General features: G+C 40.9%; 2 protein-coding genes across 15 annotated transcripts; both read right to left on the bottom strand.

Moving 5' to 3' along the window:
• Positions 1-20,528: 20,528 nt before the first annotated feature.
• KCNJ2 (potassium inwardly rectifying channel subfamily J member 2) lies at positions 20,529-32,352 on the bottom strand. Of its 4 annotated transcripts, none has more exons than XM_086687885.1 (3): positions 31,950-32,352; positions 31,716-31,814; positions 20,529-25,835 (listed from the first exon to the last, which is right to left on the bottom strand). In XM_086687885.1, exon 3 carries the CDS (start codon positions 25,618-25,620, stop codon positions 24,337-24,339), a length of 1,284 nt encoding a protein of 427 aa, XP_086544011.1. In that variant the 5' UTR covers positions 25,621-25,835; positions 31,716-31,814; positions 31,950-32,352; the 3' UTR covers positions 20,529-24,336. The 4 variants fall into 4 exon arrangements, with proteins under 4 accessions (XP_086544011.1, XP_086544010.1, XP_086544012.1 ...); XM_086687884.1 differs by lacking the exons at positions 31,716-31,814; positions 31,950-32,352 and adding exons at positions 28,414-28,499; positions 30,880-31,071; XM_086687886.1 differs by having other exon boundaries at positions 31,716-32,352.
• Positions 32,353-59,927: 27,575 nt separating this feature from the next.
• Positions 59,928-116,869, bottom strand: KCNJ16 (potassium inwardly rectifying channel subfamily J member 16). Of its 11 annotated transcripts, XM_086687891.1 has the most exons (4): positions 116,714-116,834; positions 96,424-96,529; positions 64,346-64,487; positions 59,928-63,627 (listed from the first exon to the last, which is right to left on the bottom strand). In XM_086687891.1, the coding sequence occupies exon 4, from the start codon at positions 63,537-63,539 to the stop codon at positions 62,280-62,282; it is 1,260 nt and encodes a 419-aa protein (XP_086544017.1). In that variant the 5' UTR covers positions 63,540-63,627; positions 64,346-64,487; positions 96,424-96,529; positions 116,714-116,834; the 3' UTR covers positions 59,928-62,279. The 11 variants fall into 11 exon arrangements, with proteins under 11 accessions (XP_086544017.1, XP_086544015.1, XP_086544023.1 ...); XM_086687889.1 differs by lacking the exon at positions 96,424-96,529 and having other exon boundaries at positions 116,714-116,861; XM_086687897.1 differs by lacking the exon at positions 64,346-64,487.
• Positions 116,870-144,179: the final 27,310 nt, after the last annotated feature.

Here is a 144,179-nt window from a genome sequence, read left to right as displayed (position 1 = left end):
GACGAGATTAATCCCTAAGTAGCTCAGTTGGTAAGAAGTGCATCAGTCATTCTATGCACTCACTTATATTAACATCTTAAGATGTTTTGGTTCTGCATGTAGATACACGTAAAATTTATATATTATATAGACCTATGTGTATAAGCATATGTGTATGTAGTATTATCTTTAAATGCATGGGGATGCAAATTAGATGGAGTTCCTTTTGATGTGCAAGCTCCTTAGCACAATGCAGGAGAGTAACATCCGTGGCTCTCTGGCATTAAATATTAAAAACACGTTCCAGTTATTGTGAAATACAAAAATACCCATATATACTCCCAAACGTGGGACAGTGGTGCTGCACTGGTTGAGAACTATTCTATGAACACAGGCTGATAGGCAAGTCTCAGAGTTTTCCCTTTTGAGGTCAGGGTCACCTGATGCTGGATTTGCTGGTTACAGCACTGTATCCGTGCCCAGAGTTTTTTTGTGTGTGTTTTTTGGGTTTTTTTGGGTTTTTTTTTGTTTTTTTTTTTGTTTTTTGTTTTTTTTTGCAGAGAGTTCTTCCCACCATCAGGGATGGGCTTGGCAAGAAACCACCTTCCAACTTTTTCCAACTCAGAATGTTTGTCTTAACCAGTGCCTGAAGCTGATCCATAGTCTTTGAATCTCTGACGTTGATGAACGGAAGTACAAGAAGTCAGACAGAAAAAAAAAAATCAACTTTGGATATGGTTCAAACTGTAAAGGGCAAACATGTACTATACCTTCAACCTGATAGATAACTCTTCATTTTCAGGTACTATTTTAATTAATGATTTCAAACATTTTAGAAACGTTAGATTTTACTTTCTCTACTTTATAACTTTCAAGTATGTTAATGAGATTTAAAAAATGGTTCTAAAGTGTTCTGGGAAAGAGAGGCACAGAAAATTTTAAATTAGGAGCCTATCTAAAATGAGGGAAATTAGATCTGTACTATGTACCAGGCACCACGCTGGATGTTTTGTATAATTCTTTTTCTTTTATATCCTCATACAAGCCCTGCCTGGTAGGTATTATTGTCACCATTTTGATACCTGAGAATAGTGAGCCAAAGAAAGTTTAAGGAAGTCTAAAAAGTATTAATAAGACATGTATCCCTTTTAGAATGCTTGATTTTAAAATTTAAAATTTAATGTGTTTCTAATTTTGATGGCAATACAAATATTTATTTTGACACCAATTAAAATGTAACTACATATTCTTCTATCTCATCCTCATGGAATCCAAAGATAGCCCCCTTATTGAAATTAAATTTATTTCACTTATTTTTCACGACTGCTCTAAGAAGCGTGAAAGAGAAATTATATCTGTCGGTTATTCCAGGACTTCTTTGGAGACCCAGACTCCTGCTGTAGGTCCTGTGAGTTAAAGACAGAACGCAATGTTCTCTTCTGGCCCAGATGTAGATATGCCCAGAATATCACATGGGCTCTAACTGTTCGGTAGAAAACCAAAAAAGAAACAAAGACTGCATCTATATGTGGCAGGAGGGTAAACATGGAAACAAGGAAAGGTAGGTGCCTGCCATTTGCTGTCCATTTATCTGTTGGGATCTCCCCTCTCCCCGTCTTCCTGATGCTCTGTGGCTGAAATGGGGGCTCCACAAAATTGAGTGGTTGCACGTTATCTCCCCTGGACCAGCTCATGCTCCTACATTTTGCTTTTCCAAGAAAATGGCCATTGGTCAAAACTTTGATTTTTGTCAGCTTTTATGGAAAACAAAACAACAACAAAAAAAAAAAACATTCAGCTGCATTGCTGAAGAGCTAAAGATACAGCTTCTCCTAGGGGTCTTTATCCATTGTCACTCTGCTTGGCAAATGGTCATCACGGTTACTGTCACAGCTGTGGCCATTTCCTCATTCCATTAAGCAAGATATTTCTTCTTTCTTTTCTTTTTCTTGTTAATTGTGTTGTTTGGGGTGGAGTGTCTTTTGTGGAGGACTGCCAAAGGAAAGTGATTTTTACTGGGTCATCTCTTTTAGAAGTACTGATTTAAGCAGATTAAATGGGTATGGAATTAGTTACTGCATGCACTTAAATGTCACCCATGGTAACCAACCGTGGCTCAGCCTGCTCACACAGCGAAATAAGTCCGATGGCTGGAGTGTCAATTCATTAATGACGCTATGCCGAGCTCTGTACAGCTGTGAGGATTATGAGTCTCAAGCAAAAGATATAAGGGTTAATGTATTTTTTCCCACAAGTTCAATGGGCCTATATCAAAGAATACTGAAAAAAAAAAGTCATTTAAACTAAAAATAAAAATGTGTACAAAGGAACTAATTACACATTTCCTAAATATTGTTATCCTTTCTGGTGACCCATATGGCAATTATTTTCAACTTTATAAACATCAACTTCATAAGAACAGGTACACTCCTGGACTTGTCACACACTTGACCTCCACTTAGGTGGTGTTTGAGAGTTGCTTCTGAATGTGTCTCCTGAGAATGCACCCATATATTCACCCCTAGGGACTTTTAAACTGACCTCTGACCGTATCCCCCATACTCACGGTGCTTTCTTGATTTAAACAAATGAATGACATTTGCATAACTCATAAGTTCCCACCAAGGGACTTGAGGGCCAGAAAAATGCACACGTGGGAAGGAAGAGTTAACACACAAGTTAGGTAATGCAGAAGTTTTTTCACGGAAGCCTGCACATTGCTGACGAAACAAAACAGTAAGATCAGTGATTCACAACACACTGAAAAAGAGTCAATATGGATCAATATCAATTCAGATAAGTCTCCAATAGGGGTGTATCACTTCTGCCATTTGATACAGTCGCACAAATAGTAATCCTGTACAGCGTAGCACAGCTATTAGTATTGATCAGATTCAAAAAAGACCTGGTTGAAAGCTCGGCTCACCCTGGAACGAGTTAATTTTGAGGAAGTTTCTTAAAGTCTCTCCAATTCGAAAATCTCTCTGATTATGCAAAAATGACGGTGGCCACGCCTACCTCAAGGATTTTGTTACGGATTAAATGAGATCATACACGCTGAATGTCAAACGCTCACGATAATGTGTGGTGCATCGCAAAGTTGCTTTCATTGCTGTTGTTGGCATTATGTTTTAAAAAGTTATTTGACTAAATATAACACAAGCAAAAACAAATCTAATTCCAGCTGCAGACCAACTCAGTAAAAATATTTTGTTTCGTCTTGTTTAAATCTTCATCTACCTGAGCGGCAACCTAACATTTTTGGCATTGCACACAAATTTATTGCCGTGGAAACGGTCTGAGAAACAAAGGTGAAGCAGTTTACTTAAGTCCCTGAAAGCAATAATTTCTGATTCCTTTTTCATGATGTTCCTTCAAACTTCAAAATCACCCAAACTCAAGCAACTATTATAGTTTGACACAGCACGCAAGGAACTAACTAACTTCAAATCGCCATTTCCCAAACACGGTTTTCTCTTTGCTCCAACATCAGCAGTCATTTACTTTTTAAGTTGTTTTTAAAGAAATGCCAACATGATTCCCTTCTCAGGGATTTCACTACTTAACAAAGAGAAAATAGTCAGAACTCCCCAAAATTCAGAAGCCTGTTATTGACCGTGCTTTTCCAAAATCACTGGGGCCCTTTTCAAAAGCCATGTTTTGATGAAAGTATTCACAAGTTTCAAAGGTTGTCCAGAATTATCCAGAACAATTTAAGCTTTCCTGTAATTCTTTAAAAGGAAGACGTAAAGTTAACAACAAGACTGCCAAATGCTGGGTTAGTGGCCTTGAGGACTAATTTTCCTTGCCATTAAAAATATTTATCTTTGGTTACTTACACTAAATCATTGTCTGATGACTAGAGGGGATGGAGACTACTTAGCTAACACAGATCTTTACTCTGAGACACTGTGAGTGGGGACATACCACACACTTTAGATTCCTTTGGTTGTAATTAGCAGAGACACGGTTCTTATTCGCTAATGACCCAAAGGACTTTTTTCTCCCAATTGTCTCTAGCTTAATGCAGGTAGTTTAGGAATTGCCTTAAAGGTCTTGGGGTAAATTGCTTACTAATTATGGATCCTAAATGAAACTAAGGGTTAGTAGAAACCTTAGGTAACGGCACTAACTCTATAGATTTAATGAATCCCTGTTCCATTTGCGGGTGAAGGAGTACGTGATTGCACGAGTGAAGCTCTTTCATGCAAGGTTGTCACAGGGCAGAGTGTGACAGAGGGAAGTGTTTAAGGTAAAATGGAAAATAACGCAGGTGTGTGTCTGTGTGAGGATGTGTAAAGGGCTAAGCATTGGAAAGCCCAGGTGATGCTCCCCAGGAGCAGTCAGACAAAAGTGGTTTTTAGGCAGTGGTGGGCATCAGTACCCAGCTCAGTCCTAGTGATCACTTTTGACAGGATCCGAATAGAAAGGCTCATTGGAGCTGGAAACACTTGCCATAAGTCTGGGATATTATTAATGCCATACTTTCCATCTCATCTCTATAAAGTTATACCCTTGCCATCAAAGTTTACAGTCTGAAGACTATAGTTCCTACAAGCTGTTCCAGATTGGTAAAACAAGAGAGAAGAAAGATTATGACTGGCTAGGCCTTATGTGGAATAAAGAAGAATTTCTAGGGGGCACCTGGCTGGCACAGTCAGTTAAGCATCCAACTCTTGGTCTCAGCTCAGGTCATGGTTTTAACAGTTCGTGAGTTGAAACCTCACATTGGGCTCTGCTCTGATGACACAGAGCCTGCTTGGAATTTTGCCTCTCCTTCTCTCTGCCCCTTCCCCACTTGTGTGCATGCTCTCTTTCTAAATAAATAAATTAGATTAGAAAAAAAAAAAAAAGAAATTCTAAAGGTATTTTCTCCTTCCTAGGCCCCTAAGGAACTAACTTGTCACAAATAGTATTCCAGAAGTCCCTTCCAGAGTCCCAGGGAGATGTTTGTCTGCCTGGAATTTCAGATGATTACATAAAACATGCATTTATCCATTTTACTCCTTTAGACAAGAAATCTCAATCCATTCCATAGCTCTCCAAGAATCCATATTTCCTAGTTTTTTTTTTCCTTTTTAAAAAAATCATTCTACTCTTTACTCATTAGGTTCTATTTCTTCTTCAAACTGAATTTTCAAACAAACTTAAAATAGCCAGTGGAGCAGGACTAGTTATACAGAATTATGAGGTTGGTTAACCTTTTCTTTGTCTCTCTTTTAAGTCACCTGCTGTGATATCTTCAGCTTCAAAAGCATTTGCTGATGATTGTTATAGATCTTTGGGAATGTAAATATTATAGTTTGTGCAGAAAAACATAAAAGTGGCAAGGAAGGGAATCATGGTGGGCAACCAGGCAAAAAAATCTCCAGGAGATAGATTTTCCACTGATGGGGAGGAGATGGAAGTTTCTCAGGATCCCAAGTCAGCAAGGGATTAATGTGTCCATTAGAAAAAGTGTTCATGCCAAGCATGGTAAATCAATGGCACTGACCAATTTGCCTGCCTAGAAGTTGTTTCTTTGGTGGCATATGAAAGGGGGTAGCCTAGAAGTACCTTCTCTCTGCCCCTTCCTACTTGTAGGAAGGGTTTGCCATAGAGACAGCCTCTCAGCAGACTTCACAGCAGATCATCCTGGTTTATGTCTATCTTCTTGGTGAGTTTGACTATTGGACATGGACGTGAGTAGTAGCTCGAGGGGCTTAGGTACTAAATCCAACCCTGTCAATAAAATTCATAAAACATGTATACTTCTGCAAGTGGGCCAGCACATTGGCAAATCATAGAAAGCTCACAGGACATAGATGGAAAGAAATTTTGTAGGTGACCAGAATTAGTTGCTTTATGTCACGTTTACTCTTTGTATCATACACTCAAGTTGCATGGTGAAAATATGGCTGGAATATATAGAATATGTGGATTCTAGCATTGCACGATTCTATGGAGCTGGAAGCATGAGGAAATCCTGAAGTGAAAGCAAATGTGCCTTGCATAAGTCAGAACGAATTAAACTGGCCATGCTTCCATCTAATGAATACATCAAAATGCCTGTTTCTGGCTGCCGTGTACATCAGCTGTGGGCAGTGATTAATTCCTGGCCTCTGCTACTTCTACTCATGCCATAGAGGAGGAGGGATAGCATCTTTACCCACTGCAAAGTAAGACATACATAACAAGGCTAACAAAGCACCGTGGGTCAAGTTGCAGCAAGAATGATGGCAAGTACATGGGAATGAGTCAATGCGGGATTAGAACAAAGAATGTAATTCATGGAAACCTCTCAAATGTACATGTCAGGATGTGCTGAACAGTCGACTTGAGTGGATTTGTAGCAGCATGTGAAGGTGATTTACATAAATGTGAACTCATGCCCATAAAACAAATGGAACTTGCAAATTTGCAGCCCTGTACATCATGGAAGATGTACCCAGAAGCAGACACCATTTCTAGTAAACTAAAACCATGACTTCTTTTGACTACTGTTAAACATTTAGTGAACTCCAATCATGCACGGCTAAGACAAGACTGGATGAGCTGGTCTCTCTAGTGGAGTTGCCAAAGGGTCAAGTCCATGCCCCCTGCCGTCTGAGTGAAAAGATTCTGCTGTTGCAAATGAGGGTGGTAACCTGAGTCAACTCAACTGGAAGAGTTTTAGGAACATGGAAGCATTACTCTGAATCTATCTGCCTTCTAGCAGCCTATTTGATGTGTCCACCTATTAATGTCTTGCTCACACCTCAAATTCAGTGAGTATCCCCCACCCATCCAACCAGCCCTCTCTCCTGACTCCTGTTTCCTAATTCAGCCACGCTGTGACCAACCTTTGATGCTTCCTGCCACCTTCTCCCCTGCTATAATTTTAAAAAATTGCCAAATCATGTACATTCTTCTTCTGAAGCATCTCTGGAATTGACCGATTCCTTTCCATTCTCAAGTTCAAGCACTCATTACCTGTCATCCAAACAGAGCCATCAACTCATAACCAGCTCCTATCCTCACCTCTTACTCCTCCAGTCAAGTCTATGTATTTGACATTTCATCTTCCTAAAAGTCTCTATAGCTACACCATTCTCTTACTCAGAAAACTTCAGTGGTCACTCCCAGCCTTCTATTTCAAATAAAATCATTTAAAACCCTTAAGCTACTTTCCAATCATATTCCCCATTCATGTCTCAAAGAAGCTACACCCTAGACCAAGGCTTCTCAACTTTGCCTCTATTCACATATTGGACTGGAAAATTCTTTGTTGTGGGACCTGTTCTGTTCATTGTAAGATGGTTATCAGCATCTCTGTCTTCTACCCACTAAGATGCCAGTGGCACTCCCTGCCAAGTTGTAACAACCAAAAATGTCTCTAGATATTGTGCAAAGTTCCTGGGGAACAAAATCCCTGCCCCAGACAAGACGGGTCTCCTTGGTTAGCAAGATACATCTTAGGCTTTCCATGTCTTTTTGTGTATTTGCAGTGGTTGGGAGGCATGTTGGGATGTCCTCCCTACCACCTTTATTCAACTCATACCCTCATTTAAGGTTTATCTAGAAAAATTCCTGTCGTCAAAGTCTTGTCTCTGTTTTAACCAGGCTCCCTGAATTGAGGTGATTTCCTTTGCCTTTGGATGACAATAGCAATGTATGTGTTTCTTAAACCATGCATCTTATTTTGACTGTTTTTCTTGAATTTAGCTGCTAACAACATACGCAGAAGCATATTTTTGACCCACTAGCTAAACGTATAAATATTAATGGCATGACTTATATAAGCTACTCTCTATTCTGTTGGAACTTTACTTCCCTAGGTGTTGTTTGGGTTATTTGTTTTCTTTGGCGTTTTTTTAAATTTTTATTTTTTGCTTCTAACAAATCTATTTGTAGGGGTTCCTGGGAGTCTCAGTCGACTGAGTGTCCGACTCTTGATTTCGGCTCTGATTGTGATCCCAGGGTCATGGGATTGACCCCCTGCTGGGCTCCAAGCGGAGTATGGAGTCTGCTTAGGATTCTCTCTCTCTCCCTCTGGCTCCCTCCCTGGCTCACAACACACATGCATGCATTTTTTCTCTCTCTCTAAGCACACACACACACACACACACACACACACACTTATTGTAGCTTTTTGTATGAAATTTTTCCAGTATGTAAATACTACAAATAACCATCTTTATGTAATTATCTCAACATCACTGACAAATGCATTAATGTGATGTTCTCTTAATAAATGAAACAGAAAATAAATCATAGAGTCTTTACAGAGAGAAAAGGAAAAAAACAAAAAACTGGAGTCACCTGGACCTTAGAAACTATCTGGTCCTTCCTCTGCCCCTTTACCTGAAGAAACTGGAATCTTGGAAGGTAAATGTCCCAAAGTGGGAGAACTAGTCAATTACAGACAAGACAAGTACCCCGAGCTCCTGCTCAGAATTTAATGCACTAGACTAGTTGTGCCTTATGTGAGGCCCTTGGGGCAGCATCTTGTGCAGCACTTAAGAACTTGTTTGAGGGGTGCCTGGGTAGCTCAGTCAAGCTCCAGACTCTTAATTTCAGCTCAGGTCATGATCTCACAGTTTCTGGGATGGAGCCCTGTTGTCTGCACAGAGCCTGCCTGTGATTCTCCCTCTCCCTCTCTCTCTGCCCCTCCCCAGCTCTCTCTCTCTCTCTCTCTCTCTCTCTCTCCATCTCTCTCTCTCCCTCTCTCTCAAAATAAATAAATAAACCTAAAAAAATAATAAACTTGTTAGGAATGCAAATTCTGGGCCCCACCCCAAGCCTACTGACTTAGAAACTCTGGGGTGGGGCCCATCTATGTTAGGTCTAGTGCCTAAGTTCTCAAACTCCTATGCATAAGAATGACTCAGAAGATCTGTTTAAATACAAGTGGTCCTTTACCACACGCAATGTTGGATGAAAGGTAAGCTGTTGTGGGCTCTCAAGACCGAACTGTGAAAGGCAGCTGTGCTCAATATCAAATTAACAACTTGACCTATTTCCTGGAATTTACAACTTAATACAGATTCCTCTGTTGACATAGTACAAATTTCATTCTACTTGAATCACTGTAATGTCTGTTTCATCTTCACGAAGAGAGCATAACGGATTTGCATCAAACTTAAGATAAAAACCCACTAGACTGCATTCAGCTCTGATTTTTAGCATGTACAAGAGGGTGTAGACATTCCAAGCATAGGGATATGAGAGAAGGGAAGTGTAAGCATGTTAAGTTTTTGTCTTATTGAGAAAACTGATATAAATGCAAACAAATCCCAAGCATTTGTGGAATGGTTTGTTTATTTCTCTTAAGTTTATTTATTTATTTTTAGAGAGACAGAGAGAGAGAGAGAGAGAGAGAGAGAGAAAACCAAGCAGGCTCTGCACTGTCAGCACAGAGCTGGACATGGGGCTCAAACCCACAAACTGTGTGATGACAACCTGAGCTGAAATCAAGAGTTGGATGCTCAGGCAACTGAGCCACCCAGGCACCCCCAGAATGACTTGTTTAAATACAACTATTGAGGGGCGCCTGGGTGGCGCAGTCGGTTAAGCGTCCGACTTCAGCCAGGTCACGATCTCGCGGTCTGTGAGTTCGAGCCCCGCGTCGGGCTCTGGGCTGATGGCTCAGAGCCTGGAGCCTGTTTCCGATTCTGTGTCTCCCTCTCTCTCTGCCCCTCCCCCGTTCATGCTCTGTCTCTCTCTGTCCCAAAGATGGATAAACGTTGAAAAAAAAAAATTAAAAAAAAAAAATAAATACAACTATTGAATATATAAGGACAACCACTAAAACAAAATAACTAGAATATATATTTATAAGCCGACAGAAGAAAAAGTAAACACAAACATATCAATACAGGAAAGGACAGGAAAGAGAGAGGAGCACGGAAAACAGAAAACATGAGTATACATAATAATGATAAATAGTCTCCTCTTCAGACATATAAAAAATTACATACAAAGATAGAGAGTGGGGGTGCCTGGGTGGCTCTGTCGGTTAAGTGTCCAACTCTTGACTTCCACTTAGGTCATGGTCTCAAGGTTGTTGAGCTCAAGCCCTACATCAGGCTCTGTACTGACAGTGTGGAGCCTGATTTGGATTCTCTCTCTTTCCCTCTCTCTTTTTCTCTGTCTTCCCCTCCCCCCCTCAAAATAAATAAATAAACTTTAAAAAAATAAAGAGACTGCAAGGAGAAAAAAACATATACTGGGTAAATAGCAACAAATCACACACACACACACACACACACACTAAAACATCATTGTCATATTAGTGTTTAGCAAAAAAGAGGATTATTATATTTGATAAAGTGACTATCCACCAATAAGTCTGAACAATCATTAACATGAATACACCTAACAATAGATCACTGAGACATACAGGAAGAAAGTGCCATTGGAAATACAAGTAGAAATGGACTATTTCCCCATCATTATGGAGACTTACACACACTTATTTCAGTAATCAAGGGATTACACAGATGAAAAGTATTTAAAGGTATGGAATATTTGAATTATATAATACTTTGAATTGTAGAATGATGTAATTACAGGCATATAAATGCACAGAATTTGTACCTGATGAAGAACAGATATACTTTCATTTCAAATAATCATGGCATATTTACAAAAATTTGCCATTATATTAAAAAAATTTTTAATGTTTATGTTTGAGAGAGAGAGAAACAGAGAGAGAGTGTGAACTGGAGAGGGGCAGAGAGAGAGGGAGACACAGAATCCGAAGGAGGATCCAGGCTCTGAGCTGTCAGCACAGAGTCCAACACAGGGCTCGAACTCAGGAACTGTGAGATCAGGACCTGAACCGAAGTCGGACACCCAACTGACTGAGCCACCCAGGCACCCCCCTTTATATTTAAAAGAAAAATAATATATCACATGTTTTCTGAACATGATTGAATAAAGTTAGAAATTAAAAACAAAACAAAACAAAACAAAAAAAGAAACAACCTCCTCCCATAAGAACAAAACAATGCAAAGAGATCAACAAATATCCAACTGGACATTTAAGAAGATTCTTTTTGAAAATCTTTGAGTTAACACAAACTACTTAAAATTTTTTAAAAATACAAGAATGCTACATACCCCAAAACCTATGGGCTTTGGCAAAAGTGGCAACCGGATGATATTTTATAAACTGATGCACACATTATAAAACAAAGATAAAAAGAATGGTAAAAAATGAACCATGTGTTCAATTCAACAGTCTTGAGTAAGACCTGAAATGATGATACATTTTCATCGGCAAATTGTGGAAATTATAAATAAATCAGCAAAAAGTGAGAATCACCCATAATCCCACTATTATTATTCTTTCCTTTCTTGTAGCTGTAACACACATAACAAACAATAAATAACTCAGGCTAACTGATCCAAATTGTGGCATGCTCTCACGGTTTCTGGGCTGGATTTCCCCTTTGATCTCAATATCACCAGACAGACTCTTTTAAAGTGAGGACTCTGGGAGTAAAGGGAGTGCCTTCGGTTCTACACGTGCATGTGCAGGTGGTGTGTGGGTGTGGGTGTGTGGGTGCGTGGGTGTGCACGTGGTTGGGTGTGGATGATGGGCAAAATGTGCTTCCTCCTAAGTCCCTGTTAGGAATACAGCTTTTCTTTTGAAAGAATTCATCAAAGGAAAATAAACGGTTCGTTTTAGCAGATTTTCCAAAAAGATTTCAGTGACACGAAAATTTTGTGATTTGGCTTGCAAAATGATGTGATGAAAGCCGAGAGAGAGAGAGAAATACATATATCTAATCTATAAGGAAGTGATGGGAAAAGAATTCCTTGGAAACCAATGAGGGGAAATCGCTTTGGACACTGAGATTATGTAGAGGAGGTTTTCTTATATGATCAACCCTGACAGAAACGTCACCAATCCTCTGTAAAAGAGCAAGGCCACTCTCGTTTGGCTACAAGTTCCAGGAAGAGCCAACTCCTTTGGCCAGTGACGCCATTTTGTTCAGCAGAAGGCCTCTGGGGTGCCTAATACGGTTCTTGTTTGGGCATTGACCCTACTAGGAGGTATGCCAGGAGACTACAGTCTTCTCTCACAAAGAACGAGAATAAGAAATAACTAGCATGTCCTAACAAGCTGTGAAATCCTATTCTTCTTGCCCCCTGAATAGAGTCCAATGCCCCAAGATAAAGGAAATCCACTCTGTAATCTGATAGGTTTGTTACTGAGCATTTTGCCAAGAGCAACGCCTTCCCTTCACGTAGTGCCAGGGTCCAGGTGCATAAACTCCAACCTTATAAACTCCAATAGAAAAAAAAAAAAAAACACCAAAAAATAATAATAAAACACTTTGGCATTTAGTACATATGATATTACACGACAGGTAATGCCACGGGTTTTCTCAGCAAGGGTGGAGGAAAGCATGCTTACGTCTCTTGCACAGACACTGCATTGGAGGTCTTTTGGCTTGATTGCTAAGGTCAGAGCACAAATATAGAAATCTAAAATTAGTGTACTGTAATTGTTCTCATTCTCCCTCACCCCACTGCAAGCTCTTTGAAAAGAGTACCTTTGAGTCTCCAACACACATCATAGTTTTAGGTACTGGATGCTTGGTGAATGTTTCCAAAATGAGAAAAGGTGATTTTCTTCTTCTTTTTCTTTCTTTTTTCTTCCTTTTTTTTTGGGGGGGGGGATGGGCAGAAAAAGCATGGGGGAGAGATGAACAAATGTTTTGAATTTGGAGTAAAGACCATCTGTATTAGAAATTAAAAGGGGGGCACCTCGTGGTTCTGTCAGTTGAATGTCCAACTCTTGATTTTTGGCTCAGGTCACGATCCCAGGGATGTGGGATCAAGCCCTGAGCTGGCTCTGCACCTAGTATGGAGCTGCTTGGGATTCTCTCTCTTTCTCTCTCTCCCTTTGCACCTCTCCCTCACTCTCACTCTCACTCTCTCTCTCTAAAATAAAAAAGGGGTACCTGGGTGGCTCAGTCAGTTAAACGTCAGACTCTGGATCTCCACTCAGGTCATGATCTCACAGTTCGTGGGTTTGAGCCCTGCCTTGGGCTCTGCTGTTTACAGCACAGAGCCTGCTTGGGATCTCTCTGCCTTCCCTCATGTATGTGCATGCTCTCTCCTTCTCAAAAAGAAACAAATAAACATTTTTTTAAAAAGTAAAATAAATAAAAAGAAATAATGAAAAGAAAAAAGAAAAGAAAAATTGCTACTACAAATACCAATATATATATAGTACTTCAAAAATTATAAAGCACTCTTACAAAAACTATCTCTTTTAAATCTCACAAAATTCAGTCTTTGTTCTTATTTTCCAATGAGCAAACCAAGGCTCAAAGCTCAAAAGTGACTTGAATCTAGAATTCCAAACTTTTGTACCTAGAAGCAGGTAACAACCACTCGGAGGAAGTTCCTCGAACACAGCTTTAAATACCTGTTTGGCTCTGAGTTCAGATGGATCGTGCCCGGCTATTAGCTGCTGTCATTGGTGTTGACTTGTTTTTGCTTTCCCCCCACAACAACCCACAACTAGAATTCAACTCCTCTTTGAGTTTATCCAAAAGAATTGAAAAATCCATTATAAGCAATGTGGACTTTGCAGAAAGTTTCACATGGGAGGCTAAGTCCGGGTTTTTAGCACACACCCCACAGAAGACAGCATCTAACTTATCTTTCAGGTCCTATTTCTTGAGTATTTTTTTCTCTTACCCCGCGCCCCACCTTCACTGGGAGTGTCCAGTGAGATTTGACTTTTTTTTTTTTTACCTCCTGAAACCATTCAGATGCTAACCAGAACAAATGACCATGTGGTTAGGAAAACGCTCCTTGTTAGAAATGGGCAACTTTGTAACTGCACAGACTTCTTTTTATCTGATATGATAACTATGATGGACAGAGTCATAACCTCCTGTGAGTAGTTGTTACGTACCTCTAGGTACAAGAGTCTGGGAATTCCAGACTCGTTAAAGTAAACATTTCCAACTTTAGATTCTCAAGCAAGTTCTTCAGCTCCGTATTTTTGGCAAGCATGGAGCTGGTTTCAGCAGGCATTTATTTAAAAAAAATTTTTTTTAATATAATTTATTGTCAAATTGGCTAATGTACAGCGTGTAAAGTGTGCTCTTGGCTTTGAGGGTAGATTCCCGTGGTTCATCGCTTACAGACAACACACAGTGCTCATCCCAACAAGTGCCCCCCTCAATCCCCTTCACCCTTTTTCCCCTGTCCCCCATGCTCCCCCACCCCATCCACCCTCAGTTTGTTCTCCATATTTAGGAGTCTCTTATGGTTTGCCTCCCTCACTCTCTGTTTGTAACTATTATTTCTCCCCTTCCCTTCCCCCATGGTCTTCTGTTAAGTTTCTCAAGATCCACACATGAGTGAAAACATATGGTATCTGTCTTTCTCTGACTGACTTATTTCACTTAGCATAATACCTTCAGTTCCATCCACATTGCTGCAAATGGCAGGATTTCATTCTTTCTCATTGCCAAGTAGTATTCCATTGTATATATAAACCATATCTTCTTTATCCATTCATCAGTTGATAGACATTTAGGCTTTTTCCATAATTTGGCTATTGTTGAAAGCACTGCTATAAACATTGGGGTACACGTGTCTCTATGCATCAGCACTCCTGTATCCTTTGGATAAATTCCTAGTAGTGTTATTGCTGGGTCATAGGGTAGTTCTATTTTTAATTTTTTGAGGAACCTCCACACTGTTTTCCAGAGTGGCTGCACCAATTTGCATTTCCACCAACAGGCAAAAGGGTTTCCGTTGGAAAAAAAAGACAGTCTACAGTAAATGGTGCTGGGAGAACTGGACAGCAACATGCAGAAGAATGAAACTAGATCACTTTCTTACACCATACCCAAAAATAAACTCAACATGGATGAAAAACCTAAATGTGAGACAGGAAACCATCAAAACCTTAGAGGAGAAAGCAGGCAGCAACTCCTTTGACCTCAGCCGCAGCAATTTCTTACTCAACACATTTCCAAAGGCAAGGGAATTAAAAGCAAAAATGAACTATTGGGACCTCATCAAGGTAAAAAGCTTCTGCACTGCAAAGGAAACAATCAACAAAACTAAAAGGCAATCGACGCAATGGGAAAAGATATTTGCAAATGGTATATCGGATAAAGGGTTAGTATCCAAAATCTATAAAGAACTTACCAAACTCAACACCCGAGAAACAAATCATCCAGTGAAGAAATCAGCAGGCATTTAAACAGCATGGCCAGACTGGTTTTACAAATGGCACTAGCCAAGGGGCGCCTGGGTGGCTCACTCGGTTGAGCATGACCTACACCCAGGTCATGATCTCCCCTGCTCATGGGTTCAAGCCCCGCATCGGGCTCTGTGCTTACAGCTCAGAGCCTGGAGCCGGCTTCGGATTCTATGTCTCCCTCTCTCTCTCTCCTTCCCACCACTCATGTTCTGTCTCTCTCTCTCTCTCAAAAATAAATAAACATTAAAAAAATTGAAAAACAAAACAAAACAAAAAGCAGTAGCTCCAACCTGCCACCTTGTTGACCTGCAGTCTGCTGTCTCTCCAAAAGGGGGAAATTCTTTCCTAGTTTATTCATATAAAAGACTTATTTGCCTTGCAGAAAGCCTCAGCATAGGACCACACACTATGTAAAATGGTGAGAGAGGTTACACACAGTCCTGCAAATCAAGAGAACAGACAAGGCATATACTCAGACAACAAATAAGGCTGGATTCTTGTTTATCGGACACACCTTGTACCTTTGTGTTTTCCATTTTAAGTAAATTCCATATTGCACACGGCTTCATGCAAATCACTAGCAGGAAATAGCAACCTAAACACTTTCCAAATCATGCCAGCAGGAAGGTTCAGGATGGCCTTGTTTCATTCAGTACAGAAAGAGTAAGGAGCAGAGGGAACTTTTTCTTCCAGCAAATTTAATCCATTAGCCCATCAGAAGGGGTAAAAAGAACTCTAGTTCTGACCCTCTGTCCTAGGTGAATATTGCAAATAGCACTAACTATTGAGGTACTTGTATCTCCTTCCTCCACCTCTTTATTGTGAAAGGAGCTGTTTATACAAGTAGCAACAGGATTTAAAAAAAGATGAAGAAGACGAAGAAAAAGAGGAAGAATTTTGTTAGCGAGCTTCTCCACTAATTGCTTTATTTGGCATTCTCCTGTCCACTTCTTTTTATTATCCTACAAAATGGTCATAAACTTCTAGAATGCGTTAGACTAGCGGATGCCTGAAGGCAGAGCAGTTTCTGTCGGCCCTGGTGAGCCCAGAGGGCCTAATGTGCACAAATGTGCACAGACACTCGAAATGGACCCGCTTTTAAAAGACTTTACATTCAGATGTCAAGCGTGAGCTGGGGGAAAGGTCGAAATTCAGAAGAAAGCCTCATTCCCTTATCTTGGCAAATCTGGGCTCACTTCAGTTAAACCTTACATGAAGACTCCTGTTTGAACAGTTGAAGTTAGTCTCGAAATAGAAGGGAGAAGTGAGCTGTAGACTGAGGCCAAAGTACATACTGTATCATCGAACACAGTTTTTTCAATAATTACATCCTCGTGCACTTTTATTTTTGCTTCTTGAATAAAGTCAGATGAAATTAAGGAGAAGGTGCTCCGATGCTTCTTTCGGTTTCTATGGCAACTCTGGGGCATCTCATGCAGCTGCCTCATTGACTAAGCGCGCCAGAGTGATGCAGGCTGCAACTTTAGGCTGATCCTGCAAAAGGCGGGGACTAATGTTGATATTCAGGCCACCAAAAGAGCTTAAGGCGGGACGGAAGAAGATCTCTGAATTGTTGATTCGACTTTCCCTCAATGATTGCCATCTGAGAGCGCTTTTGCCAAGAGTGTTTTGTTAGGGATGTGTATACACTTGCCTTTCACACCTCGCTGTTGGTAAATAATCTGTTTTTATGGGTCTGTGTCTAAACGCCTAATCCAGCCATTTATAGATTTTGAAAGAAACTCTTACAAGCCATTTAGTGGAACGCTCTCCAGGCTCAAATAAAAGGTTGCTTAACTAGCAATTTAGATGTAGAAGTATAGTAGCAAAGATGTGAAAACCAAAAGCCAAACTAAACTACACAGCGTGACTTTGGTTCACTTGTTTGTTAACCAGGAGTGAAGTCAGAGGCTTGCCCAAGGGGTGTTTTCTGCGCATGCGTCAGGATTGGGGCGGCGCTAAGGCAGGTGCTTGCCCAGACCTACTAACCTCAGCGGGAACTGGGGTTAGAGCCGTCGTTCAGCACGAAGAAGTGGAAGAACAGCATCCTTGGGGGCGAAGTTTCGACAAAAGCAACCTCAACAATTCCCAGTAAGCTGTTGCAAACGTATTTGAATCCATGGCGACATCCCTGAAAAAATATTCAGCGAAGTGAAGATTTCTGTACGTCGAGGGCAAGAACTGTGTCGTTGTCCAGCGCCTAATGCATCGGGAGCACTCGGTAACTGGCAGCTGTTATTATACATACATTGCTTTTGTTGCAAACTCAACTACTTTTCACAGTTGCAGGACAAAATGAATATCCATCTGCACTGCTCATTTTCTAAACTATGATCTAATGAAGACAAAGGCCACATAGAAAACTTCGAATAACCAGCACCAGGTAATAAATAACTCCTCCATAAATGTTTGGTCAAGTTGAACGGAATTTTCGAGAAGTCAAAACCTTTAACAGCCTCAACCTCTTGGAACATAATCTCAAACCTGAAATTAAAAAAAAAAAAAAATCTCTGAAAACAAGGACAGAAATCATAAAATCCCTTTATTCAAGCCAGACTTTTGTGTCTCAGCTCACCTTTCTGGTTTGCCGGGCATTCTGACCTCAGTCGTACAGCCCTTATAATGGATTATCTTAGTCCTGGACACAGCGGATGGGAAACAAAAGCCTAAATTATGCGAAGGGACTCTGGCAATGGACAGAACCGCAGCTGATGATTTAATGGACAAAATTTAAAAGCAAATCCCTCCAGACAGAGCAGCACCTATTAGCCTGTTTCCTTGGAAACATTAAATAATACATCTCAATTTTTTTAATAAGCAGGGAATTGTATAGTCTTTTAGAAAGCCCTTCCTCCAAAACAATGAATGCCCTGAAGGCAACAACTTGCAGTTATTTGGAGAGAGCCATTTAGGTGTAATTATTCATCATTATTATTCTTATTAGTAACAATCTTGTGTTGAATTTTAAACTCCTCCCCTTCCACATTCTTCTTAATGGCTCTCTCCTTTCCTTTCCCAGCATCCTACTCCACTACCTTCCAAACTAGATGACTGACTCATCCCAGTGTGCCCAGAAAGGTTCCAGTTTTAGCACTGTGATGCCTGCCTCCGGGGAAGCCCCTCTGTCCGCCACCCCCATCCCCCGCCCCGGGAAACCAGGACAATTGGTCACCCTATTCTAGAAGCAGGTACTGTGGTAGAATTATTGACTCATGGCTTACAGGTGTTACCTTGTAATTATGTAATTTTTAAAGTTATTATAATAATCCTCATATAGTGGCTCAAATCATCAGGTCACTAGAGTCCTTGAGCTGAATTATTTTGGAAAAAGAAAAAGTCTCTGTTTTTTTTTTTTTTTTTTTTTTAAATAAGCTGATCATGGAGCTGGTTCTTAAAGTACATGGAGCTAGCCTTCATTTATTTACGTATGTATTTATTTAAATTTGGGAAGCAAATCTGACTGACTTAATCTGCTTTGCCAGCTCTAAAATGGAAATTTCTAGAGGGAAATTTGTTTTCTTCTTTGCAAGTAGGATCTGGGGAGCCGCTGCTTCAGCAGGCCAGGATTTGGAGGTTTCGTTTGTCACTGAAAAGAAGGCCTAAGCAGAAAGACTCTGAAATCCCACCTCTGTCTTTTCTTTTGGTATATATATTTAATTAAAAAAGAAAAAATTTTTTTTAAGTAGAGGTGAGGCACACATAGCATTCAGCTCGCTGCCTGGAGTTACCATTATATATCTTGCTTAGTGAGGCCAGTCACCAAGAGGATCTTGTTACACCTTTGGCTCCCTGAGTGGGAAGAAAGCACAGTGTATATAATGTGGTAGGGTGCCCGTAGCTTGGTTAGTACCAGAGCTTTGTGGTTTCGCCTGGAGACAGGACCGAGCAATTCCTAGTTAATGGAAACTAATCTGAAGTTTGAAATTTACCCAGATCCCACAACCAATGCTTAAATTTGTTGTTCCTCTACCCTTTGTGAATTGTTCCATCTCTCCAAGAACTGGATGAGAAATGGAGGAGCAGGTTATGAAGGAGGTGGAAATCCTGGGCTCATGTGTCTCGTGTGGAGAAAAGGAATGCATTTTCATCACCTAGGAACATAGAAACTAGGAAGCAGAAAGGCCTTGGGTTAAATGGTGAAACTTGTGCCAAGAATGCCTCCAAATGGAAAAGCATAGAGTAGTGATCAAACAAAGACCAAAAAAAAAAAAAAAAAAAAAAAAAAAAAGCACACAGCCCAGTGCTCAATGGCCTCAGTTTACATCTCAGCTCTAATACCTACTTGCTGTGTGTGCTTGAACAAGGCACTCAACCTCCCTGGGCCTGGTTCCTCGTTTCTTAAATGAGGATAATACCACTGCCTACTCTATAGAGTTGCTGTAAGGATTAAATTATTTCATACTTACAAAGAATCTAGAACCATGCTTGAAACATGGTAAGTGCCCTGTATTTGTTAAAGAAAAAATATTAAGGAGCAACCCGTATTTCAGACTGCGGATTTCCTCAGTATTTCCAATCATGAAGAAACGGTTAAGTTATTCCAAATCTGTTGGAAGAAGTGGCATTTTCTCTGAGACTGCCTATCCCTGGCAACTTTGTGTCCTGAAACAGTATATAGGTTAGTGGATTAAACTGAGTTGGGAGGCGGTTAAAACCTGAATTCAAATACCATCTCAGCAATTCATTAGCTTTAAATCCAGCCTCAGTTTCCTCTATAACCAAGGTTGGTAAATTACAGGCCATGGGCCAAATCTGGCCCACCAGTCATTAGTCAAGTTTTATTGAAACACATCATTTATTTTCATATTATCTGTGATTGCTTTTGGGCTACAAGAGCCGAGTTGCATTGTTGACACAGATTCTCTGTTCTGCAAGGCCCAAAATATTTACCGTCTGGCTTTCTACAGAACAATTTTACCAACTCCTGATTTATAACACAGGAATAATAGTATCCTAATCGGCCAGGGTTGGGTGGGGGGGCGGACAGTGAGATAATGTAGAAGGCAGAACCCTACACATGGTTCAGGCTCCATAAAGGGTAACTATCATCATTAAACAGAGAGTCAAAAGCTAAAGCGTATGAATTTGTCAGTTTTATCTGCTCCTTTGTTTTCCATCCTCTCTCTACCTACGACATTCTGTCCAAAAACAAAATATGAGCTTGACTTCCTCTAACTTGGATTAAGTTCATCTGCCACTCCACCACACCTCCCTGTTTGGGCAATTTCTATGGCTCTATTCTTCCCAAAGGTCAGGATTTATGTCCTATTGTTTGGAAACATTTGCTTCCGATCTCAGCAATTCTACAGCAATCACACAGGAAGCCCACAGACTCTTGCACGAATTTGTCCTCAATTTTTAATTTTTTATTTAGAAATAATAAAATAAGACATAATATATAAAAATATGTACAATCCATGGTTTGTGCAGTACAATAGGAAGACTTTTAGATACAAAAAGACGGCAAATGGGAAAATAATAGTGATCACGATTGTCAAAGGCCGGGATTGTTCAACTCGCCAGAGCCCAGAGCTGAAACCCAACAGAACTAGAAAAAGAGATTCTAGTCAGGAGTTGGGAGGTGCCTATAGAACACTTTTATTTTTCACCTTAACATTTATTAGACCCAGAGTGAAAAAGAACTCACTCTGCTTCTCAGAAAAAGCTTCTTGCCCTTACTGAGCGGCTTATTATAAAACATGAACTGACATTTGTTATTTGCGAGGGTAACATGATTTGGGGGGACGGAGTGCATCAAACAGACATCAAGGTTTGGGATGGAAGTTTATAGGGAAGAAAGGAAATGAGGAGAAAAAAAATAACGCATTAATAGGTGTGTGTGTGTGTGTTTTTTAAGGTAAAACAGACTTTCTCCGGGAATTTGGAAATGGCTACAGTGCTATAGCGACATCCTTACAATGTCTGATTCAAGTATACTTCTTAGAGGGATAGAAAACTATTCTATTCTCAATAGTCAAAATAGAATTCACTTTGTCTATCTTTTATTTAAAAAATAGGATAGCCAGGAATCTATGCCTCCTCCCAAAAATATAATGCCCATCCAGACACGAGCAAAAATTCTTTAAAAGGGAGCAATTCCTAAGTAAATTCAACGGGGGTTTGCTTGCAATAGAGAAGCAACACCTAGCTGGGAACAGACCCCAGATATTCACGGCGAATCTCCTCTGTCTTCATTCTAATGACATATGTGCGCTAATTACGGAAAGGAGACCCAGTCAATAAGGACAAATGTTTTGAAGGTAAAATGCAACAAGACATGTTGTGCATTACCTGCGTCTTGGCTCTTGACAAAAAAAAAAAAAAAAAAAAAAAAAAAAAAAAATTGCCATTTAAAGCTTGTAATTGTTAAAAATACTAATAACTAGAAAAAGCTTTCAAATGAACAGTCCATGCTGAAATAAATAACAGAACATAGTAACACGAACCTTATAAGGCTGGTAAATATTTGCTAAAACCATGCTAACCGGTAGCATATAGGTACTCGCTCTCAGAAATTACGGAAATTATACTTTCTATGGCAATTTTTTTTCCCTTTACAGACGTCTATTTACATTTGGCTTTAAATATGAAAATATCTGATAAACTTTATAAAATGTACACTTTAAAAACATAGCTTCTGCAAAATTTTCTTGGAAAAGGAAAAAAAAAAAACAAACCAAAAACAAAAACAAACCTGTGCACCAGAAATGTTAGATTTTTTTTCCTTTTTTCAGAAAGAAGTTGAAAGATTTCCCTCCCTCATCCTTGCCCCCAGACCCACCCCCTTTCAAATATCTCAAGTGTTTTTAAGTGGCAGCACTGTGTGTTTGGGAGGAACCTTCTCAGTGGTCACCCCCATTCTCCATCGCATCTTCCTTTCATTTACATATCACCGAATACTCTTTGGTTTGATTATTTTCCTTTGCAACATATCGAAATAGCAGCAGCTGGAGCCCTCAGTATTCACTCACTGTCAACAGCCAAATTGTTCCCTCTTCTGTCAATCCTTTTGTCCCATCAACCCCAATTCCTCCAACTCTCTAAACAACTTTCCAAACCTGCCTTTACATTTGGATTTAAAATAGCATCCACTTGCTTGACATCTCTGTCTTGGTTTCGGTGAAAAGAACACCAGTTTTCAAACCCATCGACTTTGAAGGCTGAGAACAGCAGAATCTGTCATATTATTGCAGGCACGGCTTTCAGAGATGGCTGTTCAAGAACCAGAGACTATCACACACATCAATTTACAAAATACAGGATTCCAGAACAAGCTGTTTTTTAATGGCATACAGGGATATAATACCGTAAGAGAGTTGATTTTGAGACTCCAATTAAAAAGAAAAGTCAGCACCCCCCCTCCCCCCCCAGAATTCACACATAAGGAACTTTAAGCCAAAAAAAAGAGTTCCATTATTGAGTTAGAGCAAGAGGGAAAAAATAAGAGTTTCGATCAGCCAGGCAGGAGAGACTTCTCGAAAACAATGTGTCCTTAGTAACCTGCTCTCAGGATCCACAGGCTAGAAGGATCAGCTCAGATCCAACCCCAGGTGTGCATATATAAAGGAGAAGTAAACCTGGTAGTTCATTATCTCCTCTACTTGTGGCCGCCTCATATTTTCTATGGCTCTTGTTGACCCTAAAACACTGCGATATTTTCATTCCTACCCTCACCCTCTACCACTAAAAAAGAAGGTAACTCTCCTCTCCCTCCTGAATACTTGAGCTGATGTACTACATCAGAAGTGGCTGGTCCACATCTCGCTGGCTCCCCCTTTGGCATCTGCAGCTTCCCAGACACCAGGGGACTTGCTCCACACAGACCGATCGGAAGAACCAGCCTAGAGGCCAGCTGTGGCATCTTCTCAAAGGCAAAGTCAAGCTGGAAGTGTCCTGACAGTTGGGGCAACGAATTCAGCCACAAGGGTTTAACCTTATTTATCTTTCATGTTGGATGGCTCAGCCTTGAGGATGCCAACGAACTCCAACCTAGGAATACATTTTGGAATGTGCAAACAGGGGAAACCCAGAAAAATCTAAGAGCACGTCGCCATCTCGCACCTTATGCATTAGCCTAGCCAGCCCTACCTCGCAGGAAAGAAAAGATATTTAATATTGTGTATGTGTGAATTTTACTTCCCCTTTCTTCTTTCTCCTATCATACACAAGTTGCATGAAAGAACAAAACTGAAAAAGCACTACACTTACTAGACTCTGTGTGTATGATGTTCTATTTTCTGAATAAGGTGAAAAAGGAAAGGGCAGTTCAAGGTCTTGCTGAGGTTCAAAGTTACTGTCTCTTGATTTCAAGGCAGCCACGGGGCTTTTTATCCCTTTTAGTATAAGCTCCACTGTGCAAAAATGTGCATTATCTTTGGTATTTATTTTAGGTAGTCTAACTTAAAATTTGAGATAACCCATTAACATCATGGAAGAAAAAAAACAAAACAAAACAAACAAACCCAGAGGCTACCATTTGGCTAGTGTTACATAATGCCCTTATGTAACCAAAGAGAGAGAGAGAGAGAGAGAGGAAGAGAGAGAGAGAAAATCAATTCTAGCAAACAAATTACTGGCCTCAAAAAAATCAGGCTCTCATTTTGGCAGCTCTTGGCAAACGCTTGCCACTTTGAAGCACATATCATGAGCTTTCAACAAAGTTCAACACTGACTTTTAAATTACACGAAAGAAAAACTACACAACAACAAAAATACAATTTGTGTTCATGTAGTTAGCAGCTTTTCAAAAATTAAGGCAGAGTCTTGCCTTTGTTATGCCATTAAAAACATTCTTGTTCCCTAAAGAGAAGCATTCTGGATTAGTCAAATACCCAACCAAGGCTTGCCTGCAAGTTCAAGTTTTGTAAAAACACAAAACAATACATAAAGACCCCATAACTTATTCTACAACATGTATGTGCCATTGGGTCACGGGGGTGGGGGTGGGAAGGGTGGGGAGGGGGAGGCATGTTGAGTGCTTTATGTTCATCTCCGAGCTTACAGTCTTTCTCTGAAACCATTGTACTAGCCTCAGTCCCTTGTGGCCACTTGCCTTGACCCACCTCTTCACCAGTACCGTCGTCTGAATAACTGTTTTGGGCCTTTGACCAACAGACTGTAGTTTAAAGTAAATATTCCAGAGAAGGAAGCAGTCATATCTCCGACTCTCGCCGTAAGGGCCTGGGCTCTAGAGGTACACTTGCCTGGTTGTGAAGGTCTATGTCAGGGGGTGTGTCTGTACTAGTGCTTTCTGGGACTCCGTTTTCACTGTCATCTTCCTCTTTGCTTGTGAGGGCAACTTCGTTTTCATAGCAAAATGAATTAGCATTTGAGAGGATATATTTCTTTTCTGCTAAGTCTCTGGCACTACAAAGGGGAGTGTTGGGCACTTCATAAGTCTTGTGGAACCTTGAGTAGTCCACTTTGTAATAGTGCTTCTCTTCAAAGAGTACAGGCTCATAGCGGTGGCCCCAAAGGATTTCATTGGCCAGATATGAGCTACGACACTGTGTTGTCATGGCCGTGGCTTCCACCATGCCTTCCAGTATCACAACAATTTCAAAGTCTGCATTGTCAATGTCCTGTTTACTCAAATCATATAAAGGACTATCTTCATCTATTTCATGGACTATAGTGATGGGGGACACCAGAAATATGCGATCAATTCCACTGTCAAACCCAACGTTGATATCTATTTGATCCAGGGGGATGTACTCCCCTTCGGAAGTAATTCTGGATTTGAGCAGCTGTGCTCTCACGTGAGCTTCCACCAAATGGCTTTTCCGAAGATTGCCCACCCGCCACATCAAACACAGTTTGCCATCTCTCATGGCGATCACAGCATTGTGACTGAAGACAAGAGTCTCATTTCTCTTCTTCGGCTTTGCCATCTTTGCCATGACTGCGCCAATGATAAACGCATCAATGATGCAGCCCACGATGGACTGGAACACCACCATAAAAACAGCAATTGGGCATTCGTCCGTGACACACCTGAAGCCATAGCCGATGGTTGTCTGGGTCTCGATGGAGAAGAGGAAGGCAGCTGTGAAGCTGTTGACCTCCGACACACAAGCTTTGCTCTCTTTAGATGCATCCAGATCCCCATGGAGCAAAGCTATCAACCAAAACACACAGCCAAAAAACAGCCACGAGAGAACGAAAGCCAGACAGAAGATAACCAGCATCCATCTCCAGCGAATGTCCACACATGTGGTAAAGATATCTGCGAGGTACCGTTGTCCCTTCTCACCCACATTGATGAACTGAACATTACAGTGGCCGTCTTTCTTCACAAAGCGGCTCCTGCACTGTTGTCGAGTGTGGACTTTACTCTTCCCATTCCCAAAGCCATTTGCAACCGCCATGGTGGCCAACTTCATCCCGTCTTCTTCTGAAGAGACAATGCTGTAGCGGTTGGTTCGCACACTGCCCATCGCTTCTGCTGTGGACTCCAGTGCTTCTGCTTTGGAAAACAGTCTGAGTTTTTGCAAAACCCTTTGGAGAAACAGTTTTGAATGTTCAGTGAGGACACACACACAAAAAAACAAGGAGAGATGGGGGTCTCCGGGAGCCTTGAGGTTCTACCAAGGTCTGTCTACTGACATGCAGCACTACCTTAGTAACTCAGCTGACATCCAGGGTACATGTCCTGAAAAAAACCAAACAGACAGACAAAAGACATTATTCATTAGAAAACAAGTCATTATTGAAGGGTTCTACTCCCTAAGGCAACATGTCCTAGCAGGATACAGTCAGAGATAGAGAAATACGCTCTGCATTGAATAACAGGAGTTTTCATTTCTTTGTACCCTAAAAAATATCTGTATTATATAAACAAAGTCAATAAACATAGAAGAGTTAGTTGTTTGGAACAGCCTTTCAACCAACATTTCAGGTCCTTTTCTCCCTATTTTTTTTCCAGCAATCTAGGAGATTCTATTTTACAGATAACCTCTCTTATTCTCTCTCTTGCCTTCTCTACATGCTAGGGTCCCGAGTTACTAAGCAGGAGAAAGGCTTGCTAAGTCCAAAGTCTGTCGCCAGGTTTTGGGAACTCAAAATGTCTAGAGAACATTTCATATAAATGCAGAACATTAATATTAATTTGAGTTGCAGGCGCATTGTGGGAGAATATGGGAGCCCTTGATGACACGGTGGAAAGCAGAAGGCACAGGCTATTTTGTTTAAATGATAAAACTGAGTCGACAGCCCTTATGATGATCTGAAATCGGTCCCAATTTCTGGAGACTGTTTGGGCTTGCTGCATCACTTCACACGCTGCAAGCAGCCACTTTGCAGAAATGCCCGATAACATCTCTGTTAGTGCAAGTGATTCTGACTTGAAGGCGTAGGTTTGCTCTGGGGGATAAAGAGCGAGTCTGTTGCCTAGCAATGAGTCCTGAAATTCTCTGGAGATGGGACTGCCATGTGTAATGACAGGCTAGGAAGTAAGCACCTTTGTGCCAAAGGACCAGGTCTTTAGCGAATTGAGATAAGGCAGGAAGTCATTTCATGTGGGTCCAATTCTGGGTCTTCCCAAACAGAGACAACTTTGTAGGAGCAGAGCATAATGTCAGTTTACTTTCACTTCGAGCGCTCTTGTTTGCTATATGTTCCCATGGAGAAGGCACTCACCTTTACCTAATGTGAACAAATAGTAGTTTTTCAATATTTTCCTCTTGCCTTATCCTAACCTAGGTAAAAACTATCTATTTAACTTCCCATCTTCACTCCAAAGAAAACTATTTTTTTCCTTGACCAACAAACAGAAGTGTAAGATAAAGTCTAACAAGTTTTCTTCGCCACATAGAAATTAACAAAACTAATAGGGCATATAAAAACCAAAAGCCATCCTCCGCTTGTCAAACAACCCAATCGATCTCCTGCAATAAAGGGGGACAATGAAAACCAGATGGCAAGGAGCAGAGATTTGCTGCAGCCCTGATCATGAGGACTCCACTTTTTCTTCCCCCCCTCCAAACCACATTAGGATTAAGTGGTTAACAGAACCAATCTCAGCCAAGCCAACTGCAAAAAAAAATAAATAAATAAATAAAGCTGTTCATGTATCTTGTTTTGGTACACCCCCCCTAAAGAGAGGCAAGGTGTATTGTCTTTGAAAATGCCTCGTTACAGGCTTTTCGCTTCTCCCTCCTTATCCAAGTTATTATGCAAGAATGTGCCCCAACACATTTTTCCTGAGATTAGTCATCTGTGAAAATTGCAATGTGTGTTACATTTTGGCAGCTTTTGACACCTAAATGATGCCCGATTTGAAAGTGCCTTTGAATTACTTTATAAAAAGAAGTTACTGTGCCTTCCCAGTCTTCCACCTGCTTCAATGTTTTGTCTGCTTCCCTATGAAGTTTGTACTTGGACAAAAGGAACAAGCCTCCTGTTCCTCAGGGTTCTAGGTCCTGGACATGGAAAGAATTGTTTTAACAGTGATTTCAGATTATTGGGCTCATGTGAAATTGCCAAGGTTTTCTACACAAAACCAGATAGGGATAATAATATAACAGCAGATACAGGTGTACTTTCCAAAAAAGGGGGATGGGGAGAAAGCTCACTTAAATAGTGCTTGTATCCTTGAGCTCTGAATGACTTCAGAATCTTATATTATAAGTTGACACCAAGAAATTCCCTTTTCATGATTCAAAACAAGCCTTCCATCTGAGTTACCATTAGGGACCACGAGTAGACAGTTTCAAATTTCTTCTGACTTATTTCTTCACTCTTTCCAGATTAAAGCATAACAACCATATGAAATCTAAAGACTGAATTACGATCTTCCAAAAATCCTGACCCCAGGACATTAGTTCGAATTCCACAAAACACAATACCAGCTTCCTACGGATAGCTTTCTGCATTTAGAACTTGAAAACAGCCTGTATTGAGCGACTATTATTGTCTTATTTCCACTGTTAATGACAGAATTTGTTCCACATGCAGAGCATCATTTAGAAATTTTACCCTTCTGCCTGCAAAGGAGAAAAAAGATGGTTTGTTTTGTTTTGTTTTGTTTTTTGTTTTTTGGCAAAATGGAAGATTTTGTCACTTCGAATAGATATGCTCCAAAACAGATTTCTGTGTGTATATGTGTCTACACACATTATGTATATTCAGAGTTTTGGGAAACTGATCACAGAGCAAAACTCTAAACCTGCCACAGTTTGCTAGGGTGATTGTCTTAATATTTCATTATGATGAATGTCCTTTTTACTGACCTACTCACATGCCCAACTGACTTTACGCAAGCAGAAAACTTCCTTGCCTGCTTTTCTCTCACTGAAAATCACCGATTCATGAGTGTCTAGGAAAAAAAACTTTCATTAGGAACAGGGCTTTCATGCAACTTTATTGTAGACATACATTCAAAATTATTGTGTGAGAAACATTCAATCAAGAGTAGAGGAGATCACTAAGTGATGTGACTCCTTGAGGGGTACAATTCAGGAAAATCCATAGTTGATTTGATGTGTAAATTCCCCTCTGAGCCAAAATATTTCAGGCCCTGATGTAAATTTAATAGATACAAATAATCATTTTACCCAGGCTATAACCAATGAGGTAGAAAGTATTTCTGGGAAATTGAGAGGCTACATGTGGTGGTGTTCATGTTAAGACTATTTATAGGCTGAGCCAAAATTAAGCATAAGCAATGGAAAAAAATAGTTCAGCCATTTCAATCTTAGGTAGATGTTAAAGAGAGAGAGCACTACAGATAAATTCAAGGTCAAGGAGATAACACTGTATCAATGAGTGAATCTGAATCGTTTTTACCATATGGGAAATACTTCCAAGATGGGTTACAAAAAACAGGAAAAATATAATTATGAAGAATAAATGTGTCCCATAATAAGGTCCCGGTGAACAGTGGATAAGAAAGTTTCTAACTAAGGACACGAAATAAGGATAGGTAAAGAAAGTGTGCTGGGCTGAAAGAAAGGTCTGCTAATGAGTGTTTAGAGCAGTTATTCCCCAGCTGACGCCATATAGACCAGCCTGAGTGTGCTCAGGGCACATGTTGCTATGTGAGCACAACTGCTGGCAAAGCAGCCTCTTGGAAGCTCAGTAAACAGAAGGGAGGGGGAGGGGAAGGAGGGGAAGGGCAGAGGGATATGCATTTATCTATGTGAGCACTCTACCGTTTATACTCGGCAATGCACGTAGCATCATTCAGCATTTGCAAATGCTGAGAAATATACACATTTTGGTGAGATAAAACCTGCAACAGTCTGTCAGTTCAGGTAAAAATGTGGCCCATCTTTCATGCTACAGAAAAGTTATTCAAGGACTCTACAGCTAACCAGAGATTCTACAGCTGGAGCATCTAAAGGTAGCAGAAATACTGTGTGTCTTTTTAAAAAAAAAAAAAAAAGCCAAATTCACAAGCGTTTAGAGCAAATATTCCTATGGATGCCAATAACATTAAAGAAAGTGCCACCAAAACCTGAGGGGGAGGGGTTAAAGCAAAGTTAAATGACCTTGACCCCAACGTTGACCCCTCTCACCATCCTGGAAGTAATAGCTCTTACTCCTGAGCCTGGAGACTTTTCAGATATTGGCAAATATAAATAAATCACTCAGGGGTGGGGGAGGAGGGGAGCTGAGAAAAAGCTAATAAGTGTACAGGTAATATATAGCAGACACAGGGCAGTGGTTAGTGAGAGGAAATCTGACAGCCTTTTGATTATTAACGTGAAAAGAAAGTAAGTGGTAAAAGCCAATATGCATTCTTTCATACCTAAAACACGTTTTCAATGCCTTGTTTCCTAACAGGTAAATTCTGAGCTTATGAAAATCCCCAGGATTCACAGCGGTATCCTAGTTACCATCCTACTGCTAGGCTTATCCAGACACAGACATTAAACTGCCCTTTTCCTATCTCGATTTTTTTTTTTCAATTGTCATGACAAGTCTATGTTATGATGCAATCCTTTTGCAGAATCGAGTCATTTTGACCACTGTGCTTTCCTGAAATCACCCTGTCTTCAACTTAGGTATTAATACTATTACTACTAAGAATAATACGTTGCTTAGGACAGAGTGACATATGATGTGAAAGTTTTGCTGTCTTCGGGCTCAAATCCAACGCGGGCTCGCGCTCTCTTTCCCCAGCAAAGCAACTTTGAGAGACGCTCGCTCTGTTTGGAACTCGACGCTACACTTGAAGCAATGACAAAGGGAAAAAAAACAAAAAAAGCAAAAACAAAAACAAAAAAACGCCAAGGATCAAGACTACTGCTGAGTCCCAAGTTTGCCAAGGTTTGAGACCAGTGTTCTAGAAGCACTCCCCACCCCCCGCCTTTTTTTTTTTTTTTTTCCTTCCCTTAGAGCGAGAATCGAACACAGGCTCCCTGGCCCATGTCTCCAAACTCAGTATCTCGCTACAGCTGGTGCATTGGAAGTTATGAGCACACACAGATGCTGCAGAGAAATCTGTTTCTATTGCTCAACTGTTCCAAGCATGTCTCAGTATTTTTAGCTCTGGGGATGTTCTGGTGCGCACACAAACTCCATAGGCATGATCTGGGACTCCGCAGCGTGGGTAAGCGCTACAGCAGCGTGACAGCTGGGCACCTCTGGAGCAGCGGGGCAGGGTAGGGTCGGCGACGGCGGCCCGAGTCCACTCCCCCGGACACACAGGCAGCGGGAGACAAGGAGGGAAGAAAACACACAGCAGCCCTTACCTGTTGCTGGCGCAGGAGCATGGGGACATGGAGTGGAAGTGGGGGGTACAGAGGCATGTAAGATCCAGTAGTTTGTAAAAGCGAGTGAGCCAAAGCAAACCAGAATCCCCAAGACCCAGCTTGCCGGCGCCGAGTGAGACTGTGCGCTGGCCAGGGCTCTAGTGCGCTCTGCAATATCCTGGGCTCTTTTGAGATACCGGCCCGCCTGGCTCCGCCCTCCGGCCTCTGCCGGCCAATCGCGGCGCGCCTGGCCGCACGGCCGGCCCCGGGAATCGCGGCAGGGAGGGGAGGATGCTACACCCGCGACCCGCGGCGCTGCCAGCGAGGAGAACCTGCCGCCGCTTCCTCCCCCTCCGCCCTCCGAGCCGGGTCGGGGAGTCCGGCCCCGGCTGGGGGAGGAGGAAGTTGCGCCCCAGCTGGGACAGCAGCAGGTGGGCAGCTCCGCGGCCGGGCTTTTGCGGCCGCCTAATTGCAGCCTGGCCTTGGGATGAGCTTCCTTAGCCGTCTCGGAGCCCCACACTTCCCTTTTCCTCTGCTCCGTGGCGGCCGTGCTGTGTGCGTCCTCCTCGAGGGGCCCGCGGGGTGCCAGGGCCGGGCGAACCGTTTGCAGGCGGGGAGGATTGCATTGCGTTGCAGCCCAGGCGCACCTCCCTGTCCCCTTGCTCCCACCTACGGCCCCACGCCCCCCGAATTCCCCTGCGGAGGAGCCGCGAATGCAATGGGGGAAAGGGACCGGGACGGCGCGCAGAACCCGGCTGGATTTCAGACGCGCACAACTTTTGCAACTGCAGAGCCGCTTGGCTCTTTCTGCTCCCGGCTGTTCGTGAATTACTTACAAAGCGCCTAGACTTCTCTGAAGGGTGAACGACTCGTTCCCTCTCGCACTGTCCGCCCTCAGTCTCTTTCTCCACCGCCGCCCGGCACGCTCTACTGATCTAAAATCAGAGCAATTAGAGTAATGAATTCTCTGGAACAGCAACTCCTACAGACACTCAGCTCTGCCCTCGCATCAGCGCCTCCCAGCCCTCATTCCCAGCAACCAGGCAAGAGCATGTAGACCCTTTAAAAACCTATGTCAACTTCAGTGTTAACCGCGTCTGGATCCTGCGGCTTTTACAGCTTAGTCCGTGTGTACGTGTGTCTGGCTGTCGGTGTGTGTGTGTCTCTGTGTGTGTGTCAATTGAGTAAGTGCATGTAACTCTGATTACTTGGGCGTCCTAAGGAAGCTTTGCTCTTAAAGGACACAGTATATTTAGGAGTCTTCCTTACACGGAGTTTGAAATTCCTGTGTGTGTGTGTAATGTTTATTTCCTCAAGCGACCAAATGCGTCCTTCGTGCAGTTGGTTGAAACCTCCAAAAGGCCTCCTAGAGTCGCCAAACTACTTGCACAGTCTAGCTCGTATTCAGGGCGGCACGGACTGGTGGATTTGTGTGCGTAGGGAAGGTGAAACTTGACAATTCAAGGAAAGGGTCTGCGCCGGTACCCACCTCCTAGCCTCATTCCCTCACTTGGCCCCTAGGAGGTGCTGGTGAAATATGCTAGGTTTTGCAGATGCGTACTTAACCCTGCTTTAGCAAGGGTGCCGCCTGTCCTGGCGCCGAGCGAGAGACTGAAATTAAGAGTGTGAAATAAGTTGTGCGTGCGGCGTATCTGCGCTGAGAGCCAAACGTCTTGCTGTTCCGTCCCACTTGCTGAGATTGTACAGTACTCCAAACCCTGTGACCGTCTTGCCTTGTATGCGGGAATAATACCTCACCCGGGGTGGGGGTGGGGTGGGTGGCGGTAGGGGTGTGTGTGTCCACTTTAATATTTATTAAGTAATGTATTACTTTGGAACAGCTTGCATTAACTCTGCCAAATAGATGGATGTGTAGAAACCCAGGCTGCAGCGCAAAGCTAAAAACGTGGAGATAGACCAGCTAACTCCGTGTAGCCAGAGGAAGCACAATGAGTGACATCTCACCCCACCACAATAAGCTGCCTTCTGAAATATGTTTCTTCACGGATTTCTTCTAAGAAACAGTTGGGAGAGGTCCAATCAACCCCTTAACACATACTAAGACTAAAGGGAAAGAGGAAATTAATCATTTATGTGCATGTCCTTTATTATGATTCAGTCTGTGCATCTGCAGATAGCTAAGAATTTTCCAGCCCGTGTGAATTCGGGGAGGCAGCATTTTCATTTCCAGGTAATGAGCTCTTTTTGAAAGTCAGTCGCCCAGAAAGGGGTGCCATTTTCCTGTCATGTGGATTGAAATTGTTTTATTTTAATACTCTAACTGAATAAACTGAATATAATCGTAGGCCAAGATAGTTTCATATAATAGAAGACTCTTTAAAGAAATGAACACGAAGTTATAAGATTATGGTTGTTGTGTAAATTTTGTCATGGAGGGGGAAAATAAATAGACGTGCCTTAATCTTTCTCATCAGCATCACTCTTACCCACCACGGGCTGATATGCAGCAAGGCTTATTTCTTGAAGTTAAAGAAAAATTGATTCTTGTAATACGCAGATTCCCAGCCTGAATAGAGGTTTTACCTTAATTATTTAGCTGAATAAGGAAACATGAAGGATTAAGTTTTGTAAGTAAATGACACTTTGTAAATGCATGAGGGCACTAACCCCACTGCTTCGTGTTATAAAGGGAAAAAAAAAAATTAAGTGTGCATTTGAATTAATAAGTGACTTGTCACTATGCCCCTATTAGGAAAATTCTAGTGTTCCAAAGCTTTCAGGACTTTTTGGAGTGATGCATGGTACAGATTTCTCTAGTCAGAGTGTATCTTTTTTTGGCTGAATCAGTCCTTATTTAGCAAAAATCCCCATTAGTTTTGGACACCAATGCAGTTGGGTGTTGGGATCCATCTGTGGATTAAATTTTTCCAAGGAAATGACAGTTATGCCCTTACTGATTCCCTCCACAGTAACCACCTATAATATTAGAGCCAAATATTAGTCACAATCCAGATCTGCAGTTAGATTATGAAGGGTTGTGTGACGCAGAAGGGATTGTTCCGCTAGGAACACAGATCTTTCCTTTGCACTTATATAAATATCTCTAGCAATTAGATATATTTTCAGAATTCTGTTAACCAGGTATGCCGTCCAATTTTACAATGATGAGAAGTGAAAAACTCCTTTCGTTTGCATCCACTGTGTTTTGAGAACCCCTTAGTAATCTTCAAAGTAATAATTGATAGCAAGAAATAATAAATAAATGTCAGGTGAACTTAAAGCGTAGACCAGATGAGTTTGCAATCTCCTGCAATGAGGACAAGCCATTGGCAATGGTATTTTTTTTTAATGTTTATTTATTTATTTTGAGAGAGAGAGAGAGAGAGAGTGCTGTATGAGAGCTGGAGAGGGGCAGAGAGAGAATCCCAAGCAGGCTCTGCGCTGTCAGCTTAGGACGAAACATGGGGCTCGAACTCACGAACAGTGAGATCATGACTGGAGCCAAGATCAAGAGTTAGATGATGGGGCACCTGGGTAGCTCAGTCGGTTAAGCATCTGACTTCGGCTCAGGTCATGATCTCACAGTTCGTGAGTTCGAGCCCTGTGTCGGGCTCTGTGCTGACAGCTCAGAGCCTGGAGCCTGCTTCCGATTCTGTATCTCCCTGTCTCTCTGTCCCTCCCCTGCTTGCTCTCTGTCTCTCAAAAATAAACGTTGAATTTTTTTTTTTTTTTTTTTTTTTAAAAAGGGTCAGATGCTTAACCGACTGAGCCACCCAGGTGCTCCCGGAAATGGTGTTTTAAGGCACCGAATGTAATCTTATCTATGGGAAAACAGCTTTGGCAATCTCGATTACATATTGCTAAGAGTTAATCTTCATATTAAATTCACTAAATGTATTTGTTGAGTATATACTTTGTATTTTAGCTATATGCAGAGTGATAGGGGAGACTTAAGAGCTGTGGGAGGGACAATTTCTTCCTTCTGGGAATTCACAACGAGAGTTTCTCATTAGAAGACAAACCATGCACAAGCAAAATCAAATGGCCCAATGACAGGATAAGGCAGCCTATGGTTGAAGTGGTAAAATAGATCATGCAAGAAAAAAAAATTCTGAAGAGTTTCTGTGGAATCAACTGGAATTTATGGGGAAGTTCAGGATCGAAGACTTAGTATGTATGAAATACTACCATGTAGAGTTGTGTTAAGGATGCTAGGAGCCTACTAGATGATAGGATTGTCTTTCCATTCAATTGATGTCCTAAAACGACTGGTAGGCTCCCAGATCTGTCCATAGACATGCAATCCTGTGTATAAATTATAAGCTGCTTCTAAGAATGCTACATGTCTCTGCCTACACAGACATGGTTTCTTCTAAAGCAGTGGGATTTATTCCACAAGCCTTATTTGCCATTTGTTACCACTGTAACACACAGTGAGGATGCCTTCTTTTCCTGGCATCCCTGGGAATGCAGTGTATCGCATAATGGCTTTTCTAATTAATTGAAATTTGTTTGTGGCGGGAACTATTTTCTCTGATATACTGTAAGCCTTTGACTGCTCCTGTCCCACTAGAAACATTTCTAGTGTAGCATATTTTGTTCCTCTCCTGCTATTCCAAATAGTTGTCCCTATATTTTTCCACCTAAGAGCTTTTCAAAATCCACTCTCATGTCTTTTTTGTCTTTATATCCTCATTGCTTTGCACGTGGCCAAGGAAATAAGTCAGTTTCAATAAATGTCAGTTGATAGATGGAATGCAGTATTTCTGAGTATACTACAACTTTTGAATAATGATTCAGTATCATTATAATAAACATAAGCAATTTCATTTTTACCTGCAACAGAGGGGGACAATCAGGGTACAGGAAGAGCAATGTCATCTACATTGAATGACTCTAGACTAAGCTTATTTAAGTCTTCTGCTTGTTTTTTTCTTTCCCCTCTTTTCCACCAAGGACAGCCTTCACTTCTCATTTTTTCTTCTGTCAAATATATCAGGCTGCCATCATGCTCTATCTAATTTGTTGATTCTAATCTGCACTGTACTGAGAACTTATATAACCAGGGTTGCTTAGAAATGTATGCAAAGTGAAAACAAACATATTCTAAAAGGCTTAAAGTAGATATATATATTTTTGAAATAGTATGAGCAGATGCCAAACTTGGAGTTACCTTGTTTTGGTCAGTTTCCTTTTTGGGTAAAAAAGCTTCAGGATATGGATTTATGACATCTATTTTAGCCTCTCAGAGTGTTTAAATGCTTTAGTCCCGTATTTGCTGTGTAATGAATAGTTGAGGAAAACCTCCGGGTAAGGGAGGTACCTTTGTGTCTGCAAATATGCACATGTTTATACATATATGTACAATAAAACCATACAGTCATTTATTGAGAAATCACTTGAGTGCTTACTGTTTCCATTAATATGATCTTTATTTTCCACCAAATATTTTTAAACCAGCAGTACTAAGTGGGAATTTTTTTTTTTTAATTCACACTTCCAGTGCAGCTGAATTATTATTTAGTAAATTACTCTCTTCTGTCATGCTCTGGACGACTTAATGTATTTCATGTGGGTGAGACAGTTACACTCTGAAAATACCATATTCATCCTCAGGCCAGACCCTACGTTACACAGGCTCTTAGCACAGTGATTACGATGACCATTGTATCTGTGTTGTCTGTGACACATCAGCTCCCTTAAAGGTAATGAACCTAAAGCTTCAGTTCATTCTCTGTTAACACGGACGGCAGCTCCTTAGATCAGGGAGCCCTGCCATCGGATGGCAGCTTCTTAGATCAAGGAGCCCGGCCATAAGATGCCTGCACCTTGGCTTTTTCCAGAACTAACGACAACAAAAAACAATTTCAGACAACCAAAGTTAGTCACGATTATAGACATTTAAAGAATGTGCCACAAGCTATAAAGAAAACACAAAACACAGTTTGAGTAAAGCCAATGATACTGTAATGTTACTTCTGAAAGAAAGGGTGTATACCAGAACGTCTAGATTTGGGGATATAGGCTTTAACAGTTTGTGCGTGTGGGGTTCTCAAGTGTATGAGTGTATATAGGTCTGTTTTTTGGTTTGTTTGTTTTTTTAACTGTCAAAGCAATTGTGGAAAATGTACCAGAGAAGCATTAAAAATATAGAAGAATGCAGGAAAACATAAAAAATAAATCCATATTCTCAGGGCGCCTGGGTGGCTCAGTTGGTTAAGCATCCAACTTCGGCTTAGGTCATGATCTCACACCTCCTGAGTTCAAGCCCCGCGTCGGGCTCTGTACTGACAGCTGTGAGCCTGGAGCCTGCTTCGGATTCTGTGTCTCCCTCTCTCTCTGCCCCTCCCCCACTCATGCTCTGACACTCTCAAAAATGAATAAACATTAAAAAAAAGTTAAATCCATATTCTCACCATTATGAATACTTCGGTATATATCTTCCCCTTTTTCCTTTTTTCCATTTTTGTATCTTTATATTTTTATAATTTTAAGATCAATTGTGTCATGCTTTTTGATACATGAGTATCTTACTTTTTATACTTCTTTGTCATGCAATGAAAATTCATTGGAAAGCATATATTTTAATGTTTACATGTATTTCATGTCTGTAATATGTGTGAATCATACTTTAATGAGCCATCACCTATTCTTATACCTTTGTATTCATTTTTGTTTTATACTCGTGTAACGATGCATTAACTTCTCACATAGATTGTTTATCTTCATCTTTTGTTAGGTTTCCAAATGTGGAATGACTAGGTCAAAGGGTATGATCTCTTGAAACGTTTTTTTGTTTGTTTGTTTGTTTGTTTTTTTAATTTCAACTCTTTCAAGGCAAATCCTGATATGTTGAATGTCAGGGATGTTCTGCATTATGTGACCTTGGTGATGGTGACGGCATTGCACGGTGGTGAGAGTTTGGGCTTTGGGTCAGCCTGATGTGTGTGTGCAACATTGATCCAGCTAGCTGTAAAAGGCTGCTATAAGGATGAGAAATAAGACACATAAAATGCTTGCCACACGATGAACACTTAGGCAATGGAATTATTGACATTACTTGAGACTGCTGCTACTAATGATGATAAGGTTAATAAATAGAATAAATTAATTGAGGGGAAATAAGATGTTTTAAAGAGATATTTAGATGTAATAACCCTTTAAATAGCATTACAATCTTTTGCAGTGCCTGATTAAGTACGAAAATCATAAATGAAGAGAGAAGCATCTGAGGAGTTTAGGAACATTTTATAGCTGTGTCGGCATATGGGTTGCTGTTAGAGGGAGAAAACCAAAGCGGATTTTCTAGGTGATGGTCAGCATTTGAATAAATTAATGAAAAAAGAGATATTAGTATTGAACATTAAATTCAGGCCAGATTTTAGACCCTTAAGACAAGCATGAAGAGTGACACTTTATTCGTTAGACGGGGAGGGATCTGCCGATGACTGAACAGAAGGCTAAGAGATGTGAGCAGGACTGTTAGAACGTTATTCGGACTGTCATTTCTTCATCTGTTGCCTCTGGCTGCATTCCTGCCATGTGATCTTTTCTTCTGCATTTCTCCTCATATGATTTCCCAAATCCCAATTTTCATGTATAAGGAAATAGAGATAGAGAAATTATGTGTCAAGGAAGTTCCTCATGTGAGTGGAGGCTGTTGATAACAGATTCTAAGCCTGCTGATTTCAGACTCAAGGTTTCTTCCTCTCCTCTCTGCAAAATACAACTTTTCACGGCAACCGTGCTCAGACAAATCTAGAAACCAAAGAATAGGGCTGATAATTTTTGCTGCCAGTTACTAACTCCCCCCAAATTATTTTTACACTGAATAAAGTGTATAGTGTATAATAGGTCCTCACACAAGACCTATTTCCAAATGTTTGGCTCAATTTCTGTGCTTCGCTATGGGAGACTTTCTTCCATTTTAAAAATAAATTTGATCAGTATCTGAGGATACGATCGATCTTTTCCTCTTTCATTGACAAGTTCATGTTCTGCAGGCGTATATCCCCCATTGATATTTAATTCCAGGCCCTTGGTAAATGTGTCTTTTAATATTCCAAGCCCTATGTACAAGTTACAAATAAGTAACTTGTATCACAACTATGCAAAATTAAAATGCTATACTGCACGGTCACCAATAACATTAATGACTAATGATGACAGGAAAAATAACAATAATAGCCCTATATGGTTACTAAAACAAAATCCAAGTTACATTACTGCCCATCTTATTGGTGCTTACTTAGATATTTTAAGGTACTAACTAGGATCAAATCCAAATATTTCTTCTCCTCCATTCAGATTTGAGCTTCCCCTGGTCCATTCTAAATGTTAAAGAAATCCAGATGAATGATCACTGTAAACGAGCTTTTCAGAAAATTGTCTCTCTTGTTAGTAACAGAGAAACTCTGAATTTACTACACAGACTTCAATTCTGTCTGTGTTTCAGCTTCTGGTCTTATCAGCAAAGAAAATCTCTTTTTAAAACTTGTATTTACACTAAATCTATTCTGTTACATGGTTTGAATAACTGAATCACCAAATTTTAGCAAGGCAGGAACTGACACTATAAATAACGCTTTCTTGTAAGCTCATTGTCATTTTCCTGCATGTAAATTGAAATACGTGCAGACTCTCTTCTATACCTGTTAGGTCAACATGGGGAAAGAAAATCATTTAAGAAAGCTAGCTTTCACATTTACTGAGATTAAATCTCTTATGTATGTTAACACACACCGTGATGCTTTCCAAAAAGAAAAATCCTTGAAAAATAATGATGTATTTCCCCTTTGGGCAAAGCTTAAAACCCATTTTATACAAAAATGTAGTGCCTCCTTAGTACTGGATTAACTGAAAGGAGGAAGGTACTTAATAAATTAGTGGGCACAAAGCAAACTCAAAGTATATAAACATGAAAACACATGCACACTCGGAGTTCTATGTCTTGACCTCATGGTGTCATACCTAAAGACCTTACAAGAGGCTGAAGACGGCCACATTTTGATTTGTAGTTTCTTAGTTCTGACAAAAGATCTATAGTCGGCATTGAGACTCAGTTTCTGAGTAGCTTGCTTTCGTGATTCTGATTGTATGGTGTTTAAGAGTTCGGTTATATTTTACAATTTGCAATTTTAAAAAAGTATCATCTACTCACCCATTGCACACATATTTCTTATGCATTAAAATATGAAACATTCAAAGCAGATAGTGGCGATTCTCAGTATTTTCCAAAAAAAGAATAATCTATAAAGCTCTGAGGCTAAACAGCTGCAGTCTTTCTGGAAAACACTAGCTAAGTACACATAACAGAAGCAGTTCCCTTGGAGCAGCGGCCGATGAAAGTGCTATTTGTGTGTCCTGGCAGAACTTATCTGAACATCTACTTGGTCAAAGCATCATTTAGCACCAAAGACCGTCATCAATGCTATATCCATAGTATCACAATCCAGGCAGTATAGTGGAAATGTATGCAAGTCTCCTCAATCCTGGGCTCACAATGAGTCGGCGCTCTTCCCTAAGTGAATTAAGCACACACATTAATTCACTCCTATGTTCTATCTTCTTTCCTCATGCATTGCTCGCCTTGTTCCTTTTTCCTCTCCGTGGTCCATACATTATTTCAAATCCTACAAAAAAGAGGACCCAGACATAGCCAGTGATCCAGGCAGAGCAGTTAGAATTGTATTATTAGCCTTCTTTAGCATTTGGTTCGTCTCTGGACATGCAGTTCAGGATCTACCTCCACAGGCTCCATTAAAAAGCATAGCCCATCAAAGCAACGTGCCGGAAAAGCATCAAGCACAGTGCATAGAAAACCGACCTATGCCCTGCAGGTAACAGAGTCCGGTCGGCCAAAAATAAAACAAAGAAAATAAAAATCGTTTTGGAAATTATTTTTCCATAAGGGAAAGCAGTTCTCTGTGAGTTGACTTACAGGTCATGGACACAACACCAAAAGGTGAAAGAACAGAAAAAAAAAGAAAAAAGTTAGGCCCCCTAGGCATGGACAGGTATCCTGTTCTTTCTCCTGTCTCCTGAACCCCCTCTTCAGAGTCTCCACCAGAAGGATCTGCAGCCTGTTTCGAGCAACATAGGGACTGGTGATCTCTCGGGCAAGTTCACCCCTAACTCCACTGAAGACCCCCTCAGACCAAGAAAGATTTTCTCACAGGAGAGTTTGAGAGAGTCTATGAGTTCATGCTCGAAGTAAATTTCATAATTTCCTCTCTGTGCAAATACCAGGGTATTTATTTCTCTTACGTAATTTCCAGGGAGTCCGTTATGTGACCCAACTTCTATTCTGTTGGTCTACTGAGGGACCTTACCGTCAAACAGTCACCCTTGGTGAGAACGTACCCAAGGACTGATATACGACTGCAAAGGAACTTAACAATTCCTGGAAGGAAAAGGGTTAAGAGCCAGTAAAAACAGCATAAATTTACACATGACCTAGTACCATTACACTTTCATTCTCTTCCTTGCAAGGAACAACAATGGCAACATCCATAACTAATGCTTCTGGTCTAAAAAACCTTCTCCCTAAAGGAGTGGTTTTCACCCACTGCAGATGATCTCAACAACCTGTGGTTAGAAAGGATCTCTAGACAGAGAGATGTACTTGCTGGTGATTTTTCTTTCAAAAGGAGCTAAAAGGTTCATCACATCTTGGAAAAATAATCTCCACTATTGGTCTGAAGGGAGCAGTCTTGTGCGATTGGTTTGTGATGGTCCAACTGTGGCTGACAAGTTCTAGAATTAGAACTGGTTTGTCCCAATCTTAACCTGCTAGGAAGGGGGATGACTTGAATAGCCAAAGGACTTGGCTTTGGACACAGTTACGAGCAGAGAAAAGCCACTGGAGTGGTTTTAAGTTAAAACAAAACCAAAACAACAATAAGAAAACAAAAAAACAAAACAAAACAAAAAACAAAACTGGTCCTGGAGAAAAACAGAGGACATGCATTTGTTTTCCATTAGGGATGAGATCAAATGCTACAGTCCTCTCTGGCCTAAGCCCGCAGTGGAGGCTTCCCTAGATGAGCAAACTGGTTGCAAACTGAGCTCCCTGTAGGGGATCCAGGTGGGGCAATAGAAAGTGAGCAGAGCTACAGCAGCCCTTCCCTTCCCCACCCCCAGATCCTGTAATCACCACCACCCTCTCCCACCCCTGAAACAGTCCCCTTTCCTTTTTTCCCCTTTCTCCTCTAGGAATTTTCCATCAGCTGGAGAGCAAGGACATCAGTTGTGACACTGATGGGAAAAGTTGCACTTTTGCCCTTGACCACGGCTGCATCTGGGCGGCCTTGTATTTGCCTGTGGAGCCCACGGATACTGGAGCAGTATGCAACAGCTGCTCTGTCCAGGTCCTACCCATGTCACCTTGTTCTTTTCCTCCCCTCCCCTCCTCCTTCCTTGTGGTTTGCACGCAGATGTCTCAGGGAAGACCTTCATGATGCTTCCTGGCAAACACCTCAAATACCTTAGATCAGCACATATCTTGGAAGAACTGGTCTTGGGGACTTTTCAAGACTGTTAATTGTATTAGAAGTGCTAATGAAAGACTCAATTAAAATGAAAAAGGTAGCAAAACCTCAGTTTCAGGAAAAACTGAGACATTTTGAGATAGCATCATTGGGAGATTTTTTTCCTTTAATATCAACTTTTCAAAAACAAAACAAAAAAAAAAAACAACAAAAAACCTCAGTCTCTTGTGTGGTGGAATAACTTCCCTGGCTCCAGATGTGGCCAACTCTGAAGTGAATTCTCCCAAAAATACCCTCCTTTTTTTTGTTCATGAAAACAATACAGGGCTGAGCATTCTTGATGGGAGACTACCCACATCAAGAAAACGAACCAGAGCAAAGATATGTGATGTATACACAAATACCCTGATATTACAAGACCCATAGAAAATACAACATTCTCTTTTCCTGAACCCCAGGCCTTTCTGATATTTAAATTAAGAAATGTCAACCTTTCCACTGTTCTAGAACAGGGGATCTGTAAGCTACAGACCACAGGCCAAATCTGCCTCATCATCTGTACAGCTCCTGAGCTAAGAATGATTTAAATTTCTTAAATGTAGGGGGAAGAATCGAAGGAATAATAATATTGTGTGACACTGGGATATTTTTTAAAAATGCAAATTTCTCTGTCCAGAAGTAAAGTTGTATTGGAGCATAGCCACACTTGTTTGCTTACAGATTGTTTCTGACTGTTGCTTTTGTGCTACAAAGGCAGAATCGAGTGGAAGACACAGAGCCCACATGTGGGCCACATACTGACTATCTGGCTCCTTACAGAAAAAGCGTGCTGACCGCTGGTCCAGAATAATGCTACGGGCTTTAGGCTGAATTGAGTAAAAAGGGTGTGAAAGCCATCCCTCAACTCTAGTACTAACAGGCTGAATACATTTATTGTATTGTAGGATTTATTTAACTGTGGGCGCTCCTTGTTAAAGTGGAGAGATTTATTTTTAGGATCAACCATATATGTATGGTGAAATATGTAGTCAAATAATAAATATTTTTTTTGTTTAACCTAATGATAGTTGACAAATGTCAACTTCCATGTCAAAACTAAGTGTCTTCCAAGTAGACTCATAAAATAAAATTAAGGTTACTGTTAATAGCAATCCTTTAAAAATCAACGAATGGCGGGGGGCACCTGGGCGGCTCAGTTGGTTAAGTGTCTGACTTAGGCTCAGGTCATGATCTCGCAGTTTGTGAGTTCAAGCCCCGCGTCGTAGGGCTCTGTGCTGACAGCTCAGAGCTTGGAGCCTGCTTCAGATTCAGATTCTGTATCTCCCTCTCTCTATTCCTGCCCCGCTTGCACTCTGCCTCCCTCCCTCTCTCTCTCTCTCTCTTTCTCTCTTTCTCAAAACTAAATAAAGATTAAAAGAAAATTTTTAAAAAATCAATGAATGTCAAAACTGCCTCCATGGAGATTGATTTTTGCAAATCCACCGCTAACCTGTTTTATGCTTGCTGATCCATAGGGGACCAGAGAGTCTGTGAAACTATCAGACATGTATTTCCCTTTGTGTTGCTTCAACAAATCTTGAATTTGACCTCGTTAGCAACTGCTAAGTGTTGCACATAAGAGTATTTAGTGATGGGCACCTGGGTGACTCGGTTGGTTAAGCATCTGACTCTCCATTTTGGCCAGGTCATGATCTCATGGTTCGTGCGTTCAAGGTTTGCACCGGGCTCTGCGAGGACAGCACGGAGCCTGTTTTAGATTCTCTCACCCTCTCTCTCTCTGCCCCTGCCCTGCTCATGCTCCCTTGCTCTCTCACAATAAATAAATAAACTTAAAAAGAGTGTTTAGTGATTGAAACATATAAAAAACAATAAATAATAGAAGAAAATGGGTTATTTGCAAAAAAAGTTGTGTCATGGAAAATGTTTAAAGACTGAACTTTGAATGCAGATTATATGATTCCATTTTGTTGAGAAAAGAAACTCTTGATGTTTAAATCAGTTCTTAGATCTGCACCGCTGTCCATATTTGTCTTCAGTGCTAGGATTGGGATGTGACAAGGACTACACACATCAAATGTGAACTTTAAGAGGCACAAAAGAAAAACCAGTAATCAAGATAAGTAATAGTTCAATTCATAATTTTTTTAAATGAGAAATAATGCAAAATAACCCATAATGAGCAAAATAGGCCAAAATTATTGTATAAATTCAGGTTTGCTATAGTTGCCTGCAATGGAAAAATTCAATATATCAATATATTAAAAAATGGAGACCTATTTCTCCTTCATGTAAAATCATTTGGAGATGGGTATCCTACAGATGGTGTGCTGGGGGCCCCATGCCATTTTTGATGGGTCAGGCTCCCGTATCTCAGCTTTGACATCATATATATATGTACATATCGCATACGTATAAGATAATATAGTTATTAACATAATATTATATCATATGTAAAATTTAACAATGACCTAGTAGATGTGGTTATAATTTATTTTTATTGTCTTACGTTTGTGTCTTGGCATTTTCTCATTTTTCTCTAAATATTTATTATTTCATAATCAAGAACAAAACCTAATGCGTGATATAATTTTGAAACTAAAAAGAAGATGCCATTCCTTTTTTATTAAAATTTTGTCTTTATTAAGGCCAAGATGTCAATTTGATCTTTCATTTGCTGAGGTGACTACAAAGAATATTGGGTAAATGCTCTTCGAGTGCATGCAGACTTTGAAATCATATTTCTATACTCATTAGGGAACATTTTTTTTATCTGTCTAGAAACACAACTAAATCAATCATTCATATAACATTTTGTTCATTAGCTGTTAAATAAGTGAATGCAGAAAGAGTTCTAAACCAAACCAATATAAGTTCACTGGTGAGGCTAGGCGAGATTTCCTTCCTGGGTTTAACGAGAAAAAAGTAAGAAGCAGAATGCACGTTTTCAACATAATTCAGTGTGCACCTTTTATCCCCCAAGCCTCACAGAACGCAAATTCTGGTAAATTCCTTGGAGAAATGAAGTACAAAGTCACCAAGAATAGTTCCTACTAAAAATTTCTAAGAATTGATAGAAGTTTGGTCTTTTCTCCCTGAACACCACTAGACATGCCTAGAAGCCTAATTTGAGCCTATTCTATAAGAGTTCTATTGTCGGTTTGTTTTAGTATCAGAAGCTCAGTATTAAATAAATAGGGCTTTAGACTTCTGCCCATTTGAGTACTTCCTTTAAAAAGGAGAGAGGTGGGAACACATCCTCTCGTTAACTCTCCTGCCCCTGGTTTGACATCATACTACTACTAATAAAAAGTGCTAACTCCACACATTGACCCTGAAAACCAGATTCTAGGATGTGAAAATCTTCCTGAAAATATTGATTCGCAGGGAGCTTGTTGCTGATAGATTTGTCATCTGACATTAATTTTTCTTAATGTAATTAGATAGTAGCATAATGGCTATGCTTCCATAGAGAACAATTAGCCATTCAAAACATGTGGTGTGGATAAAAATTTCCGAATTGCCTCCAGGAATCAATTAAAGGAAAACACAACAGAGAGAAAAATCAAATATGGTAATGATGGGATTTAAAAACTAATAAATTATTGCATTTCCTAAGAAATTGCAGGAAGAAAATTAAGGGAGAAATAAAGCCAGCCCATTGATTTCAATGGAATTGTGAGCTTCAGAATCTATTCTAATGAAATGGTAATGGTAATGCTAATTCTGTCAAACAATATAGGATTCCCTCAAATCCTTTATATTTAATTTAAATATCTTTTTATTAAAAAAAGATTCTAATGATCTTTGGAGTTAAATATTGTTCACCAAAAATTTGTGACTAAAAATGAATTATCTTATTTCATCCTGTTTTTATTCTACAAACTTGGAAGAGGGGGTTGAACAAGAGTTTCTTTAAGGTTCTGCCCAAAGTTACTTTTCTGTGATCTCTTTGGTCAAACTAAAATGGCAGACATTTTATCTGATGCTATTGGCCCTCTTAACTTTGTCTACTAGAAATAAAATAGTTATAATCTGTTTTCAAAATTTCCGCATGAATGTAAGTCCTCTGAAAGTCATATAAAGTAAATGATTAAGATGTAAACAGAATTAAATATGAGTTATTGCCTTAGTTCTCCATGACCTGGGTGGTTTCAGTCTGTGACATTCAATATGACATCATTGTATATTTCTTCTGTTTGTTTTTGCATAGTTGTTTTAATCTAACGAACTCTGAAGGTTGATAGAAAGGTGCTGTTAATATTATTACTATTATTATCATCATCATTGTAATTTCCATTTGGGGCAATACTAAGTAAAGACCACCCCTTTCTTTCTTCATGGCCAACAATTGTATGTGAGTTTAGAAACAATAATGTCCTGTCTTTGCAACACAATATTCTTGGGGCCCTTGGGTGGCACCATTGGTTAAGCATCTGACTTTTTTTTTTTACTTTTCTTTTTTCTTCTGTCTTCTTTTCTTTTCTCTTCTTTTATTTTTTCTTTTCCTTTTTTTCTTTTTTTTTTTCCTTTTTGTTAATTTAAATTCAAGTTAGTTAATATACAGTGTAGTCTTGGCTTCAGGAGTAGAACCCAGTGATTCAGCTCTTAAATATGACACCCAGCACTCATCCTGAAAAGTGCCTTCCTTAATGCCCATCCCCCATTTAACTCTTCCCTCCCCACATCTCCCCTCCAGCAACCCTCAGTTTGTTCTCTTTATTGAAGAGTCTCTTATGGTTTGCCTGTGTCTGACTCTTGATCTCAGCTCAGGTCTTGATCTCAGGGTCAACATAATGTTCTTATAGGATTATGAATTTCCTTCATATAGGCTCCTGGAAGAACTAATTAGATGGCAGCTATCATTGCAAATATACAAAAAAAAAAAAAAAAAAAAAAAAGAATATAGTGCATTTGATGCTTTCCAAGAGGTTTTCATTTGTAAGTATTTGTAAGTAAGCATACTAACAAGTTTTTGTGAGCCTCTGTCTTGTTTATATGTTGATAGTCAACAAATGTACTATAGCTACCTGATAAACAGCAACTTTACTATAAACTAAATATAAATACAACCCTCACGTAAATATTACAATTGAACTTACGACAATGACAAAATATGTATCAGAGTTTTGTTTACATCATAAATGCCTCTTTTTCAGTACTTTTAAGAATATACATTGAACATTTTTCATTAATCACTATAATAATGCATGCCTTAATATACACCCAAACATAGCTTCACAAATGTTAACGTGTTCACTGAAAAACCATTACTGGACTTGAATCCATCACCCTCCATCTTTACAACACTTTTAGTGAAAAGCGAACTTCTCTAGCTTTTATATTCTATTGACTGATCGAAAATTGCCATATTAGATTTCAGCGTCACTTAACTACATGCTCTCTATAGCAAATTTTAAAAACACGAAAAGTAAATTTAAAAATCAAATTTAGGGGCGCCTGGGTGGCTCAGTCAGTTAAGCGTCCAACTTCAGCTCAGGTCATGATCTCTCCTGCTTGCGGGTTCAGGCCCCACATCCGGCTCTGTGCTGACAGTTCAGAGCCTGGAGCCTGCTTCGAATTCTGTGTCTCTCTCTCTCTCCGCCCCTCCCTTGCTCTCTCTCTCTCTCTCTGTCTGTCTCTAAAAAATAAATAAACATTAAAAAGAAATCAAATTTAAAAGGAATTTGTTGTAAAAAGATATCAAAGAATATCTCAAACCACAGCAGGACCAAATCCATTAAGATCTGTCCCCTCCTCCCCAAAAAAGAGTGAACATGGAAAGAGTTCATTGAAAGGAAATCAATAGCAATCGAGAATAGATACAGGGGATGGGCCTGACTTTAACCGAAAAGGCCAGTTTTAACATTGTACCCAAATACATGAGAAAAAAAAAAAATCAAATCCACAGATGGAAAAAAAAAAAAAAAAAAACAACAGTGAAACTATCATGCAAACAAACAAACGTTTGATTAAAAATTGTGTTCCTCAGCACAAACCCACAGCAGCCAGGTGACCACAGCTCTGGAAAAACCTCAGCTTAAAGCAGCCCCTGGTTCTCTAGCTCAAGTGCTCAACACAGCCTATTTTACTGCACTTTAATACCGCATCCTAAAAAGCTTGTGAAATAGTATACAGACCCAGGGGCCAGGATGGAGTCCCAACACACTTTACACATCTGCCTTCCACAGTTGGTTGTAATCTAGGACCAAACAGAGAGGGAGGGAGAGCTAGCATAATGAGTCACAGGGTTTCTCCTCTTTGGTATACTTATGTGGTCAAATGTTCTTCCTGAGCCAGAGTGGTGATCTAGCCACTTCTTTCTAGATCTTCACAATTAATGTTTCCACAGCAGATAAAATTGATCTCTTTTATTAAATTGTGTGAGTCCAAGTGTCACTCACAAAAATGAGACATGTTCATTTGGAAAGCTGGGTTTTTGGTGGTTTTTTGTTTGTTTTTTGGGAGGTGGGGGGAGCTGGATTTTTAAAAACCTGGTTAATTCTTGGGAATTCAGTTTTATGACAAACGTGCTAGATGACAAAAAACACACCTGCTGGCCGTTGTGACTTTACACATGTAGTCACAGGACTCCAAGACACTTTGGGAGCACCTGGCAACCCTGGTCCATCACATGCCCGGGCTCTCAGGGTAGGACTGGAGCCATTTTCAGCTCCACTGGAACCTCACATACATGCTTCACTGTCAGCTGATTCCCCTGCTTGTCATCACAGTGAAAGAAATGGAAGCAGAGAGAAGGGTATGTCTTCAGCCTTCAGGTCTCTGCCTGAAATGCGCGTCTCTATCTCCACCTGGGCGCGCAGGTTTCCCTCCTGTGAATGTAGCTAGGATGCCTCCCTCCCTCCATTTGTAGCCTGGGCGCCTTCCCTTCTCATCTATTCAAGGCCTCTTCTTCTTTATTTATCCCCTCTCTCCTACATTGTCTATTTTTTCCTCTCGATGGGATCGTCCCCATCTGCTCATAAACATGCTGAACTACCTCCCGCTAACAAAAGAAAGAAAACTACAAAGAAGAAAATTGGGGAGGAAAGCAAAACAAAACAAAAAACAGCTTCCCTTGACCTTGTATATTTCTCCAGCCGTTACTTCATGTATCTCCTCCCCTTTTTATCAAAACTTGTCGAAAGGTGTCCCTGTCTTCTCAGCCCCAAATTCTCCGTTGAATCTCCCAGAGTTGGGCACCCCCCCCCCCAGGCGTGCTTTCCCGGGTCAACTCTGTTTTCTCACACTTTCTCCAAGTAGTACTTGACAGGGCATCACTCGGTCACTTGTTCCACTTGGCTAAGTAACCACTTACCTCTGTCTTTTCTCCTACCTCACGGACAGCTCCTTCTGGTCTCCCTTTAATGCTTTTCTTGTCTCCCGATGTTGCAGCCTCCCACCTGCCTCTTCACTCAATTCCTGGGGGACCTCGTGCAAGCCTGTACTTTTAAATACCTATCTCTGCAGAGGGCTTCCAAATTTCCCCCCTCAGGCCTTGACCTTCTCTCACAGCTCCAAACCCACATATACAGCTTCCTACTCTTTTCCCCACTTGGGTGTATCCAGTAAGGCATTTGAAACATATTGCGGCCAAAACTGAACTCTTAAGTTTTGCTTTTCCCCTGGACTCTCACACTTGTTTCTGCTTCAGGGCCTCTGCCCTGGCTCTGTTTCCCCAGGCATCCATGTGCTTTACCTTCTAAACTCTTCTAGATTTCTGAGGAAACGTTACCTCCGCGGAGAGGCCTTCCCTGACTATCCTTGCTAAAATGGCACCTATCCCTGTCTGCACGGTTATATTCCTTTACTTTCTTTTCCCATCAACTTAACTGTGCCTGGCATTGAAATATGTTTGGTTTTTTTGTTTGTTTGTTCATGTGTTTGTTTTACCTTCTGTCTCTCTTCCTAGGTTGGAAGTTCCTAGAAAGATAATTTTTTTTCCTGTTTAGTTCATCGTTACTTTTACAATGTCTAGGAAGGACCAGACATGAAGTAGATGTTCAATATGCGAATACATGAATTAATGAATGTTAGAAAAATGACGTACTGTCAATGAAATTTTAAAAAATTTGTTAATGTTTATTTATTATTGAGAGACAGAGAGACAGAGCATGAGCAGAGGAGGGGCAGAGAGAGAGGGAGACACAGAATCCGAAGCAGGCTCCAGGCTCCAAGCTGTCAGCACAGAGCCCAACGCAGGGCTCCAACCCATGGACCGTGAGATCATGACCTGAGCCAAAGTTGGATGCTCAACCGGCTGAGCCACCCAGGTGCCCCTGTAAATGAAAATTTTTATCTCACTAACTGCATTCATTCTAGTCCTAGTGAATAAATAGGTAGATGATAGGTATAGATAGATAGATACATGATAGATAGATGATGATAGATAGATAGATAATGATAGATGATAGATAGGTGATACATAGTGAGATGAATAGATTAATAATGATAGATATTGATAGATAGATAGAGGAATGGAGAAAGGGAGGCAAGGAAAGAAGGGAAAAGTAAAACTAATCAAAAAATGAGGCCATGGTTTAGAAAGAGAATTATTGTTCATTGCAATGAACTCTGGGTAAGATGTACAAACAGAAGATAGGGATCATGTATGGGTTCTGCTACTTAATAATCACATGATTGTAGGTAAGATATTTCATTCAGCATTTGAATGATAACGTTGTGAAAAGAGGTACACGGGAGATTTTTCCCTTTTAAAATTCTGTGTGCTACATCTGTAATTTACAGTGACATTATACCTCTAAGTGAGGCAGCCTCACAATGTCTTAACAGTGATACGGATTTGACTATGAAGAATGGGTACTTTTTTTTTAGACAATAAAAATAGAGACGGGCACCATGTACTGGCCATTTGCTCTGGGCTAAGTATTGTCTTGGGCACTTTTGCATGCAATGAGTCATTAATTGTCACAACAGTTGTAAGAAGTGAGTACTTTTACCCCTATTTAATAGATAAGGAAACTGAGTTTGAGGACTTTGTGCGAGGGCACACTGCTAGAAATCCAGAGAGCTGGGACTAAAATCCAGACCAGTCAACCTCCCGGATTTCAGTCTAAGTTAAATGAGAGAGTGTACTAAAGAGAGAGAGAGATGCAAAGAGACTACCTTACAGAGAATAGAGACAGACACAGAGACAGAGAAATTAATAGGTATAAAGAAGACCAAGAAACAGATGAAGAAAAAAATCAATACTAGCACAGCAATACATCTGTGAGAATTTGTTAAACTCTCTTGTCTCTCTCTCTCTCTCTCATTCTACACACACACACACACACACACACACACACACACTACTTATGAGAGATTTTTGGAACTTCATTTTTTTACCAATAGCTTCATCCTTGATAAAAGCTGTAGCCCCGATCAGACAAACACTGATAATATAAATCAGTGGCCATAAAATTTCTGAATTTGTTACAAAATATATTATTTAACCCCAAGTAGATAGTACACTGGGATGGTGGCCAGTCCTGTCTTTCTCTCTTCTTCACATCAGGATGGTGACATAGTAGAATTTAGAAATTAAAAAAAAAAATCATTTAAACAAATATCACAAGTCTTTGAAAAGCATAAAGCTCATGAGATTATAACACATATTTTACAAAGCAAATCTTTACTTATTATAAAAATTGTGTTTATTAAGCTGTTTCTATATAGGCATAAATGTGATTATTCTAATATAGTATTGGTGACTGATGCCTAAATTCTGGTTGCTTTCTCTTACTAAGGGATTCCTGAATTAATAGATTATCAATGGACAGGATCCAGACTTCCGTGTTTATATTTGTAGATAAAGAATGGCAACCTAAATGAGCTTTAATTCCATCTTCTAAATACGTAATTCACACTGAGGTAGCAAAGGGAAAATCCAGTATGGGATCCATACCTAGACCACTGTTGTTTTTCAGTGTATGTTAGTTTCTGATGTGAGTGGTGCCCATTACATTTTGTTTATAGCCCTTATTGGCAAGGTGCTTCCCAACTTAATTTTCCAAATATCCTTCCATAGTAGTGGGTAGAAAATAAAAATTTAATAGATTTACTTCATGGAAAAAAAAAATGTGTTCTCTTGTGACCACAAGGTGGCACAATGGTGACCAAGAATATTCAACATCCTAATAGAATTGCAATTACCAGAGGCTTTTACATAATTGCTGTTATTAATACTGTGCCTCATTATCATTATGGTATTTCAGAAGACCAACGTGTCACCTTAGTGGTTGGTGAAAAGATAAGTGCTTTTATTTATTTTTTATCATCCTCCTTCTGCCTGTTAAATCATTAATATTTTGCTTTCTCCCAAACCCCAACCCCAGAAAGGACAAGTAGGTGTGTAGATCCTTCATTTAATAATTGTCCAAAGCTTTAAAACAAGGAATAATGACTTAGATAAGGTACATATCTGGAGAAGGATAAACAAAACTATATAATTTTTTGATGTATGTGATGTTGTTTTTGAGCTTGTTTAAATCATCCTATGACCATTCTAATATCTATTTGTGATACAGGAATACAAAAGCCATTCTAGAAACTTCAGTTTACAGTGAAAGTTCAGATCTGTTATTTGCAAATGGGTTTTTCCCTGGTCTGACATCAGACATGATCTTGGGAAGAGCACCCAGGATATTCCAATGTGCTGTCCACCTATTTTATGATTGTTTGGTATTGAGATTAGACCATCTCTCCTCATGCTCAGGGGACTCAGAGTCCACTGGTGCCTGGAAAGCGAGATGCTGCAATCATACAATTATATAATCAGACAATTATATTTATATAATTGTATGTATACAATTATATACTATCATCAAACAATTATATTTATATAATTGTATGTATACAATTATTTATATAATTGTACGTATACAATTATATACTATCATCAAACAATTATAGTTATCACGAGGGTATAAAAGAGCAGCCACTTTTTCCCAGCTGAAAACAACACAGGCTGGCCAGATACAGTTGTTCGACTGTTCACTGCATAAATCACCATCTGAAGAAGTACCTGAGTAGTGATACAAAGGGTTAGTAGCATCCTTCACTGAAAAGTTTTTCCTCAACTTCCATAGATCAAGTGTCTTGGCATTTCACAAAATTTAATAGCATATTTGATGTCCTTTATGAATTTGTCATAAATGATGCATAAATTTGCATCATTTTTAAATGCCTTAAATTTTCCTGCTAAAACAGATCCAATTTCAGAAAAAGACAGTAATATCAGACCTGAAAATGAAGTTCTACAAATATTATTATAGGTGAATTGTCAGTGTATTATCATGGGAAGTAAAAAGGCACATCCCAATTACACAATCAAGCAGGATTTTGTAAGAAGTAGAAAATAACACGAAAACTAGAACTTGCCTATAAAATTCAGTTAGTACAGTAATCATGAGAATAGGAAAGTTTGCAGTAAATTACTTATGCTGTTGAAAGAAAGCATGAAAAGCCAACAAGAAATTTAAAAAGAATCAGGGTGATGGGGCACCTGGGTGGCCCAGTCGGTTAGGTATCTGACTTCGGCTCAGGTCATGATCTTAGTGGTCCATGGGTTTGAGCCCTGTGTCGGGCTCTGTGCTGACAGCTCAGAGACTGAGGCCTGCTTCAGATTCTGTGTCTCCCTCTTTGCCCCTCCACTGCTCTGTCTCCCACTCTCTCTCTCTCTCTCAAAAATAAACAAACAAAAAGAATCAGGGTGGGAAGTAGGAGGGAAAATCACATTTTGAGGCCACAAGGAACCGTGGGGTAACAAAAAGTAACATCCCTGCCATTAGTGTTGAGAAACAGTGGACCAGAGAGGGTGAGTAACACCCTCAAATCCCACAGCTAATTAGTGGCAATGCTGGGACGAAAATCAATTACTCCCGGAGGCAGGAAGAAAATACATCCAGAATGTTGTTTGGACATCAAAAAGAAAGCATGGCTGTTTCAAAAAAAAAAAAAAAAAAAAATTGGGGGGATAATACAGCATAATTATCCTACAGCTACTAATGCTTTTGCTTTCAAATCCCTTTGAAAGATGCTATTATTACTGATTTATATGAAGGAAAACAGGGAATATTAGTTTATTGAGCAACTCCTATGTGCCAGGTAGTTTTGTCTATGCCTGTATATACATACATATTTATGTACATGCATGTATGTGTGTGTGAATATGCTGGTACACACTTCGCAATTGGCCCACAAGGTAAATATTATTATCTGCATTTACACTTCTAAAGAGATTGATGTTCAGTGACAACTGAGAAATTGCCAAGTTCACATGACCGGCAAGGGTTTTTTTTTGTTTGTTTGTTTTTTAGGGTTTATTTATTTTTGAGAGAGAGGGACAGCGTGAACGGGGAAGGGGAAGAGAGGGAGGTGGTCAGAGAATCCGAAGCAGGCTCCAGGGTCTGAGCTGTCAGCACAGAGCCCAACGTGGGGCTCGAACTCCCAAACCTTGAGATCATGACCTGAGCTTAACCAACTGAGCCACCCACCAAGTCAGCCGCTTAACCAACTGAGCCACCCAGGCGCCCCTGGACACACTTGTAATTTGAACCCACTTCTGTCTGACATAAAGTCTATGACCATCCTACTACCGTATGTCTTACCTTAAAGAAAAAGAATGGTTTTTCCTTCATCCCAGATGAGTTGCAACATGTCTTTTCTGGCACATGAAACGTGGTTTTCAGTCTTCTGGGTGCTTTGCAGACTCATGGGGCCCAGCACCTTGTAAGTCAGCAGTTTTTCCGGGTTCAGTTAGCTGTGGCTTGATTGGTCATGATGGGTCGTTGCTGGATAATGATCCTGCTTCTCTTAGAACCCCTTTACTTTGCTGGAACATGTTGAGAAGTTTGGACATAATCATGACATTATGTTATAAAATGGTTAAACAGTGGTTGAAACTGCGTAAATGCAATGTCTCCTAGGTAGTTTATACCGCAGAGTATCCTGTATGATACAGCCTGATGTTTCCTTCATTTAGTACTGTCACTAAGCCTTCGGTGTATGTGAGTAGAGTGGTATTTTCATTCTCAGAGCACCATTGTACTGAATCCTGATGCTTCACACAACGGGGAGGAAGTGTGGTTTACTTAATCCGAAGTGGTTTTGGTAAGAGAGTACGCAAATAATTTATATTGGGATGAGAATAATTTATATTCCTTCTACCAAATTCCAAATGACACTTTTTAATTTCTTTTTTTTTTTCTTTTCTCTTGCTTTCCTTTTTTTTTTTTTATTGGCTTAAGTCAATGTCAAAGGTCAAGGAATGTAAATTAATTGACAGAACACTAAAGGAGAGGAGTTTGCTGCTGGCCACAACAGCACGCACTTTACTAGCACTCACGACGTGCCAGACGTTGCCGTAAGCATTTTACAGATGTTATTGCACTTAATCCTTGCAGTGACGGTGAGGTGGTTTCTATTCTGTTCCTCACTTCGCAGCTGAGGAAACTGGGGCACAGGGAGATTAAGTAAATTGCCCAAAGTCACACAGCAGGAAAACAGTAGAAATGAGATGTAAACCTAGGCAGTTCGTTTCTGAAGGCTCCACTCTTCATGACAGCTTAATATGGCAAGGAAAACTCTAGGTAGGGCAATGAAGAATCAGAAATGCTAAGTCGTTTGCTCTAAGTTGCACAATTTATAAGATGAGCAATTAAGCAATTGCCGTCAGCCCAGATCTGTGTAACCCCTCAGGTTGGCCTCCTTTCCTTGAAGGGCCTGCCTCAAAACTCCAGTGTCACTTGGATGGCTCCGTCCATTAAGCATCCAGCTCCTGACTTCAGAGTTCCTGGGATCCAGCCCCACTTCGGGCCCTGTGCTGACAGTGCAGAGTCTGCTTGGGATTTTCTCTCTCCCTCTCTCTGCCCCTCTCTCACTCTCACTCTCTCTCTCTCAAAAATAAAGAGAAAAAAAAAAAACAAAACAACCCACAGCAGTGTCCATTTAATGGGCGATAAATCCCATGCCACATTGTGTTTGTTTATTCCCTAAGGGCAGCCCCGCCAGAGGACTAAATGTTCCTGCTTCCAAGGCAAAAGGCCTGGTGACTGTGGATTAATGCACGGGGATGTGCATTAGCAGTGCCCTAGAAAGCGGTGAGCCCTTTTAATGCAATCATTTTTGTTTACATCTTGGAGAAGATCATCCTTACTCATCATGGCTCTTATCAGCTGTTTCCCACATAATTTTTTTCTTTGCTCACTCTCTTGTCTCTCTAAATAATCAATGACCAACTAACAGTTCATTTCAGAAGCCCTTCTAGAAAATAACGGGCTTCTTTTTTAACAAAGTGTGTTGAGACGATTGTTTTTCCCATTTAATGATTACATAATGAAAACAACTCAACCTCAGCGTCAGAACTGCTCATTGCCCATTCAGAAGAGCCTTGGGCATTGATGGTTGTGTCTTCTTCCTCTGCGGCCCTTCCATGGCCGTGTCTCTTTGGGCAGACAACCTCTCTAATGCTGGAGGTTATGCAAAATAGAATTTGATTAAACGAGTTGATATCTCTCTGATGCCCCAAAAGTTGCTGATTGTGGAACTGGCAACGGGCAGCTGTGTCCTTAACCTGTCCCCTATAGCTGGCCTCCCTTTCCCACACAAACTGGTATCAGATGGAACCAACAGGTAGCAGAATAAATAATTGATCGATAACATGTGTTTCTAATTCAAACAAAGAGCCTTTACCCACAGTACATAGTGCATGTGACTCAAGTATTTTATGTGGAATTTGTAAGTTTCTGATCACACTCTGTAAAGAAGTTTTCACAGGGTCAAACCTCTTGGGGCTCTGTCTGTCCCAAGTTCAAGTTACTTAGATAGTGATTAAGGATGTTTTATAGGCCCCTGTGGTAAATGATAGCATAGAGGAAAAGCATTCCTTGGCCATGTAATTTAGCAAGACTTAATCTGTTTGGATTTTCATCCACTGGGCTTGCTGAAAACTTTAAATGATTAACCTGTTTCTCTGCAGCCTACAGAGGCTCCAAAGTTAGCATCCAGGGCCTGAGTTCAGTGATTACCCAGCTTGGGTTGCCTTTTTTTTTTTTTTTTTTTTTTTTTTTTAGAAGCTCCTTAATCTCAGTCCAGCTCCTTTTTCTTAGGATGACAGATAGACTCTAGATGCAGCATTCTTTCACTGTGCAGTATTTATAAAATAGCATAAATCAATGAGACCAAACAACAAGAGGGCAATAGTTTATTTAGCTCAGTTTATTTAAAAATATCCACCAGGTACTCAGCAACTACGAGTCCGTTGAACATCAAAACGTGTAGCCTTGTCAACTTAAACCTTCGGTCTCCGCACAAAAGATCCCAAACCCCAGGCACCGCCATTCCCGAGGAAAGGGGGCACCACAGGGTGATATGATAGGATAGATACTGCTTGCCCTCTGCCAAATTCACAGCCCAAGTCCTAAAAGGATTGTGTTAAATTGCTTAAGAAAAGTAGGAGCCATGCAAGACGAACTTGGGAATCCTCTTGGTTCTAAGGGGTTTCTTACTGAACAAACGCTCCAAAGCAATGCAGACCAATGATGGTTTCCTGGCAACCGTGATTTTTGCCTCTTCCGGAAAATGGAGGCCCTCGCTTGCTCTCTGCCCACAGATTTATCTGAACTGAATCTCAGTTACCAGCTTTCATGTTCAAAGGCCTCGTGCCCGGGAGAATTTCTGCAGAGAATTTGCCAAACACCTCCCTGCGGTTTAATCTGTCCGTGTTGTCTGTGTCATTATCCTTCCTTGTATATTCTGTATGTGGCACCCCCAAGTTCTTTTTTCTGGAATATAGGTCACGCTGCTGATTTCAAAATGAAAGTGAGAGAGGAAAGAAAGGCCACACCAAATTTAGAATTGAGGGAGGGCTTTGTGATTTATAGGGTACCAAGGGTGTGTAGGATGGTTTCTGGGAACGCACAGGTGAAGCTTACCTTAAAAAAAAAAAAAAAAAGAAAGAAAGAAAGAAAGAAAGAAAGAAAGCAGAGGGGCTTATCCACATGCCTTGCAGAACATTCAAGCAGAAGAATCAGAGCTTGTAATGAATGGAAACAACAGACTATTTTAAGCCAAAATAAAATTTTTGGTGCCTCATTATTTAGGCCCAGAGAGTGGCCCAGAGAATCTGCTTGACACATATCCTGGCCAACTCAGAAGTCATGAAATACAAAGATCCAAAGTAAGGGTCTAGATTCCTTGGTCTGTATTTAGAGTCCACTTGAATAAGTTGATGCAGTTTGGTCTCACTAGGAGCCTGAGAAGGGTTATTAGCAGAATTTTGCTTTTTTTCCCAAGCTGTACTTGTGCTTGCTTGCCTGAGTCTCTGTGGATTTCGGTCACTTGCCCTAGTGAAAGTCCTACTGATATAAGTCCGGGGGAGGGAAGGAAGAAGATAAAGGGCGGCCCCAGAGCACTCCTAGTCAATCTTCTTATCAAGGTCACTCAGCCGGCAGTGTCTCAGAGGGCTTTCCAGGCCCAAAGTAATTCTTTTGTGTTTGTTTTACGATATACTGGCATTTCCTCAAACGCCCAGAAAATATGTGCTTTCCACAGAGACCCACTCCATCAGATGGAGTACAAGTTGAACTCCATCAAGTACAAGTTGGACCCAAGTGCTCCCTTGATGCATACTCTCCTATGTTTCCCTCTCACTGTTCAGTTAGAAACCATTTCTTTCCACTCATGCAGAAGAAGTCCGGAGACCTGCAATCTTGGGCTGCCTCTTTCCTACTTTCCTGACGTCCCTTTAAGGGGTGTCCGTGAGGTCTAGGGGAGAAGGATTGATGCAGGGAGTCAAAGGACGTGTGCCACCTCAGACCCAGCGAGAGAGCTTTCTTAAAGGTCACATCCAAGGAACTCTACTGACATCTCCTGGGCCAGATCCATGCCAAGTAAGTATTACCCCCACCCCACACCCCCGCCTGCCACCCCTTAGCTGCAAGGGAGACTGGGAAGCATAGTTGCAAAATTTTTTTTTTTTTTTTTTTTAGTCTGGCAAGTTGCTGTCCCATTTGGGAACTGGTTAGTTAGGAAGAAGCAGAGAATGAGATAGATATTTGATGCTATGGAAATTAAAAATATCCACCCCACTGTTTTGTTGTGGGGGCTAAGTGTACATGTGCAAAGCATAAGGTGCTTGATAAGCCGGTGGTATATGAAACAGCATTTCCTTCTCTCTCCCAGATCTCCCTCCCTCTTCAAGGGCCAAGTTCACAGGTGGGGCACACAGCAGAGAATGCCTTGACGCCATAGTGTGTTTCCCGTCTAATTAAGTCCACTGAATACTTTCATCTTGAGGGACAAAATAGCTGCCATAAGAAAGAATATTCGACCTACTTCTCATCATGGACAGAGCTTTTGAAACTAGAATGCCATTTTGCATGGAGACTTCTTGCAAAGCTTACAGAAACACAACTGCTAATTCGGATATAGCTGTTCTACAAGCTGTTAAAAACCCATAAAAATGTTTATAGTTCTGCCTATGTTCTAATTCTGTAAGAGAGCATCTCCTTTTTTTTTTTTTTTTTTGGTGCTCTGCACCCAACGCTGACCACATCGGCAGAGTTTGTACTAATCTGAAATACAGGCATATGCACACAATTTTTGCATTACTTTGAGATCTTTATTATTAAGTAACTCATTGGGGCATCAAAGTATGTTATAAATCTAAACAGAAAATTAGGGACAAATGTTACATGTGAATGTCTATTTTACATTTTATTCTGGGTAGGAGGTCTTAATGGTGGAGACAGAGCACAGCAGAATGTACTCATTGATACGTCTATTCTGATACTAACAAAACCAGAATCATGGCTAGGCAGAGTCTAGGAAGCAAGGCAAAATGAAGTGAAACTAGATGTGTGTGAAACGAGCTTAAAAAGTCAGGGGAAGGGCATTTGGATCTGTCGTGGTGCTGGTTGTTTGCTACTTGGTAGACCGTAGTACTCTAATTTAGCTGAGTAATCGCGGCTACAAATCCAAATCTGCAATGCATGTGTAATTTTAAAAATGGGTTTTGCATTTCTGAAGCCAAATAGGAAAAAAATTGCATTCTTTAGATCTCTGATATTAAGCTTCAGGACAGTTTTACAACTTGGGACCTGAGCAAAACTCTTATCCATAAAACAACAGGAATAAAAGATTTGCACATGTGCCTTTAGAAAGTAACTTCATTGCTCATAGTCAAAAGAAAAAGAGGAAAAGGAAGGGAGGAAGGGAGGATGGAAAAAAGAAAAAAGAAGAAGAAAAAAAAGAAAAACACTTCACATACCTACCTATTTCACTTTTATTGGTAAGCACAGACTATGTGATTCAGTTCAATTTACTTGTGTGCTTTAATTTAAATGGAGAGAGGGGGATAGGGAGCTTTTCCAGAGAAAGCAAAAACTGTGTGTGTACATATATTTAAATAAAATAAACAAAGAAACACTGGGGCATATACTTATTGTCAGCTCAGCAGCAACGTAAAAAAAGAAAGAAAGAAAACAGATAACTCTGAATGCAGCTAATAACTGTTTGATTTAAATTTTTTTTTAATGTTTATTCATTTTTGAGAGAGACAGAGACAGAATGCGAGTGGTTTGGGGCAGAGAGAGAGGGAGGCACAGAATCTGAAGCAGGCTCCAGGCTCCGAGCTGTCATCACAGAGCCTGATGCAGGGCTCGAACTCGCAAACTGTGAGATCATGACCTGAGCCGAAGTCGGACGCTCAACCGACTGAACCACCCAGTCACCCTTTAACTGTTCGATTCAGAAAGCTTAAAGTGTCTTTTTACTCATAAGGGATTGGGCTTAAAGTAACTATGATTAACATCTTTTAACACAGAAACAGGGCATACAAATTTATCTCGTCCTAAAATTTAAGCAATTCCATAGCACTTAGCTTATCCATTTAATAATATGCATAAAAATCACATTAATTCTATTTCACAAAATCTTCTATCTACATGATTGTTCCAAGTTCAAAGGAAGAGTTTCTTAAAATCTAGAATTCAAGTCATTTATGTCTTGTAAAGTGACCAAGACAGGAAGCATACCTAACTGCTTCTGGGCACACATAAGTATCTTTCCCCTGCCCTCCCTCCATTATGCTCCCCACCCCCCATGCCACACACACACACACACACACACACACACACACACAAAACAGCTCCATCTTCCAAGAGAAGACGAGAGGTGGGCAAAGGAAGCCCCTTATCCTTCATTGCCTTATTTCTGCTCTTCTACATAAAGCCCTTTCTTTGTTGCAGTCAACCAAGGCATTTTAGAGAGAAATACTGCTCTGAATCATGTCCACTCTTCTTCTGCTTTATCAGTGAGACACAAAACAAAACAAAACAAACCAACTTCTAGCACTCAACGATCATCACCTGGGTAAGTGGCAGGTGTCTATTTCTGACTGCCACTGCTTCTTTCTGCTGATACCAAGACACTACGAGGGGCAAACATCAAACCTGCCAGGTGACTTCAGTTAAATATCTTAAGGTTACAATCTACTGGATGCATTTCTCACATACCTTGGTTGGATGACAAGATGCTTTTATGGGAAACTACTATCGATGTAAAAAATTTGTTATTTATGCTGGCTGCCCATCTTCCTATTTTTATTTATTCCAGTACCCTACCTTTGTCTCCATTACTGAATACCATACCCCCTATTGAAGATACAACTATATGGTGTAATAAAAGGAGATGAAATTTAAACTAATCAAGTAGGCTCTTAATAGCATCCCTAATACAAAATTTGCTAGCAAAGAAAAAAAGAGTTTAAACAATTGGGTACTATGTCATGTTTAGATGATCTTTCACCAGATTTAACATGTTCTTCTTATCCCCATCACCATGGCACATAGCTATAACATCCCTTAAAAGCCCCTGTATAACTACTCGCCTCAAGGTGACTGGCTACAGAGTAAAATGATTGGGTGGGAGCCCTTGTGATCACAATTTGAACTACATTTGGGATTCTACAGAGATTCTATTTAAAGTCAAGACAGCTTTCTGATAAGGTGCTTCCTTACACTCATCCGTGGCCGAGGTGGTGGTCTCCTCCGGGTTTTCACAACTGCTGACAATGGCAACCGCGCTAAATGACCTTCTTCTGACCTTGGTGTCTGACGGGCCGGGTCCTCGGACCGGAGGGGTTTTTTCCATGTTGTGGAGCTGCTGGTCTTTCCAGTCCAGTTGTTTGGCACTGCAGAAGGGGGCATAGACTTCCACGCTCCCCTCAAACTGTAAGCAGTTCACCTTGTAATACTTTCTCTTAACTTCCAGGACGTCATTGAACCTGTGGCCCCAGAGAATTTCTCGGGGAACGTAGGAACTTCTGGATTGGTGGGAAGTCCCCGTGGAATCACCAGTATAGATAAATGTCACCAAAATCTCAAAGTTATCTTTGGCCACTGCTTTTCGGTCAAGGGCATACAGAGGGCTCTCATGGTCAATTTCATGAACAATAGTTACTGGTGTGACAAGAATGATCTGATCATTCACCAACTTTAGGTCTTTAAAGGCCATCGTCATCCGCCCTTCGCTGTCTTCTGTGTAGCGGAGAAGTTGGGCTCTCACTGTGCCTTCTACCACGTGGTTTGGTCGGAAGTCACCAATGCGCCACATGAGGCAGAGTTTCCCGTCCCTCATCCCTATGAGTGCAAAATAGCTAAACCGAATGGTTTGGGCTCTCTTTCGAGCGGTTGCCATTTTGGCTAAGGCGGCTCCAATGATGAAGGTATTTATGATGCAGCTCAAGATGGACTGAAGGATCACCGTGAGCACGGCCACAGAGCATTCTTCAGTGACACAGCGGTAACCGTAACCTATGGTGGTCTGGGTTTCCAGGGAGAATAAAAACGCCCCTGTGAAGGAATGGACGTTGTCAACACAAGGTGTGATGTGTGGATCATTTAACAGATCACCGTGATGAAAGGCAATGAGCCAGAAGACAGAGCCAAATATCAACCAGGAGAGAATATAGGATAAAGAAAATATCACAAACATGTGCCGCCACTTGGTATCTACGAGGGTGGTGAAAATGTCAACCACGTAGCTCCCCCATTCTCCAAAAATGTGCTTGAAGTACACATTACAGCTGCCATCTTTGTGGAGCAGACGTCTTCTGGCTCTTGTCTTCTCAGCTATGATGTGCTCTGGGGGGTAGCCTGGGTATTTGGGGTCCACGTTTACAATCGGATAGCTGCTGCCGTAATAGCTCATCCTTTCCTATGTCCTTCAAGCATCCAGGTGGATTTCGTAATAGTAATAGTTCTATTCCTATCTGTTGATTTAAGTTTTCAGTTAAGATCTGCAAAAAAAGAAAATTAAATACACTTCAGCTTTAGATTTTAATTTCCATCTTTGTAGCAATTTGCCAAATTTGAAGCAATTTGATGCCGTCTGAAATGGTGAAGACTTCATTTGAACGGCAGAGACATTCAGTATTGATTACTCCTTTCAGTTTAGAATTCAGCTCAGTCATTATAGGAACAAAATATGTAATTAGAGAAAATAACATTTTTATATATGCACAAGGCTTGGGTAAACACTATGATTATCTCAAATGAAGACTCACTACCTTTTCTGACCTGATATAAACAAAAGTCTTGGTTTTTTTTTTTTTTTTTTTGGCTCTTCTGACATGAGGGCACTTAGAAAACAAAGCCATCTATAATGTAAAAAGGCAAAACACAATTCACATATTTGAATAGCAGCCTTATCAGCCTTCTGTTTAAGTCAGATGGTTTTTCTTCTTCCTTTTTCTTAATGTTTTTATTTATTTTTAAAAGAGAAGGAGAGAGAGGGCACGCAAGGCAGGGGAGGGGCAGAGAAGGGAGACAGGATCTGAAACAGGCTTTGCCCTGAGAGCAGAGAGCCCAGTGCAGGCTCCAGCTCAGAAGCGGGGAGATCACGGCCTGAGCCTAAGTCAGACGCTTAATCGACTGAGCCACTCAGGCACCCCCAGATGGGTTTTCTAAAAAGGACGCAATGAAGCATCACCACCTTCATGCTAACATGTAACTTACATACTCTTTGCTGCAGACTTTCACCTCCAGCGCCTGATGCCTCCCTTCTCTTCCACGGAGGTTTTGCTTCCTTGTATACTTCCCAGGACAGAACAGAACTGACAGGGATGCTATTTCAGATTCAAGTCCTTTCCCCTAGCCCCTTTAGTTTTAAGAGGAGAAAAAAAAAAAAAAAAAAAATTCTTAACCCCAGAGGAGTTAAAACCACGCCCAGGTAAGCTTTCAATAAGGTATAAAATTGCTTCTGCTTTTGTCTCATGACATCCATCCTTTTTTTTTTTTTCCCTCTTCTTTTTTTGGACACTGCAATCTCTTCTCTTTCCCTCTCAAAAGAAGCCGAAAAATTTGCCAAAGTTCTAATCTTGTTTCCCTCTTAAAGGGAGCTTACTACAATTGGACCCTTCTCTCCAGCTCTGACATGTATTTCTGATGTTTTCACAGCCATCTGTAAGCAAAATCATTTTTCCCCCTCCCAATTCAGTCTTTAAAAGATCAGGGTAGAACATACAGTTCTTACCGCTTTTAGCATCCGTGGAATAGGCCAGTGGTTTTCCCAGCTCAAGTCTGAAAGTAAGTTTTAAAACTTCAGTGTTAAATGGCCTTCAGCTACTTCTATGCCAGAAACAAAAAGTCACTGCAGCCCAATTTAATGGTGTATTAATTATTAGAATATGCTTTCCCCATAATCTGCCTGTGCCAGTTGGGGGCAGGGAGGATAAGGGGGAGAAAAGATTCCCAGTAGAGAATCCAGCCACTGCTGTATAGAAAATGCAGTGAGAGTAACACTATTGCGGACATCGAGACCCCTCCCCGTGAAACCAATGAAGGAAATTAATCACTAGGTACTTATCCAACACCTTCCCTGCAAAAGGGAGCAAAGAGTTAATTTCCTTCCAGTCAATAGGAATCATTTTTCTTCTTCTCCAGGGATCAGGCCCACTGGACAATAAACACTTTGTTTCGGGGACCACCGTGAGGATGAACTCTGCTTTCAGCCCAAACATCCTGTAAAGCATGTACACGTTTCTCTCCGTCCATCCCCATGCCCCCCGCCTGAGCCTTCTGCCCACTTGTCCTCCAGATATGTTTTGAGTCATAATATCCCCTCTTTATCCCCAATCGGGTTTTTGGAGAGATGATTGCCTAATCTCAGGATGTGACCCAGGGCTGACAAAATGCTTACCGGAATGGTGAACATAAAATATTTCCACAAATTTTGTTTGCAACGCATACCTAGGTTCCTGTGTGATTTGTTAACTGAGTGACACTTTCCTAACAGAAGAAAGCTGCCGAAGGTTTCTCCGTCTCCATTCTCTCAGCCGATCACCGGAGGCATGAGAATGGGACCAATTCTAATCAAAGGCACGTATGATTGGAAATTAAAAAGTCGATTTGGAGATAGAATCGCTTCCTTGTTAAAGGCCCCCAACCCAGCTCCTTTGAAAGGGACCCGCACACCCTGTGGAGGTCTGAGAATAAGAAAACGCAGTTCATAAATCAAGAGCTACTGTGTGACTCTGCTCTCTTCCACTGCCAAGAGAAAAAAAAAGAAAAGGTTTTTATTTGAAATGGCATGCAGTTCAAATTCCAGCAGTGCCAGCGACTGTTACAAACAAGCTATTTGAAAAACACCTTCAACAGCATGCTAATCGGTGAATGAATTTTCAATTAATACAAGCCGTAAGGGAGCAAATTTGATGATGTGCAAAATTTATTTCTAAATAATGGAATCGTTTCAGGGAGACAAGTTACAGCTGTGAGAGTTCTGCCCTGAACCCACCGTGCCCTGTGCCCCTGCCGTGGCCCACCATGTTGAATTGATCATTTATTCCAACTTATCCAGAGAAAAGCCTTCAGATTCTGTTTAGATGCCTGCATTTGATTCGTTGACTGGCCAACCATGTGCATGATACGTTTTCTAAAAGAGATGGTCTTTTACACTAAATGCCAGATTATAAACAAACTAGTTTAATGAGTCTTAACCATTTCTCAGATTACCCAATGGACAAAGAATTTTATGGATGACCTTTCGTCAAAATGACTTGACAAAAATGTTTATTAATCTCTTGTCTCATATGTTGTGTTAATTTGAGCACTTTCCCAATTTTTTACCATTAAATAATAGAGGCTAAGACTTGTGGGTTGGCTGGACATTCTATGTGTAACATGCACGTTTCTTAGGATGAAAACCCAGCTTTCAAAATGCCTCCATGCATTCATAATCATCTCATCACCTTCCATTCCGTCACGAAAAATCGTTTGCGATGTGCCTACTTCTGTATGTCTTTTTGCATGTTCTTGCCCTCTAGCAACCAATGGTGACTGTATCACTGGATGTGAAATTCCATTTTTTATTAAAAATGGGAATTTGAGCACTGTAATGACAAAATTGTGGAATATAAAGTTCAAAAGGAAGTGCTGAATCTGGGGTCCCCCTTCGGTGCCAGTTTCAAATTATTTGCCAGGTGACTAATGACAAAGGCAGGAAAAAAAAAAAAAACACTGCAATTTCTTTGTCGTGAACGGAGTTCTCCTATAGGAGCAGCTAGAGTTAAGAGGCAAGGCAGGTCAGGATGCTGGGCTGTTTCCTGAGAATGCTGTCGAAGTCATTACAATTTTCTCCACACCACAGAGACGACCCAGAGAAAGTTCTAGGGGTCAGCAGACCCGATCCTGACAGCGACTGTTTTCAAACCCCACTCATCGTGTTACGTTCAGACATAAAAAAAAAAAAAAAAAAAAAAAAAAAAAAAAAGTTGTAATTTACTTTGATGAGGGGAATCTGCTTTTAGCCCTTAGTATTCTAGATCTTTATACGAATTCGGGGAGAAACCATTACTGATTTAGCAAATTTCAAATGGGCTATCCACATGACAGGGAGTATTTGCAACAGCACAAGTAAGCATCCTCCCTATCTGACCCCATTTCTTGATACGCAGAAGGACCTCAGTCAGATGCACCCATTGTGAAGGAATCCCTCTGCCATTTTGCCAGTCTCTCAAATTCAGCTATCTACCAAGCAGACTGCTCTCATTGATAGTTCTTCACACTTAAACTTTTCCTCAGCACGGTGACAATGCAACAAAATGGTTAAAACTTTCTAACCCCATGTCACTTTGAAAATAAAATTCAGGGGCGCCTGGGTGGCTCAGTCGGTTCAGCGTCTGACTTCAGCTCAGGTCATGATCTCACAGCTTGGGAGTTCAAGCCCCGTGTCAGGCTCTGTGCTGACAGCTCGACGCCTGGAGCCTGCTTTGGATTCTGTGTCTCCCTTGCTCTCTGCCCCTCCCCCACTCATGCTCTATCTCCCTCTTTCTCAAAAATAAATAAACATTAGAAAAGTAAATTAAAGGGGCTCCTGGGTGGCTCAGTTGGTTAAGCATCCACCTTCGGCTCAAGTCATGATCGCACTGTTCGTGGGTTTGAGCCCTGCGTCGGGCTCTGTGCTGATAGCTCGGAGCCTAGAGCCTGCTTCAGATTCTGTGTCTCCCTCTCTCTCTCTGCCCCTCCCCCACTCATGCTCTGTCTCTCTCAAAAATAAACAAAGAAAATTAAAAAAAAATAAAATTAATTAATTAAAAAAAATAAACTAAAATTCAATCTTACCTTTAGCATCTACTTAATAAAAATATTTTAATAGTGATATGAATTGTCATTGTATAATTTGAGATATGCCACAGAGAATGTTCTAAATATCTCTGGCGAAATTCAATTATTAATGCCCCTGGCCTTTGATATTAACAAGTACCTTCTCGAGCACGTACACCATTTACGCGAGGTCATCGGTAATCAAGTTACTTTCCTGGCGACTATTAGATGAGATAAAGTTTAGTGGACACATGAGAGCTGATGAGGCAGAGAGTAGGAAGGGTGGCCTAGATTCTGTGTGCAGGTCATTGTCTTTAGAGACTGCCTTGAGGGCAGCTCTGTGGCGTGTGAAGGGGGCCAGAGCAAGAACCTGTGGTCAGAAGGCACTTGTGGGTGGGCCCTGGCCGCTGAGGAGGAAAGAAGGACGGAGTTCATGGGATAGGACAGAACCCAAACCAGTTAGGTTATTTTGCTCAAAACCTATTCCATAATTTATTGCCTTGGAATTATGCTAGAGCCTTGTCTTGCCTGGAATCCTCCAAAGACATTCAGACACAATTAGGTGGAGCTCTTCATTCAGCCACTGAACACCTGCTTCGCCCAGAACCCACTAGATACTGCCCAGACTTCTCCAAATACTCCCTGTCTCCCAAATTTCAAACAGTTTCTCCTTTGTTGACATTCCATGGCCTTCTCCTGTTTCTCCTCAGCTGCTATCATCCCCAGAGCAGGTCTCGGATTGAACTCCAGCCTTTAACCTCTCTGTTCAAACTTCTGCCTTCCAACTTCTCAGTGATGAAAGACTTTACCTCTTTCCTGATAGCACTCTACAATCTCTCCTGAATCAATTTAAGAAAGTCTTGTGCCAGTTTAAGACAGGAAAGGGGGTTCTGCTATGCTACGAGCAAACAACCGGACTGAATCCTGGAGCTGGGAGGGAGAAACAGAAACCAGGTGTTACAACATTGCTGGTAACTTTATCTGGACGGCCTCTTTCTAGCCCATTTTTTTTCTTATGTAATATCTACAACCTAATCATAAATCTGCCATATCCAAAAATGATGCTCTGTTTTGTAAAGAAGTAGGAAAGTCTGGAATTATGTTTCCCCATTTTCTGGATGTCAAGATCATACAAAAGCAGTAAGAATTGTAACTGCAGGGCTGCCTCGGTAGCTCAGTTGGTTAGGCATCTGACTCTCGGTTTCGGCTCAGGTCATGATCTTGCCGTTTGTGAGTTTGAGCCCCATGTCAGGTTCCAAGCTGACAATGAGGAGCCTACTTGGGATTCTCTCTCTCTCTCCCTCTGTGTCCCTCCCCTGCACATGCTCTCTCCCTCTCTCAAAATAAATAAATAAATTTTAGGGGCTCCTGGATGGCTCAGTCGGTTGAGCGTCCGACTTCGGCTCAGGTCATGATCTCACGGTCCGTGAGTTCGAGCCCCGTGTCGGACTCTGTGCTGACAGCTCAGAGCCTGGAGCCTGCTTCACATTCTGTGTCTCCCCCTCTCTCTGCCCCTCCCCCACTCACTGTCTCTATCAAAAAATGAATAAACGTTAAAAAATTAAACAAAAATAAATAAACTTTAAAAAAAATTAAAAAGAAGAATTATAATTCCAAATTATTCTGCCTTAAAAATGAATGATCTTAATAAGCAATAGTCTGAAATAGAATGTTTTTTGGTCTTGTAGAGAAATCCTGAATTGAGAGACAGACTTCCAATTCCAGGTCTGTCCCCAGTATCTGGAGTGGTTCATGAAAGTAACTTTTCTCAGAACCTCAGTGCCCTCGTGCATGATACGGGGATAAGAACACCTATGTGACTGAATTATTGTGAGTTTGATCAAGATAGTGAATGGGAAGCCATATTTCACTGTGCCAACCTCATGGTAATTACTAGATAATTATTGTTTGAATGTGAATCTTGTGAAGACTCAATATCAGAATATCAGAATATCAGAACATCTGCTTGACCCTATCAAGGAGCTTTCCACTTGCCTGACCGAAGGGTTGACAATGTGGCTCCCAGCAGATACTTCTATTTTAAATTCAGGGGTGGCACCACTGTTTCCTACTACTGAGCTACAGGGGCCAATTCTCCATCTTTCTAGCTTCCCAAAGCGCCAGCGACTGGATCGTATTCCTTTCCTTTTCACAACTGTCACCAAATGGGAAATCCCCTACTCCTTGTCCTCAACACAGGCGCACGCACACGTACCCCTATCCCACAACACACATACACACTCCCATATACATGCATGCACATACTTCCAACTCAATGATAAAAATGCATTGCTTAAAAAGAAAAATTGTGCTGCTATTCCCTCTGAACAACCAAGCTAAAGGAAACAAGACTGACAAGCTTAGCAAAGTCAACAGATTAAAGAAATCCATTAGGTAGTTATCATGTGTATTTTTTGTCTTAAAAGGTATGGGCATGTTTTACTAAAATAGTTCTGAAGGTTTCTCTTGTTCTTATCGTGATAATCAGCCCATCCCTGTCTTGGTTGGACGCCAGCCTGGGTTGCTCAGAAGGGTGCTCCTTTGAGCTGCAGAAGCTGGATGTCATGAGATCTTACGTCCCTTTAAGAGAACGCAGTCCAACCTTCCTGTGTCAGGTTCCCCAGTGGCGTCTAAAGGTCTCCAATGGGAATTTGTTGCTGATTGTTTTCATTCTTGTCTTGTCTTTTATTCATTTTTTTTTTTTAGGAATTAGTGAGAGTCCCACTTACGCGGAAGGCGCATTTGAGGATTGGCAAAAGGAAGCACTAACTCAGAGAGAATGGCCCGCAGCAAGGAAAGAGGGCGCAGTTTAACCCGGGCGATCAGAGAGTGTTTGGTGCCCACTTGGCATCCAAGTGAGGATGTGCTCTTCACTTTTCCTTCCTGTGGCCTTCAGTAAGAAAGTTCTCGACTCAGGCCTCGTTCCCTGTTGTATTTTGTTTGTTTGAGACACAGTCACTATCTAGTCGTTAAGGCTTTTGCTATTTACAGGTGTAATCTGGCTGCTGCACCCTTTGCTCTGAGCTAATTTTAAGAACCGGTTCTCAGAAGAACCTATCATTACAGGAACGCATCTGCATTTTATCGCTAAAGTCAGGCTTTCCTGATCAGGTAAAAACGTGGTTTTACCAGGTCTACATAACAGCCTTCTAACTCATCTCTTGCCACCTTTATCCAGAGTGATAGTTCTAACCTAAAATATAAATCAAATACTCCTTCTCCTGCTACCACGGATCCAGTCGAAGCTCCATATTATGGTCCTGCAGTAGCTCTGTTAAAGGACAAGAGCATGGGGATCAAAGACTTGGATTCTGATCATGGTTCCACATCTCAGCTGCATGATATCAGCATCTTACAGATATCTTTCAGCTTCCTTTTCTTTATTTGAAACACAGGGACAATCGTTGACTCTCAAAACGCTTTTCATAAGGAAAAAATGGCATAATGTAAAAGATCACAATGGTTAGCATCTTGGAAGCTGTCTTTATTTATAGTCTCTGTTTACCCCTTAATTTGAATGCCTATTTCTCCTCTGTTTCTTATAATAGCTTACAATACTGGGTCTTTATCTACTCTGGGATAGATGGATATCTGAACTACAATATGAAAAAATGAATACGACTAAATAAGAAGAAGGAGAAAAAGAGTTTTCCAGGCAGAGGAACAGCATTTGCAAAGACTCTGTGACTCAAGGATGCACAGGGCATGCTTTCCAAAGAACTGAAATCAAGGAGAGAGGGAGCTGAAGCTGGAAATGAAAGTGATTGAAGTATCTTAACTAACAGTACAGCATAATAAGTTTCTATTTTTAAAAAGACCACTCTGGGGCGCCTGGGTGGCTCAGTTGGTTAAGCGTCCGACTTCAGCTCAGGTCACGATCTCGCGGTCCGTGAGTTCGAGCCCCGCGTCAGGCTCTGGGCTGATGGCTCAGAGCCTGGAGCCTGCTTCGGATTCTGTGTCTCCCTCTCTCTCTGCCCCTCCCCCGTTCATGCTCTGTCTCTCTCTGTCTCAAAAATAAATAAACGTTAAAAAAAAAAAATTAAAAAAAAAAAAAGACCACTCTGGCTGTCCAATGGAAAATTGGCTGGAGAAATTTAAAAGCAGGCATGGGGAGTAAACCAGGAAAGTATTTCAATGATCAAGTAAGAGGTGACGGTGGTCAGGATTAGGACGCTGCCAGTGGAAGTGGCAAAGCCACTTATCACCACAGGGTTTCTTTACCAGCACCTGGAGCAGAGTCACATGACCCTGGAGTGACCAATCAGAACTTCACAAACAAGTCTTTGACTCTTGAGGAAGCGATTGATACAAGGGTACTGGACCCTATTATTTGAGGCAACTTCAGGGAGTCAAGAAGCCAGCGGTGAGGTGGCACGTCTAAGTTTCTCTACGGAAGGGTACAAGTCGCAACTCCTAGTGAGACGGTCCCCCAGGTAAGATGCTCATTTTGCTTTGCTTCTTGCTTTGGCTCATATCGGGTTTTCTCTTTTCATACAAAGAGGCAAGAGTATGGTCTAATCAGTCTCCCTTACTCCTATCACATAAACCAGCAGCAAGTCCTATGGGCTCACCTCCAAAATAGATCTTGGGGTGCCTGTGTGGCTTAGTCAGTTAAGTGACTGACTCTTGATTTCGGCTCAGGTCATGATCTTAAGGTCATGGGGTTGAGTTCAGTGTCAGCCCCATGGTGACAGTACAGGGTCTGCTTGAGATTCTCTCTCTCCGTGTCTCTCTTTGCACATGCTCTCCCACTCTCTCTCCCACTCTCTCTCTCTCTTACCTTCTTCAGTAAAGTTCTTCTTCCCCTCTCCCACTCTCTCTTGCACGTGCTCCCTCTCTCTCTCTCAAAATAAATAAATAAACTTAAAGAAAGAACAAAGTAGATCTTAAATCTAATCAGATCTCCTGGTAGTCCAAACCACCATATCTTCAGTGGACCACTAAGAGATCTTCTCTGCCTGCCCTTGCACTTTAATCTACTCTTTTTGAAAATAAAACCAAAACATCTCACTCCCCTGCTTAAAACCCTCCAGCACCTTTCCAGTCTTCCCATTGCAATTAGAGTAGTTTGCACAATCTGTGTTATATACACAGCATATACCTCTGACTCTGCCCACCTCTTGAAATTACTTCCTACCATTCTCCTTCCTACTGTTCACTCTCTAACATCACCGTGTCTCCCTCTTTCACTGACACAAAGGTCCACAAGTTATAGTCTAAGGGCCAAATCGGGCTCACCTCTCGCTTTCATAAAATTTTATTGGAACACATTCAGACCATTGTTTGTAAAATTGTCTACAGCTACTTAGTGTCATGCTACCACTGCCGACTTGAGTAGCTGCAAGAGACACACATGATTCACGGAGCCAATATTTTTATTATCTGACTCGTTACAGAAAAAGTCTGCCAAGTTCCACTCTAACACCCAAGGATGCTCTGCCTCAGGGCCTTTGTACATCCTTTTCTGCCTGTGTGACTTCTTATTTATCATCACTGAAGTCTCATCTTTAATGTCACCTTTTCAGAGGGGCCGTATCTGATGAGGATGTGAACTAAAATCCTCCCCCACATCATTCTTTTTTGTATCGTTAGCATGATTTTCATGTCAAAACACTCGCCACCAGTGATGGATTACATGTTTGTTGGCTGGATTGCCCCATGGAATAGACTGTAAGCTCCATGAAAAAAGATTCTCTTGTCTTCTTCGCCCCTGTATCCCCAGCAGCTAGAGTAACGTGTGGCAGGTAGGTATTCACCAATTATACATCGAAGGAATGAACTAATACACCAGTTATACATCGAAGGAATGAACTAATAACTAATTGAACAATATACTATCCTTAAGGAGATTTTAGTTCTAGTAAAAGAATCAGCCTTCTTAGAAGTGTAGACCATCAGCGCTGGTAATTCTGCAAACATCAGCTCTCAGTTCCTTCCACTTACCTTGCCTCTCCCCTGTCCTAGCTGCCAGTTCACACATGGTTTAAAAAAAAAAAAAAAATCACACTGTTTATTTAGGTTAGCAGCTTCCCTAGAACTGCGGATTTCAGTATGATAATGCCCGCAGCTATGCTGCAGAACTCTGGAACTCTGGAGTCGGGGAAAAAAAAAAAAAAAAAAGAAATCCAGCTTGGCACTAAAAAGTGTTTAATAACATTTGTTAAAGCCATGATTGAATTATTAGAAATGTGGTTCCCCTAACACGGATGCCTGTCATTATACTGTCATTTTAAAGATATGTCCAAATATAATATATATTATATATTTAATTTGAACTATTTCTGGAGGTAAGTTGGCATGACGCGACAATAGTCTACGAATTTCATGCAGCCACTGATCCAGAAACTCCATCTGTACCAGTATATCCTAAAGAAATGATCATGGGTGAGCATAGAGACATGGCTAATTTGTACAACTATTTGTAGTAGCAAATTTTGGCCAGGGTCTCACCATCTAATAAATGTGGGATTGTTTCATAGGTTATGGTACAATCATAACACTACTAGTTACTTTTAATGTGCCCATTAAAAGCGATGGAAGAGAATGACAGAAAAAAATGTGAAACATATTGTCTGGTAGAAAAAATAAAACAGGGCTTAAAAAAAAAAAATCCAGGGCTGTAAAACAGCTTGTATGATAGTATTTTATATATATATATGTGTGTGTGTGTATATATACACACACATATATATATATATTTAAATATATTTAAAACAGAGAACAGACAGTATGATATGCAACAAAATGTTAATTGTGGCCCTCTCTGTTTGGTAGGATTATTTTTTCTCCTTCTGTTTCTTCTATTTGCTTATTTACATTTTACAGGGAACACACATTACTTTAACCAAAAAAAAAAAAAGAAAGAAAGAAAGAAAAAGAAAAGAAAAGAGAAATAGGTGTTTTCAGTTGGTAGTTTGAAGTGTATCAATTCTGAGGCTTCACAAAGGGAAAGCAAACCAATAGCAATCTAAAAGCATTTATTAGGGCCTTTAAAAGGCAGCTATAAATAGCCCAGGGAGGCAGACAGTCCTACAGACGTTTAAAGTCAGACATTGATGCTGTAATTTTTGCTGGAACAATTCACAGAAACAAATATAGTGACATTTAATTCATCTAAGTAAAACCAGATCTCATTTAAAACAAGGAGGGGGGATGGAGAGGGAGTCGGGTCAGATTTGGCCACTGGAGACTGATTGCAGAAATCATGAAAGCAGTTGGTAACAAATCAGGGATACATAAAGCAGAGGTAAAATTAAACAGGCATCAAATACAATCCTCCCTCTCACTGCCCCCTTTTCTCCCTTCCCCATTCCCAAACATATTAAACCGTTAATACCTTCATTTCTTGGCTTGGGATACCAAAGTCTGTTTTAGGCATCTCTCTTTTATCTTAATATTTTCAATAACTTTGGAAAGAAAATGTTAAAAGTTGTGCTATTTTGCAACTTTACTACTTTAAGGCCCATGTTGTTAGATTTTAAGACCCAAGGAAACGGTCCTTGGAAATGGATGAATTTGAGAAGGGCAGTTAGGTATTTATGATGTAGATTTGCCTAACTAGACAGCCCTGGCCAGTGCTTAAGAATTCATTTTCGTGAACTCCAAAACCTCATTAAGACACGTCGGCCAGCAGTACAACACAGAGTCTTTCTGCAAGTGTAATCTACCACCACCCAGCTTGCACAGACCTGGGGGAGCACCTTACACCTTCAGAGTCTTGGGCTTCACCCCAATCATTTGGATTCCCTTCCCTCCCCCCTCCCCATCGCCACTTGATCCTTCTACATCCTCAAGATAGAGATCTACCACCTTAATGTTTCAAGAATTGAGACACTGGGTTTTGACAGACCTGAGACTGAGTTCAGATGTCTGCTTGATCATTAGTGACACGGTGCATTTGTGCATAAATGACTCGACCTCGTCAAGCCACGATTTGCCCATCTGAAAAATGCAAATCATAGGACTTCTATGAAGATTAAATGAAGCTGTGTTCCCAAATCTCCTTTCACGGGGCTGGTACTTAATAAATATTTAATTGCAATGCTGGTAGCTATGACTATAGTTCAATCAAGTATAGATCTAGAGGAGAGAGAGAGAGAGAGAGAGACTGCCATGTTTTTAATGATAAATTACTATTAGATTGGCAATTTCCCAGGCTTGTTTGAAAGTTGCCTTCTAGCACCTAATTGTCTCGACATCACCTTTAGGGAGACATGACAGAGCTGCCCAGAAAAACCACAAGTATCATTAAGAATAGGAGTCATTATGTACTAGCCACTCACCTTGCTTTCTAAATGCCAGCACCTCTGACCGAACTTTCATAGCTCCCGTATAGTTTGATTCGGGAGCTTTGGTGGAACTTAACGGTGCATTCCAAAACAAATGTAATCTATGGAAAACATATGTGCCATGACTTTTGACCTTCTTCGAGTTTGGTGTTTCTGGTATTCCAACAGAACACCCGGTCCTATCACTCTGTTGGTATTTTCCAATTTTGTGAGAACTGCCTGCAAATTGCCCTCTTTGGAAATTTACAGAGAATCTATTTATTAACCTATTCAATCTGCTGGGGATCACTGAAGTCACACATGTGATTTTGCTAGTAGACCAGGAACTCCCTGGAGAGTGTCTACAACTTTAACCTTTAAATGATTGAGTTTCCACTTTAAGCGGTCAAAATGAAAACTCAGGACATCTTCGTTGGGGAGAAACATAAGGCAACTGTTACTGGTTCGTATCTTAATTTCCATTGTCCCTTGTGGATGCCGATAAATTGGGAAGGCCTTTAAAATACAGGACAAAAGATCTCCCTGGGAAGATCCAGATAGATAGCCAATTGAGGTAATACCTTAAGCCATGTGTCGTCTATCACACGAGATTAGCTTTATTAGCCTTTTCAAGGGCACTTGGCAAAAAAGCATTGCCACTTACTACCGATAATAAACGACTTAAGTAGCTGATGGAAATCAGTGCCTCTGACAGACTCTCAAATTTTCATGCATTTCATCTTCTATATTTTCTCCATCGGTTATAGTCCTGCCTCCACGGCAGTGGTATAGAAGCAGAATGAAGCTGGAACGTTTGATGCTGTTATCTATGAATGCCTATACAAACAGAGGTGACCCAAATTAGCAATACTTCTCTTAAAAAGGAAAAGTGATACTATTCTCAGTGTATTCATTGTGATGGACACTAGGGAGTTTAGTGTGAGGCAGACAGGGACGTTTTTTCCCCTCAACCTCATGGCAAACTTTTTAAGCCTTCATTGTAAGAGACTGTTTCACTTGGCTAAATATATCAATGCCTACAGTGAGCTAGAAAAGATCGTGGAAACAGCCTTTGTGTATTCTTCGATTCGATTAACATTTAACTAATCTGAGGCATTGTGTGAGCTATCACTGAGGATTATGAAGACTATCACTGCCCTGGAGGAGCTCCATCTTGCCAAGTATACCACAGACATTTTGTCAAGACAACCCGCTGGAGAGTGGAGGCATCTGTGGTAGATTAGTAACGACATGACATGATGCTGTAGCTGCAAAAGAAAAGTGGTTGGGTTTGAGACCTTTCCTACCATTTAAGGTGCAGAGGTGCTTCCCCAGCATTCTGCTTTGGTGGTCAGTTCTTGATTTTGTAGGCTAATGAAGGAAGATGGTGCTATAGATAAGCCACAGAAGGAAAGCAATGAGAAATCGATTTGCATTTGGCTTGGAATAAATCATATGCTTTGGAAAGAATGCCCCATTTCGGTACTTTGCAGGCTATTAAAATGATTTTTCTGTTCCCTGGATTCAAGCTATCAGACAGGCAGGATGTAATCAAGGGGAACATTCTGGGCAGTTGAGCAAAAGGCAGTTTAGGAATTTTTATTTTTAATTTCTTGGGCTAATTCATCCAGCAGATAATCTGCCTATGGAAATTTAAGTGGTGCTTGGCTTGAACAAATAGATTTCCCACATCCAAATCAAAATTCATTCTGAGCCAAGAATGTACACAGCATAGCTATATGTGAAAAGGTTTCCAATATATTTTGAAAGTTCAACAATTTTTAGCTACTGATTTTATTAAAAATTATTCATACCATTGTAACGGTAGCCGACACGGCCTCCCTTTATTTGAGACTGATTGGAGGAGGGGATGGAAAAGAACGCTTTCTCTGGTAATGTGATTACCTTTTGCTTCAACTTTATAAAAATGCCACTTTGCACCCATGTCTGGTAGATAACATTTCTGAAAAACTCATTCAACAGATGAGCCTTGGCAATGCTGCAGAAGTTTAAAATCTTAATGGAAAGAATATGCTATGAACTAAAATAGCTTTTTCCATTCATAGAGTTTAGGAGCAGAGGAAGAAATACTGGCTTTTTAACCGAGAAATGTAAACATCGTTGGCATCTGAACTTCCAAATTTTATGTAACTTTCCAGTAGAAAGATAGATTGGATGCCCTCATTGAACAACAACAACAACAAAAAAAAAAAAAAACGACAAACCCATCCTCAAAGACAGATTTTCAACAACTTAGGAAAATGTCCGTGCCAGCTTCCATATCCACAAGCATTTAAGAACGGAAACATAACAAGCTGAGGGAATATTTGTCCTGTTAATCATTCATATTTGACCAAATGGCACTGAAATGTTGTGAAAACCAAAGACTCCACCTCTTCCTCTCCAGCACCACCAACCTAGAACTTGCACTTGTGTTCTTGGGTTCCTGGTACCAGGCTTGGCTTGGCAACACACTATCTATGCATGTGCCATTAAGCAAAACAGATCCCCACTTCCTCTCCCCAGCCGTGCTGTTCATGACCTCTATAGTGGTCATTTGAACCAAAGAACACTCCTTGCAGGGAAACAACACATTAGGATTTGTGACCTTGCCTGTGGGCATATTTCCCTAGTCCCTTTCCCCAAGGAGCTTTTACTGTCAGTTCAATAGAACAGCGCTAATAAAAATCTCCACAATCTAAAGAGCAATAGCCAGGAAGTCAAAGAATTACCACCAAGGAGCTTAGTGCGGTGCAACCTTGAAGATCCCACCCACAGGCAATCTGTGATGCCAGTCAATGTCTCTCTATGTGCTCCCTGCTTCTACTTGTAGTCACATCTTCCTTCCACTCTTTTCAGCTCAATGCTGAATGAAGCCTCAATGCTGTGTCCCTCTCCCCTAATCCTAATAGCAATCCTGAAAAGCAAGTTTTACTATATCTTTTATGTTTTGCGAGTTAACAAACTAAGGCTTAGAGAAATGAAGTTGTCTGCTAAAGAAGCAGGCTTCAGCCCAAGTCTCCGTAACTGGATTATAAATGGTGCATAAAAGTTAATGTCATGCTCTTGGATATGCATATTTTTGTATCTAAGGCTCGAAACAGATCTTCTAGAATTAAGGAAATTGTGTGCTATTCCTGTAGCTCCAAACACCAGGGTTGTAGGGAAATAATTTCAGCATCAGTGGTTGTTTTCAAGCTTTCTTGAGATATATCTACCCACTCTACTGATAAGAGCAGTCGTTGATGTGCACACCAGTATACACAACCATAAGTGACTTTCAACCAGCAAAACCCCACCTAATTGAGCCATTAGGAAGTGTCAGCAAGGAAAGAGGCCAAAGGAAACTCAGAGCTGGGTTGGGGGTGTTGGGGAATGCTGTCAATGAGGGCTTATTGGGCGCTGCCTTTTCATGGAGAGGAATGTTTCCAATTGTGAGATTACACAGCCAATGGGTGGGCTTGAGGGAAGGCTTGTTGGCTTTGGACGCCCTTTGGAATGCAGCCAGTGTTTGCACACAAAGGGAAAAACAATCCAGTGTGGATGATGTCACCGAGCATCCTGAGGAAAGCAGCAAGGATAAAGCTTCCTACTGCTTGGATCCAAAGAACACAGACTTATTTTGGGATGAATTCCTTGTGCGGCCAGTAGCTTGACTCTTACAGAGGGACCAGTTCTAATCATAAAGACTCAGTGCTGGAGAGAGAGCGCGTGTGTGTCAGTCTGGTTCCTGATCTGTGAGCTAGAAAATCCACACCCCCACCCGTCCCCTCCACCCATGCTCTAGATTGTTCATGAATCCGTAAGTTGGGCAAAGGCCATTTTCCACAGGGGGAGACAGAACATGGGCCTGCTCTCCTCAAGGTCACTCTCAAACTGTGATCAAAAATCTACCTTCTCATCTAGTAATGGTGATTATTGGATATGGGGAGGTGGGTGTAGGGAAGAGGGACCCAAAACACAAGGGGCTTTTTGTCAGTGGTAGCCCGGCAACAGTAAAACAAAGAGAAATTCATGCCATAACCAATGACTGAGGACAGTCTATTTGTCAGGTCACATCAGAGAGATGAGAGTACGTATTGTAAATATTTTTTAAATGGTCTGTGTATTTGATATCTGGACATCCTAAAAAGAAAAGAAACAAAAACAAAAACAAAAACACAACATTCCAGCTGGGGGAGAGACTGACCCTCCCAGGGTTAGCCAATTCTTAGAGATAGCGAGGGACCCAGCCTGGAACATGCTTCTGATATAAAAACTAACTAATGCAGAGCCCTATCTCCTCCATCTGTCCCGTAGACCCAAGGAGGCAATATTCTTCTGCCTTAGCCATCCCAGGACCAGGTATCGAGCAGCTAAGGACCGCTCCCATAGCCCAAAGCCCACCAAAATTATTTAAATTAGCCAATGCAAAACTCTTTGGCCTGTCCTGCCTTGCCTTTTCCACTCAAACCCCTATAAAGGTCATGGATCAGATCTTCCTATCACTCCTGTCTTCCGATCACCCTGGTGTCTTTCCCACGTGGCCCCGTGCAGTGTGCTGTGCCTCCTGTTTTGAGGGCCTGTGAGTGTCACAAACTGTTTCCCTCAGCCTCAATGCCATCTGCTCTTGTGGCCACACCTGACTGACCATCTCATAAAAGAACGCAAAACCATCTAAAATTGGGATTGGGAAAAGACACGTTTCCATGGTCATTGCAAAAAATACTCCACAAGGGTAAAGAGTATATTGCCATTACAGTCCAGAATGTTTTAGGTAGAAGTAGTTAGTGCCTTTCACTGTGGAGAGGTACCTGGTAACATCGCAAGTGAATGACAGCATGTTCCGCGTCTTCCAGTCTCGAGAGTGTCAGCCAAGGCCGAGCAAGCAGCGGATTGTGGAACAGGCGGTCATAGCTTCTTGCTCTCAGCACGTGGGCCCAGGAAGCTGAGAGGGTCGCCCCAAATGGCTGTGAACATTTATGTAGGGAGAAGATGGCAATGTCTTTCTAAGTATCAAATCTGATATATGCAGATATACCCAGTATAATGGCCAGACTCCTAAGGTCAAAGCTAAGGAGTGGGGGGACACTGGGTGTGCTTGGAAGCAAGCCTAGTGATGCAATTGCAGAAGAAGAGAAGTTCAGCTGAGCTGCTGGAAGACAGTAAAGAGAGAAAAGAGTTACAGTTAATCAGCTTAACAGACACCCAGTGAGAAGCCAAGGGACAATAAGGAAGGGAAAAAACAGAGGTAGTGAATTGAAGAGAAATGAGAACAGGCATCATGTACATACTCAGACAGGTGAACACTCCACATGAAAGGATAATTTGGCTCTAGGTGTGGAGCTAGATCTGGGCTCCAGATTGAGAACAGATAAGGGCCAGATACAATCCTGAGCCTGAAAGGAGACACATCTTAAGTGCTAGGCACTTTATGTCCATGAATCTAATTTTCCCCCAAATTCTGACAACCAGTGATCAGCGTCATTCCCATTTTCAGGATGCGGAACTGAAGCTTAACTTGGTGGGTAGATTTAGTCAGGGTCACACAGAGAGTAAATGCTGGGGGGAGGAAAAATAAATACAAGAAATTTTTAAGTTTTTAATTTTAAATTTTTAAGTTTTAAGCCTTAATGAGAGGAGGAACTGTTAGAATCAGGATGAAGTAGGTCTTTGGACCTCATCTCGGGGAAAAAAGAGAAAATTCAGTCACAACGACTGGGCACAGGTTCAGAGCAGAGCCAACTGCAAGAGGTACAGGCTACGTCCCATTAGGTGTGTTTTAGAGCCACTTGGGTGCTCTGCAGATCGACCCGTTTCAAGATGGGAAGCAGAGGGGCCCGCATGTAAGGTCAATGCCCTTAGCTCTAGGGATTGGAGTCATTGACAGCAGGGAAACTTAGGCAAATGATTTCCCTCAAAGCTGATCAATCTCAAGCCCAGAAGCCAGCAAAGATGAGCAGTAGGAAAGCATAAACGAGCTTAAAAGTATATCTTTCCCAGAAAATCAAGGCAAAGATTCAACAAAAAAGTTTTTCATCTACACAGAATTCCCGGCAAAAATTGCAAACGTTTGTTCACTTGGAGATACTCCCCTTCTGCAGTGTCATGTTTGACTCTGGATATCTTGCTTTTTAAGAGAAGTCACTATCATGCTGAAGAAGTGGAGCACAGGAAGAAGTGAAGGAGAAGAAAATATCAGAGAAAATATACACTTGCATGTTCAGAACCTTTGCCGAGTACCAACTACACCCCCTTTACTGTGAAGCAGATGTGCTGAGACCATTTCAACATGTCCCTGCTCCTAGTACTTCATAGGCTTGAATGCAGAGATGGGACATCTCTATCCATCAGGAAAGAAAGGAGCTGGCTGTGTGAAACCCCAGGGGGTTGGAGGGGGATCTGGGTTGAGATTTATAGGGAAGCAGGTTTAATATTCACAACATTTTTAGTGTTTATTTATTTATTTCGAGAGAGAGAGCGAGAGAAAGAGAGAGCAGGGGAGGGAAGCAGAGCGGGGCGGGGAGAGAGAGAGAGAGAGAAAGAGAGAGAGAGAGAGAGAGAGAGAATCCCAAGCAGGCTCTGCCTGTCAGCACAGAGCACAATGGGGGGCTTTGATCCCACCAATCGTGAGATCATGACTTGAGTGTAAATTAAAAGTCAGACGCTTAACTGACTGAGCCACCCAGGCGCCCCAAGAAGAATATGTTTATTGTTAGTATCTCTAAAAATTGAATGAAAATTAGGACTTGCATTTGGATGATCAGCTTGAAGAATATATAGACATTTCCTGAATTTGTTGGGAGGTTCAATTACATAACTCTGAGGGTCTCTTTTGTTCACGAAGATTTAAAGATTTGCTGTTATGTTATTTTTCATTAACTAGTTAATAACCTCTACTACAATACTATGAGATGAATGGTGGTGAAAGACTGCCCAAGAAGATGAAAAATAAAGTGTCAGAAAGACCTCATCATCCCATTAGAGTAAAGACACTTGAGTCTTCTAATTTGTTTCAGTTATTATAAGCCATATTGTCATGACAATAGGAAAGATCATACCCATGTTTTTTGTTCATGCACTGACTTTTTTATTTTAGCTGTTTTTATTTTCATTGTGTTTTCTAATGTTTATTTATTTACTTTGAGAGAGTGCGAGAGAGAGGGAGAGAGAGAGTGCGCGTGTGCATGTGCAGGGGAGGGGCGGAGACAGAGAGAATCCCAAGTAGGCTTTGTGCAGTCAGCACAGAGACTGATGAGGGGCTCAGTCCCACAAACCGTGAGATCATGATCTGAGCCAAAATCAAGAGTTGGATGCTTAACCAACTGAGCCACCCGGGCGTCCCTAGTTTCATTTTGTATTTCTGTGTATGCCCTAAACTTAAAAACAAACAAACAAACAAACAAACAAAAACTCAAACTCAGGCTGGATCATGGATTTTTCTTAGCAAAAATTTAAAGAAAACCCAGGTTAACAGCTGACAGGGAAGTTTCCAAGGGCCAGAGTTGCTCCTGGATCAATTTACTCTTGTGTTCCAGGGTGCCCCTTAGTCCCACTGTGAGGTTGGGCAGACCATCTCTTGTAGGTGAATCAAATTCGGGTTTTGATGGTCTGGTCTCAGAAGGACCTTATCAGGTTCTTATCATAACCTATCATTCTAGATATATTACTCATACAATGCAAACAAAATAGCGTCTTTGCCTTAATCATTTAGATTTGAGTTGTGGAGTCAGACTGATTTCTCTTTGAATCTCATCTCATGTACCTAGCTAAATTAAGAGCAGTGATTTTACCTCTTTGATCCCCGTCGCTTTAAAAAGGGTGATTAAGAGAATTAAATCAGATAGCATTGTAAAACAGTAGGCGTCCTATAAATGCCAGCAGTTTTCACCTGAAGCTTATACTTGGACAGACTAGGAGCTTTGCCTCGGCTGATTCGAAGCAGCCACTGTGACGTTGAGAGAGGCAGATGTTTTGATTTTAAGAGATCGACATGTGAAATATTGATTCGCCTTTATTAAACTATGTATACACAAAAGAATGTCCTGGCCCCATCTCTCTCTTGTTGACCCTCATTGCCCCCCACGCCAGCCCCACATATCTTCCTTGACCTCCCCTGCCTAGCTGCCCTGCAGAGATTGGGCTCATCAGAGAGGTGAGGCCCGGGGATGGAATGCAGATGTCTGAGAGCCAAAAGGTTCCATATTGCTGGTGAGAAAACCATGTCAGAAGCAGGTCGAGGCTGGTGAAGATTGCCCGGACTACCTCCAATATTGCAACAGTAGTCTGCCTTCCTCATTACAAAGCTGCAATTGGCTGGGGTTTTCTCAAGGCTGAGAACAAGAACTATGTTCGTTGGAGTGGAGCCATTTGAGATGCTATGCTGAGCTTAGCTATTAACCCACTATCGCATTTGCATCAGTTTCCCTCCTCCCCAACACGGAGCTAGAAACCATGGTCTCCACGCAGTATGCGCTCCTTATGTGCCAGATGGCATATCAAATGAGATTCAGTGATATCTGACAGACACACATTATTAAAGGCTTCTGAAAAGGAGGCAGAGAGAAGCTAAGTAGATTGGGAGGGTCACACTTCTGCTAAGCAGCCAGTTTGGGCTCTACCTTCAGGATTATGGGCTTTCAGAACCTCCGGGGATATCGTCCCCAGCTCCCTCGGAATGCTCAGAATCATGTCAAGCCTCAGAAACACAAATCAAAGAAGGGGCAGAGGAAAAGGCTTTTAAAAGAAAAGCTTAAGGAGTTTCATCAATAAGATATATTTATGTTTAAACCCATGGCCCTGCATCTCTGCAGGCTTAGAACTTCCAGGTAGACAAACCGCATTATCTCAGCCTCTGTTCCTTCCACCAGTGACACGGAAAGCCGAAGGCATGGAATGTAACAGATGTTATTTACTCCACAGCAACGGTCCAGATTGCAAATCGTAAGACAATAATGAGTAGTAGAAAAACAGTAAAAGTTAGAAAACCCAGGGGCGCCTGGGTGGCGCAGTCGGTTAAGCGTCCGACTTCAGCCAGGTCACGATCTCGCACTCCGTGAGTTCGAGCCCCGCGTCAGGCTCTGGGCTGATGGCTCGGAGCCTGGAGCCTGTTTCCGATTCTGTGTCTCCCTCTCTCTCTGCCCCTCCCCCGTTCATGCTCTGTCTCTCTCTGTCCCAAAAATAATAAACGTTTAAAAAAAAAATTAAAAAAAAAAAAAAAAAAGAAAACCCAGGCCTTTTATACCTCATCAGACTTCACTGTTTGAGAAGCTTATTCTTTATCAGAATTAACTTGTTTGCAGCTTTTTTTTTTTTTTTTTCTAATGAGTCTTTCCAGCATTTCCATCTATATATTTTTAGGTGTAAGGACACAATGAATTACAAATCAAAGACAGCATATTTTAACACACAGTTTCAAATTCTCCAGGCCACTTCGTTGTCACTTTGGAACGGTGGTAGAGTGACAAAGACATACAGAAGAGATGGTTTTATGAATGACTGTTTCCACAGGAAATTAAAGACTCATCGTTTTCCACTTTGTCCCACGTCAATAAGTAATGTTCAGCTGGCTAAGTCATCACGCTTTTAGTCTCTCTCTCTCTGAATGTTACTTCCCTTAACTGATCTATAAATGGCCCCCACATTCTTAATCTGTTTGGTGCAGCACTCCCCAGAGATTATACGGGAGAAAAAAGAAAAGAAAAAAGACGATTCCCAGCCATGGAACATACAGCAAAAAAGAGTCCAAAGAAACCTCCTAAAGGCACCTATTAGCAGACACACACGCAAAAAAGAAGCAGCTCAAGATCAGGCAAGCAGTCAGTTGAGGCTTAGGTCACTCTGCCACCCACCCGATGGTCTTACCTCAGTTACAGATAATGAAGGTCAGACCCAAACCCGGTGTCCTTTTCATCTCCTGAGAGCAGTGCAGCTAACCCATCTCAGGCTCGCTTCTCTTTGCTCCTTCCTGCTCTCTCTGGAGCCGTCAGCACCTACCGCCATGGAGATGAGAAACCCCACAGGAGAATCTCGCTCTTTTTTGCCTTTCCGGACACATTCACCACACACAAAGGCCAGCGAGTTCTCAGCTCACTCTAGTGAATCGACACTTTCTTTAACCGGTTCCCATGCCTACACGTAGTAGACAGTCTTGCCAATGGTGGCTTACAGAAAACAAGGATCAAGAAGAAATACCCTTCCTCCGCTGCCCATCTACATCTTTGTCTTTTGATCAGACCTTTGTGAGCTGGTTCAACAGCAAGGATCTCCCCCAAATCGCAAAATGGCCCGAGATTGCCCCTAAACCGAAGGCTGGATTTTCTCTCACTATCACCTCCAGGACTCTTATAGCTTCTTCCAAGGGTGTTCTTTGTGGGTGTAGGCGTTCTCTCGTCGCAGTAAAGATCTTTCTGTGCAAACACACACCCTGTCTATGTAATCCTACACCTAAAGCAAACAGCCTCTTGCCCAACATCATTTCATTTGGGTTCCAAGGAAGTGTGTGCCCCTAGAAGACCACTGACATCCTCAGTAGTGGTTCCAAGGACAAAGTGTAAATCTTTTTCTGAGCAACCTGTTTTGTTTTCTGGCGTGTTGGTTTGCTTCTTGTACGTCTAGGATAAGGGAGGGAAGACACTTCTTACTCAATGTCCATTTTTGCCTATAGAGAAGTCTTATAATTTGGAACGAGCTAGTCATGAAAATGCGGACATTTACAAGAAATCGAGTGAATACTGGTGCTGTTTCCAGAGACGATGGAACTGAGAGAGAAGGAATTTTGAAGTTGAGGTTTTCTTGTGGTAACTGGAGATGCTCTCTGGCAACCAAATGAAAATGGCAGGTAGACAATACATTACTCTGGAGTTGAGGGGAGACATCCAGAATGGAGATCTAAGATTGGAAGTTCCCAGTACGTATATAGCCGCGAACATGGGTGAGACCGGACAAGAGGTGAGAATAGTTAGAAAAGAAAGGGGTTCCAGTGATTAAGCTCTGGGGCAGCCTCTCCGAATTGAAGTTGGGAAAATTAAGAAGATCATACAAAGGAGACTGAGAAGGTGAACTGTTTGAAGTAAAAGGAAACCTTGAGAGGTGGTCTGACGTGAAGACAATGTAATAAGAACAAGGGAATCAATTATCTGTGTCAGAGATTAGTGATGGTGAGAATGAGAACTAAGAGTTGACCCTTAGTGGGGTGCCTGAGTGGATTAGCCAATTGAGCATCTGACTCTTGATTTGCAAGCTCAGGTCATGATCCCAGGGTCGTGTGATGGAGCCCTACATTGGGCTCTGTGCTGAGCATGCAGCCTGCTTAAGATTTTTCCTCTCTCTACCCCTTTCCTTCTCCCCTACTCACTCTTTCTCAAAAAAAAAAAAAAAAAGAGTTGACCATTGGATGTAGCAATGTGATGTCACTGGTGACTCTGATGAAAGACGTCTCACTAGCATTCTGGAGCCAAACGCTTGATTAGACTGGGAACAAGTGGAAACAGGACAGGAGGAAGTGGAGACTTGTATGTATCCCATCTGGAGTAGAAAAATGCTGTGATGGATAGGAAGGAGGGTAGGGGGGATTTATTTTTCAGGAGGAGTTTCTATTTTCTCTTGGAATATGGGAGATGTTAGTTATAATAAGATGTTGCCAACTTATTGGCTTTTTAATAAAGGAAATGTCCTACCATTAGTCCTGTGTGTCATTTCCATTATAAGTTAAGTATTTTGAGGAGACTTGAAGAAGGTGTCCAACCTGTTTGATCTCAGAGTTTCATTACAAAACCATAGGGAGAGAAGAGAATACTATTATTGGATCAGTAACTGGGTCTGCTTTGTGCATGATGTAATACTAACCACCAATTCCACCTAACTGGATGAAAAGCAAATAATTTCATCAGGTGTTTTCTTTCAATATTTTCTTTCTTATTTTTTCCTACATTCTGTAAAATACTTTGCTTAATTTCATCTTAAATAAAAACTGCTTTTATAATGGTGTAAAATGATATAAATAAACCGCAGGAAACATAAGCCCCACATTAATAACTATTCAGTGAACATTAACCAAAATAATCCTAACATTGATCTACAGCTTATCGTAGTTTAATCCTACTTGCTCACCTAGGACATCGCTTGGTATACAGTTTATGCTTCATACTTTATTCTTTAAAAAAATTAATGCATTCTTTTAAGATGATGTGGTACATGATGGAATATTACTCAGCCATAAAAAAGGATGAAATCTTGCCATGTGCAATGACATGGACAGAGCTAGAGAGTAGAATGCTAAGCTAAACAAATCAGTCAGAGAAAGAGAAATACCATATGATTTCAGTCATATGTGGAATTTAAGGAACAATGAGGATAGGGTGAAAAAAGAGAGAGAAGGGCCAACCAAGAAACAGACTAGAACAAAGTAATGGTTACCCGAGGGGAGGTGGGTGGGGAGTGGGTTAAATAAATGATGGGGATGAAGGGGGGGCTCTAGTCCTGATGAGTACAGGGTGATGTATGGAAGCGCTGAATCACTATATTGTCCATCTGAAACTAATATTACACTGTATGTTAACTAACTGGAATTTAAATAAAAACTTAAAAAAAATTAATGGATGAGTAACAAGAAATCTGCTATTAGAACAATTTTCCGTAAGAGTCACATTTGTTTTAAGGCTAAATTATGAAACTGTGTCCTTTATAAACTATTCAAACTTCTGAGAAGAGAAGAGAAAATATAAGACATATAAATTGAGTCTACTTAAACTGACAGACTAATAGGTTAATAATAGATTTAATTTTATATGCATATAGTTTTTATATAGCTTTATATAATACTGTTGAAGAGGGTCATAGACTTTCCTCAACAGAATTATTTTAAATGTGTAGAATACCCTGGAACTGGGTTTCTCAGCCTTGACATTTGAGCCAGGTAATTCTTTGTTGTGGGAGGATGTTCCGCGCTTACAGTGTGTTTAGCAACATTCCTAAACTGTGTCCACTGGATGCCAATATGCCTCCAACGCCCAGTGTGACAGTTAATAATGTGTCTAGACATTGTCAGATGTCCCCTGGGGTGGGGGGGGGAACCACCTCTGGGTTGAGTGAGAATCACTGTCTTAGACTCAAAGAACCGGGTAGATGAGTTTTACTCTTAGTTAACGGAATCTCTAAGAGACTATGCACTCAAAAAAACATGTGATTGTCATTTCTTTCACAATAGATGTGAATGCTTTAAGGAGAAGGTACATATATAAGATGTGTATGAAAGGATGCAGTGTTTTTTAACACCGACTTTAATAAGGGTCTGACGCAACACTTGTGAAAATACATGTTCACAAGAAGAAAGGCGGACTTCAGGAAAATGGGGAGGAATAAAACACGTTTTCACAGAAGAATGAGTGCTAACATTGGTTTACAGAAAATCATACTAAGATTGGTTCAATTTGTTACCTTTAAAGTAAGAGGCAACACACTGATCAGAGCTGAGATTTGGAACACTGTTGATTAGAAACTGTCTCTAGCTACTTTGTTAGGCACTCTGTGCCTCAGTACCCTCATCTGTAAATGAAAGATAACAAACGTATCTATTTCGTGTAGCTCTCAGGAGATGTAAATAAGTTAATATTTGTAAAGCACTTTAAAAGTATCAGACAATAATATCTGCATCGCTATGTTGTTACCTAACAGCCCGATTGGGGACGTACGAAGAGAGAGGCATGTGGGTTGGTGGATGAGTGCACGTTTCCGGCTGATGACAAATCAAATAAAATATGGAAAGCTTTGGAGGAAGCTGCATGGCTGAAGGAATGGGCAGAGAAGTTATAGGGAAGCTTAAAGACGTGCAAATGAGAGGCTTTGGTCTTGGAGAAAACCATGCTGGAGCTGCAAACTAATGATAATCACGATAATCCATATGATGATCTAACTGACTGATTCAGTAAGGACATCTGAAATAGGGAAGAAAAAGTCTGACTTTTATGTGATCCATTATAGACCGTAGGTAAAGGACAGAATGGTTTATTTTAAATGGGCTTTCCATACTCAGTGGGCAACTGTAGGCTGTTTCCTACAGCCTCAGCCCCTGCTGCAACCATGCCTTCAGATAGACCCAAACACTTTTCACAGGTGCCACTTTTGCTCGCCGGAGGGCTTCCTGTTATTCTCACTCTCGCTACCATAGGATACAAAGTGCTTGAAGTCCTTGATGCTAAAGAGTGTGTTCCTCTCCCACTACTTATGATCCTAAAATTACATGAAACCCATTGACTTACTTTCTTCTCTTTGGCCAAACTGTGCTAAAGTAAAGCATCCTAACAGTTTTGGAATCAGAAATAAATCGGTATAAGCTGGTTAGCATGTACTTACTCTCAAATTAGCAATAATAATTCATTTTTTTAGAAAACTGAACATGAGGTTTAATAAGGTTTCTGTCTGGGTCATTTTTTTTTCTGAATTTGAAGGAATTATTTTTCCAGCTGGTTGTTGTATCAGCTACAAACACACACGTTAGCCAGCAAAGACCCCCTGAGAACTGCCAAAATGCCTGCGTCAAATACCGTCAGGAGGATTCAACTCAAAATATGAATCTTCGAGAAGGCATTGACGCAACAAGAAATCATTGCTTGAGTCCTTCCAAATCCCCTCAAGTTGGCCTTCAGTCTCAGGCCATTTTCATTGACAGGGACCTCACTGAGCCCACACATTTTCTGTTCCTGTTTTATGATGATTCATTGCTGCCAATGAGGAAGTCCTTCCTTGAGCTCAGATAAAAATGTGTCTCCCTGTAGCTTTCCCAAGACTTTCCGGTCCTCATGCTGTGCCTCAGAAAAACAAGCCTTGTACCACTTCCAAGGGCAAGTTCTTCAGACAATATAAGATAAGAATCTTATAGTTGCTTCTTTCTAATTCAGTCTTCACCTCTTGGAGTGAAAAATCTCCAAAGCCTCCAATTATTGCTGATCTGCATAGTGATCATTTAAGTTGTCACCTTTGAAAGTGTAAAAGGTAGGGACAAATGCTAAAACGACGAGTCACTAGGCCTGTCAACCAGGACTGCTGAGACATTTAGTCAACTTACTTATGAGCGGTGATGTGCTGGTAAATTTTAATAGGCTCTCTGAGGGGAAAAAAAAAAGTACAGACTGGTAGAGTTTGCCAATTTCTGTAGTATATATACTCCAACCATGTGATGTCGTAGAATGTGAAGTTGGTAAGAGGTGGGCACCATTGGCTCTCCTGAGTCGGTATGAGCTGCTCCCACAGAGCACTGTGTGATGACCCAGGTTTTAGTATCTGCTCTGCATCCTGGTTCCTCCCCTCTGAAGGTCTCTTTTACTATGTGGCATATTTTAATTCATAATTACTGAAGTGTGTTGTTTTGACCAGCCCAGAATCAGTCCAGATTCGGCCCAGAATCACTCCAGACTCCACCCGAAATTCTACTTCAAAGCTCTAATTCCATCAGAATGCAACATCAAAGTGTCTATGAATGGGGGGAATATACCATGTCACAGAGCAACCCTCTGGCTTCTAATATTTGGGTCAGAACAGAAAAATTGGCATTTGCCCTGGAAATGAAGCAAAGTAGTGGAAATAAAGCTGAAAATAAAACCAACTGCAAAGTTGATATATTAGGGCACATTCTCATTCAATTATATATACACCATTAAGCAATTATTATATACCACTAAGCCTAATTATATACACCACTAAATTGTTTTGTTAATGGAATGGAAAAAAAAACTGGATTAAAAACTGCCGGCTTGTTAAGAGGGATACTGCAAAACATGATTTAAAGTTTTAAATGTTTCCCTATAATTCAGCAAGCATGTATTAAGTCCTTAGCATGCATTAAGGAAACTCTATAAATATTCAACTTAAAACTCTACAGTGAATAAACTTGTTTTCATGTTTAGCCTTTTTTTTCACTCTTGGATAGGCTCCTACTTTCTTAAAAGCCATGGGTATGTTTGTTTTTGTTCTTCAGTGAATCCACTCTGCAGTAGTTACTTGTGAGTCACATTTCCCCAAGGGTGTAATTTACACCCTTACTCTATTCATCCTGCATGCAACTGGTTGGGACAAATGGTGTTAGCACTGAATAAGCATTAGCAGGAAAAATAAAACTGCTTATTTGGCTCCATCATGGGATCTGCAAGAGTCAGAAATCCATCGGGGAAGGAGGGGAAGGGAAAGGAACAGTTGTGTACTGGAGGGATGGGAAGCAGTCCAGAATGATTCCAAGGAAAGAATGAAGCTGCGATTGAGCCTATAGGTGGGTCACAAGAAGCTTGGGACTGTATTCGCTGGTTGAGTGAAGGGCAGTGGGGAGAGGAGATGGAATTAGAGATTTAAAGAGAATGGAAAAACATTTGAAATAGGTACAGTAGGGAAGTTGAAACATATGTTATGTGGGGTTGTATTGAGGGTCCCCATTCTCGTTGACATTTGTCAAGAATCTAATATCAGGGGTGCCTGGGTGGCTGGGCCAGTGAAGCATCCAACTCTTGATTTCGACTCAGGTCATGACCTCGCAGTTTGTGAGTTTGAGCCCCGCATCGGGCTCTGCCCTGACTGTGTATTCTCATTTTCTCTCTCTCTCTCTCTCTCTCTCTCTCTCTCTCTCTCTCCCTCCCTCTCTCAAAAATATATAAATGAACTTTAAAAAAAAGAATCTAATATCATATGTGTATTCACAATACACAAAAAGTGTTTTGGATGCTCCCAATAGATTATCCTACTTCCCTGTAATGACCTGCTTCTCTAATGTCTAATGAAACCCACCAAACACAACAAACGCTTTCTGACTGAAGAATTTAACAAGGTTAACTCATTCCCTTCTTTGTTTCCCGATTGGCCACTGAATGGCATTTGTGACAAAAACAGTGAAATTTCCACAGATATTTGCCCTGAAAACAATGGCAGGAGACGCCACCTCTACCTCAAATAAATCCTAGACGTCGGTGAGGGGACAGGAGCGCAGAGGCAACGTGATCCATACTGTCCTTGTGAGGAATTCCAAAAGTTAGTCAAGGAACCAACCCCAGTGAGGTCATGTCTCATTTGGGATTAAGTGGCTAACCCTGATTCCGTGATCATATTAAGAAAAATGCACAGCGGCGCCTGGGTGGCTCAATGGGTAGAGCGTCCAACTTCAGCCCAGGTTATGATCTCACAGTTTGTGAGTTTGAGCCCCATGTCGGGCTCTGTGCTGACAGCTCAGAGCCTGGAGCCTGCTTCCGAATCTGTGTCTTCCTCTTTCTCTGCTCCTCCCCCACTCATGCTATCTCTCTCTCTCTCTCTCAAAAATAAATAAACATGAAAATTTTTTTTAATTAAAAAAAAAGAAAAAAACCAGAAAAATGCACATAAAGTGCCCAGGAATTATTCCTTTGTTTGATTCAGAAATGAAACGTGCACACGTCATGTCTGCAAAATGAACATTTCACTGTGGCAAGTGCCTTCCTTTGATGGTGAGGGGATGTAAGAGAGAACAGGCAATGTGCTACCTTCTTTGGCTGGCTGTGCCGTGGGCCTTCCTGTACCTCTGGGGTTACGTATATACATGTAGTTTTGTCTACAGTCTAAAAAGCAACATTTATATCCAAAAATCTTAACCGAGTTACTAGCTATAACCTGCCCAACCAGTGGAGGCCATTGAGAATGCAAAGGTCAAAACCATCCCTGCTTGTCTCATGCCAAGTCATCTCAGCTCTGAGGGACGTGGTTTTTAATACAGCAGAAGGTGTACATCACTTGAGTTATGAAAACAACCGCCTTCATTCCCCACATGACGTAACACATCTACTGTCTTGTAACCGGGCTGATCTGTTACCTAGTACCATCTGAAGAGTTAACAACTTGCCAGCAATTTCCAAGTATTTGCTTGAAATGTTCTGTGTCCTCACGTAAGGTATAAAAAAGACTGTTCACTGGAAATACGAACATCTATTTTGATATAATAATATCAAATACATTAATATGTATTTATTTTATTGTTACAAGATATAATAATAGGGTAACCATTTTACAGAAACGATGTTTTAATTCTGAAGCAGCCCATATGGCGGGTGCTAATGTTACTAGCAATTTTTAAATAAGCGAACTTAAACTTAGTATGTTAAAAGACTCTCCTCAGAGTCCCATGAGGAGTAAAACTTATTGGCAGGATTAGAATCGAAATCTTGTAATATCAAAGACTACACACTTTGCAGTTAATAAAGGCAAAATCGGCCTTCTCCAGGATAGAGAGCCAGTTTGAACCAACCACAGGAAATGTCCATTACACCTGAGTAGTTCCCCAGAGAAAACGACCACCCAAACCAGACTGTATGCAAGAGACTCCCAAGCAGTAGGACATTTGCTGTAATGACTTAGAAGTAAGATTGAGTAATACAAATGCCAAATCATCACAGATCTGAGCTAGGTCAAAGGGATCTTGACCGGTGCTTGAACCAACTGTAACAATTTTTCTGGCTTTCAGAATTATTGCCACTACACTTAGTACCCAGTGGCCCTAAATGATTTTTTTTATTTTTTTTTCAACATTTTTTATTTATTTTGGGGACAGAGAGAGACAGAGCATGAATGGGGGAGGGGCAGAGAGAGAGGGAGACACAGAATCGGAAACAGGCTCCAGGCTCTGAGCCATCAGCCCAGAGCCCGACGCGGGGCTCGAACTCACGGACCGCGAGATCGTGACCTGGCTGAAGTCGGACGCTTAACCGACTGCGCCACCCAGGCGCCCCCCTAAATGATTTTCTAAATGTGGGCAAAGCTCGTCTTGCCATTTAAAGGTTTCTGTATAGAAATTATAATAGAGATTGTAGAAATAAACAAAGACTACCCAAAAGAGAACAAGCAAGGGAGTCAGCCATCATCACTTGGGTTTGGCAGAGACCCAAAGAGAAGCAAGAAAGCAGGGATGCTTTATAGTGAAAAAAGGGAAAGCTTCAGGTATGATCAGAGGCTATTGACCTGGGAAGCTGGAATATAGTTAACTAGAAATGGGAATTCTCTGTGATTGGTTGGGTTCTCACTTAGAAGCAGAGAGAAGAATTGGGAATTTGGAAGTCAATGACCAAGTCTTGACCATTTGGGGCTCACTGTTCCACACTGGGGTTTGTCACCTGACTATTTGTTATAAAGGCTATGGGTCAGAGTTGTATTGTCCTAATGGTCTTGGCCACTGTCCATTTGTATATCCAGCCTCCCAAAACAAACACCACAATACGGTGGTAAATAAAATGTGGGACACTACTTGAATAAATATGCTTCTTGAAACTATTGCCTCCTCACCAGTACTTACAAATTGGATCATCTATGAATAAAACTCCCCAAATAAAGTATTCAGACTCCTCCATTAGAGGACTCAAAAGAGAAACATGCATTTAATCACTCATTTTTTTAGGGCAGCTTGGCTTTCTTAGAAATCTAATTATCTATTAGCTAATATATTAAAACCGGATTGATTTAATTATAACTGAATCACTCTGATCTTAATGAAAGCTATTTTAACAAATACTCAATGATAATGATTTTTTCTGTGGAGAAATTACATGACCTTGCAGTATAGGATCTTGAGATCCAACACCTCCTCCCATCTCTCAGGACTGGTAAATTCTAGCCCGATGGATGCATCATGTTCTTGGACACATGACAGTTTACCCACTTTTTTTTGTTTTTAGCTTTTATTTATTCTTGAGAGAGAGACAGAGACAAAGACAAGAGAGGGGGATACAGAATCTGAAGCAGGCCCCAGGCTCTGAGCTGTCAGCACAGAGTCGGGTGCGGGGCTTGAACTCACGAACTGCGAGATCATGACCTGAGCCGAAGGGGGGACATTTAACCAACTGAGCCACCCAGGCGTTCCTACATTTTACCCACTTTGTATTTACTTTCAAGTGTGACTCTATTTTAATAGTCCAAATTTATTTTAAACCTTGGGGGTGGGGGGCACAGTGTATAATACATTTCAGCCTTGTTATATCGACTAAGTCAAATTTGTTTTAGCCACAAAAAGTAAGGTAGATGTATTTTACCATTTTCCCCACCTTTTCTGTTGGCTCTGTTTCTCTGGTCTTACATCAGTGGCTAAGAAAGGGCCATGGATGGGTGTGGTAATTTGAATATTTTGCCAGCCCATTCTTTCGGTCTAGATGGCGTCTGTGTATACAATGCACACTTTTGCTAAGTGTGAACAATACAAGTTCTTTCGATTTCTGCCACGTTTTCAAAATCACAAATGCCAACACTCACGAATCAATTGTCTTTTCAGCTTGTGGATGTCTCCTTTCGCAGAAAGATTCATTTGACAGTCTCACCATTCCGCCCTGCCCTGTTTGAAAATATTGCAATCGCTGCCCTGAAAATAAGGACCAAAAAAAGACAAGCTTGGCCAAAATAGCTGAGTCAGTTATTCCATGCAGACGCTCCTTGAAGGTTACTTTTATTTTCACTTTGATTTTTTCCAAAGCCTTAAGTAAATGCAAATGTTACTATTGTTCTTTCTCTTTAGGCTAGGAAATCTGGAAAATATAGAGGAAGCTTCAGAACACACGGCTGTCTGGGGCGCAAGAGAAATTATGGAAGAAAATCTGAGTCATGAGGCTGTGGCGTCAATACCCAAGTACCCAAACTTTCTCCATGTTTGTAGGATAGCTATTTCTCAGAATACTTCATGTCTTTCACCTTTCCTCAACCCACAGCTACTTGTTCCTTTCATTTTGCCCTTTTTCTTTGCCCTTTCCTTTCCTCTTTGTGAAATATGGTCTTCCACTTTGTTTATTATCAGCAGTAAGGTTGCCTGCTTACTGACAAATCATCAAATTCCGATAGTTGCAACAAATTACAAAAGAAAGGTGGGGCTGTGCCTCTTCAAAGGGGTGAAAGATTCAAAGCAAGAAGTAGAAAAAATAAGTGCTTCCCTCTAGTATTATCTAACCATTTTATAATGGCCAACATAAACTAAAAGCACAGTAATAGAATTATCATACATTTTTTTTTTTTTTAATATAAAAGGAGGCTCCTGGGTGACTCAGTCGATTAAGTGTCAAACTTCAGCTCAGGTCACTCATGATCTCGCAGTTCGTGGATTCAAGCCCCGCGTCGGGTTCTGTGCTGACAGCTCAGAGCCTGGCGCCTGCTTTGGATTCCGTGTCTCCCTCTCTCTCTCTGCCCCTTTCCCACTTACGCTCTGTTTCTCTCTCTCTCTCTCTCTCTCTCAAAAATAAATAAACAGTAAAAAAAATTGTAAATAAAAGAAAGAATTGTAAGAACAAGAAAGGAAGGTCATCCTTCATTTCATTGTATTTCTCTCCTCTTTTCTGAGGCAAGAGTGGAGTCTCATTTTTGTGCCATCATTGTCTGTTATGGGTTGAGTTGTCTCCTCCCAGAAAGGTATTTTGAAGTCCTAACCTCTGGCACCTGTGATTGTGATCTTACTTGAAATAGGGACTTTGCAGATGTGGTCAAGTTAAAATGAGGTCATTAGCGTGGGCCCTAGTCCAATATAACTGGTGTCCTTCTGAGAAGAAGGACCATACAAACAGAGAGAAGAGTGCCATGTGAAGACAGAGGTAGACGTTGGGGTAGCATTGCCATAAGAAAGGAGCCTCGGGCTACCACAAGATGAGGAAGCAAAGAAGGTTCCTCCCCTAGAGGCTGTGGCAGGAGGGTAACCTTGATTTTAAGACGTCCAGCTTCCCAAACTGTGAGAGAATAAATTTTTGTTTTATTTTTTTTAATGTTTATTTATTTTTGAGACAGAGAGAGACAGAGTGTGAGCATGGGAGGGGCAGAAAGAGGGGGAGACACAGAATCCGAAACAGGCTCCAGGCTCTGAACTGTCAGCACAGAGCCCGATGCGGGGCTCGAACCCATGGATGCCAGATTATGACCCGAACCAAAGTTGGACGCTTAACCAACTGAGCCACCCAGGTGCCCCGTATGTTTTTGTTTTAAACCACCCTGTTACAGCAGCCTGAAAAAACTCATACAATTTCCATACTTGCATTTGAAAGGTTATTTTACACCTTTTAGGATTTTCCTCCATCTGTTCCTTTGTCTCTGAGCGACCTTCTACCACCTTCCAACTTTTGCATTGATGGACTGGTAAGTCACTCAATTCTTTCTGACCATAAAACCAGCCGCCCGACATAACTCAGGTTCTGAGTTTGTTTTCCAGCAATGTCATTGTCGATATTAAGCTTACTCTCTGGTTGAGAGGTGATGGAAGTCTTAAAAAGTTGCTCTTCAACTTGACATGACACCTACAGATCACTAGCCATCTATTTCCTGGGGGGGATGAGTCTGCTTATGCAGTTTCTTCCATCATGGTGAATACACAGGCTAAAGAGAACAAGTGAATTTTTGAAAGATATCGTTTAAGTCATTTTGATTCTATATGAAAACTGAGACTTATAAAACAATTAAAACGAAGTCCCAAACATTAGCAACCTGCTATGCTTCACCTAAATGTGTTTTTAGAAAGACATTTTAGGATTCTTTTATTTATGACATAGACCAAATTTTAGACTTTTTGGTGTTGTAGAAAACCTGTTTTCCTGGCCCTAGGAGTGAGGCTTTGCTTAAACAGTACAAGTGACCAGCCCTCCTACCTGCCTCAAATTACCCTCTCATCCTGGCCATTGTAGTACTTGACATGTTAATGTTATTCACTCTGCAAGCCTGGCACCTAAAAGTCTCAAATTAAACGTAAATATTACATGAGAGGGTAAAATAAGGGAGAAGTGTCTCTTCACCGAGCATGATTCAAGAGTATAGGCTAAAATCAAGCAAAGAGGGGCACTTGGGTGGCTCGGTTGGTTAAGCATCTGACTTCGGCTCAGGTCATGATCTCGTGGTCTGTGAGTTCGAGCCCCACGTCAGGCTCCGTGCTGACAGCTCAGAGGCCTGGAGCCTGCTTCGGATACTGTGTCTCCTTCTCTTTCTGCCCCTCCCCCCGCCCCCCGCTCTGTCTCTCTCTCTCTCTCTCTGTCTCTGTCTCTGTCTCTCTCTCCCTCCCTCAAAAAAATAAACATTTAAAAAAAATTTTAAAAAGAAATAAAATCAAGCAAAGAAGTCCCTATGTGTCTCATAAAGCCCTACATGGGTAATAACAGCAAACTAAAAACCTACCAGGAGTAATAACAAAGCACTAGGCCAGTAACCAATAGCACAGATAAAATTAAAGCATCAGAAGGAGGAAGTATGTGTGCACGCACATGCATGTGTGTGTGTGTGTGTGTGTGTGTGTGTGTGTGCACGCACATACGTTGGGGGATAGGAAAGGGTACTGCTGGGAAACAGGGCTCCAAATAAAATAATGCATATTTATAATTTGTTTGCAGTGTGTCCTATCAAGGAACAAATTCTATTCTGTATCATTTCTAAGCCTAATATTTTATTCTTTGCCTCAAAGAAATACATGTTCTTTATTAGGCCTTCCTCTGCTTCCTATATTAAAGGCAGGTAACAGGTTGTTTGCAAATTTACGATTTCTAAGGCATGATGCCAATCCACAAGAAGTTAGTAAGGTATTTAGATGACAAGATAGAACAAACAGAAAATTACCGCTTAAAGTGTATTCGTATTTCAGTTTTACTTTGGTTAATAGTCAGATGAGTGGGAAAGGATCATGGATGAAGGTCAAGGAAGTAGACGAGGAAACAGGGACTCTTGGGTGGTTTAGTCAGTTAAGCGTCCAACTCTTGATTTTGGCTCAGGTCATGATCTCATGGTGTGTGGGTTCGAGCCCCATTGTCAGCTCAGAGCCTGCTTGGGATTCTCTCTCTCTCTCCCCCATCTCTCAGCCCCTCCCCCGCTCATGCTAGCTCTCTCTCACTCAAAATAAATAAATCAGCTTAAAAAAAAAGAAGAAGAGAAAATAGAAACTACCAAGGTATAAAAGGGGGCAGGCTTCTTGTTGGTTTAATTCAAATTCATCTGGTAAGGTGTCATGCAAAGTAGATTTGGCTAGCGCTTTGAGAGAAATGCCTGGGTAAATGAGAGTCAAAGGGAAAAGATTTATGTTCTCCAGATGGAAGCAAAGAACCCAGGATTTTTGTAAAGCAAGAAAGCTGGATTCATAAAAGGGAAGTGGTGGCCGAGAACGCCAAAACATTATGTTGGGACCCAAATGGCAAAGCTTTTACCTGCCTAGCTAAGGACTCTGAATCCTGTCATTTGTTCGTTTTCTTTTTTTCGTAGCCATATGTCTCCTAAACAATATTTCCAAACAAGGTTATGGTTACATTTCTGGCAATCGAGGCAAATAGGAATAGGTGACACTGCCATTTTTCAGGTGTTCTGCTTGAGAAATTTAGCAAAATTATGCAATACTTTGCACATTCCTGATCACCTAAGTGGATGAATCACAGTTTATTGAAGAGAGATTCTAGAATTTGACAATTCAAAATGACTGCCACAGACTCGTAGGTATCTTTAGCATATTAATACGCTAAAAGCTCCCAGTGAGTTCAGCTCAGTCTGTAAGTAGGGTTATGTACCTAAATTAGGTCCATAATTCAGCTCAGAAAGAAAAAAGACCTGGGAAAATAACCTTCAAGTGTTTTCATTAACCTCAATTACCCATATAATGTGTGCATTTTTATCCAGCCAAAGTGTAACAAAGATGATCTGTTTTCTACCAGCCAAAAGTTGGGGAGAAGGCACACAGTGTTTTTAGGTAGACTTTCCCCCTTATCTTAGAGCTTTCAAGCCTAGAATTTTCTTTCAAGGGAAAAAAGAAAAGAACAATTACCCCATTCAACTATGAAATCACTGTGATCAGCCTTTCCACCTTTCCACCGCTGACCCTTCTGACAGAAGCAGAAACAGCAGGTTCTGCCTGGCTTGAGTTGCCCTGTTTTACCAGCACAAATACTTTGGCAGGAAGGTAAGTATGTGATTAAATGCAAGGTGGAGCCTAAAAATATAAATGTCGAGCAAATGATTAAACAGCTTTTTTTTTGCGGTGCAATGAGACAGCTGAGGCTGAACCGAAGTGGCCACCACCGGTTGCCCTCCAGATGTCCTGGCCATAAACATCAGTGCATCAGGGCTAGACCCAGCGATGGGAGCAGTTATTGCGAAGGTCATGATGTGTTAGCGTATCATCTTTCGCCTTTGTCTCAAGAGTGTTGTAACTAGAGATTCTGAACAGAGTTAGTCAGAGCCCTGTGTTCTCTGTAAATACTGGAGTAACTAGCTTTTAATCTTTTTATCGACATGCAGAGTTGGTAAACAGAGATACGGAAACCGTCCGAAATAATGTTACATGCACTTATAAGTCTAGTTTATAGCTAAATATTTCCCCTTCTTCGCGGCAAGTTAAGCTGATTTATTAGTGTGCCCTCTGGTTATAGACTACCCCAATCATGGAAACCCTGTGGTTTTTACACCTTAGTAACATAAGGGCTTTTTAAGTTTTTGGTTTTTGTTTTTCTCACTGTCTCCCTCAAGTTAGGAATCCCACCTTTGGGAACTAATGAGAAAATAAGCAAAAAAAAAATTATATATATATATATATATATATATATATATATATATATATATATGGCTTTGAGTGATTGTTTCTCTTCAAACTTCAGGAACCTGGGGCACACAGAGAATTAAACTGAAGGCAGGCAGCCACTGCCCCCTTCCTGGTAGTTAAAACTCATGTACAAATTATGGAAGACTCTTAATTCCATCTAAAACCAAAAACTCAGGTGGCCAGTTGATGTGGCTTAAAGACCCCAATTTTTGTTGCAGAACACCTCCTATCTAACCCTTTCTCCCATAAACAAAGTCAAATAAATGAGACAGGGATGACCCTTCGCGTACAACATAGCACCTGGCACGTGGGAGATAGTGAACAAGTATTCTCTACTTTTGTAGGTCCAAGAAGAGGAAAAACAGGGTAATCAAGGAGAAATTGACTTAACTTGCCTGTTCATACCTGTATACTCCATATGGTGACCTAAGACCAACTTTCATATATTTTGGTGAACACAGGCTGAAAAACATTTTTCTTGAGTTTCAAAATTGAATTTATAGATTTTTTTGTTTTTAAACTGAGGGCTTTTAAATTACGGAGCCATATTTAGATATGTAAATTTTATGTAATTCCAGCCATGGGACTAAATTTGGCCATTGGACAAAGCTATCGTGACACCATTGCCACCATCACATAAACAGACAACAAATAGTAGTAGTGACAAAGTCCATGCCTCTCTGTTTTAACTGAAATTGCTAGGTAGAAAAAAAATCACTTGGCTTCATTTGGTTTCTTTTCAATGGCAGCTACTAACTAATTCGGACATAGCCAAGGTATACCATCCATTTGACCCACAAGTTAGAAATCGTCGTCTCATCCAGGTTTAGAAAAAATGCTGCATTCAAGAAAGGTGATCGCTTCCTTTCTGTTTTCAAATAGAGGGTCGAATTTATTGAATGAGGGGGAATTAGCTCTTGCAATACAATTCAATTCCCTGGGAATGTCAACATTTCTAAATTTTTTTTTTTTTCAACGTTTATTTATTTTTGGGACAGAGAGAGACAGAGCATGAACGGGGGAGGGGCAGAGAGAGAGGGAGACACAGAATCGGAAACAGGCTCCAGGCTCCGAGCCATCAGCCCAGAGCCTGACGCGGGGCTCGAACTCACGGACCGCGAGATCGTGACCTGGCTGAAGTCGGACGCTTAACCGACTGCGCCACCCAGGCGCCCCGATGTCAACATTTCTAAAGTGCCCGTCTACTATGTGCTGTTTGACTTTCACAAGAGTCCGACATCATAGCTACCATTGACCCAAATGGAAAAAAAAAAACAGAACTTCTATAGTGGTGATGTGCGTTGGCCTAGACCACTGGTTTTCAAACCTTCATATCTATCAGAATCACCTGGAGGGTGTGTGAGGAAGAGGTATGTTGGACTCCATCCCCAGAGTTGCTTATTCAGTGGGTTTGAGGTGGAGCCTGAGCATTTGCATTTTGCACAAATTCCCAGGTGATTCTGATGCTGCTGGTCCCGGACCACACTTTGAGAGCCACTACAAGTCACACACGACAGCTTAGATTAAAACCCAGGCCTGTCTGACATTGAAATGCAAACCGATGCCACACTGAGGAGATACCTGTTATCCTATTAGGATTTCTCCAGTGCAGAGATAGAAAAGGGAAGAAGGCACTTGTATAGGAAAGAGAAATGGATCTGGAGTCAAACTCCACAGTCTGAGCTCCCCTGCCGGCCGCCCACCGGCACACCACTTAATTCACCTGATCCTTACTATTTCCATCGCTATAAGAAAAATTCTCTATTACTCCCACTGCTCTTGCAAAGGTGTTTTGAAGACACAATACGATCATTGCTGTATAAGTGTTTTCTAAGCTTTGCATGCTACCACAGTGTTGTTTTGTTATATTCATTAGGAATAAAATAAAATCAAAAAAAGAATAAAGATGAACGAAACAAGAAAGACAAAAACATGCCAGTGAATGATCTGGTCTTCGGTTTAAAAGCTGAGACTACGTAAAAGGAAGTGCCAAACACAACAAAGAAGTTTATTAGAAACTTCAGGAGTTCAGTGATCTTTGAGATGAAGGCACGAACAGTTTTAAGGGTAGGGCAGCTATTAAATTTTTTCTAATAGTCTTTTTTTCAACTTAAAAAGTAAACATCCTATTTCTTCATGTGACAGTCTTAAGATGAATACTAAAAATGATTAATAAGTAATGTAATTATTAATCATTTTCTTGTTATATCAGTATACTATGTTATTTGATTCTTAATAGTTGGTGCAATTATTTTTGACTAGTACAAGTTTATGTTAACAGCTTTCTTAGGATGTGTGGTTTTCTTCCTTTCATAGAATACTGAAAATATTTTATTTTTAAAAATACAATTTGATTATGTTGATGGTTGGCTTCTGATGCTCTTTCTGAAAATACACATTTGATTTCATTTGTAATACATAGCCGAACCAATTGAAATACAGGATTTACTATTCAGTAAATGATAAACACAGATGGCTTCATCACTGTTAATCTTTACTGAGGAATTTTAATACAAGAGTAATAACTGAGACTGTTTCTTCCTTCTCCATGAAAACTCTCATTGTAAATATTTGCATATCAAGAGCAGTAATTTCTAACAAAGTTAATATTTACAAGCACAAAGAAAAAGGGGCCATTTTATATTGGATTAATTAAGGAGAAACTTTTTACTCTAAACTGATAAATCTCTCAAGACCCACCAGGATCTACTTTTATCTACATCTTTACCCTCAAGCAAATGGCTTATTTGATCTTAGCTCAATATTCGTTATTAAAGCCAACAGACTTTCATATGTCATTAGGGCCATTAAGAATGGCTGCATTTTCTCCCATCAATGAAATACTGTTTTCCTTAGATTGTATATTATCCTTGCTCAATGAAATGAAATCCTTATTGATTTATGGTGCTAAAGTTCTGTTTGTGTTTATTAGCTTTGGATGAAAATGACAAATCCCTCTATTGGTGTGGGTAGGGTTTTGCCCGTTAAATAGAGTGCAGATATCTTCTGTTCTGTTTCTGATTTGCTTCTTTTTATTCTTTAAATGCCTTGACAGAGAAAGAAGAGTTTAATGCCTAGCATGCAAAATGGAATATTTCAATCAATAATTAGAGAGTAGAGAATGGGGTCTCATTGGTAGGGTTTGATTTTATTTTGTCATCTCAAGGTCTGAGCATTTCTCAGGCTTTCCCTCTGTGTTGTGTACAGAGGTTTCTTGAATGCTGGGGGTATCCTCCAAAGTATGTATTAATATAATTTAGCATTCCTAATAATCACACAGCTATGAATTTATGGAAAATTGAGGTTCTTTAAAGGGCACAGATTAGTAGTAAAAACAGATACCGGGGAGAAAGACTGCCTGGTCCAAAATCGGCTTTGCCATTTACTAGTTATGAGATCTTGGAAACACTACATGGCCTCTCAGTGACCCTGTTTTCTTATATGTAAAAATGAAGTTTATCATGGGGATGGAAGATTAATATCTGTGAAGCACTTACTATGGTGCATAGCATATCATCTTTCAATAAAAATCAACCAGTATATTGAAAATATTATTTCTGCAGTAAAGTAACACATGTTCCTGTTATCGGCAGGAGAAACATCTCATACATTTCCCCATGTGGTCTCCTATCATTTGTAAAAGATTCAGCAAAAATGCCTTCTACTCCTAACTCTGGTAACAGAACGTTTGGGTTGTGGAAACAATGCGGCCACCTCATCATTGTGACACAATCTTTGAGATACAGCGAAAATGTGAAGTCCCTGAAATATACAAAATCTGCCTATCTAGACAGCATCAAAGAAAGAGAAAATGAGGCAAAAGACAAAGTTGAGAGGGTGAGTCAACCATACTCTAGTAAAGAGAGAGCAGGGACAATCTTCACACGATGGTGCTGATTAAAAAGCAGTTTTCATGGGCACCTGGTTAAGTGTCTGTGTGACTCTTGGCTTTGGCTCAAATCATGATCTCACAGTTGGTGAGTTTGAGCCCCGTGTCCTGCTCGGACAGTTCCACTGACAGCACAGAGAATCCTGCTTGGGATTCTCTGTCTCCCTCTCTCTCTCTGCCCTGCTTCAGCTTGTGTGTGGGTGCGCTAACCCCACCCCTCAGAAAGAAATAAACTTAAAAAAAAATAAATAAATAAATAAATAAATAAATAAATAAATAAATAAATAAATAAAAAGTAGTTATCATAGTACAGTTTTGGCATAACATTTTGAGGTTATTTCCAAACTTCAATGCTTGTTTAAAAATTAATAGTCAACGAATTTTGCTATGGGTTTTTCATGTGTCCCATTTTCTCAGCTTAAAAGGAGGATTAGTTATGCTGAATCAGGACACACATTGTCTCTGTGGGGAAATGGTTGGTGACTTAAATGAACAGGTATCATCTCATGAATGAAAGGGTTTGGGTTAGTGTAGAGATTTGGTTGCTATCCATTCAGCACCACTACACCTACTTGAGTGAAATAAGGCAAAGACCAGGGGATCTAAATTTACTAAGATATCTAGAATGAACTTATTCCCAGTGTTTACTTTTAAAAGTAGAGGTAATCTAACATCACACAGCCCAAGCGAGACTCGGAAAGCCACTAAACATTTAGCACTTCCAAAGCTTGTTCATGTGCATTAATCTCACTTTTTGCTTGTAAAAGAGGCAAAGCAGTTCTGTTATAACACCCACCAGCATTAATTAAGACTCTCTTCCATCACACAGTTAGCTATTTGGAGGCTGGAACTACATCTCAATCATTTAATTTAGATTCTAAATGGCAGGTGTCAGAGGCGGTAGGTTTGGATTGTATTAGTTTAGTGAAACTGGGACTACATGTTCCAGAATTCCATTTCCTTTATACTTCCGGATTAGCTTGGAGCCTGGAAGATATTTTGCATGAGATCTGTGAGGTGGAAGGAAACCAAGAGCCATGTTCTTTTTCCATCAGAAGGTTGGCATAGGGCATGAGGTACTGTGGGTGCTCACACAGGTTGTCACTGATCTGCCAGCTCATGTTATTGGCAGGGGACAGCAGATCATCCCCAAATTTCTGGAACTCTCTTCCTTCAGTTTCTATAGCTTCATGTTACATGAGAGAGGGTACCAGCTTCTCTTGCTGGCCACCCTCATTTTCTCATCGGAGGCTCACATGCTGAGAGATGGATGTGAGCTCCGTTTCATCCTGGTGGCTCCCAGCTAATTTTCACTGCTTCTCGTTTGTCTTCCTTTACTTCATAATGCATCTGTCTTTCTAACTGCCTGCCTCATGGCTTCAGGCTCCAGCATCAGATAAATACACACACACACACACACACACACACACACACACACACACACACTTAATAGGCTCAATTATCAGGGTTTGATTACAGAAGCAGAACCACTAGGAAAATTTGTATTTATTTTATAGATGAGGAAGCTGATGATACAGAATTAATTACTGGCAAGTAATTATGGGGAGACTGAAGACTTCCAGTGTTGAGCCCAATGTACCACTGCACCATAATGTCTCTTTAGTCTATCTACTCAACCCCTGGTATGTAGGGTGAATTCCCAATACCATCTTAAGCTCATCATTAAGATGTTAAAAGAAATTCTGACCACCTACTCCATAAATAAAGTGACACTAAGTTAACATCCATGCAATTTAGAACAATAAAGCACAGGAAATGGACAACTTCGGAAGACAGTAGAACTCTGTTAAGCAGTTACCAAGTTCTATGGGTTGGAGTCCGTTCCCTTTATCGAAAAAACCTACCTTGCATCCAAACCAAAGACTTCTCTATAAGGGAGAAAAACATCACTAATTAGTTTGTCCGCCCTCCTCTCTGTTCTCCACATTCCCTATTAAATCCTGCCCCTTTCCTAGAATCAGTCCCAGGTAATAGGGAGCTAGTTCAGTCTTAGGACTATAGTCTTGAGTGATTTGGGGGAGAAGGGTGGACCCTATAAATATCCTTCGCATGCAAGCTACTACCTAGGTCATACATACCCACTTTTTATTCCATTTATTTCCGCTCTGCCTTCACCCTCACCTGAAAACTCTATGTGCCAACCACAGAACGTCTCACATTCTTCCAAACATGTCAGGTTCTTTATAAATCAAGCAGACATTTCTTCTTTCAGCTAAAACACATACATTACATGCACCATAAAGCTTCTCTCAATTCCCCAGGCACAGTTGATTTTTCTGCCTGTGTCTTTTTTGCTAGGTTTTGACTTTACCATTGGCAACCAACTGATAGGTCTATCTTTATATACCCAGTGCCCAGTGGAATGAGCACTGCACGCTAACTTAGAAGAATGGAGGTGCCATTTGTTCAGTTCAAGACACCAAAGTGTAACAGATGACAACATTCTGCCCATTGAATGGCAATGGGGTTACCAAATGCTATTATTTTGATGCCTAAAATAACCATCCACAATACGGTACTAATGATATGGCGATTACCATGGTATTCATTTGTGTATAATTAAGAGAGTCTCTTACTTTTCTCACGCACACAAAAAGAAGCATGGTGACTCTGAACAGCTAATGTCTACAGGACACAACCTGGACTTCCACTCAACGCCTCGCTCTGCTCAGGCTGTACTCCTGTGCCTCCGCTGCACAAGCTCCTCCAACAGATCACAACCAAATTTCACGCGCAAATGGAGAAATGATGCCCACTGTCTACACCAGCAAAGAACAGGAATGATTTGATGCAGTTGTGCAGGAGACGCACACACAAAACAATCTTTCTATAGCAATATAATGCGTGGAAACCTTGTCCGGATTTCCATCATACTTAACTCCTGTGAGTGTAAAACACAGTACATTCCGCCTCTGTTTGGTTTTGTTCAGGTCTGCTTGTTTGTGATTTTGCTTTGCTTAGTTTAAGTTCTCTGAAAGTTCTTTTTTAGCTTTTCAACTCCTAATGCAAATGGTGCGATCTTATCATCAGCTCAATATTGTTATCGAATACAGCCAAATAAAACGTTAGTCATGAGGAAATAAAACCACCTTCTATTTCGACAAAGCCTAAATTTAAATATGTGTAACGTTTCTCCAATTAGTCACACCACTTTCTCCTTGAGTGTTCTCTAACCACCCACAAGTTGGCTCAATTCTGACCTAAACAAAAGCCAAGTTAAGCATACGAAAGGAACATGTTTCTTGCTGCGACAATCCTGCTGTATGGCTCATAGTCTTTAATATTCTGGCACCTTCTCAATGGTAGTTGCCAGACCAGGGAAGGATTTTACTGAACCATCTATAAATAGAACTCAGTAGTACATTACCAGAGCACTAGAAGGTCAGTTAATAACCTAATATCTCATCAATGATGTTTGAGCGTGTCATTCAGATAAGTGCTAGTCGGCACGAGCTATTCAGCTCTTGTACAGCAGAATTGATATGCCAGCTTCTCTCTAGGAGAGCCCTGGATCAGAGATCTACTGAAAAATTTTTGCGGCCCAGCCACTATGCTAGGTGCCTTGTTTTGTGAGGTTATTTTGGATTATTTTCCCAAAGTAGAGACAGAATGTCCTGAATTACCCATTGTTTGGAAAAGTCTCACATGAGATGTGAAGAGCACATAGTTGTGAAAAGACTGGCCAAGTTTGTGGGTGAGTAGATATTTTTCTGGGGCAGAGCCAACTAACTAATCAAGTAGTAACCTAACCCAAGAATTTGGTCTCACAAAAATCATCCTTTAATAGTACTTCTCAAAAATTTTCCATTAAAAGAAAAACCTGAAAAAAAAAACCATAAGAGAAATGAGTATGTTCCCCTTATCCCTACCCCAAATCCTAGGGGATCTGAGAATATAATACAAAAGATTGAGCTCAAGCTCACAATGTTCTGGTCTTATTATTTTTCTTCAAAATCTATGCTAGTTTTCAATACTGATATAAATCTCAGAATAACCTGAATTACAAAAATAATTAAACTGCTTATCAGTTAAATTATTTAATCCCTCTTGTTCTCCTTCGAAATTCTTGAGTTAAACTAATGCTTCTAAAAAGTACGCCACGTTTACCTTGTGGCTTCTCCATAGTTCCTGGCACATCATTACTACTATGAACATAGTCATTTGGAAATAGGACTCAGACACATGAAAAATAAACTGCATGAAAATATAGGAGAGAATATATAATAGTTGGAAAGTATGGTGTAGACTGTGAAGTCAATTGAAGAAGAGACAATGCCATCGGAAGGACAGACAATGGATGTCTTTTAAAGTAACTTATTCTTTGCCTCCATTGAGAGAAATTACTTTGTCTTTGACCAAACTGCGTGTTAAAAAGCTGCAGCACTGAAAATACTGCATGAAATTAATGGATACTTCTATAACCAAATGATGGCGTTTTTAGGCATATCTATTCTTTGAAATTTAAAATGGAGTAACTAACAAAGTCTGGTTCTTAATCTTTTTACAGAAACTGAAGCTTCAAACTCTCATAATGCCTGTATGACAAAATACAATCCGGGTGAAAATGCTCTATGTCACTTTGAAGGTTAATTTTCTACATCAGCATGGCTAAGTTATGGTGTCAAGTTGTTTGGCCGATCATCACTCCGGATGCTTTTGTGAAGATATTTGTTAGATGTGATTAGCACTTACAATAAGTAGACTTTCAGCAAAGCACACGACCCTCCAAAATACGTGTGGCCCACATCCAAGCAGTGGAAAGGATTAAGAGTAAAATTTGAGGCTTCCCAGAGGAGAAGCAATTCTACCTCAAGACTGCAATATAAGAAACTGTGTCTAAATTGCCTGCCCACTGGTTTAACCTGCACATTTTGGACTCAGGACTACAATATCAACTCTTGCCTTCACTTCCAACCTGCCCCCTAACCTGCAGATTTCAGACTTGCCAGCCCTCCCGGTCACATGACCCACTCTTTAGAGTAAGTCTCTTTTTCTCTCTCGCCTGCTTTGTATACCCTATTGGTTCTGTTTTTCTGGAGAACCCTGACTAATACAGTTACCAAACTTAGGGAAAGGAAGATGACAAATGTAAGGCAATGAAAAAGTTTGTAAAACAGCTCATAGTAAAAACAACATCCATGTCTAACATTCTACATTCTAGAAGCACACCCTGAACAACACCCACAGGCCCCAAACAAGGCTTAAGTAGCCCTATTGCTTTCCTGAGAAAAAGTTCAATGGGTTGATGTGCTAATCCTATCTTATTTTATCATGGTACTAGGCCATTGAATTGCCCTTAATTACGTACAGACCTGCCTTTTTCTGCCAGGCTGAGGGCAGGGACCAAGGTTTTGTTATCTTTGTATCCAGACTGAATAAAAGATTATTGATTGCATGTGAACATGGTTCTAATTTAGAAGGGAATATAGTGAAAACTTAAAAGTCACCATAATAAAATACACTTTGGGTCCCAGGTAACTAGAAAAAGTTGCATTTCAAAGGGAAAAGCCTCTTTAAAATGCTATACACATTTTGTGTCTGAATCCTTGATTTCAGAGTAGAAAACCCTGGAGGAAAACAGTTGATCCCATCTTTTTTGTGCAAGAGCAGCTATAAGAAAAATTAAGTCATCCGCTCCTTACATTTAATAACCACAAAGTCCAGGGTACACGCGGCCTAAAGAATAAAGGTAAGAATTCTCCTCCAAGTCCACTGAGGCTAGCCAGCTAAGATAGCAGGATGCAACTGTCTCTACATAGGAATGTTTCAGTGTGATGCCTTTCAGAGAGTAGACAAGCCTGAGTTCTTGGGCCTAGAAACCATGAACAAAAATAACTGATCTGAGTTTATTTCAATGCTAATAGATGCTGTGGATGAAATGTGTGTGTCCTATCAAAACCCATACATCGAATCCTAATCCCTAATGTGATGGTATTAGGAGGTAGAGCTTTGGGGGAGGTGATTAGGTCATAAGGGTGAAGCTCTCATGAATGGGATCAGTGCCCTTACGAAAGAGACCCCAGAAAGCTCTCTTGCCTCCTCTGCCATGTGAGGATCCAGTGAGAGGATGGCCCTCCATGAACCAGAAAATGGGTCTCACCAGACACTGAATATGCTGGCACCTTGATACTAAACTTCCAGCCTCCAGGGCTGTGAGAAATAAATGTTTGTTGCTTAAGCTGCCAAATCTGTAGTATTTTTTTTTAATTTTTTTTTTCAACGTTTTTTATTTATTTTTGGGACAGAGAGAGAGACAGAGCATGAACGGGGGAGGGGCAGAGAGAGAGGGAGACACAGAATCGGAAACAGGCTCCAGGCTCCGAGCCATCAGCCCAGAGCCTGACGCGGGGCTCGAACTCACGGACCGTGAGATCGTGACCTGGCTGAAGTCGGACGCTTAACCGACTGCGCCACCCAGGCGCCCCATGGGTAGTATTTTTGATACAGCAGCCAGATTCGATTAAGACAAAATGCATCTCAGAAGTACTGTCTGTTTAGAGCCCTTATTCCCATGATTCCAACAAAGGAACCATTTGAAGATGCTAAGACTGATGGATGGCCTATGGTCATTATTTGCTAAAATCGAAGAGAAGAGCACATCCTAATCAGGGGAGAGGCATTTGGAGAAAGCCTTCGATACTGTTTTCTGCCCAAGAAAAGTCCTTTTGCTTTGGAGCCCGCTGTCTATTGGCAACAGCTGGGATGGGCCAACGAAGGCATGGTTTCTGTCGTGATGAGACTGAACGTTTCTTACAAGTCTCATTTGGTGAGCAAGTCTTTGGCCTCAGCACAGTCTTCATGTGAAGATACCTTTTCAGGGGCGCCTGGGTGGCTCAGTTGGCTGGGCATCTGACTTCGGCCCAGGTCATAATCTCACGGGTTGTGAGTTCGAGCCCCACATCAGATTCTGTGCTGACAGTTCTGTGCTTCTGATTCTGTGTCCCTCTCTCGCTCTGCCCCTCCCCTGCTCTCTCTCTTTCTCTCTCAAGAATAAATAAACATTCAAAAAATTTAAAAAAAAAAAAAAGATACCTTTTCATTATTCCATTGGTCAAACTAGAGGGGCCACGTCTTCATTTACCCTCATCCCCACTTGTGTATTTTCTTCATCCACATCACCTGCCTACCATCTACAATACTCTTCCTCACTGTCTTTATAGCTATTAAAATTTACACCTCCCCCTGCTCTTTTATAACATCTCAAAACACCATCTCTTGACACACTTAGCTTGCAGAATCCTCTCCATTTTGGAAAAAAATTCTGGCACATCTCCATGACCTCATCTACTACTACCCTTCCCCTTGCAACTTTGCTTCAGCTATGCTGGTCTCCTTGCCATCTCTCAGACATGCCAGGCACACTCGGAGTCTTGCACTGGCTCTTCCATTTATCTGAATTGCTCTTCTCCAAGGTATCCATATTGCTCACTTTCTCACCACCTCCAGGTCTTTGGTCAAATATCACCTACTTGGTGAAGTTCTCCTTGACACTTGTATTTAAAAATGCAAACCTGTGATAGGCAGGTTTGAAGATGGCTCCCTATGATCCCTGCCTCCTGGAGTTCATGTTCTTGTGAAATCCCCTCCCCCTGAGTGTTGGCTGGAATAAGTGACTCACTTCTAATAAATAGAATTTGGCCAAACCGAAGGGATGTCACTTTCAAGATTAGGTTTGAAAAAGACTCTGTCTCTGTCTTGTTTACTTGCTGCTTGCTCTAATGGAAACCAGCTGCCATGTTTTGGATATTTTATGGAGAGGCCCACATGGCAAGGAACTCAGGAAGGACTCTCGCCAACAACTGGTGGAGAATGGAGGCCCCCCCCCTCCAACTCCCCCAAAAGAACCAATCCTGCCAAGTACCATGTGATTGAGCTTGGAAGAGAATCTTCCCCCATGCAAGGCTTGAGATGGTTAGTCCCAATAGACACTTTGACTGCAGCATGTGTTCCAGAGGACCCAGATCAACCTGGATTCCTGACCTAGAAAGTTGGGAGATGACAAATGATTGTTGCTCTGAGACACAGTTGTGGGGAAATTTGTTACACGGCAATAGATAACGAATACAATATTCTCACTCCTCCACCATCGTTCCACAGTAATTCCTTCATCCATCATGTTTTCCTCTGTACTGCTTATCGTCACTAACATGATTTTAATTTTACTTATCGATAGTCTTCCCCAACATCTACTAAAATGTGAGATTCATAAAGGTAGGAATTTTTGTGTTTTTCTTTTCATCAGTATGTCCTTTTCATCAATATATGTGTAATCAATGCCTGGCACAGAGTAGTCAGTCAATACATTTTTGTTGACTGCATGACCTATTATGCATTGACAAATCATCTGTTTTTCCTCCTTCACTTGTCTTAAATTCCCAAAGAAAGTGGTTTCACTGCAATAAACAATCTCCCACGCAACGCTTAGGCTTTAGGACTGTTTTGTCACTTACTAAATATTTGCTGAGAGAATCAATCAATGAATAAATCAGAGAAAACACCTCTTCCTAAGTGTAGCACTAAGCAAATCAGGGAAATGACAGGATGACCCATCATCTCGATGTCAGTGTCTCACAGGGGCTAAGGGGTTCAGACTATGATGGTAGAAAAAAGAGAAGAAAAGAAAAAGAGAGAGGGAGAATTCCGGAATTTCCTTTTCCACAAACAAAACGCAGGTCACTGCCCTCCAAAGAAAATTAACTTATTTCCTTCCCATTATCCCCCCAAAAAGAAAAACAATTTACTCATGGAAAAAGCAGATAAAATTTCCTCCATTCTGGAAGAACTGTTTTTACCAATGTGACATTATTTTGTGTGCCTAGAAAAGAAGAGCAGTGCCAGGCACCACTTTATAAAAAGAATCAGGGTAGATTCTTAAGGGCTAAGCCTTCAGTCACCCAGAGTAATGGAGCTATGATGATAGGCTCCCACTTGGTTTGTTAAAACCAATATCCACGGACAAAACATCACTCACAGGTTCATAGGAAGAGGCTATTGGCAACCTGTGTGTCCTCAGATACATCCAATCCACTCCAATGAACACACATGAGGGATCTTTTGGGGGCATTTCCTCTTTGTCCTTTGTATCAAGCCTATTGGCTCTCAATATCATTGGGATTAGAAAAGGTAGGGTACTGTGTGGTAATGTGAAGTAGATACATTTTATGCCTAAAGTTAGGTTCGAGGGCCAGCGTTCCTAGAACAGGAAAGTAGCGTAGGATATTTGATGATACATTCATATGGGACAAAAGCTGCACAGTTTGTTCAGATGATGAGTTTTACAGATTCAAAAGAGGTTCACCTACATATATGGGTTGTTTTGATACCAAATATTTACTCTACATACCGTTTATATGTCTATCGTTTTCCCCAAAATTACGCTTTTGGTCGATTTCTAATTCTCAACTAGTTGATATCCAAGCCTTCACTTGGACTCACCACTAGGTATAATGGATAGTATATGTATGTATACTATATATACATATGCATGGGAGTATACGTCTATACATACATATGTAAAATGTGTGTATACGTATAACGGAAGACACATCGTTTTCAATGTCTTTGAAGATTCTTGTTCTCTTGCAAGTCAAAATATGCTTACTTAGGAAAGTGCGTTAAAATAGTATGCTGAGTACCCCCTCCCACTAGGGTCTTTTCTTCCGGTTTCAAATGTGGTCCTGGTCTTGTTTTGTGTGAGACTAATGCCTTGGATTTACCACACTTCTCATGTTCTAAAAATAATCACAAGCAGGAGTTACATCTACCAGTTACTTTCATTCCCTCACTATATCTTCCTCCTTCTCTTTCACTGGCTCTGTATCTGTCTGTCTCTCTTCCTCCCTCTTTCTCTTCTTCTGCTGATTTGAATGCACTTGAACTCTGGACCCTGTTCATTTTTAAATGATCTGGCTTCATTTCAAGAACTTCTTAAATGGCATTCTGCAAACCAGCTGTGCTTTAGGTTCTTCATATGACTCTACTGGTTAAAATCTGACATAGGGAGTGGTTGGCCTACAATATCCAAAGTAAAGTGGCAAAAACACATTATTCTTTCTTCCTAAGGCTCTGACTCTTGACCAGCTGTAACAGTATTCAGCAGAAATACTCCAGTTCTATTTCCCCAAGGACCTTTCAGTTCCTATGACCATCTAAGAGTTTGATGCACCTGATCAAAATCCACCTGGTTGGTAGAAAAGTTCTTGCCTACCACCCGTATCCACCACCAACAGAAACAATTTGATTATATGTGATAGAGAATTCGTAGTATCCAGAGGACAAAGATCAACATGTCCACACGTCTCTAAATAAATGCTCAGAGACACAACTTTCTAAGATTTTAATGCACAAGGAGAGGGGCGGGAAGCTTTAGAGAGACGACAGTAAACACGACAACAGAAAATTCTCTATTTCTAATTTATGTTGAAAGGAACCTAAAAATGGTCGCCTAGCTTTTCAGTGTGTAAAACTTGCTACTCTTGATCTCAGGGTCATGAATTCAAGCCCCACACTGGGCACAGAGCTTACCTCAAAAAAATTGGCTTCACACAAGCAATTGGCAAAAAGGAGGATTTTAAAATAAGTCTCAGCATGCATGTTTTTGTTTCCTCTCATATCATTATTTACAATTCTCAGAAAAAATTAACCTATTTTTCTTTAAGCTTTTTGAGGGGGTGTGTAAAAGCACATTTCAATGTTGGAAGCTATCTATCCACAAATGTATATACATTTGCACAGGATGCAATCGTTTGCTTTTGAAAGAAATTATAGAATTCTCCATCTGGTATTGAATATGGAATACGATAAAGTCCCTTTTAGATATATACATGTATAGTGTCACGTAAAAGCTGTTTAATAAACCCTGTAAAGACCAGTTTGAGAGCATTTTTGACCAAAGCCTCAAAAGAACTCAAAGAATACGACACAATGACTCCTACTTATTAAAGCACTTGCACAGGAAAATAAATTATCTTAATTGCATTTAACTCAACATTGACATTGACATTGCTGGGCACGGAGCATTGGTTGCCCCATACAGAAGCCAGCATGAGTAAAGCATAGGCTGAATGACTTTGTATAATAACAAAAACTGAGCAAATGCTTACCTTTATTCACTGTCCCCACAGAAGATCTACAAGCTGGGTGCTCCCAGCTGAGCAATGGTAAAAATGTCCTTTAGTTAATAATAAAGGAAAGAAAAACTCCAGACACCAAGAACCTGAGTTAACCATTGACACAGGTTTGTTCCTACAATTCCACCTGAGAATCGACATAGGTAGCCCTTGGCATCTTATAAAGCAGGCGATAGCCAGTCAGCTGAGACAGAGGTTAGTTACCTCACCACCCCTGTCCCTCTGGGGGAGGTACAGCATGAAGGGCATTCAAGCATACCCTAAGTTTTCATGAGGTCAGGGATATAAAGGAGGAAGAATTTCCTGGGCCAGAAATACGTTCGACAAATATTTACAAACAGGGTTGTTGAGACCTAACCTATGGAAACGCTCCTGCCTGGAGGGGGAGAAGAACAAAGAAACTTTTTACCAGAACTCTTTGTCTACCTCTTAGTAGGTGAGGGTTGAGATCAAATGCCAATGAAAACTGAGACAGGACAGTTAGAAAGAGCTAAGCATCCATTCATTCCTTTAATGATTAGTTACCACGTGCAGCACGGTTCCAAAGAACCAGCATGAGCATGTGCAGCACGGTTCCAAAGAACCAGTTGAATGAGCCCTGATAAATGGAAGATAGAGATTGAAGCCAGAGGGTGTTCCCTCCCCCAATCCCAAGGATCAGAGCTTAGGACAGAAATGATTAATAAAAAACACAAGCTGCGGGTCAATGCACAAGGTTCAGTCTGATAGTTACTCTGTCCCAGCAACAGATCCTAAGACATTAAATGAAATGGCGAGTGGTCATGTGGTCAGGTTGGTTGACCATAAGTCAGAAAATCGAATAAGTGAAGAGGTGGCTTTAAAAGGGTAGAGTCAGGAGAAAGGTCCAGAAAAATGTGAAAGGAAGCCACAAGAAACTAAATAAATAACATCTTAAGCTCTTGCAAACCTGAGAGAGTTATACCCACAAGAGCCAAAAAGGAAGATTGTGTAGACAAGGAATTAATATATTTCTTTACTCTGAAGAGCATCAGTAGCTAGGGGATCTAGGAGGCCCCATCCAGTTTGGTTAGCCCTCCAAATTTAAGGCGCCATTTCCGGGGTCTGACCACAGTTGCCATTTTGAGCTTGTTTGGTTTTTGTTTCCATTTTTATTTATTAATTTATTTAACGTTTATTTATTCTTTGAGAGAGAGAGAGAGCTGGGGAGGGGCAGACAGAGAGAGAGAGAGAGGAGAAGAGAGAGACAGAGAGAGACAGAGAGAGACAGAGAGAGAGAGAGAGAGAGAGAGAGAGAGAGAATCCTGACCAGCCTCCACACTGCCAGCCTAGAGCCAATGCAAGGCTCGAACTCACAAACTGTGAGATCAGGACCTGAGCCAAAATCCAGAGTCAGATGCTTAACCAACTGAGCCACCCAGGTGCCCCTGTTTCCATTTCTAAAAGTGGAAACACTTGAGGAACATAAGATATGGATTTTAATGTTATTGCTGTCAGTTACTAGCTTTGTGATCTTGGGAACTACTTTCCCTCTCTGTATCCCACTTGTCTCATCTGTAAGATGAAGATAATAAAAATAAATAGAAGACCTACCTTAGATCTTGACCTGAGGATCCTGATAGGAGCACTTAATTTGCAATCTGCTGCACAGAACCAGGCAGAAGAGTGAATCCTCTAAGGGACCTATCTTTTCAATTCCCAGTGAATATTAGAGAGGCATTGGACACCAAGCTGCCTCTTTTGCAAAGCAATTTGAATGCTAGGGGAAATAGGACATTTCCATACTAATCGAGGCCACTTCCATTGTGGTTTAGCCATAGTAAGTCTGACTTGGTCATTCGGTGAATATTTTATCACTTACTCTGCTTACCTCCTTCCTTGTTTGAAAGCTGAGCTCCCTTTGTTAGCATTCCATCTGACTTTTACAAGAACAGCATGATACACATAACACCCTCCGCTCTGCAATGACCATTTCAGGAAAGGTGGCTTTGTTTGGGTGAATGTTTGGATTGATCTAAGAAGATGAGACATCTAAACACAGCCTAAAAAAGACTGCAGAGAAGAGCAGGACAGAAGGCAAGATAGAGAAATTGGATGGTTTCCCAACTCCAACTGAGTCAGAAAATCACAGCGTGGCTTCATTCCTTTGTTTGAAGTAAATTCCCAGAACATCAGACACACCCATACTCACATGTAACTAGAAAAACACTTTCTAAAGCCAGATGAAAATGATATCTGGGTTGGCTTTTTGGTTGCATGTCTATGCCTCCTACATCCACCTTAACTGAAAATGAACTTCACTGAAGGTCAGCTTTGGTGAACTGTAATCCTCCCTGAAACAGAGAGAGACACCGAGGCAAATCGAAGGGGCTGGTTGTTGTAAGATTTGTCAAGTAATAACATGATGAAAGAATTCATTAATAAAGTATAAAAACTTTAAGTGATGCATAATTCTCTTTGTCAATAATACCATGTACTTGAATGTTGTTCAACAATTTTAGTAATGGTCTAAAGAGAAGTTAGAGGGGCACCTGGGTGGCTCGGTCAGTTAAGCATCCAACTTCAGCTCAGGTCATGATCTCATGGTTCCTGAGTTCAAGCCCCATGTTGGGTTCCACATTGACAGTGTGGAGCCTGCTTGGGACTCTCTCTCTCCCTCTCTCTCTGCCTCTCCCCTACTCTCTTTGACGTTTATTTATTTTTGGGACAGAGAGAGACAGAGCATGAACGGGGGAGGGGCAGAGAGAGAGGGAGACACAGAATCGGAAACAGGCTCCAGGCTCTGAGCCATCAGCCCAGAGCCCGTCGCGGGGCTCGAACTCACAGACCGCGAGATCGTGACCTGGCTGAAGTCGGACGCTTAACCGACTGCACCACCCAGGCGCCCCTCCCCTACTCTCTTTGTCTCTCTGTCAAAATAAATAAATAAACCTTAAAAAAAAGAAGTTAGAATATACGAAGAGGCTGTTTATTATGTAGAATTGAGGTATTACTAATCTAGCTCTCTCATTGGCAAATTGTTTTTGTTTGGTCAGCCTGATGCCTGTTTTTGTAAGGCCTGCAAGCTAAGAATAATTTTTACGTTTAAATGGTGAGGGGGAAATTAAAAGAAGAAGAATATTTTGTGATGTTTGGAAATTATATGAAATTCAAATTTCAGTATCCGTAAATAAAGTCATTGGAATACAGCCACATTCATTCATTTACGTATTGTCTAGGCTGCTTTTACTCTCCAATAGTAGAGTCCAGTCCCTCAGAGCCTCAACAGAGCCCATGTAGCCCTCAAAAACTAAAATATAGTTTCTGGCCCTTTACAGAAAAATGTTTGCCAATCTCCGAGCTAGCTAAACTGTACAATTCCCTAGTCTCCAATGACAATGTTCCTCTTTTCTGATTAACGATTAATACATGGTTAACTCCAAATCAACTCTATAAGTTAAAATCTTATCTGCCTTTTGTACAATCCAGCAATTATGCCCCTGGATCTTTACTCAAAAGAGCTAAAAACTTACACTTCCACAAAAACCTACACATTGGCATTTAGAGCAGCTTTATTCATAGTTGTCAAAACTTGGAAGCAACCACGATGTTCTTTAGTTGGTGAATGGATAAGTAAACTGTGGTTAAAGAATGGAAGAGCTGGGGCATCTGGGGGGCTCTGTCGGTTAAGCCTGCGAATCTTGATATCGGCTCAGGTCATGATCTCACAGTTCATGAGAGTTCAACGCGAAGTCAGCTTGGGATTCTCTCTCTCCCTCTCTCTCTCTGCCCCTCCCCTGTTTGTGCATGCATACTCACTCACTCTCTCTCTCTCAAAACAAATAAGTAAACTTAAAAAAATTAAAATAAAAAAATAAAGCATGAAGAAAATTTAAATGCATATTACTAAGTGAAAGAAGCCAGTCTGAAAAGGCTCCACTTTTCAGTGGAGGCTCCACTTTTTAGTATGATTCCAACTATGTGACATTCTGGAAAAGGCAAAACTATGGAGACAGCAGCAAGATTTGGGGGACAGTAGCACGGACACACGAATGGGCAGACCACAGAGAACTTTTAAAGCAGTGAAAACACTCTATATGGTTTCATAATGAAGAATACATGTCATTATGCATTTGTCCAAACTCATAGAATATACAACACCAAGAATGAACCCTAAGTTAAACTATGGATGTTGGGTGACTATGATGTGTCAGTGTAGGTTCCTTCTTGATTAAAAAATAAATGAACTATTCTGGTGAGTGATCTGGTGATGGAGGAAGCTATGTATGTGTGGGGGCAGGGACTAGATGAGAAATCTGTACCTTCTCTCAATTTTACTGTAAACCTACAACTGCTGTAAAGGGATAAAAATCTTTTTAAAAAATCCTATCTTTCCTTCAAGTTTCCTTTTACCAACTCTTCCTCTGCTTACTGTAAACATCAACTTATAATTTATTTTAAAGATAATTTTAAGAAAGAACAAACTTTTTCAATGTTTATTCATTTTTGAAAGAGAGAGACAGAGAGACAGAGACAGAGCATGATCAGGGGAGGGGCAGAGAGAGAGGGAGGCACAGAATCTGAAGCAGGCTCCAGGCTCTGAGCTGTCAGCACAGAACCCCATGTGGGGCTCGAACCCACAGACTGAGATCACGCCCTGAGCTAAAGTCGGCCATTTAACCGACTGAGCCACCCAGGCGCAAACTTTTAAAGAAAGAACAAACTTTTTAAAGGCACTGTCCCCTTCAATTTATATATTACAGTCCTTTGTTGCACCCCTCATTTCATTTACTGAATTTTAAATACTTGTGGGTAAGGACTGACTGAGTCTTATCCATCTTTGTTTTATTATTTTTTAATTATTTTTATTTTAGAAAGAGAGAGCCTGAGTGTGAGAGAGAAGCAGAGGAGGCAGAGGGAGAGAGAGAATCCCAAGCAGGCTGCAGACTATCAGTACAGAGCCCAAAGTGGGCTCAAATTCACAAACCTTAAGAACATGACCTAAGAGTTGGGAGGTTTAACCGACTGAGCCACCCAGGCGACCCAAGAGAGAAAATCTTAAGCAGACTCCACACTCAGCATGGAGCCCAACGCAGGGCTCAATCTCGTGACTCTGGGATCATGACTTGAGCTGAAATCAAGGGTCTGACGCTCAGCCGATGAAGCCACCCAGGCACCTTATCCACCTTTCAATCCAACAAAATATCTAACAGAAAGCTGTGACACCGTACATGGTAAACAATGAATGCTTTTCTTAAACAAGTATGCCTTATCTGTTTGTTAGCACTTACCAGGTCTTACGAGCTTCCCAGTCATTCTTTGTCCATTTCCCACCTGTTCAGAAGCCCAAGGCTACGTGCTGTCTAGAGACTCTACCTACCATCATCATTCCTAGAAAAGTGCCTGTGTTTATTTTTTTCTCTTTGTCGTCCCAACTCTCAAATTTTTATTCCATGTGTCTCATATGTCACTTGCAGGAGTCTGACGTACTGTGTTCCAAGCCCTCCAGAATAAACATGCCAAGAAGCAGAGGACAAGGGGGGAAAAAAAGAGTTAACCTGAATTTGCTCTTAAGGAGCAATCCAGTTCAGCATTTTTAGAAGATGAGGGACCCTATTTCCACAAATGATTTAAATAAAACTGATGACGTTAACTGCATCAAAAGGGCTTGATACACTGAATCATGCAAACAGGTTAAAAGCTGCATTATCCTGGGGCGCCCGGGTGCCTCAGTCGGTAAAGCATCCGACTTCAGCTCAGGTCATGATGTCACAGTTGGTGGGTTCAAGCCCCGCTTGGGGCTATGTGCTGACCACTCGGAACCTGGAGCCTGCTTCAGATTCTGTGTCTCCTTCTCTCTCTCTGCCCCTCCCCTGCTTGCTCGCTCTCTCTCTCTCAAAAATAAATAAACATTAAAAAAAAAAAAAGCTGCATTATCCTTCTGAGGGGCGGGAACAGGGAGAAATGGAACAAATGCCTTTAAAAAATCTCTCCTGGCTGTTTAAGTTACACATGTTTATCGGAGATAATATGAGTAAAAGTGCAAAGAAAGCAATCAAAATCACTCAGGAGCCTCAATGTCCTTTGGTGAAATGATTTGCCTTCTTCTCCCGTATTGTTTTAAGATAAAATTGAGATTCAAATTGTATTAGCAATTTTGAACCATGTTTTTTAACCTTGGTCAAGGAGCTCTTGTCTTAATGGAAAAGAATGCATTCCTAACCTTGGAATTCCCAACATCCAAGGATAGGCAAGTGAAGCAGGCCTTCGGGAGCGTGGGTGCCGGCCTCCCAGTACTCCCCAGTCACACCCACATTTACGGGTATGGTTTATACCACGCTGTGGGCATTAGCTGAAACCATGCCCGGAGAGAGCTTTATAAACTGTCAAGCAAGCGCAGATGTGATGCCACGTTTGAAGGTGCGCCCAAACATTAGGTAGATCCTAATCCCGTGCAAGAATCCTGTGGGCTTGTGTGTTGAGAGGCTGTCGCTGTCCTCAAGGAAGCATGCCTTCCGAGGGAATGAGAGCTGCATCAGAGGCGGCTGAACGGATTTCAAAAAGCGCCTTCATTTCAGAGACAATTTTGCTCTTATTAATTTTGTCTTGGTCTATCCAAGGAGAGATTTGAGATAATTACCTGAATACTTCAAGCTCCAAATCCCCTAACTTCCTTACCGTACCGATCACTTCATTAGGAAATATTTGAGGGAGTCTTTTTTACCCGCAGAATGACTTCGCACCTTCACTTTTCCTACTGGAGGCGGACTCCAATCCCGCTCTCCCTGTGCCCTTTCGTCCTCTGTCAAACTTCAGGAATGAATTATAAGGAGGAAGGTTCTTGTTGTCTCATTCCCTTCCAAGACATTTTTTTCCCCTAATGCTTTCCTTCCCCCCCAAATAAGAATTACAAGTGATATTTCCTTTGACAGCTGGTAACTAATCCCACCTTAGCAGGAAGGAAAACAGGAAGCCAGCAAAGGAATTTTCCATTCCGACGTCCCTTTTAATTTTTTTTTCCACATCAGGTACTTTTCAAAATCTAGACGTTTCCAGTGAGTCTGTATATCTTCTTGTTTTGTCTACCAGCCTCGCGTGTCTTTTCACTTCTTCTGCGCCGATGAAAAGCCTGACTGCGGTGATGTTTGTAATTGGAGGCGGGAGAATTAGAGAGCTCTTGAAACTCCAAGGGGAATAGAACTGAAATGGGATTCCTTTGCTTATGCAAAAGGGGTTCTTCCTTTTGTAGAGATAAAGTTCCCACAAACCACAAATCAAAATGCCTCATAGTGTAAAGAGAGCTGCAACTTTGACTTCTGAAATAAGTCTCTGCTCAACTATCTCGCCTGCCAGACTGCCTTCCTCCCTCCCTTCCTGCCCTTCCATTTTTCCTTCCTTCTTCCCTCTTCCTTCTTCCTCTCTCCATGCCTTCTTCCCTCCCGCCCTCGCCCCTTCATCTCTTCCTTTCTTTTCTGTTTAAAGCGCTCTGTGCATTTTACCATGCTCCACGCCTTCCAGAATGTATATAACAAGAAGCAGAAGAAAAAGGAGAGTCAACTTGAACTTGTTTTTTCAAGGAACAATCCAGTTCAGCATTTTCTTTAAAAAAATTTTTTTTAATGTTTATTTATTTTTGAGACAGAACATGAACGGGGGAGGGTCAGAGAGAGAGGGAGACACAGAATCGGAAGCAGGCTCCAGGCTCTGAGCTGTCAGCACAGAGCCCAACGCGGGGCTCGAACTCACGGACAGTGAGATCATGACCTGAGACGAAGTCGGACGCTTAACCGACTGAGCCACCCAGGTGCCCCCAGTTCAGCATTTTCATAAGACAAGGCACAATAGTCCAATGAGTGCTTTTTTTTTAAATGAGGAAATTATAGTTTCTTAAGGGTGATTTGTACAAAATGTGAAATAAATATATTCACGTAACTTGGTATCATTTCAAAGGACACGATTTGATTAAGATGATGTCCACAGCAACATGGTAAAGTCTGTAAAAGTAACACAGCTCTGTGTTCTGAAATTATTTTTTTCTGAAATTTTTAAAAAATTTCCATAAGCCTGTTTTTACTGAAGCAATAATAATTAGAATCTAAATAAAAGCAACAATGGGCCCCTGGGTGGCTCTGTCAGTTAAGCGTCGGACTCTTGATATCATCTTGGGTCAAGATCTCACGGTTGGTCAGTTCAAGCCCCAAGCAGGCTCCAGGCTCTGTAGGAAAGCTTCTTGGAATTCTCTCTCTCTCCCTCTCTCCCTGCCCATTTCTTTTTCTCACTTACCCAGTGGGTGAACTGAGGAAGGCACAAGCCTCTTATATTAACTGCTCAAAGCCCCACATCTAGTCAATAATGGCCCCAAGATATGAACCCACAGAGTCTGGCTATGGAACCAGAGCTCTTAACTACTTGTTTTTGCCTAGGTATCAGCCGAGCCAATCTTTCCTTGGTTTAACAAATATATTGTCTTGTGTAGACATCAACAAGGAGCCCTGGACTGAAGTGCAGCAGCCCCAGATGAAAGCAAAGTGATTTCAAATTACAGCAGCTAGAGATCAGTATTTGTGTCTCTAGTTCTAAATAAAGTCACCTGGGCCGGCCCCGGTAGCCTAATGGATAAGGCATTGGCCTCCTAAATAAAGTCACCTGGGACACCTGGGTGGCTCAGTCGGTTAAGTGTCCAGTTTCGGCTCAGGTCATGATCTCACGATTCGTGGGTTCAAACCTCGCACCGGGCTCTGTGCTGACGGCTCCAAACCTGGAGCCTGCTTCGGATTCTCTCTCTGTCTCTGTCTCTCTCTCGCTCTCTCTCTCTCTCTCTCAAGAATGGATAAACGTTAAAATAAATAAATAGAAAAAGAAAGAAAGAAAGTTAATACAATAAGCAAATACAACTAAATTATAATGAAAATCTCAAAATCTGAAGTTTAGATTCTCTTTTTGACAGATTTAAAGGCCAATGTAAGGCAAATAGATCAGGCAAATTTATATCTTAGCATAAGATTTTGTAGGATTATTTAGTGTGTGCTTAGTGTTTTCACCCAGCTCAGAATGATTCCTATGTGTAAGGAACCTGCCACCCCGCCTCAAGTACTCAGCTGCAGATTGCCCCTGCCTGAGCTCTAGACTCCCCAAGAACTCTGATGTGAAGTTCACTGCCATCTCCTTCCAGGTCCTTTCAAACCCTGACCACCTTTCCTTTGAGTTTCATACTACACCTTGTATTCCTATGATAAAGTCCACTCAGCCTATTTTACCTATTTCCTTAAGTAAGCCCAAATTCCTAGGACCTTTGGATTGCTCACATAGTAAAAAATAAAGACCACTACGTTACAACTCCTTGAGGGGCGCCTGTGTGGCTCAGTTGGTTAAACGTCTGACTTCGGCTCAGGTCATGATCTCACAGTTCGTCAGTTGGAGCCCTGTGTCAGGCTCTGTGCTGACAGCTTGGAGCCTCAAGCCTGCTTCCAGTTCTGTGTCTCCCTCTCTCTGCCCCTCCCCTGCTCACGTTCTCTCTCTCTCTCTCAAAAATAAATAAACAATAAAAAAAATTTTTTTAATTACAACTCCTTGAATTTTTTCACTGAGTCTTACACCTGTTATATAATCAAACAGATACAGAATTAGAATTTCTGCATTTTTCTAGAAGAGATAAAAAGGCAGGGAAGGAGGGCAGAAGGGAAGGAGAAGATAGGAAAGCATCCACATCTTTTAGAATAGGATTTAGGTCTAGATATTTATATCTATCTATATTTATATATAGATAAAAACATATCTATATATTTTTATTCCTATATCTCTATATTTATATATATTATATATTTTAAAATTTGACTTACATCTACCTGTATTTATATACAGATATATAAATATAAAATATTATATATTTTTTTAAATTTGATTTAACACACATTTCCTGAGTCCCAAAGAATGGGCATGTAGTGTTCATAACACTACAGTTATGAACTCAAATGAGAAGGAGTTATTAGTCTAGTAGGAAAATAGAACACATATGGAAACGTCAAGAGCAAAACTGCTGCACTTTAAGCAATGTGGATGCTTAAAAGCACAAACCCGGGAGCCTGGGAGGCTCAGTGGGTCGAGCTTCGGACATCAGCTAAGGCATGATCTCACCGTGAGGTGAGTTCGAGCCCGGCAGCAGGCTCTATGCTGACAGCTCGGAGCGTGGAGCCAGCTTCGCTTCGGATTCTGTGTCTCCCTCTCTCTCTGCCCCTCCCCCCCCAATATAAATAAACTTCAAAAAAAAAAAAAAAAAAGCACAAACCAGTTGGTATGGGATCAAAGTAAGGACAATCCAATGCACTGGCAGAGCTCAGCAAAAGCTGCACGCGAGTGGTAATTTCACGAGGAGCCAGTGGGCTTTCAAGAGGTCAGAAAGGGTATGCGTGGATTCTGAGCCTAAAGGGAAACACGAGCAAAGACAGAACAGAGAAACTATTGGCGAAACAACAGCGTTGCAGGTTGATGTGGTTTGGGGCACCTCTACAGAAGCAAAGTCTGAAAGAAGCCGTGCCAGATCCTGGAGGAACTTCCTCGTCCACTGAGGACGCTGTGTTTGGTGGGGATGCAACGCAGAACCACTAGAAGCCAGAGTCAGAACGGGAATCTGCCCACGAGTGTGATGGAAAAGGACAGTTGGGCCGGGCGGTGGCGTAAGAAAAGGGGGAGGAGTTGGGGCGCCTGGGTGGCGCAGTCGGTTAAGCGTCCGACTTCAGCCAGGTCACGATCTCGCGGTCCGTGAGTTCGAGCCCCGCGTCAGGCTCTGGGCTGATGGCTCGGAGCCTGGAGCCTGTTTCCGATTCTTTGTCTCCCTCTCTCTCTGCCCCTCCCCCGTTCATGCTCTGTCTCTCTCTGTCCCCCCCCCCCAAAAAAAAGAAAGAAAAGGGGGAGGAGCAAGACAGGGGTCACTTATGAACGAGAGCCGAAGTCAGTGAGTAGAGAGAGAGTTGGGCAAATGTAAATGGAAGAAAAATGCCTTTGTGTTATTTAGCAGCTGATAAAATGAAGCAATAGGGGAGAAAAGAGCCAAAGATAATTCTTTTAAAAAAAAATTTTTTTTTGCTGTTTTTTTTATTTTTGAGAGAGAAAGAAAGAGCGTGAGTGGGGGAAGGGCTGAGAGAGAGGAGACACAGAATCCGAAGCAGGCTCCAGGCTCTGAGCTGTCAGCACAGAGCCGGACGTGGGGCTCGAACCCACCAACTGTGCGATCATGACCTGAGCTGAAGTCAGATGCTTTACCGACTGAGGCACCCGGGTGCCCCAAGAGTCAAAAATAATTCTGAGTTTCATTATGTGAGTACATGGGAGGAATTTTTCTGAAGATTCCCTACTTCTTAATGAGAAGAGTATTTTTCAGTGGTATCAACTTAGTACAAGCAGCCAATGCAGGGGCAACATAACTAGAGAAAAAGTCAGGAAATTGGGACCTGCCTCTGCATTGACAACTAACCACAGGTGTGATTTTCTAGTAAGCAAGGAAGAGCTGGACCATCACTAGGATTTCTTCTAGGTATACAATTGTATTATTCCCTGGGTCCACATTAAAATGAAGCTTCATAAATAAGAACAGGGATTATGCTTTTTTTTCATTGTTCTATACCACAAAGTCAATGTCTAACAGCGGTATTTAAACTGTAATATGCCCTCAATAAATACATGCTGAATAAATGAGTGAGTCAACAAAAGATTGTTTATAACAAAGTGAAAGGACTGATTGATTCATATCTTCTGTTTTTGTTTTTTAAACTCAAAGTAGCCATTTGGAGGGTTTTTTTTTTAAGTTCCTTATTTAGAGAGACAGAGAGACAGAGAGACAGAGAGAGAGCATGAGCAGGGAGGGGAGAGAGAGAGGGAGAGGAAGGATCCCAAGCAGTCTCCGAGCTCTCAGCACGGAGCCCAATGTGGGGGGCTTGACCCCGTGAACCGTGAGATCATGGCCTGAGCAGAAATCAAGAGTCAGATGCTCAGCCAACTGAGCCACCCAGGTGCCCCTAAAGTTTTAGCCGAAGTAGTGGAGCTGGATTTGACATCAAAAGATTATAGTCACACTTCTATAATCTTCCAAGTTATTTGCTATTGCTCACATGTAAATGTTCCCAGCAATGCTTACTCTTCAAAATGGAAAATCTTTGTACCTTTCTGTATATCTCTTATTCCCATTGCCATCTCTACAGGTTGCTAATACTATATAAAATAGAGATCTACCTAGTGAAGGCTGAAATGGAAGGAGTTAGCTTTCAAATTTCACTGGTTTGGAAATCTTGCATTTGGTTGTGGATTTCTATTGTGCAGTTTGAAGATAAAATAGATCTTGAATTTTTTTTTCTACAATAAATTGGCTGACTGTATTTACAATGCCCAGTTATTTCAGTCCCTTGTAAATCACAATCCAGCTTAGAAAGCAACATATTTCACATCTCAGCTATTGCTTTGACTCACAAGGACAAAGAATGAAGGAATCAAAACTTAGCAGAAGTGGGTAGACAAACCTTTGCTCACAATTATTCTAGAAAGTGTATTCACAATTTCTCCTTTCCTGATCTACAGCTTCAAAAGCAGTTTGCTAATTCTCTCCCTCACCCCAAAACCGCACATTACCAAATACCTGAGTATTTAACACTACGTACACAAAATACCTTAGATGGTAGATTGTTTATTTCTTTTTTAAAAATTTTTTAATGTTTATTTTTGAGAAAGAGAGAGAGAGAGTGAGAGAGAGAGAGAGAGAGAGAGAGAGAGAGAGAGATGGAGACAGAGCATGAACAGCAGAGGGGCAGAGAGAGGGAAACACAGAATCCGAAGCAGGCGTCAGGCCCTGAGCTGTCCAGCACAGAGCCTGATGTGGGGCTGGAATCCATGAACCATGAGATCATGACCTGAGCCAAAGTCAGATGCTAAACTGACTGAGCCACCCAGTCCCCCCATAGATTGCTTATGTCTAATAAGGATGTTTGAACGTTGTATCTAATAACCTATATACTATCTCATCCCCATCTGAACCCACTACTATTTTTCCTTATCTAAAATTTAATAATATAATGAATTGGATATGCAAACAGTTCAGTCTATGTTATAGACTTAAACTATAGTAAGATAAAATAGAACCTTCATAAGATAAAAGGATACCTTCTAAGGTTATATTTAATATTATCCCCAAAAAAGTACATGCCAAGTATTCATTTCAATAATTTGTAAATTACAGAAGGTGTTTCACAGTGAATTTCACTAAAGTTAAACAAAGATGTAATTACATGGTTTAGCCACAGCGTATTTTATTAAGTTCAGTGTTAGAGAGCGTTATATTCCTAATAGTGAATTCAGGATGGGGTTTAAATAAATCTATTCTCTTCTCTTATGCAAACTGATATCTCTACGAAGTGGGGTTTGGAAGAAGGAACAAATGTCACTGTGTGTGCACGTGTGTGTGCGTGTCTGTCTGCTTTAATGGAAAAGCTAAGAAACTAATGAAGTAACATTCCTATTGGTTACGGGAATAGAATGTTCTCAAGTGGGTGAGATGGCTAGGCTCTCTTAAAAATGGGAAATAAGAATGTTAGCACTACATTTCCGATTACTGAACCCATCTATTTTATTTCTACTGCCCACAGAGCAGAAAGGCATACATTGTTCCAGCATGGGAGAATATGCAACATTGACCTTCTCCTTCCCCTTGAACCAATTTTCACAAAATAGAACCCAGTGAAAGAAAACACAGGGATCCCCAAATGCATATTGAAAAGTAATCCATTTTTCACTCATCAGATAACAACACTTAATGACTTGGGTAACCCAACTTCACTCTCCAATGGCCTTAATGAAAAGGCCAGTTCATTCCATTAGGAAATCAGTGAGATGAATCGTAATGAAAAACTGTGACTCTTTGCCAGGATTTAGCAAAGGCCATGAATAGCCCAGCTTAAAAGTTGAATTTCTTGTTTTCCTTCCTGTGTGGCTCTCTTTGAAATGACAAGAAAATGGTCCATTTGGTCTTTGGAAAACCCATCTCAGGGCGTGAGATACTGCCAACTGGTTAGGTTATCTTAGGTAAATGAAGTCACGGGAGCATTAGGAATAAAATGACCAGAGGGCAAATTTGCAAGTGAAAACAAAGTGACATGTTTAGGTTTTCTGACTAACGTAGTGAGGGTAGCGAGCAGATCGTATTCCATAGAAAATAGCACCTTTGGGACACAGAGTCCTGGCACATTGAAATGTTTTCTGCCTCACCCCCATTTCCATCACCCATGAGTTCTCTTCGACATAATAGTCCTGCTATTATTTCTTAAAAATCACCATGCTATGCATGATCTAGGAAAAAAAGAAAAAGAAAAGGACTTACAGGGAAAGTGGCAGAGGGGTGCATAATACTCCAAGGTTTTGTCAACAATACATTCAAAAAAGAAATTTAAAAAGAAAATAGGACCCTAACAGAAGGGGTGGAACAGTTTTGCACTTGGTCAGTAGTAAGGAATGCATAAATACTACAGGAAATATGGCACTTTGTCTTGAGAAAGGCCTGAGGTTGACTGGTGGATGTGGGCATCAGGAGAAAGGTTTATAGTTTGTGAGTTACAGCAAAGTGATAGAAGGAAGATTATCTGAAATCTGATGGGAAGTTATAATATCAGGGGTGGGTGGATGAGCTCCTAACACATGTGGTACATGGAGGTGACTGCAGGTGTCCAAGGACTGTGCAGATGGATTTTGTGTCTTCCGGTGTGGCTCAGGTAAGGTGCAGGTATAGCAGTTTTCATTCACCTAGAGTTTCTTGAGGACAAAATCACGTATGGGCAAACACAAAGCTTGCTCAAATGATGCGTTATGCTCAAGCCAACCCATATTGCATTCAAATTGTCCCCTTGTATATCAAGGGCACTGGAACTGACTTACATTTGCCAAACAGGTGTTAGAGCAGAACTGACTGTATATTCTCAGGTTATACTTATTTAATACTGAAACAGTCAAATGAACAGTTAAATTTTTTCTTAATCTTCTGGAGATTTCTAGACAGGTGTTCAGTGTTGGGTTGACATATTATATCATTCTACCTCTATATTCATTACCTAGCCCCAATAATACCATTTACCTGCTCATATTAGAGGACCATAATTAGGGTAGAATTGCAGGAATCGATCGGGGGCTTCCTTTCTTCTTGCATGATGGAATGCCTTATTGATTGGATTATGTTACCTTGTAGCTCATCTTCCACCTTCTATCCTAGTTGTATTTTTTTTTTTTTTATGCTTCTATTTGTTCTGGATCTTAATCACAGTATTCCATAGCATACCAACTTATTATTGCTACATTCCGAAAATTTATCTAGCAACGTCTTATCCTTGAAATGTTCTTTTCTTGTTTCATTTAAAGTTGGATTTTGTTGTTACTGTTTGGTTTTTTTGTTGTTGTTGTCGGTCCAATTCTGTGACACTAATCCACTTACATGAAATAGCCAAAGCAAAGGCTTTTCAATATATCTCATCTGGTTTTTCAATAACGTGCAGAGTTCAGGAGCTTCTCCGTCTAGGAATCTTACTCACTCTTTGGAAACGATTTTACAAGGATCCAATGTAAATATGAAATAACAGGAACACCCACACCATGCTTGGCCCCTTTTTCATCATGTTTTTAATGCTAATCCAAGAAAACAGCCTATAAAATATGCACACACGTATGTACACTGCAGACCTTCTTGTAAACATCCCTTCTGTGATTAAATTGATTCCTGAGGAATTGGTTAAGACAAGCAGTACCAAAGGTCACTTTCAAAACTTCCTGTGCCCCTGAGAATGTTTTGTGTTAATAATATGCATTAGTTTTACAGCCACTTAAGAAGACCTTGTTTATGTCAAACCAGAAACAGAGGGCCAAGATTAAAACTAGGGGTAAATCCTATCACTCCAATACCATCACATGAGTGCAGACTTCTGGAAACAAAAGAAAGCTGAGTTTTAAAAGATTCACTCAAAGTCTCAATTTCTTGACAATTTATCCCAAAGCCTACGTACAAACAGAAAGTAACAGAAAACTGGGCCATCCAGGGACAGAGGCCATCTATTGATCTGGACAGGATGATAGATGAGAAACACAGGAAAGAGCCAGACTTGGGATCACAATTAAAAAAAAAAAGCAAAGCCAAACAGAGGAGTTGGATTCTCAACACTAATAAACTTGCTAAATAGGATTCTTTTGCCATTGTAAAAATAAAAAGTAGGAATCTTAGAGAACTTTTTAAACTTCTTCACATTTAGGGAAATATGTTTCTTAATTTTCTCAAATACAAATAAGCAAATAAATATCTATCAATCAACCACAGGCCCTTTTTGGGCAACTTTGTTTGAATCACCAAATGGGGAGACCATGTGAGAACACTATTTGCTTTCTAGAGTTAAAAGAAAATGAGCAGGTGTTTCATACAGGGAACATGATTTCATTGATGATGTTAAACCCTCTTACCTAAATTTCTTTGAAGACAAACGTTTCCATTTCCCTTTTAGAGCCAATATGTTTTGCTTTCTCAGAGTAGCACAACACAATTCCATAAACCATAGATGGCTGGTGAGTCACTTTTTTTTTTTCCCTAGAGATCAGAGATTATCAGAGCTTGAAATTTGAATGCTGTGTAACTGCCCCAACTCTCCAACACTGCTCACAAAGTTTCTGAAGTTTTAAGCAAACAAGGAAAACATATTTAAAAAAAAAAAAATTGGCTTCTTTTGAAAGTGGGAACTCAAGTTACCAACGTCCTGCCCTTATTGGGTTACTGTTGTCATAGTCTACATGGGAGACTCCTCTCATATGATTGTAATTACCAACATAACCAAGCTATTAGAGTATGGCATCAGGGCCTGCCTGTCACAGTGCCTAAGGTGATTTATCTTGAAAAGGAGACAGAGGGCTGCAGATGAATGAACCATAGGAAACTGATTTGTGCAACGTATTCAGCAGGGCAACATGGTCTCAAATCCGCTCATTTGGCCCAGCTCGGGTATCAGTAACTGGAGAAGAGCAGAGAACAGCAATCAGTTGAAATTACTCCTGTCTGATCAGTTCTAAGCCTGTGACAGGTGACATGCTGCACAGTTAGTTCCTAGGGGAGAGGAGACAAGAAATAGAAGTGTGGCGGTGGGAAGAGCCAACCGAAACTCCCAAATGTAAGTGGAAATTATTTGAGTATAAAGGAAAAGCATAAGGAAACAGCATATGGGGTGCCTGGGTGGCTTAGTCTGTTAAGCTTCCAACTCTGGCCCAGGTCGTGATCTCATGGTTTGTGAGTTTGAGTCCCATGTCGGGCTCTGGGCTGACAGCTCAAGACCCTGGAGCCTGCTTCGGATTCTGTGTCTCCTTCTCTCTCTGCCCCTCTCCCACTCATGCTCTGTCTCTCAAAAATAAATACACATTATAAAAAAGAAAAGAAATAGCATATAACTGTTGCAGAAAATATATCCAGGACTTCTCATCGTTTCTACTCCAGCAAGTTTTTATTATTTTTTATTTGTTTAACTAGACATAGATGATGTTGTTAATTGCTACTTTCCTTACTCACACTCAGCTTCAGGTAGACACTGCTAACATGCAAGCGCTTCTGAGCTCTGTTTTGGATACTGTGATTATCTTGAATGATTTGCTTAATAAACTACCTGAAATCTGCTGATGATCCACCTACTGGCTGGTCTCCTGGCACTTTGCCACCTGTCCAGATAGAGTGTGGATTTTCTATTCTTTTTCCGTTACTATATTTGAGGTGCTTGCCTCTCTTTCAACTAGGTTCATCCCATAGCCAAGCTAACTCCTCAGTGCAAGTCCATTATTGGTTTTCTGTACTTCCCATTTGGACCCATGAAAGGGAAATCCCAGCACGACTGGGGAACACAGTGTGGGTGCCTGAAGCGTAGCCAGTGCTCTGCATATATCAGGAAGACAATGTGTTAATGAATTGACTTGGCAAAGTCAAATCACTGAATCATCTGAACACACAGACCAGGTGGTGCTAGGAGAGCACCAAACTCCATGCATCACGCTATAATGGAAAGCAGATTGCTACCAGTTCCCTCAAATTAGTCAGGGATGGACAAAATAATACTACGAATTGCAAAATGATTCTACTAATAACCATTTCCCAGCATGCCTCTGTGAAGAAAAAAGTGTATAGAGGAAACCAGGTATTTGGCGTCTGGGGTATGTGATTATGTTAGGTGGTTCTGACTCATTCTGCTTGATATGTTGACTGAACTTTCCCATCATTCAATTGGTTATCCTAGAAAAACATTTTAAATATATATGTGTGTGTGTGTATGTGTGTGTGTGTGTGTATATATATATATATATATACACACATATATATACATGTATATACACATATATACACACACATATATACACACAGACACATATATATGTATGTAGATAGAATATAAATGTAAGATATAAATATATCTTATATATACATATATATGTACATACATATATATGTAAGATATAAAAATAAAACTCTTGGGGGGGATGATTTCTGAAATAAAATAAATGGCAATTTCTGGGTCATTTCATTGCATCTCATCAACCAGATGACACTTGTTTCAGAGGTTATCATTATGAGATGGTAGGAACTAACAAGGTATGGGAAATACTAAATGATTATTAAATCACATTAAATGCGATTGTACATTGTTGAAGAGAAGACACAACTTGGTTCTATAGTCTGAAAAACACTGGTCTTAAAATTGAGAGATCTAACTTGTGGTCTCAACTTTGCCACTTACTAATCTGTGACCTTGAGATGTCACTTAACTTCCCTTAGGCTCAGTTTTTTCATCTACAAAATTAAGATGACTAAAAGTCAAACCTAAGGTTCTTTCCAGCTTAGAAATTCCATGATTCTTGGATAATTTTTGTCATATTCGTGTATCTATCTATCTATCTATCTATCTATACATACATATATACTTTAAAGGTGTATTTATGTTTGAGAGAGAGAGGGAGCACAAGCAGGGGACGGACAGAGAGAGAGGGAAACAGAGAATCCAAAGCAGGCTCTGTGCTGCCAGTGGAGAGCCCGATGTGGGGCTCAAACTCATGAAACTTGAGATCATGACCTGAGCCAAATCAGATGCTTAACCAACTGAGCCACCGAGGCACCCCACCACATGCCTATATTTTAATTGCAATTTGCTGTTCCATGAGAATAAGCTAGAACTTTAGATACATCCTCCTTTGCTCTTTCTAACATACAACCCAACTATCATATGGTTTTTAATTTACTGATTTGAATGAAATAAGCCGAAGTATTTCACCTTAAAAGTGACTGTATAATACGTAATTCTGGTATATTCAGTAATGGTGCTGGCTTATGACATGCTAATCAGTCCTATCTCTAAAAATGGAGCCACAAATACATACACTGTAATTCAGGCATAGAATTTTCCTCTACAACGAATAGTGTGGTTTGTTGATGAAGTGAATTAGAAATGTCTTGTGTTTGTGTACAAATGGTTTCGAGCAGAGTACACAATCTATACGTGGAGGCTGTGCCCTTCATTTGTCCCATGGGATGCTGATTAGTGGTATTATTAGGAGCTATGGAAAAAATGTGGGCTCTTCTTAAATATGAAGCAGGATCCTGTCATAGAAACACATCCATTCTGGCACCTGGCTCCTAGTAATTTTTGTTCCTGATCCTTTCGTATTTGTTGGTTTGGTCAGGGGACAAAGGAAAGTTGTTCCATAACAACCAGATGGAAAACCATAAGCTCAGTGAAACCCAAGAATTGTTTGAACTCATGCCACAGGCAGCAGCAAGGTAACCGTGCCAAAATGGGTCAAAATTCCCCAAACCACAGAAGGGTCAACCATGTGCTGTAGGGGGGTCAAAATATACATCATATTGTCACCCATCCAACTTTGAAAAGGCAGCACCTGTCATGTATGGGGAAGGAATCAGTCACTAAACTGTAGAGTCACAGGAAGTGACTATTCTCTCTTATTGGTCAGACAGGGAGCCCTTCTTTAGGGAGCAGAATTCTCCTCTTCAGAGCTAATTCTCCCAATTACACTAATTCCATGCTAATGGCACTAATTCTAATAATGACAACTCGCCCGTTAAGCCTAGCTAACCAAGGAAAACAATAACCTATCCCCCCACGGTTCTTCTAGTCTTCACCTTAGTTAGAGAACCATTGATGAATCATGAATCCTTCCCTTATACATTTGAATTGCACTTGCTCTAGGTATTTTCTGAGGAAGAGCTTATATCATGACAAAGGAATAGAAAAAGAGGTTTGTTCTGCATGTCCTGATTTTTCCCCAGAATAGATACAAATCCATGACTGCCATCTAGTTAAAAGAGAATCAATGCAGGGAGAAAAAAAAAAAAAAAAAAAACTCACCAGGAAACAACCATTTTGATCTATTTATAGCAGCTTTCTCCTATGTAGCATTTACTAAAGGTCAGGCACTATGTTAGGCACTTCAAGCATGTTATCTCATTTAATCCTTACAACCTCATGAGTCAACACGAAATTATCACTCCTATTTTACAAATAAAAATATGAGCCTGGAAAAAGTTGACTTCAAAGTCACATGGCTGGCGAGGGTCCCGGGTTCTCTTCATCACTGGCCTTCTTCCTGACATGTGCTTTTGCACATGGTCCTTGGGGCAGAGGCAAACCTGTCCGTCTCTTTCATCTAAACGAGAAATTTCCCCTTGAATTACAACAGGTTTCTTCTGGGTATTCTACAAAAAGGAAAATGCACGTTGGGAGAGCCCAGCCATAATTGGATGTTGCAATTCCCTTGAAAGTAAATAGGAAGTAGCATATGCCAAACCTTTTCAGCACACATCTTCACCAAGAGTGGGCTAATATGTTGTTAGTCACTTTTCTTCCTTGAACTCTTGCTACTTCATTAAAAAATATCTGTCTTCCTCTGACTGTGAGAATAGGGCTTACATGGTCACAGAAGTGATTTTCAAGGTCGTCATGAGAAAACACCACGCTCCCTCAAACCAGGCACACTACTGGAGGTCAGATGGGGCACTTCATTCATTTCCTGAAATTACTTAAGCCCTTGAAACTGATACTGATCTGCAAGTTCCTGGATGTTCTAAACATCCAAACCACAATGGATTATGGAAAGAGAAGGTCTCAAACTGGTTCTATGGCATTACCCTAGTGGGATTTTCATTTCCTACTATAAATTTTTTTAATGTTTATTTATTTTTGAGAGACACAAAGACAGAGTGTGAACGGGGGTGGGGCAGAGAGAGAGGGAGACACAGAATCCGAAGCAGGCTCCAGGCTCTAAGCTGTCAGCACAGAGCTCTACACGGGGCTTGAACCCATCAACCGTGAGATCATGACCTGAGATGAAGTCGGACGCCCACCCGACTGAGCCACCCAGGCGCCCCATTCATCTATTATAATGAGCAAGTTGAAATTCAAGAATTTGACAAAATCTCAGGTGAAGACAAAGAATTGTAAAGCTGAACAGGATATGATGACCCTCGCTTTAAAATCTACAGGAGATACCCAGCTTCATTCATTCCTTAACTATACGTTAATGTTCAACAATCCTTTTTAGTGACTTCCCCTAGAGGCTCACTTCCATTCAAAGGATATCTGCTCCACATTTTAAATCTCACTAAAATGTTTCCTTTAACTTTCTTTTTTCCAAGGTATGCCTTTTCACGTTATTATAATCATGGGTAAAATGATGACATTTTGTGGAAAAAAATCAGGGTATATGGTCCAGTGGAATATGTTTCTGACTTACGAGTTTATTTACAAATAAACACACTTTGATTATCCTTTTAATGAATTGCTTTTATTGAAAAGCATATAAAGGCACCCAGGCAGGCTGCCATAGAAAACCTGATTTGCGTGGTCCGGGGTCACTTTTCCTAATCATTAAACAAAAATAACAGCCACCATCATGAAAACCCTTAAAGACTTAGCAACGTGAATATTGCAACAGTAAAAAATAAATCAATAGACATTTTTAAATAAATAAGTAAAAGTAACTTATTATCATCTTGAAAGTAAGGCACACATTTAGCATTTACATTACAAGTCAAAGTAATTATTTGAGTTCAATAAGCACTGATTTTTATCATTACCCATTAGTTATAATACTTTGAAACCCACACTTCAAGGTTGTTTTAAAAATACAAAGGACTCTCGTATACGAACCCATTAAAACACACAAGAGCCACTTGGAAATTATTGATGAAAGAGCAGACCCAGGCTGGCTGACTAGTGACTATGTCCCCAACGTGGCCGCAGAAAGAAGTTCCTGCTCAAACCTCAGAACACGCCTCCTCCCCTTAAGTAACTTACCGGTTGATGCCTTCTTCCGAAGTCTGAGGTGGAGGAAGGGGAGTGTGAGAGGCGTGGAAAGTGTGAGTAGAAGAGGGAGGGCTTCTCTCAGGTAGGGGCCAGAGGCAGGAGCCCTCAACCCTGTCCAGGCTTAGAATGACCTAGAAGCGTTTTGCCCCTCCCCAAACCAATTAATCAGAGTCTCTGGGGATGGTGTTTGGTGCTAGGTATTTATATAGCACAGCAAGGCTAACAGCCAATGGTTCATAGGTGACCAGTGAGAAACGTTCTGTATACACTGAGGCCAAACATGTTCGAGATCCTCAGACACAGTGGTTCTTAAACTCAGGTGCATCAGAATCTCTTGGAAGACTTGTTCAAACACAGATTGCTGAGCCCTACCCCCAGAGTTTCTGATTCAGTAGGTCTGTGACCACCAGGCCCAACATTTGAATATTTAACAAGTTCCAGGTGATGCTGATAATTGCTGATCTGGGACCACACTTTGGCAGTCAATCGGCTGAGGCCACCACCCTTCCCCAGCCAATCGGCTAAGGCCATGATCTCTATAAACCTTTGTGCTTTTGAAACTCGCTCTCTCTCTCTCTCCGGCATCTCACCGCTGCATCGGTGCAGGTAGGAGATTGAGCTCGAGCTAGCTCGAATAAAGGCTCTTTGCTTTTGCATCAGACTCGGCTCCCTGGTGGTCTTTGGGGATCACGAATTCTGGGCATAACATTGATTGATTGACTGACTGCAAATTCTGTCTATACAATCTATTATTCTATTATTCAGGATCATCAGAGTGGAATGTCAGAAAACCAAAGACAGAATTTTGTCCCAAGCTACCACCACTTTGCAGGCATAATCTGGTTTCACCCCAGCTGCCTTCCAATTTTGTTCTCTACTGATATACAGTACTTTGACCAATGACATTCCAGGAAGATGGGTTCCACAAGTCAGCAAGTGCAATAAAAATCTGGGGAAGAAGAAACCATGGAGGACCAAGGAAACAGAATCTGCTCTAACCTAGAAAGCTGTCCTCTTTCTCCCTTTCCTTTTCAAATTAATTTTTCCATCTTGTTTTTCAATGTTATGCCCAGAATTCATGATCCCCAAAGACCACCAGGGAGCCGGGTCCGATGCAAAAGCAAAGGGCCTTTATTCGAGCTAGCTCGAGCTCAATCCCCTACCTGCACCGACGCAGCGGTGAGATGCCGGAGAGAGAGCGAGTTTCAAAAGCACAAAGGCTTTATAGGGATCTAGGGGCAGTTGGTGGGGTCATGGTCGTGGCCTTAGCCGATTGGCTGGGGAAGGGTCAGAGTCCCGCTGGGCAGGTTGCCGGGCATGGTTTGAACAGGTGAGCATGCAGTTACTCAAGGGGAGGAGGCGTGGTCTGAGGTTTGAGTGGGAATTTCTTTCTGTGATTTTCCCGGAAAGGGGGCCATGTTGGGGTTGTAGTCACTCAAGATGGAGGACACAGAACAAAATGGAGTCGGCCAGCCTAGGTCCGCTCTTTCATTCACTACCCCTGCTCAACGCTCCCTCTAAACTTCCCAAACTCCTGGCTGAGGTCTAGACCGAATTGTAATGCATGCACACACACGTACACAGCCGTGGCCAGCGAGGCAGGTACATCCACACCTTAAACTTGACAAGCATAATAAGAAGAGGAAATTATGGAGGCACATGGCAGTGTATTAAACCGTGCCCATTTCCAGAGGGCAAGGTTTTGGTGCTTCTTACCCCCACTTACACCACCATATTAACTTAGACTGCCAGAGACCAAAACTCATGGGACCCTTGAACATCAAAGGCCGTTAGCGCCACACCACCTACTGGTTCCTGGCTTTGCATTTCACGTCTCAGCCGCTCAGTCTTACTCATGCCTTGCTTGCAGGGCCATTCACATCCATAGTATGAAAATGGATTTGTTCATTTGTCTAACTGAGAAAGTTTAAAGTCTAGAACAGCTAGATATACTTTACTGGTGACGTACTAAAGGCCCATGCATCTTTAATAAATCCCCCCTTCCCACAAAATGTGTCCTTCCATAGCACATCATCCAAGGCACTATGATCAGACTCGTAACTACAAATTACGATTATTTATATGCACAGTCCCCTTCCCCGTCATACTGTGAACTTCTCAATGTCTCCTCATTTCGGCAGCCACCACACACACTCCTCTGTCCCTCTAACTCTTCGTGGTGACTTCCTGGCATTTCCTATCGACTTTTTAAATAAATGTAAAAGTGAATGAATAAATGACCTTTGATTGTCCTTCATGTGAATGAATGCCTTGCCCCTCAAGAAAAATATGGCACGTGTTATTTTGCAACTAGTCTGTACCACAAAGTAGGTAGGCATCCTGAGATACGAATTACTTCCTCAGTCTGACCTTATCAACTCTTTCTACTGTACAGTGAAGGAAAGGCAGCAGGCTTCCTGTTTGCTCACAGCAAACCTTCCTGCCTTTTACTGCATTTTGGAGCTGGCTCTCAATTTCTCGATGATTCTCTTCACACAGAAATGCAGCTTCGTACGTTGGCAAGGCTGCACTGCCACGGGAGAATCCGCATTTTCTAGCCTGTTCGAAATGGCCTTTGTTCTTTGTCAACCCTGTCCAAAATTAAGGTGTTCTGGAGAAATCTGCAGTTGATCTTGGGACTCAGGCAGAAACCAGAATGGCATCAACATCACTGGTTGTTCACAGTGATTGGATACCTTTGAAGAATATATTTTATAAATAAATGACCACATTTTCTTTAGAATAGAGGCTCGTATATCTTAAATAACATTTCCCACCGTAGCCATGATTTGTGGTAGGATTGAAATGATTGAATTGGGTAGTCTAGATTTTCAAAGTCAGACATTCCCACCTTCACAGGAATTTCTGGGGAAGAAAAATGCGTCACAGGTCAGAGGGCTTGGGGTAAGAAGCGGCAGCCCACAGATCCAGTTTCCAAGTTCCCACTACGGATATGATATCCAGCAACAAGAGCCTTGCCTCTCGAGAAGAAATAGGCCTTCCAGAGAGTCAGCTGGAAAAGAGAAACAAAACCGCCAGCCGAAATGGGCTTCACCCCCTTGAGGCTTACATAACCATTGTTTTTAAGTCTTTGGACATCAGTGGGTAGAGGGGCACTTTGAAGCTACATTTAATATTTTCTCCAAGTACAAAAGAAAATGTAATTGCCAAATTATAAATCAAGGCTAAGGTATTGCCAAATGGCTGTGAGAATAATATAAAAAGGGTTTCGTTTGTCTGTTTACTTTTTGTTTTTGTTGTGTTGTGTTGTGTTGTGTTGTGTTGTGTTGTGTTGTGTTGTGTTTTAGCTTCTGCACACGCATGGTCTGGCAAGTCCGGCAGTGAAAATTTAAAGAACAATCTGATATCTGAAGAAGTCTGCCCTTGGCAAGGTAAAGGCAACACCTGACTGATATATTGGCTTCCCACTGAGGTGTTGCATTTAAGAAAAAAAGGTTCATGCGTTTGCCTCAGGTAAGTGAGTCTCACTGACTGAGAGGGAGCCATGAATCCCGGGGCTTACAACTCCAGAAATCTTCTGCAAAGAAACACGTTTAGAAGTTTAAGAGAGGTAGACTACCTGAGCTGTTTCTTACCAGCACATTACCAGGTCTTTTGCAGTATTTGTATGCAAATACATCCAGACAAAAGATGTTATTGTCTGGGAGACTTTGGAGGAATCAGGTTCCATCACCTGGAGGCTAGTGGTGGTCAACCTACAGAAAGCAAACAATAGTTCCCAGACCTCACTCACTTGGGTTGGTGTATTCTGCTTGATTCCTTCAATGCTATTCTACTCTCGTCCTTTTAATTCCTTTTGCAAAGCTCATTTGCCATAGACGGGATTGAAATGTCGCACCGTGGGCTTTCCCCAAGCATAGTAAACGTTGTGGGTTGATATATAAATGGAAATTTACCAACTCATATGAAGGGTCTCTTGGGGAGACAGAATTTGAACGTAAATTCAGATAAATTTAGGTTTACAATTAGGAATGGTCTGGATTCGGTTTGGAGTTTTGAGGCAGAATATGTAGGCTCTGCTTCTGTTGACTTAAATTATCCAGAAACCTTTATTTTCCAAATACATTTTTCCTCCTTTATTCATTGTCCTTAGGAATTAGCTATTTAAAATTATCTACTTTGCTCAGATGTATATAGGAACCTACTTCTAATAACCTGGTTAATAAACTCCTTTATTAGATAATAACTTTGAAAATCATTACAACAAAGAATGAGGTCCCAAGTCCAGTAATTTGAAAATACTGTTAGACATATACTCAATATAATAGTTCTGTATTTCTAGAAGGATGCAGCTCTCATTTTAAAACATAATACAATTTTTAGCTTAAAATAAAATGATGGGTCTGGTCTGGCACGTAAGAAGGCTGGAAATTGTCACACCATCCTAACAACAAATACAAAACTGATCAAAGATCAACAACTCTTCTTAGCTCTGCCAAAGAAAATTGCTACCACCGAAATTGGAGACACAAACCAGGAAACACAGAGAGTCACGAGTTATCAGAGCAGAAACCTCCATGAAAACCAGAGCCAGGGTAGAAAAATCTATACTGTCACTGACAATTGCTGGACACTTATGTGGACAAGTCCGAGAGATGAAAACAAAACAAGAAAACAAAACAAAACAAAACGAAGAACAAAACAAAAACTCCAGGGGACTGCATGTTATCTCTTTAAGATTCTGATTTCAATTCCTTTAGACATATACCCAGAAGTGGGATTTCTGGATCATATGATAGTTCTATTTTTAATTTTTTGAGACACTGCCATACTGCTTTTTCATACTGCATGTACCAATTTACATTCCCATTAACAGTAAACAAGAGTCTTCCACATCATCACCACATCCTTGCCAACACTTGTTATCTTTTGTGTTTTGGGTAATCGACATCCTAACAGGTATGAAGTAACATGCCGTGGTACTGGTCTCAAAGGTGTATCTTATTCTCTTACTGATCACGATGTTTGATACGCTTTGACTGACGATCCGAAACCATGGGAAGAGGCATCAGTAAGGTTTTGAAAAGCAATTACCTATGCTGGCTTCTTTGCCAGTCAAGAGACCAGGGAACATGAATGTTTACTTTGCGTCAAAACCATCAAGT

Source organism: Puma concolor, chromosome E1 (genome assembly GCF_028749965.1).
Source record: "Puma concolor isolate L17-30 chromosome E1, mPumCon1.1.hap2, whole genome shotgun sequence".
Taxonomy (NCBI): domain Eukaryota; kingdom Metazoa; phylum Chordata; class Mammalia; order Carnivora; family Felidae; genus Puma; species Puma concolor.
The sequence above is the reverse complement of the archived record's forward strand: the minus strand, read 5'-3'. Positions and strand labels throughout refer to the sequence as shown.

Coding starts and splice junctions, on each gene's coding strand:
- KCNJ16 (XM_086687888.1), bottom strand. CDS start 63,539: ATGAGCTATTACGGCAGCAGCTATCCGATTGTAAACGTGGACCCCAAA.
- KCNJ2 (XM_086687886.1), bottom strand. CDS start 25,620: ATGGGCAGTGTGCGAACCAACCGCTACAGCATTGTCTCTTCAGAAGAA.